At 44.0% G+C, this 144,179-nt stretch overlaps 5 protein-coding genes and 1 non-coding gene across 16 annotated transcripts; 4 read left to right on the top strand and 2 right to left on the bottom strand.

Annotated features, from left to right (window-relative positions):
* The first annotated feature begins 23,540 nt into the window (after positions 1–23,540).
* On the top strand, positions 23,541–75,985 carry MSI1 (musashi RNA binding protein 1). 10 transcript variants are annotated; one of them, XM_069964074.1, is made up of 15 exons: positions 23,541–23,656; positions 49,536–49,576; positions 49,834–49,915; positions 50,019–50,103; positions 56,135–56,176; positions 56,813–56,905; positions 58,457–58,505; positions 66,925–67,007; positions 67,543–67,660; positions 68,306–68,386; positions 68,680–68,736; positions 70,768–70,824; positions 72,003–72,157; positions 72,404–72,465; positions 74,777–75,985. In XM_069964074.1, exons 1-14 carry the CDS (start codon positions 23,595–23,597, stop codon positions 72,443–72,445), a joined length of 1,047 nt encoding a protein of 348 aa, XP_069820175.1. In that variant the 5' UTR covers positions 23,541–23,594; the 3' UTR covers positions 72,446–72,465; positions 74,777–75,985. The 10 variants fall into 10 exon arrangements, with proteins under 10 accessions (XP_069820175.1, XP_069820179.1, XP_069820177.1 ...); XM_069964076.1 differs by having other exon boundaries at positions 23,543–23,656; positions 72,024–72,157; XM_069964075.1 differs by lacking the exon at positions 23,541–23,656 and adding an exon at positions 48,310–48,518.
* An 8,104-nt stretch (positions 75,986–84,089) lies between these two features.
* LOC138786994 (phospholipase A2, minor isoenzyme-like) lies at positions 84,090–90,252 on the top strand. Its single transcript, XM_069964086.1, has 4 exons — positions 84,090–84,123; positions 86,392–86,551; positions 87,871–87,995; positions 90,134–90,252. Exons 1-4 carry the CDS (start codon positions 84,090–84,092, stop codon positions 90,250–90,252), a joined length of 438 nt encoding a protein of 145 aa, XP_069820187.1.
* A 10,042-nt stretch (positions 90,253–100,294) lies between these two features.
* Positions 100,295–107,245, top strand: LOC138786993 (phospholipase A2, minor isoenzyme-like). The gene is made up of 4 exons (XM_069964084.1): positions 100,295–100,354; positions 103,171–103,330; positions 104,331–104,455; positions 107,082–107,245. Exons 1-4 carry the CDS (start codon positions 100,300–100,302, stop codon positions 107,198–107,200), a joined length of 459 nt encoding a protein of 152 aa, XP_069820185.1. The 5' UTR covers positions 100,295–100,299; the 3' UTR covers positions 107,201–107,245.
* Positions 107,246–108,055: 810 nt separating this feature from the next.
* On the bottom strand, positions 108,056–122,912 carry LOC138786995 (hydroxysteroid 11-beta-dehydrogenase 1-like protein A). The gene is made up of 6 exons (XM_069964087.1): positions 122,672–122,912; positions 122,245–122,375; positions 119,926–120,037; positions 114,293–114,481; positions 113,053–113,196; positions 108,056–108,315 (listed from the first exon to the last, which is right to left on the bottom strand). The coding sequence occupies exons 1-6, from the start codon at positions 122,754–122,756 to the stop codon at positions 108,101–108,103; spliced, it is 876 nt and encodes a 291-aa protein (XP_069820188.1). The 5' UTR covers positions 122,757–122,912; the 3' UTR covers positions 108,056–108,100.
* A 2,748-nt stretch (positions 122,913–125,660) lies between these two features.
* Positions 125,661–133,370, bottom strand: SIRT4 (sirtuin 4). Of its 2 annotated transcripts, none has more exons than XM_069961270.1 (4): positions 133,345–133,370; positions 129,196–129,725; positions 127,929–128,223; positions 125,661–126,037 (listed from the first exon to the last, which is right to left on the bottom strand). In XM_069961270.1, the coding sequence occupies exons 2-4, from the start codon at positions 129,687–129,689 to the stop codon at positions 125,858–125,860; spliced, it is 969 nt and encodes a 322-aa protein (XP_069817371.1). In that variant the 5' UTR covers positions 129,690–129,725; positions 133,345–133,370; the 3' UTR covers positions 125,661–125,857. The 2 variants fall into 2 exon arrangements, with proteins under 2 accessions (XP_069817371.1, XP_069817370.1); XM_069961269.1 differs by lacking the exon at positions 133,345–133,370 and adding an exon at positions 131,957–132,097 and having other exon boundaries at positions 125,664–126,037.
* A 9,306-nt stretch (positions 133,371–142,676) lies between these two features.
* LOC138787701 (U4 spliceosomal RNA) lies at positions 142,677–142,817 on the top strand. Its single transcript, XR_011362438.1, has one exon. It is a non-coding gene; the product is annotated as a U4 spliceosomal RNA (small nuclear RNA).
* The last annotated feature ends 1,362 nt before the right edge of the window (positions 142,818–144,179 follow it).

Below are 144,179 nucleotides of genomic sequence, written 5' to 3' on the forward strand. Positions count from 1 at the left end.
CCTTAACTACCAGAGGGGTTCACCTATAGGGTTGACTACTGCGGGTGGGGGAGTGCTATCTATCAGGTAAATGGCCACATGGGGAATAGTACATACTGGGGGTTGCCTACAGCTAGCTCCCAGAGAGACTGCCTGCAGGGGGGGGGGATTGGGTACACGGGCTATGTACTACGTACTGGACTACGTACTTGGGGCCTACCTGTACAGAAAGGCATAACTGTAATATAGATGCACAGAAAGGCTAAATTACTATACGGATCAAAGAGGCCTAACTAGTATATGAAGAGACAGAGTGGCCTAACTTCTTTATGGGTGCACAGACCTGATGAGTAAAACTATGGCGGTAATATGTATTGTCATAATATATGCTCTTTATATATTGGTCTTATTTGGAATGAATAATAAATGAATGAATGAATAAAAAATATAGGTATACGGTGTTATTATGCATGAATAATTGTCTTTTTTATGTGGATAAGGGTCCTTTTAAATGGTGCGATATTCGGGTTGGGGGACTTATACTGCACTCTCTGAAAGCGGAGGTGCTACTCTCTAACACCTCACTTGTGCAGTGGTTTTGCATGTATTTGCACCAGGATTTCACCCACAATTATCCTTTGCTAATGATAAAGATCACATCATTATTAAATATTATTAGTGATGAGCGAGTACTAAAATGCTCGGGTGCTCGTTACTCAAAACGAATATCTCCCGATACTCGAGTGCTCGTTTCGAGTAACGAACCCCATTGAAGTCAATGGAAGACTCGAGCATTTTTGCAGGGGACCCAAGTTTGATAGAGGGAAGGTCGTGTGAAAACCTGTCAACCTTTAGAAATTGATTGAAAGTAGGGATGGTACGAACCCGAACCCTCGGTAATGATTGCTGCTGTCTGCCCGCTCCGTGGAGCGGGCGGATCCAGCGGGAGGACCGCCTGGAAAACTGGGATACAGCCATAGCCATAGGCTGTATCCCAGTTTTCCAGGCGTTCCTCCCGCTGTATCTGCCCGCTCGACGGAGCGGGCAGACAGCGGGAATCTGCTGCCGAGCGTTCGGGTTCATCCGAACCTCGGCAGGTTCAGACCATCCCTAATTGAAACACAATGGAAATGGACAGGAAACAGCAGGGGCAGCATGTATGCATGCCTCTGAGGCTGCCTAATGGCACCATTATGCCTAATTCTATGCAACAGCTTGGTTAAAACAGAGGTAGGCATAGGGACCACCCAAAAACTCAGCCTGACACAGCATGGCAGTGAGAACACAGGGAACCATTAAAACAGAGGTAGCATATCATGAACCAGCCAAAAATTCAGCCTGACACAGCATAGCGGTGAGGACAGAGTGAACAAGGTAGAAGCGGTAGCCAGTCAGCCTTCCAAAAATTATACCAGACCTAGCATGGCAGTGAGCACACAGAGAACCATTAAAAGTGAGTGAGGAAGCAAGTGAGCCTCCCCAAAATTAGGACAGACACTGCATGGCACATTGAGCACACAGAGAACTCCCCGGAGCAGCAGTAGCCAACATGGAGGCCAGGCAGGAGCAACAATAACCAACATGGAGGTCAGGCAAGAGCAACAGTAACCAACATGGAGGTCAGGCAAGAGCAACAGTAACCAACATGGAGGCCAGGCAGGAGCAACAGTAGTTAACATGGAGGCCAGGCAGGATCAGCAGTAGCCAACATGGAGGCAAGGGCAGGCACACCAGTAGTCAGCAGTAGTCAACATGGATGCCAGTTAAGGCCCAGCAGTAGCCAACATGGAGGCAAGGGCAGGCACACCAGTAGTCAGCAGTAGTCAACATGAATGCCAGTAAAGGCCCAGCAGTAGTCAACATGAATGCCAGTTAAGGCCAAGCAGTAGCCAACATGGAGGCAAGGGCAGGCACACCAGTAGTCAGCAGTAGTCAACATGGATGCCAGTTAAGGCCCAGCAGTAGCCAACATGGAGGCAAGGGCAGGCACACCAGTAGTCAACATGGATGCCAGTAAAGGCCCAGCAGTAGTCAACATTGATGCCAGTTAAGGCCCAGCAGTAGCCAACATGGAGGCAAGGGCAGGCACAGCAGTAGTCAACATGAATGTCCATTACTGCTGTGGTCAATCCTGCCTTAAAAACGGCTACAACATTTAAAAAAGGTAGAAGTTACTGGTGAAAGAATGGCATAGGATACCTGTAAGATAAGATGACATCCGCAGATAATATGGTTTGAAATGGACAAGACAAGGAAGGTAAGGGCAGGCACAGCAGTGGTCAACATGGATGCCAGTGAAGGCCCAGCAGTAGCCAACATGGAGGCAAGGGACCGTTACTGCAGGGACAGTTGAACGCTGCGCTTGGACACCTTGCTGGAGGGTGTGGAGCAGAGTGGAGGTGAAGGGGTGCGTGTAGGGCGGGAGGCCCTCGTGCCAGAGCCAGCACGCCACACAGGGGAAGGAGCAGGTGTGCGACTTGCACTCACTGAACGGGGTGTTTAGCACTCATATGCCTGCGCATGCTAGTAGTGGTTAGGCTGGTAGTGGTGGCTCTCCTGCTGATCCTGGTGTGGCACAGGTTGCACACTACAGTCCGTCGGTCATCCGCAATTTCTTTAAAAAACCTCCAGACTTGGGAACATCTAGCCCTGGCCATGGGAGTTTGACTCCGTGAAACAGTTGCTGATCTACTCGCTTTGCCCCTGCCTCTCCCTCTGCCCACCCATCTTCCTCTTCCAACCGGTCCTGCGGGTGAACTTGCCTCCCCTCAGAAGCACAGTCTTCACTGAGCTTATCCACTCAGCTCGGGTCAGTCACCTCGTCCTCATCCACCAGCTCTTCCTCCATTTCCTCACTCTCCTCCTCACTTTGAGTTACATCCATGACAACAACCTCACTGTCTGACAACCGTGTCTCATCGTCATCATCAAACACCTCTTCCAACCCTGCTTGCAAGTCCCCACTCTCATCACCCACTGACTGCGTGAGCTGCATAGTTTGGGCATCAGGAAAGATTGACTGCTCCGGTAGCTGTGACTCAGGGAAGGGTCCAGAAAAGAGTTCCTGGGAGCATGGTGGTGGATCTGAATCCCTTCTTTCCCTGGAGGGGCCAGGCTGTGGGGAAGGAGGCTGAGCTAATCGAGCAAGGGTTCCACTCCCTTGGGTAGTGTGGGCGGACTGCGTGGAAGACTGGGTGGTGGATAAGTTACTGGACACATTATCCGCTATCCACGTGATCACCTGTTTACACTGCTGTGGTTTCAATATCGGTCTACTTTGAGACCCCGTAAGTTGGGCAAAGATGCTAGGGAGTGGACGTCTGCGGTGTGCCACTGCTGCCTCCTCAACAGGTGATGCTGTGTCACCCTGCCCTGAAACACGGCCTCCAGCAACAGCATCACTTGGAACCCCACGCCCTCGACCCTTACCCCTGGGGTTCACCATTTTATGGACACTGCACAGTATGGAACTTAGATAGGCCTTGTGTATGAAATAGAGAAATCAGGAAAAATACTTGTGCTCCCACAAGTTTTGGGGGGCTGCACGGTACAATCTGGTACTGGCTGGACCTTGATACATGCTGGGATACCCCCTTACAATGAGCAGTGAAGTTTTATAAAGGTACACTACAAATCCCAGCAATACAGTGTAGTCCCCACGAGTTTAGGGGAGGCTGTACGCTGCAATCTGGTATTGGCCGGAATTATACACACACTCTCTGACACCCCCTTACAATGAGCAGGGAAGTTCTATGCAGGATGTACTACAAATCCCAGCAATACAGTGTAGTCCTCACCAGTTTAGGGGGGGCTGTACGGTACAATCTGGTATTGGCCGGAACTATACACACACTCTCTGACACCCCCTTAAAATTAGCAGTGAAGTTCTATGCAGGATGTACTACAACTCCCAGCTATACAGTGCAGTACACCAGGACCACCAGCCCCAAAATCAAAAAGGAGTACACTGAGCACTTCTTAGGGGTGTGTATGCAACACCTAATGTCCCCTTTCTGCCAGCAGCCGATCACCACAGTGTGCTGGTGAAATCGTGGTAGCAGCACTGCAACTCCCAGCCAGCAGTCTGTAGTAATAGTATTAAAAAAAGCTTTCAAGCCCTGAAAAGGGCTGTTTGTTTGTATTGCTAGTATATTCCCTGCCTACTGGAACGCTAAATCCTACACTGACTCTCTCCCTGACCAGCAGCAGCTCTGTCCCTGATCTCTCACAGCATGCGTCTGAAGCGAGCACTGCCGGCACCGAGTTTTATATGGCAGGGTCATCTGATCTGGCCAAACAATCGCTGCTATCGACATGTATGGGTCCCACGTGATCACAGGATGCACCAAAGAGTCTCCTGCATGTTTATTGGCTGAGAAATAGCGCCCAAACTTACAGAAAACGGATTATGATGAGATTCTCTCGAGTATCGCGAGATGCTCGTCTGAGTAACGAGTACCATCGAGTACCCTAATACTCGATCGAGTACCAAGCTCGGACAAGCATGCTCGCTCATCACTAAGGAGGAGATTTATGAAAGGGTGTAAATATACACCTGGTGTAAACTGCCCACAGCAACCAATCACAGCTCCTCTTATATTTTACCAGAGCTGAAAGCTAAGCTGTGATTGGTTGCAGTGGGCAGTTTACACCAGGTGTATATTTGCACCCTTTCATAAATCTCCCACTAAATATTATGGCAGTTGCTTAAAGGGGTCTTATAGGACTTTTTGTATTTGAATGGTGTGGTAAGGCATCTAGCACCCCACCATTCAGCTGTATGCCAGAATAACCAGAATTTCACAGCTCCATGCATTGTGTAGTGGCCACGCAGGGTTTCTGTAGCTCGTCTCCCATTCACTTTACAAAAAGTTGAGCTACATGTATAGAAGCCATCTGCTTTTGGCTTTGTTCGCTATGTACATTTGGGCACCACAGCTCTAGCAAACAGGTCATCAATGGGATGCCAGATATTTGACAGCCCAATGATCAGATAATCGATGCTCATCCTGAGGGTACGCCATCAATATATATAATTCTTCTGAGATCAGCAATATCTGTGTAGCAAAAACAAGTTGGCATACTGGTCATAATAAAATGACCACTGTATAAAAGATGATGACAATTATGAAAGACACATAAAAAATAAAAAAATATGTCTTTCTTTTTAATGGAGATCACTATATAAACACCTTAAAGGGAACTTGTCGACCCCCGCTAGAGTCCCGGATACTTACCACTACTGTCCAAGTCCCGCACCTGGAGCCGGTCCCGGGACGGAGATATCCCCGTCGGAAGCCGTGCGTGCGCGCTCCTGAGATGAATCCGGCGTCCATAGAGAATGAATGGCTCCGTTCACTCTTTATGGGCATCGGACTCATCTCAGAAGTGCGCGTGCTGGGCTTCCGACAGGAATATCTCAGTTCCGGGACCGGCTCCAGGTGCGGGTCTTGGAGAGAAGGGGTAAGTATAAGGGTCTCTAGCGGGGGGGGGCGGCCTTCACGGGGGGTGACAGGTCTTCTTTAGGGCTATGTTCACATTACGTAAGAGACCGGCCGGTCCGTGACCCGGCCGGTCTCAGAAAAGATCAGTACCGGCTGGATGATCTTTCGCGCCACAGAGTTCTGAAGTGGGCGCATCCGTGCGCACCCGCATCAGAACTCCCCACAGCACACTATGGAGCGAGCATCCGGAGCCGCACGCTCCATTGTGTGCACTGACAAGGTTTGCTGCGTCCGATATTCACTGAATAGCGGTGGCAGAAAACTGACATGCTAGTTGTTTGCGGCGCCACTTGGGTCCTGGCCGGAGCATATACCATGTATATACTCCGGCCGGGATCCCTTAGACGGCAAGCTAACGTATATTTTCCTAATAATCATAGCCGTTGTACAATGGCTATGGTTTTACGAAAATATACGTTGTGTGAAGATAGCCTAATAGTATAAGCTACGTGAAATGTAAGTTGTCCATTCAGAGTAGATTAGCAGTATAGCTACAACCCAGTGTACAAGTCCCATAGATGCTTATTTTCTGTTGAGTTTTATGTGCCCACAAGTTTGCTGTAAGCTCCTGCCCCTCAGCAGGGCCCCACACTCAGCCTCAAAATACACAAAACTGCTGCCTTTCAGCTCCTGTCTTTCTTTACTTTTTGGGACTGTGAATAGGAGAAGGGTCCTTTCATGTGTTAATCATGCTACAGCTTCCCAGATTGAAGTGCCCCATAGGGAGAGCAGCAGTAATAGCAGCGCTGACCAAACACTGATGAACTGAATAGACACATCCAACCAGTACAAGTTCTTCTCAATAAGCTGGTACAGTATTTCTCCATTTTCTTCATGCTGACTATGCTGAGCATCTCTGTGCTGCAAAGAAAATATGCCGGTGACCAGAGATTTCATTCCATGACAGGTTACACTTTACATTCCTTCACTGACCAGTAACCAAGCAAAGGTCACATATAGAAGAAAAATTCCACTATGCAGATTGCCTGACAATCTGCAACAGATTTATGATTTTAAAGTGAATGTTCCACTACAAGTAGTAAATAACGATCTGGTCAGCGCCGTCAGACAGATTCTGATGGTGCCGGCCATTTTTTTAAATGTTGCCCAGTTCCAAAAATCTGGGCCAGTTTTTGTATATGCTAATGAAGTAGTTTGGTGCACTGGAGGCGGTCCTTCTGAATCAAGTTCCGCTCTAAAGATATTGGTGCATTGGAAGAGTGGGGCCCGTCTCCAGTGCACCAAAATACTTGATTAGTATATAAAGAAACTGGACTAGATCTTGGGAACCAGGTAGCGGTTTAAAAAATGGATGGCACCATCAGAAACTGCGTGGTGGCATTAATCGGGTTTACTGCTTGTAGTGGTACATTCGCTTTAAAGGGACTCTGTCATCTCCAAAACACCTGTTAAAGTTAAAGGAAAAGTCCTGCGAAAATTTTTATTAAAGTATTGTATTGCCCTCCAAAAGTTATACAAATCACCAATGTATAGTTATTAAGGGAAATGCTTATAAAGAGCTTTTTTCCCTGCCCTAGGCTTCACTTCCTGGATAAAATGGTGATGTCACGACCCGACTCCCAGAGCTGTGCGGGCTGTGGCTGCTGGAGAGGATGATGGCAGAGGGATGCTCAGTGTTCCTCCAGTGCCCTGTGTCCCTCAGTGTCCCCCTGCCATCATCCTCTCCAGCAGCCACAGCCTGCACAGCTCTGGGAGTCGGGTCGTGACATCACCATTTTATCCAGGAAGTGACATCACCATGTTATCCAGGAAGTGACATCACCATGTTATCCAGGAAGTGACATCAGCATGTTATCCAGGAAGTGAAGCCATGACGCAGTAGTAAGTGCAGGGAAAAAAGCACTTTATAAGGATTTCCTGTAATAAGTGTATATTGGTGATTTGTATAACTTTTGGGGGGCAATACAATACTTTAATAAAACATTTTGCCGGACTTCTCCTTTAAAGGGAACCAATCTGATATAGGCTGATTCCCTGAACCGCTGTATACAGCTCCTGCAGCAGCCGCAGAACGTACCGGCCGTGGCTGCAGCAGGGCCTGTATACCCGGAAAAAAAAGGACTTTAATCCCCCGGGCGCATGACAGTTAGCAGCGGGGAAGTAGTCATCTGGGTGGCTCCCTGCCTGTATCTAGTCACCGCTCTCTGCCTGTCAACGCGCTCGGAGAGGATGAATGACAGGCAGAGATGTCCTTTACTGGCCTCTCTGCCTGTCAATCATCCCTCCGAGCACACTGACAGGCAGAGAGCGGTGACTAGATATGGGCAGGGAGACGCCCAGATGACTACTTCCCCGCCGCTGCCTGTCACGTGCCCGGGGGATTAAAGTACTTTTTTGGGGTATTCAGCTCCTGCTGTAGCTGCGGCTGGTACGTGAGCTGCTGCAGGAGCTGTATACAGCGGTTCAGGGAACCATATCAGCCTGATTGGGCTGATTGGTTCCCTTTAAGATATGAGTAGATCATACATCAGTAGGGTATACAACACTGATTCTATATCTGTAATTTTTATCTTCCTATGTTCTTGCATTCCTTTGCTATAAGCCCCAATTGAAGGAGTCTAAGTAGTCCTCTCCATTATATTCTTAGGGTACAAACACACACATCGGATACGCAGCAGATACGCAGCAGATTTGATGGTGCAGATTTGATGCTGTGTTCAGTTATTTAGATCTAATCTGCTGCGTATCTGCTGCGTATCGCAGCAGAAAATACGCTGCGTATACGGTGTGTGTGAAGCTACCCTTAAGCTAAGTAGTCCTCTCTATGCATCAACATGCCCAGTGTGTAGGCTTACAGCGGGGAAATATAAAGGAGTAGAACACTGCAAACTACAGATATGGAATCAGGATCTTTTATCCTACTTACAGGTGACTTTAGTTTAGGAGTCGCTTTAGGGTACAAACCCACTTGACGTATTTGCTGCGTGAATCAGTCTTAAAAATAAGCAGGCAAAACGCAGGTTGGCTTTATACGATTGTTCTGCGTTAAAATACGCAATTGCATATTTTTGAAGCGTGAAGCTTGTGGTTAGCAAAGCGTCAGTTGTTAACAACCTGTGCGAAAAACGCATGTAGCTTCACGCTTCAAAAATACGCAATTGCGTATTTTAACGCAGAACAATTGTATAAAGCCAACCTGTGTTTTGCCTGCTTATTTTTAAGACTGATTCACGCAGCAAATACGTCAAGTGGGTTTGTACCCTTAAACAACTTTTCCTAAAGTAGAAAAAAGGTGTTCCATATAGCAACCATAACCCACTACCCGATCACCTTTTCTCATTCGCAGGATTAAAAGGAGTCTGTTAGCTCTATATGGGGTCTACACGGGGTCATTTACTAAAGGGGGACTACACAGGGGGGTCATCTCCTAAAGGAGGACTACACAGGGTTATCTACTAAAGGAGGACTACAATGTGACACAAAACAGCCGCTGCTGCTGATCTGCCTTGCTATTTTGTCCGAATAAAGTATTGTTTTATCAAACCAGTGAGTGCCGTTACTTATTCTACTATTTCTGCTGGAGTCACTGTATCTATGAACTAGCAGAGCACCCTGACAGTAGTGCCTATCTGTGCAGTGTTGTGCCATTGGGGTCCAGATTTATGTTGCCACTCTGTACAACAGTGCCAACGTTTTAACTGTTGGATTGGACTACACGGGGAGCCATTTGCTATTGGAGGGACTACACAGGGGGCCTTCTACTATAAGGGACGCGAGCAAGCTTACCGCTCCAGGGTCCCCACGTCAGTGTGTCTGTGCACTGGGGGGGGGGGGGGGGGTCAGCATGGGTGGACAGCCCAGGGTACATTTACTCTGCCTCTGACTTTGTATCTGCACATATAGATACTCGCTGGTGACTGGCTCATCCACCTTTAGGTGCAATACCCTATACATGTGATGACTGCACCATTATACAAACTAAGCAGTTTCTGCCTTTTGTCTTAACCCTAATCCCCTTAAATTGCAATCTCTTACAATCTTCTTTGAATTGTTAGTGTATAATTCTGTAATCTCTGATTGTCTATGTGCACCCAGAATTGTAAAGTGCTGCAGAATATGATGGCGCTATAGGAATTATTATTATTATTATTATTATTATTATTATTATTATTATTAACTACTAGTTACCATACTCACATAATAACATAATACAGTATCTGATACTGATGAAGTATGATACTACCTTTACATCCATGATCCCAGGACTGAGGAGTATAACACCAAGAGTAGTGTAACAAATAAATGACGCAGAAAGACTTGCTAGAATTTTATAATTTCCATATTAACAACACTTAGTAAAACTTCTTTTTTTTATCTTTTATTAATATTATCCTTTTTAAATATGTTAACAATAGGTATTTACTGTGGGGCTTAAATGATTGCAGTGTTTCCATCTGCCACTAGGAGTCAGAACTTTTAGAGCACCCTTCTGACTGGTGTTCCAAAGACATCTCAGTTTACAGCTGACACAATGAATACATAAACTGTTAGCAGCAAGTGATCAGTCTGCTTGTTTTGCAGATGTCACTATGAATTTTTTTTTTTGCAACCATAGAAATAAATTAAACTTAACTTACTTGTCCCCATTTTCCATCTTTAGGCCATTCCTGCAAACATAAATGGATTTATTAGGCTTTTGAGACTCTTTAGAAAAAAAATTGGGAAATTTTTTTAGCTGCAGCAAATGCTATTATGCAATTTTGAAAATAGCCATTTGGGATGTTAATAGCTGGCCCTTAACTTCATGCCTGTAATAATTACGGATGTAAACATCAAATATATGTGAACTGGCACTTGTTTTAGCTTAGAATTCAGTGCGATTCAATGGTAAAAAAAAAATACTTTTTTGAGTTTTATATGTAAAAAAACAAAACAAAATGCTGTGTGTTCACATAGCCTTAAGGCTCTATTACATGGATCAGGCTGATTTGGCAGATAATTGCTCTGTGTAATGGTCACGGAGCGATAATTTGCCCAATCGAACAAATAACGATTTCAAAGTAACAATGTGTTTTTTATAACAACCAGTGTTTAGACGGAAAGATATATCGTTTGAAAAATCGTTATTATGATCGTTTTAAGATCGCTTAAAGGGAACCTGTCACCCCCCGTGCCGGGGTGACAGGCTCCCGACCCCCCGTTAGAGCCCCCTATACTCACCTAATCCCGCCGGGTCCCGCTTCTGGAGGTGGTCGGGTGATGAAGATCTCAGCCGCTGCAGCCCGGTGCGCGCGCTGAGAGATGAGTCCAACGCTCATAAAGAATGACGGAGCGCTGGACTCTCCTGTCATTCTCTATGGGTGTTGGACTCATCTCTCAGCACGCGCGCCGGGCTGCAGCGGCTGAGATCTTCATCACCCGACCACCTCCAGAAACGGGACCCGGCGGGATTAGGTGAGTATAGGGGGCTCTAACGGGGGGTCGGGAGCCTGTCACCCCGGCACGGGGGGTCACAGGTTCCCTTTAAGCTCATCTCCCACATAGGGTGAATCATTGAAAGACTGTTTACACGAAGCGATCTGCGAATTTTCAGTAAACAACCAACGATGATTTGAGGACTTGAAAGATCAAAATGAACGATTTCTCGTTTATCGCTTGATCGTTCGCTGTGTTTACACGAGCCGATTATTGCTCAAATGCGATCGCTCCGTGTAAAAGGACTATAAGAAAGGGAATGATCAGCCGAAGACATGATCATCAGCTGATTATTGCAGGACAATGGAAGTAGGTACAGCAGCACCAATGGACCCAAGAGCGCCTGGTGAGTAGGATGCACGCTGGTAAACCCACAATGCCTCTGTGGGTATATGCAATATCATATGTAAACGGTCCTACAGCATCCAAAAGTGTTCTTCAATGCTTTACTGAGCAAGTATACTTGACAAAGACCTCGGATAAGGTCGAAACGTTGTATTTATGTTAGCTGACTTGCTCAATAAAGCATTGAAGAACACTTCTGGATGCTGTTGGGCCTTTTACATACAACATCAGCTGATTGTTGTCTTTTAACATGTTTTAAAATCACCAGCTGACGACCGCGCATTGCTATATGTAATAGTGATGCATGGTCACTAGCTAATGACAATGTAGTGGGAACAAAAAAAAGGCTCCTGTTCCTGTGTTTTAAGCTCACCACAGCCGCACTTCCGAACTCCACTCTGAAGTGATAGGCTGCTCAGCCAATCACTGGACATGGCACTGTTCCATCTCAGCAAGTGACTGGCTGAGAGTAGGGATGGTCCGAAACTGCCGAGGTTCCGGTTCGTATGAACCCGAACGCTCGGCATCAGATTCTCGCTGTCTGCCCGTTCCGTGCAGTGGGTGGATACAGCGTGAGGACCGCCTGGAAAACTGGGATACAGCCTATGGCTATGGCTGTATCCCAGTTTTCCAGGTGGTCCTCCCGATGTATCCACCCTCCCCACGGGAAGGGCAGACAGCGGGAATCATTGCCGAGAGTTCGGGTTCGTACGAACCCGAACCGAACTTGGTTCGGACCATCCCTAGCTGAGAGGCCTGTTACTTCAGAAATGGGATCAGAAGGCCCCGAGGCGGCTATGGGAGCTGGGAACACAGAAACAAGGCTGGAAGCCTGGACAGGTAAGTACATATCTTCATTATTTTTACATCAAAGCAAGGGCTGGACGGACATCGATTTTATATATATACATATACATATACATATATACAGAAATATTTGGACAGTGACACAATTTTGGTGAGTTGGGCTCTGCATGCCACCGCATTGGATTTGAAATGAAACCTCTACAACAGAATTCAAGTGCAGATTGTAACATTTAATTTGAAGGGTTGAACAAAAATATCTGATAGAAAATGTAGGAATTGTACACATTTCTTTACCAAAACTCCACATTTTAGGAGCTCAAAAGTAATTGGACAAATAAACATAACCCAAACAAAATATTTTTTTCTCAATATTTTGTTGCGAATCCTTTGGAGGCGATCACTGCCTTAAGTCTGGAACCCATGGACATCACCAAAGGCTGGGTTTCCTCCTTCTTAATGCTTTGCCAGGCCTTTACAGCCGCAGCCTTCAGGTCTTGCTTGTTTGTGGGTCTTTCCGTCTTAAGTCTGGATTTGAGCAAGTGAAATGCATGCTCAATTGGGTTAAGATCTGGTGATTGACTTGGCCATTGCAGAATGTTCCAATTTTTTGCACTCATGAACTCCTGGGTAGCTTTGGCTGTATGCTTGGGGTCATTGTCCATCTGTACTATGAAGCGCCGTCCGATCAACTTTGCAGCATTTGGCTGAATCTGGGCTGAAAGTATATCCCGGTACACTTCAGAATTCATCCGGCTACTCTTGTCTGCTGTTATGTCATCAATAAACACAAGTGACCCAGTGCCATTGAAAGCCATGCATGCCCATGCCATCACGTTGCCTCCACCATGTTTTACAGAGGATGTGGTGTGCCTTGGATCATGTGCCGTTCCCTTTCTTCTCCAAACTTTTTTCTTCCCATCATTCTGGTACAGGTTGATCTTTGTCTCATCTGTCCATAGAATACTTTTCCAGAACTGAGCTGGCTTCTTGAGGTGTTTTTCGGCAAATGTAACTCTGGCCTGTCTATTTTTGGAATTGATGAATGGTTTGCATCTAGATGTGAACCCTTTGCATTTACTTTCATGGAGTCTTCTCTTTACTGTTGACTTAGAGACAGATACACCTACTTCCCTGAGAGTGTTCTGGACTTCAGTTGATGTTGTGAACGGGTTCTTCTTCACCAAAGAAAGTATGCGGCGATCATCCACCACTGTTGTCTTCCGTGGACGCCCAGGCCTTTTTGAGTTCCCAAGCTCACCAGTCAATTCCTTTTTTCTCAGAATGTACCCGACTGTTGATTTTGCTACTCCAAGCATGTCTGCTATCTCTCTGATGGATTTTTTCTTTTTTTTTCAGACTCAGGATGTTCTGCTTCACCTCAATTGAGAGTTCCTTTGACCGCATGTTGTCTGCTCACAGCAACAGCTTCCAAATGCAAAACCACACACCTGGAATCAAACCCAGACCTTTTACCTACTTCATTGATTACAGGTTAACGAGGGAGACGCCTTCAGAGTTAATTGCAGCCCTTAGAGTCCATTGTCCAATTACTTTTGGTCACTTGAAAAAGAGGAGGCTATGCATTACAGAGCTATGATTCCTAAACCCTTTCTCTGATTTGGATGTGGAAACTCTCATATTGCAGCTGGGAGTGTGCACTTTCAGCCCATATTATATATATAATTTTATTTCTGAACATGTTTTTGTAAACAGCTAAAATAACAAAACTTGTGTCACTGTCCAAATATTTCTGGCCCTAACTGTATATATACAGTGTATGCTGGGTTCACACTACGTATATTTCAGTCAGTATTGTGGTCCTCATATTGCAACCAAAACCAGGAGTGGATTAAAAACACAGAAAGGCTCTGTTCACACAATGTTGAAATTGAGTGGATGGCCGCCATATAACAGTAAATAACGGCCATTATTTCAATATAACAGCCGTTGTTTTAAAATAACAGCAAATATTTGCCATTAAATGGCGGCCATCCACTCAATTTCAACATTGTGTGAACATATCCTTTCTGTGTTTTCAATCCACTCCTGGTTTTGGTTGCAATATGAGGACCACAATACTGACTGAAATATACGTAGTGTGAACCCAGCCTATATATATACACACAGCCCTTGCTGCACAATAATCGAGCCATGTGTGGGCTCAGTAAGCTAGTGTCGGAGCTCACTTACAGTGTAATGTCGGGCCATAGAGTGCTTGGGTTTCAGGCTATTATGACTGCCTGCTGTTTCCACAAACTACCCCATAGTGTACACAGTATGCAAGGACTACACTACAAGTTTCTACAGAAGTTTTTTTTTATAAAGGTGCCCAAACACAAGATGGCCCCCTACTGAACAGTAGTGAAACCTTTACAGTCATCAGAAGGGCGTGTAGATGAGGAAAACTATCTAATATAATAAAAAAGAAGTTTATCATAAAAATTAACAAAACTGAAAATGCACAATTTGCAGCTCGAGGTTGTGTGCTGCCTGCAGTGATGCTGTTCTATGCAGTAACATTTCTGCTCAGTCACAGAATGATTGACGACATAATAATAAAAGATCAGATTGAGATACATTTCCTCTCATTTGCTACAAACCTGATCCCTCCAACCGAATCAATGAGATTACGATCTTGGTGAATCACAGCAAATGCACATTTAGACAATAAGAGAGTGAAATAAATTCATCATTTGTAATAATAAAAAGGTAAGAATGGGCAAGAAATAGTTGCATCAGTTGCATTTAGGCTAAAGCTGCACAATGACGTCTGTGGCGTATAGTCATGCTGACAGTATCACTGGTGCAGCAAAGGAAGCATGTTATGCTACTACAGTAGTCTACAACCCGCTTGCTGTCTTCCACTGCCCAGTTTATGATATCACATAGCTATATGCTGTGTTTACACAAAGCGATAACTCGCCCAATTGATCGTTTAACAATTTTGAAGCGACGATTTGGTTTTTATAACGATCAGCGTTTAGATGAATAAATCGTTAGAAAAATCATTAGAAAATTCGTAAGAAAAATCGTTTTTGCGATCGCTTTTAAGATCGCTTAAGCCCATCTTTCACATAGGGTGAATCTTTGAAAAACTGTTTACACGAAGCGATCTGCGAATTTTTAGCGAACAACGATTTGAGAACATGTTGAAAGATCAAAATGAACGATTTCTCACTCATCACTTGATTGTTTGCTGTGTTTACACGGGACGATTATCGCTCAAATGCGATCGTTATAGCGAAATAATCGTTCAGTGTAAACGCAGCAATAGCCGTTTTGCCCTGATTCATAAACTTGCTTTCTGGCCTCTATCCTCTTTCCTGAACACTAATCTAAAGGTCCTTCTACATCTTGCTGATCAGCGCTCGCTTGCAGGGCCTTTACAAGGCATAATTAATTACACAACCGGCCTTACGAATGATCGCTATATAAGCTGTGCAAGCATTTGCTTGCTCATTGGCTGATCTCTGGTCAACGGGGTTGGCCACTTTATAGTAAAATAGGTCAGTATACAGTATAAGGCTATGTTCACACTGCGTATGTTTCCGGCCGTAGTGCGAACCGCGAATATACGCACGTAGTTTTGAGGTTGATGCGTTCGCTTGAAAGTATATGATATACGCCCGCACAATGCACACTACGTATGAGCTTACGGCTGGATCGTATACGGCGCCGTGAAAAATGAACACGGCCATTGTTTGAGGACGGAAATGTTGAAACTCACGGCCGTGGATTTCCATGCGGTCCCGTACGGAGTACTTATTTCAGCCAAATTGAACTTGATTTTTCTATCCAAAAGGTTCTGTGTGGTTTACGGGGCTGGGCGAAGATTTCCAAGTAAATGACCTGTTTCAGATCGCTTCGAAACAAGCTAGGGAAGCATAACTGTACTACGGCCGCATGTCTACTTTTCCCACGCCAGTAGTTTCAGCCGCACATGTACGGCGGCATATGAAATGCGGCCGGACTCATACGCAGTGTGAACATAGCCTAAGGCTGGGTTCACACACACTATATTTTAGTCAGTATTTGGTCAGTATTTAGCAACCTCAACCAGGAGTGGATGGAAAACACAGAAAGGCTATGTTCACACAATGTTGGATGGCCGCCATTTAACGGCAAAGAACTGCCATTATTTCAATACAACAGCCGTCGTTTATAAATAACAGCAATTATTTGCCCTTAAATGGCGGCCATCCATTCAATTTCAACATTGTGTGAACAGAGCCTTTCTGTGTTTTCAATCCACTCCTGGTTTTGGTTGCAATATGAGGACCACAATACTGACTGAAATACCAGTGTACCTCATAGAGCTAAAATCAGACTCCCCTCCTCTAGGCTGCCCTGCTCTGTGGTGAGTCTGTCCATAAGATGGCTGACATGGAGGAGCATGTGACCATGCCCCACCTCCAGTGTCCTCCATAGACATATACAGACTCAGTGGTGGACACTGGGGGGCGGGGCATGGTCACATGCTCCTTCATGTCAGCCATCTTATGGACAGACTCTTACAGAGTAAACAGTACAGCCTGGAGGAGGGGAGTCTGATTTTAGCTCTATGAGGTACACAGGGAGCTGCTGTCAGTAAATACATTGAGTACAGTTACTAATACTGTACACTGAACTATTTTACTATAAAGTGGCCGACCCCTTTAAAGACGTCTAGATGGTCCAATGGGCTGCAGTAAGCAAGGAGCGATCAGCTTATTTGAAAAGCCTTTACAAGGCTCAGTCACGCATGAATGATCACTGGATCGTTCGTGCAGCCCATTATTTTATTACAGTTGGCCACCCATTCCTGTTTACACAAGAAGATATGCGGCCAACTAACAATGATGTTATGGACTGCAGCAAAGAGGCCATCATCCGACGAACGAGTGCTTTTACATTGGTTGCTGAATGGCTGACAGTTCCTGACACGGACAGAGGTGGCAGCAGAGAGCACTGTGTCAGACTGGAGAGAATACACACTTCCTGTAGGACATACAGCAGCTGATAAGTACTGGAAGACTGGTGAATTTTAAACAGAAGTAAATTACAAATCTGTGTAACTTCCTTTTTAATAGAAATAAATTACAAATCTCTGGCACTTGCTGGCACCAGTTGATCTGAAGGTAAAAAAATTGATAAACAACACCTTTAAATTTGAAATTAAATATTAAATAAACCACCCCAGAGGGTGGCCTCTACTGACCTGGCTGATCCTGCCTGTGAAATGGCAACCACATCCAAGGAAGGCAGGAGGTGTGAAAAGAACCCACTTCAGACTCAGGGAGGTAGTGACGAAACCAGTGACGATAACAATAGAGTAGTCTTTAGAGGCACTGGAATTTAAATGAGGACACTTTCAAGTCTAGCAGCTCTGGGAAACCACTATATCTTAAAAACCACTGAACCATAAGGTTAAAATGAGGGCCAGGCGTGTGGGAGGTGGAAGGGTTTGCAGAACTGGCATTATCTGCCGGGGAAACCCTGACAGGTAGGGCTTACAATCTTTGGCGTTGTTAATACGTGTGGCGACTCTACTACTCAGTTCAGCCTTCCATTACGTTCACCATCAGGGAAATGTAGCGTCCCTTGCCACTACCACTTGTCCACATGTTAGTGGACCTTCCTAGTAACAGCATTAGTCAGGGCACTAGTGAATAGTGTGGTGTCCCACCACGGGTGTTACTAGTTTATACACAACTCGCAAAAGCCTGTACTCTAAGTAAAAGTGGTAATGAAGTAGTACCTAAGTTTTGCCACTAGATGTCGCTAGTATGTATATCTTGTACCTATGTATTGCACAGCTGTAGTACTCAAGGGGTTATTGTTGTTTGTAATTTGTGTACCAATGAGAGCTCTTTTCGCTTTTCCACCTATCTCTATTCTCTTTCTTCTTTTGCACTCTTTTCTCCACCACTCACAGCAAGTATTACATACCCTGTAGGAGGTTGGCACATGGGGAGAGGAAGTGTAGTCTCACACTTAGTCAGTCTTAGTCTGGTTCCTGTACAGAGCGGACACAAGCCAGATGGTCCCTACAGCAGTCAAGTTGGGCCCTGGCTTATGCCAGGTATCCTGTTACAGTCCAGTCCAGTGTAGTCTGAAGCAAGACAGTGGAGAAACACACATGGGAAGCACGGACACTCTTTTCTTGAAAGCAGCACTTCTACTCACTATGCAGCGCTAATCACCTACAGAGGGAAGATAGTCAGAGATCATCCCAGCCCACACCGAGAACTAAAAGTGCAGGACAGTATCCTGAAGCAAGAGGAACTGATCCGGATAGAGCACAGTTGCTAAAAGCCTACGTACTCTATCTCGCAGTACAGGTGTAACCAGGAAACCTTGGCCACTCTGCTAAACCCAGGTAACAAGGTCTGGGGCTTGAGTCACTCTCATAGGATGGGTCACCCGACACCTGGGGGCCAAAGGTGGTGCAAAGACAAAAAGTCAAAACACGGCCACAAGTATTCTCTCTACTTTCAAGTATTAGTTCCGGCAGAGCACAGTACTACATTGGGTTGGGACTCTCGTGACATCCTCCTCTCTACTTCTCTGTACTTACTCTACTTCCCAGCACGGCTACTCTACCTTTCAAGCTCTCAGCACAAGTCTTGTCAGTCAAGTCCAAAGTATATTGTCAAGTCACCAGTCTACTGTATACTACTGTATCAAGTATTCCTTAAGTGAAGAAGAGTTTATTTATGGTAACAGGACTCCGACACTAAACACCGACACAGTAATTGCACTTTCCTTGGGTCATCTCCCCTTTCTGTGAGCGGCGGTACCAATAGTCCAGGTGGGTCACAACTCCACTCCGGACCACCATGATAAGCACCCGAGGGACCTTCTCACAGCCGTTTGTACGCAAACCAAAATATTACACAAATAACTTTACAGTATTCCAAAATATAACTATACACAGAAGAAACAAGGGCCCACAATGACAATAAAAACAATGAAAAAAATGAAGGAACCTAATATGGTAAAAAGGGTCCCAAGGTCTACACTGAAGGGAATATCCCCCATCCTGCCAACAGACCCCTAATGTCCCAATGAATTGCATATACCAGATGAAAGTATCAAGAAACCAAAAAAGTGCAAATGCAGTTTGTTAAGCCTCTTTTTGTACATTACTTACACGGAACGATTATCATGCGAATTTGCACGATAACGATCAAATTCGACTTATAATCGTACGTGTAAACGCAGCGAACGATCAAGCGACAAGCAAGAAATCGTTCATTTTGATCTTACAACATGTCCTAAAATCGTCGCTCACAAAAAATTCACAGATAGTTCCGTGTAAACAGTCGTTCACCGATGTATCCTATGTGCCAGATAGGCTTAAGCGATCGCAAAACGATCACAAAACAAATTTTCCGTACGATATATTGTTCCGTCTAAACGCTGATCGTTATTAAAAAAAATCGTTAATTCGAAATCGTTAATCGTACAATCGGGGGCGAATTATCGTTCCATGTAAACGCAGCATTAGACAGGCTGATATGAGGAACAAGCGAGTGCCAACCTGTCAGGTCAGCACTTGGTTGCTCCTTGTTCCTTGCTCGCTGTCTGTGCTATTACAGACACCAAGTGGGGATCTGCGGGAGCGGCTGCCCGGATGATCTTTAGATCGTTTGGGTGGCCCAAAAAAGATAGTGGCGGTCTGCAGATCGTCGCTATCATTATCAAGATTTTGGTTCATGTTTGAAACAAGGGTCAGCCAGCATTGCGTATGTCAGATGATCATTGCCTTTGATCATGAACTATTATGCTGCGTTTACACGGAACGATTATCGTTCGAATTTTCGTAATAACGATCACATTAAAGCGATAATTGTTCCGTGTAAACACAGCAAACGATCAAGCGACAAGCGAAAAATTGTTCATTTTGATCTTTCAACATGTTCTCAAATGGTCGTTCACTAAAAATTCGCAGATTGCTTCGTGTATAGTCTTTCAAAGATTCACCCTAGGTAAAAGATGGGCTTAAGCGATCTTAAATAACGATTTTTCTTACGAATTTTCTTAAGATTTTTCTAACGATTTGTTCGTCTAAACGCTGATCGTCATAAAAACCAAATTGTTGCTTCAAAATTGTTAAACGATCGATTGGGCGAATTATCGCTTCGTGTAAACGCAGCATTATACAAAACAATTATTGGCCAGAACGGCCTATAATCGCCCAAGTACGGCGATAATCACTTTGTGTAATAGTACACCAAGGGGAAAAGGGGGCTGGGCTTTATGGTTTATGAGTACGACAGCCTTGATAAATTCCCCCCACAGTTACCAAATAAATTATAAAAATGCAATAAAAAAAGTAATATACACATGAAAATAAAATAGATCATAAAATTTAATTCACCTTATCCTTTTGCCACCTCAAGGTCCTCACCTTACCCTGTTCCCACCTCAAGGTTAGAGTCCTCTTCCTGCTGTTTATGGCAGAGCACAGGTAATGCAAGTCAGTGACATCATGGCACCACCTGGGCATGGGCATGCTTAATTGCTTGTTTAGTGAATAAGTGATGATTTTTTTCCATAGGCATTTAGACAAAAAGATAAATCGCTATGAAAAATTTGTAAATATTTGTAATTGGGTTCGTATCTATACACTGTGACCGATGAGTGTTTATACTGAAGGATTTGAGAACGACTAACAATCAAAAGATGCGATCAACAACATACGAAGGAATTTTTGTCCATCGTTTGACCTTTGCCGCATTTATACCAGAAGATTATTTGAACGTTTTAACAATTTTTTTGCTCGATAATCGGCCTGTGTAAAAGGCCCTTTAGGCAGCTTTTGGCTTTCATTACTAAGTGGTGAAGTAGCGAGTCAATGATTCCTTCCCTCCACCATAGTTTGTAACTAAATGCGCATAATTTACTTGGTACTTTTTGAACCTGATCCCTGATAGCTAAACCACTTACAGCAGTATTGTATCTAAACGCTCCAATGTGATATTTACCTATGGCATTACCTGGTGTGTTTTGCCGCAACAAACATGAGGGTGCCCTTCTGAAAGGTGTCCATACAGTATTATTTAAATTTAGGATATTCCAGCCTAAAACCCTAGCAATCTGCAAATATCATTCTTTCCTGCTAACACCCTGCGGTTTATTTTCATGCATAGTAGTCAATAAATCATCCTTATACCAATGTGACAATGTACTGCTATGACCTGAGATAGTCAATATTCAGGAACGGTTGGGTTAATGCTCATTAAAGGGGAGTGTTACAGGAGGGGCCATGACTGAATGGGTCACTTCTTTTGTAATTAAAAGGTCATAGGATGGAGCAGCTCTTAGCAGGGAAGTAGGGGGGGGGGAGCAGTCCCTCTGTGCAGTGCTGCATTTGTGAAAAGGTGGATGAAAGATTGAATAGAAAAGTGGAGAGATTGACTTTTTGTTCTCTGTACCTGCTAGACAACTATGGAGTACAGGTTATTGTCTGGGTCGGAAGTACATTTCTTTTTTGATGTTATATATAAAGTAGAGATCATTCATTTGACCAATCTGTGTGAAAATACCAACACATTAAGGCCTTATTCACACGTTCAGTAATGTTGTCCATTTTTCCGGATCCGTAATCACGGTTCAACTTAGAGCACATTGATTTCTATTGGGCTATTCACACAGTCCGTGTTATTTTTGATCCGTAATCCGTTCCGTAAAAAAAAAAACGACATGCTCTAGTGCGGATTGTGATTGCGGTACAGATTACACATAGAAGTCTATGGGATCCGTGTTTTTCACGGACGTCACGGATGTCACATCCATGATGTCCGTAAAAAACATGGATCAAATATTATACGCAAACTAATACTACTCACATTTTACGGAAACGGATGCGATACGGATGCAAATACAGATGAATTTATACGGACCATGGAGTAAAAATAGCGGGAGGTTTTGCGGTCCAGAAAAATTACTGAACGTGTGAATGAGGCCTAACATGAGAATATGTCAGCTAGAAATGTCCATCATATAGATCTACAGTATGGATGTAGATCATCAATATTTTCTCTGTATTACATCAGTCTTTTACACGGAAAATGGAACAAAATCATAGGCTGTTAATGTTACACTTTATTTGTGCAATTAGCATATAAAATACATTAAATACATTTATAGGCTATGTTGACACAATGTATGTTTTGTATAAATCACAGCCGTTGTTGCAATTTGCAACAACGGCCGTGATTTATACAAAACATACATTGCATGTGAATAAATGGAATCCCGGCCATAGCGTATACACATAGTATACGCTCCGTCGAGGATTCCACTCGGTTGCACAAAAAACTGATGTGTCAGTTTTCTGCAGCCGCTATTCATTGAATAGCAGCCACACAGAACCTGTCAGTTCACACAATGGTGCGTGCGGCTCCGGACGCACTCTCCATTGTGTGCAGCGGTGAATTGGGATGTGGGAGCACACGAATGCGCCCGCATCCCAATTTACCAGAAATAAGGATCATCTGTCTGGTTCTGGCCGGGATGATCTTCAGTAATGCTGCGCTTACACGTAACGATTATTGGCCCGATCGTACGATTAGCGATGTTGGATTTACGATTTTTTTTTTATAACGATCAGCGTTTAGACGGTACGATATATCGTACGAAAATTCGCACTGCGATCATTTTGCGATCGTTTAAGCCTATCTCACACATTGGTTAAATCGGCGAACGACTGTTCACATGGAACGATTTGCAAATTTTTTGCGTACGATGAACGACGATTTTCTGACCTGATGAAAGATCACGATGTAAGATTTATCGTGCGTCGTTCGATCGTTCGCTGCGTTTACACGTACGATTATCGTTCCAATTTGACCGTTATCGCGCAAATTCGCACGATAATGGTTACGTGTAAACGCAGCATAACACTGGCCGTCCTGTGACCTGGCCGGGTCACAGAACGCCAGTGTTATGCGTAGTCTGAGCCCGGCCTAATAAGCATTTTTAGAATAAATCGAAGGCTCAAAAAATAAGAAAAAATTTTTTTTTTTAGTTCATGCAGATTTGAAAGCAATAAAGTTTATTCTTGTTGATTTCAATCATTTGTGATACATATGACTCTATTTTTATGTCATTTTTTAGTAATATATTTTTAGTATATAGAGTATTTTCTTAGTATATTTTTTTATTTGTGTGATATTGGGTATATATGTAGCATGTTAATGTGGTAGTCAAATTTTTTGACTTTTTTTTAATGTGCCTGGCAGAAAGCTTAAAACAATAGATATACAGTACTTAATTTTCTCACTCCCCCTGCCAGTGTTTTTCTTTCTGAGCAGGTCCCATTGCACATTACTTCTTGTGTTAAGGGTCAATGCTTCCACTGCCCACTCATGCCATGGGCTTCATGCCACACCACTCCTTCCACCTGCTGATTGACAGCTGTCTGCCTACACACAATATAGATTGTCAACTGCCAATTAGCGGCTGGTGGGCAGAGGGAGCTGGTGCTCATGGATATTAAGGACTAGTGAGCACACACATAATGGAGAGGACTAATACATGGTGCTTGGAGTCCTTGTTATTCAGCAGGATATATATTCGAATCAGCTGCACAGACTAATGTAAGTGATACATCATTCTGCTCAGCTTTTCTGTTACTAGTTTGTGCTAAGCTATGGCTGCATACACCTACTGATGTAGTCTCTTTAAGCTGGCCGTACACATAAGATAGCTTGTTTGGCCAACAGCTATTTCTCCTAATCCCCCACCACCACACACACGCTTCGCTCAGAAGAGTGTGCATGTGTCCTGACCAGTCACCTCTAGCAATGGACCATCTTCCTAAAAACAAAAGGATCGGGAAGTTGAAAATCAACATGCCTGATCCTTCTCTTGTCAAAATATATCTAATGTGCATGGCCAGCTCACCAAGCTGCTTATACAATGCTTTGTTCTTTTTTTCACTGTCCTTTCACTGTCTTTACTATGAAAGGGGTAGTGCGACGTTTAACATTTATTCACTAAATAACACACATTACAAAGTTATACAACTTTGTAATGTGTGTTATTTAAGTGAATGGCCCCCTTCCCCATGTTCCCCCCACACCGGAAGTGCGGTGTAGTATACTTACTGAATCGGTGCCGACCCCGCCCGCCATCTTGGGTCGAACACGTCATCTTCAGGAGGCCGGCCGGACCGCTCCAGCCCTCCCTCATGCTGGTCCCCCATAACTATGCTCAGCCAATCACAGCTGAGCAGCTGATGATGCGGCAGAGCGGGGCCAGCATGAGGGACGGCTGGAGTGCTCCGGCCCGCCTCCTGAAGATGACGTGTTCGACCCAAGATGGCGGCCAGTGATTAGCTGAGTGGCCTGTCTGTTAAGACAGGACGCTGTAAAGCTGCAGCATGCGGGACCCGGGGAGAAGTGGACCACAAGAGGAGCCCTGCAGCCTGGATAGGTAATGTATGCCAGTTTAGCAAGGGCTGCAAGGGCATCGGTAACGATGTCCATACAGCCCTTGTTAAACGATTATCGGGCCGTGTAATAGGCCCAGTAAACGAACGCCGATCTAGCTGATGGGCGCTCGTTTACAGTTATTATCGGCCCATGTAATAACACCCTTAGACACTTTTTATTCTGTTATGAGTATGGGGCCTTTAAATGTGTCCATAGCCTTTAAAGGGGTTCAGCAATTTTCTTTCAGATCAACTTGTGCCACAATGAGCCAGAGATTTGTGATTTACTTCTGTTAAAAGCACTCAAGTCTTCCAGTACTTATCAGTTGCTGTATGTCCTGCAGGAAGTGGTGTATTCTTTCCAGTCTGGAGAGCAGGAGAGGTTCTCTATGGGGATTTACTGCTGCTCTGGACAGTTCCTGACATAGACAGAGGTGGCAGCAGAGAGCACTGTGTCAGACTGGAGAGAATACACCACTTCCTGAAGGACATGTAGCAGCTGATAAGTACTGGAAGACTTGAGATTTTTAATAGAAGTAAATTACAGATCTCTGGCACTTTCTGGCACCAGTTAATTCAGCTAGTTAATTACCACTTTCCTTATAACTTATCAGTATATCTCCAACTCACCATTTAACTAGTTGATTTAGCCACTCCCTCTTCTACTCTCACCTCCATCCTTCTCTTTTATCAGATTAATATATTTTGAATTGTTGTTTCCCCTTGTGAGCTCTCAGTTTTTATTGATGCTTATTCTAAGGGTTCTATTACATGGGGCGCCATAGAGGAACAAACGAGCGCTGTCAGCCCTCGTTTGCTCCTTGTTCTTGCTCGCTGCCGCCGCTATTACTCATGGCAGCAGCGAGCAGGTAAGTAATAGGCGGGGGCATGGGGAGGTAATGATAATTGTTGAATGTACCAAAACAGTCAATCAATCAATTATGCAACATATTTTACTCTTTAGTTTTACATTATTTTTATTGATTTTAAATAAAGAAAAATCAATTAAAGGGGAACTTTCAGCAGGTTAGACGAATCTAACCCGCTGATATGTCCTTATTGCACAGGAGATGCCGAGGAGGAAGGTATGTCTCTTACTTTCCTCTTCGTCACCGTTCGGGTGAGTCTTTTGCTCCACTGTCCGTTGAGACCTTTAGGAGCACTGCCTCGTCCCCATAGTGCCGATCTGCCCCCGGCTGGTCCGCCCCTTTCTAATGATAATGAATGGGGCGTCCCAGGGGTGGGCCGGATTGAGCTATGGGGGTGGGCAGTGCTCCTAACTGTCTTTCTGGAACGTGGAGCAAAAGACTAACTGCACAGGAAAGGCGCCGAGGATGAAGGTAAGAGATATACCCTCCTCGGCCTCTCCTGTGCAGTAGAGACGTATCAGCAGGTTAGACTCTTCTAACCTGCTCATAATTCCCCTTTAACACAGAAAACTTGAAAATTACATATTTTACATCTTTTGAATCTGTTCTTCACCCTTATTATACTTTATATCAATGCTATTACTACTGACTACAAGCCCTAGGAGGAATTCTGGAGCTGTCCTGTCTGTAAATGTTTTTCAGGTTGTCACTATATCCGGGATGCCTTGGGTGCACCGCACTCCTCGGGTCAGGCCACAGCATCTTGATAGGGTTAAGGTCAGGACTCTGACTTGGCCATTCCAAAACACAAATCCTCTTTTTCAACCATTCTTTAGTTGATTTACTTGTATGGTTTGGGTCATTGTCTTGTTGTATCACCCAACATCTCTTCAGTTTGGGGTCACTGACTGCTGCCCTTACATTTTCCTGTATCATTGAATTCATTGGCCATCATTTACTATACCTTTTTAATTCTTAAATGGTATAAGCTCACATTCTTAGGCTGTCTAGTTTGGCTCATGATGGCACAATTTTACACATGACTTACACCGCATTTATTATGTGTTTTAGAAACTACTCAGACATTTATTTGTTAGGTCTGACCAAAAGCAGATGTGGCTTTAGTGAAATAGGGTGTGACTTATAAATCTAATAAAAGGGACACAGCCTAGACTGTAGATTGATATACAGGCGTTTTGTGTATTAATTTGAAGGGTTAGTCCCATCTCCATAAGTAGTTATCTCTTGTACACAGGATAGAAGATAGGAAGCTGAGCAATGTTGGCAATGTTAAGAAGCCCATAAAGAATGATTGGAGACCTAGCGTACACAATCTTTGTGCTCCATTTGCGTGGGGGACAATTTTATTCAGTTTTTATGGTTGGTAGAGATCCCAGTGGTGGGTCCCCCACCCATGAGCTTATTATCTCCTATTCTGTGGACTTGCAGGCATGAGAATATACTTTAATTGGCAAATCACCAGTGTAACCCATAGTTTTGCCATATAGCTTTTGTAAAACTCCTAAGCATAGGGCCTTTTACACGGGCTGATTATCGGGCAGGAGCGTTGCTACCTATCTTCCGATCCTCAGATGATCATGTCTTTAGAGCTAGCTTTAAAATTTATTGCCATTGGCTGCACATCTTCCTGTGTAAACAGGGGGTGTGTGGCCATTAGTAAAAAGGAAACTGACAGCACGGATATGTTTATATCCGTGCTGTCAGTTTCCAGATCCAATAAGTAGTGCATACTTACCTAATGTGCTGCTGTGTGATCCAGCAGTGTCTTTAGGTTGCCACTTGCTGTCAATCAATGTGGTGAAGGCAGGTGGTGGTGTGGTGTCCCACTATTCAGTGCCTTGGGCACCTGTTGCAAAGTTCTCACTCCAGGTTAAGTGGTAATGGAGGAAACTTTACAGTTTCACCACTAGATGTCAGTATCTCTTATATGTTTATGTTCTTATATGCACAGCTGAAGTTAGGAATGGCTTAATGTTACTGTTGTACCATGTGTTCTGTGCCAGCCAATAGGAGGTGCTCTATCTTTTTCTACCTATCCCTGTTCTAGACACACACTCACCCCTGTAGGAGGAGTTAGTTTAGCTCCGTGTGGGAGGAAGTGAGCAGTTCAGTTCAGTCTAGCCTAAGACACGAGTGTGTCCAGATGCAGCTAGAGACAACCAGTTATTTTACTAATTATACTATATCTACTATGCAGTGCTAAGCACTGTAAGGGAGAAGAATCCAGGAACACCCTAACCCACGCCCAGAACCAGTCAAAAAGTGCAGGGCAGTATCCTAAGTACAAGAGGAACTAGCCTGGATAGGACAAAGCTACCAAGGAAGGTCTACGTATCCTATCTCACAATGCAGGTAACTGGGACACCCCCGGGAACTTAGCTTCCTATTAAGACGGGTAACTCCACACTTTAGGGCAGAAGGTGGTCAGACCAAAGTGTATATACAGGTACAAGTAAAGTATTCACTCTAAAGTGTTTTCTGAAAGTTCCGGCACCTTCTCTATTGATTATCATTAGAAGGGGCGGCCAGATGATGCGGCAGTGCTCCTAATGGTGCTCTGGAGTGGACTTTACCCTAACTAACAGCGCTGGATCCGCGGTGAGGAGGAAGGTCATTTTGACAGTATTTGAACATAACCTTATTTTGACCTACTTTTAGTCCTGATTAGTAATGAAATGCCTTCTCAGTAGACTCACCAGCTTGTAGCTACCAGTGTTCATCTGTAATTTTCACTGTACATACAGGAAAAGTAATGTATGAAGAAATCACAAAACTTAGTCAGTCCTCCGCCATCTCCATATTTTAGTCAGATAAAGCAAAGTCTCTACTGCGACCATTGTATAGAACATTAAGAACAGATCCTCTAAACTGATGTCACACATGGCTTGACAGGAAAGTAATAGCAATATTATTCATGTTCATTGTTCAGTGCAAACTGTTTTTATAAACATTGACGCCAATGTCCGTAAGCGCTATTGCTTAGGTGTTCTGCAGTTCTGTAGATTCTCTTCTCCATTCCATTTCAGATTTTAAAAAGCGTTATGTTCTGTTTTAATGGGCTAACACATTAACTGCTTCGTCATGTGGAAGGTCAGACATGTTCCAACTTGTCTTTCCTGTACTGTTCACGCGTTGCATGAAATAAAAATGTATTTCGCCTCCAAAATGTATAAATATTTGTCTAAAAAATGTAATTTTTTATTGTATCATCGCCTCTTAGATGTGATCTTAGGTACGAGGCTAGCCAAACACTAAATAAATGGAAACTGCACCATTTCTTTCATTGCACCGTGAAAAATGCAGATATTGAGAGCTACAATACTATGAACAATGATATCCCAGACCCTTGCACCTTATGGGGCCTCTGGCCCCTGCATTTATGTGTTAGCTTCTATGACCCCAGTCAGTATTAATAGAGTGATGTCCCATATATGCATGACCATGCCTTCAGTGAAGTCAGATTCTGTGATTTGCTCCAAAGTGGTGAAAAGATTCTTAACCTTGAGGTTCCCAGAAACTTTTAGGAGGTGCAACCCTCCCCCCTTACATAAAAGTTTGTGTGCGTCCCTTTAAAAGTATACTTTTCATTAATTACCATGTTGTAGTTGGAGGGCTTGGTGGCGTGGGACTATACTCTGGTGTAGTGTCAAGGGAAGCTATGTGCAGTCCTAATCTTAACCCGCACCCCGGGCCCTGCCTACTTCGAGCATACCCAACCATAGTGACAGTCCCTTCCTAAAAAATTGCACAGAGACTAAGTGTTCTTTTACACATCCCGATATGGGTCTGTGCAAGGATGCAGGTAAGTGCCGATAAGATAGATCAGTGCTCATTTGTAGTGCCTTCAGAAAGCACGATTGGTTGTAATTCTGGACACACAAAAGATCACTGTATCGTTTGTGCGGCCATATAAATGTGCTGCTATCAATCGCACATCCCCTGTTTACAGATACTACATTGGGGCTGCACACAGGGGCCTATACTACATTGTGGTCCTATATTATACAGAAGCTGCAGAGGGACCTATACTAAATTGTGGCTGCACGCAGAAGCATATACTATATTGGGGCTGCACACAGGGGCCTATACTACATTGAGGCTGCACACAGGGGCCTAAACTATGTAGGTGCTGCACAGAGGGACCTATACTACATGGGAGCTGCACAGAGGGGCCAATACTATGTAGGGGCTGCACATTATATGGGGCCTGATACCATATATGGGCCTATACTTTATAGGGACTCTACTAATATATAGGGCACAGAGTATGCCTAACTATTATGTGGGGGCACAGATGGGCCTCAAAACTATATGGGGCACAGAGGGACCTAACTACTATATAGGGGGCCAGGGGATCTAACTACTATATGCACTTGAGCCTAAAATGTTTTTCTGGCAAATTCTAGAGATGTCACGGCTGCGGCGGCGTCCCGTGTTCCAGGCCGCCGCCGCAACCTCCTCCTGCCCCATGCAGCCGCCGGGGTCCTTGTGCAGGGACCCGGCGCTGCTAGTTCGGCCCCTGGGGGCGCCTCACCTCTCCTCCGCTCCTGTCTCTCACTGTGCCGGCCGGCGCGCGCGTCCCCGCCTCCTAGGGCGCGCGCGCGCCGGCTGTCTCAGATTTAAAGGGGCAGTGTGCTCCTAATTGGTCCACATGTCAATCACTCCCCTATAAGTTCCAGCTCTGCCCCCTTCCAGGTGTTGGAGCCTCTACATGCTTCCCATAGCGTTTGGCCCAGCTCCCTGTTGTTCCTGATTCCTATCCGCTACCTGGTCCCTAGTCCTTGTTCCTGGTTCCTGCTCCCCTGTCACACCATTGCTCCTGTGTTCAGCCTGACTCCTGCAGTTACGCCTACAGGCCTCTGCCAGCACCATCTCCTGCCTACTGCTCCTGCCACGCCTCGCCCGCCGTCACTAGCAACCAAGCCAGGGGTAGCGACCTGGGGGTCGCCTGCCGCAGCAAGTCCATCCTGCCTTGCGGCGGGCTCTGGTGAAAACCAGCGGCCCCTTAGACTCCGCTCCCTGGTGAGGTTAGTGCCATCGCTGGTGACGGTCCAGTGGATCCACTACTCCAGGCGTTACAGTAGGCTCCAACCATGGATCCCGGCGAGGTGCCTGACATCCGTGACGTAGCCAAAGTGGTCGCTCAACAGGCCCTACAGATCCAGCAACAGTCGCAGCAGATCCAGCAACTGACTGCCACCTTACAGCAGCATACTACTGCTCAGCGCTCACCACCTACTGCTGTCTCTTCGAAACTACAACTGGCTCTCCCGAGCAAATACGGTGGTGACCCCAAGTTGTGCAGGGGATTCCTGACAATCCTGTGCACCATGCATATTGAACTTTTAAGTAGTCAGTTTCCCACCGAGCGCTCTAAAGTGGCTTTCATCATCAGCCTATTGGAGGGTAGAGCTCTGGCTTGGGCCACGCCTCTCTGGGACCGAGATGACCCTACTGCTGCCAATCTCCGAACCTTTCTGGCCGAGTTTCGCTCCGTCTTTGAGGAACCTGCCCATGCGTCTTCGGCTGAGACTGCTCTACTTAATCTCTCACAAGGGAATTCCTCCGTTGGCGACTATGCCATCCAATTTCGCACCCTGGCAGCAGAGCTAGACTGGAATGAGGCCGCTCTAATTGCCACCTTTAAAAAGGGCCTGTCCAGTCGGGTGAGAGACGTGCTTTCCGCCCGAGACCTACCTACTTCCCTGAACGAACTCATCCTACTGGCCACCAGGGTTGATACTCGTTTTTCGGAGAGGGAGGAGGAGGTTCGGCATGAACAACGACTAAGCCTGTCCCGTCGCCATCACCAGCTGGCGCCGGTCTTCCAGAATCCTGACATTCCGGTGTCCCAGCCGTCTCCTGAGGTTCCTATGCAGGTGGAACGAGCTCGCCTGACGCCTGATGAGAGAATTCGTCGTCTGGAGCTGAATCTCTGCCTCTACTGCGGTGGCCCTGATCACTTTCGGCAGAGATGTCCCCAACGTCCTCAAGCGTCCGGGAAATGCTCGCACCTAGGTCCGGTGGGACAGGTGTCCCTAGGTGTGAATGCCACCTCTCCAAGATTGTCTATGCCAGTTTCCATCCAGACACCCTCAGGACAAAATCACCAGACTACTGCCTTTCTCGATTCTGGGTCAGCAGGCAGTTTTATTGCGGCAACATTGGTCCAAAGATGGCGGCTACCCGTGACCCAACTAGCCAGGCCCCTGACTATCTCCTCGGTCACGGGCGAGATTCTTACCGACCATGTGTACTACCAGACCGCACCTCTAGTCCTCCAGGTGGGCCCTTTACATCAGGAAAAGATATCCTTCTACGTCCTGCCCCATTCTTCTCCCGCCATCCTCCTGGGACTCCCTTGGCTGCAATTACATGCCCCTAAGCTGGACTGGAGAACCGGGGAGATTCTCAGTTGGGGTCAGGACTGTTCCAACCAGTGTCTGAAGTCACCTCAGACCAAGTACTCTATGTCGTCACCTGACCCCGCCAAGCCTCTATCCGGCCTACCGGCGGAAGACCAAGACTTGGCGGACGCCTTCTCTGCCGAGGAGGCGGACTCTCTACCATCTCACCGGGCGTACGATTGTCCCATAGACCTTCTTCCTGGTACTTCTTCTCCACGAGGTCGGGGGTACCCTCTCTCCGTACCCGAGACTGAGGCCTTGTCCTCCTACATTCGGGAGAACTTACAGAAGGATTTCATCCACAAATCCACATCCCCTCGCCACATTATACCTCCCGATCGCCTAGTGCCAGTCGCCACCTCTACTCTTCAGAGAATACCCCCCGGAAAGACCTATGTTCGCCCTGTGCTTCGAAGAAGGATTTTGAAGTGGGGACATTCCTCATTGGTGGCCGGGCACCCTGGAGTCCAAAAGACCGGGCAACGGATCTCCCGCCACTACTGGTGGTCCAGTCTATTCCAAGATGTCAAGGACTTTGTGGCTTCCTGTACCATCTGTGCCAAAAACAAGTCCTCCCGACTAAGGCCTGCCGGCCTATTACAGCCCTTGCCAGTTCCAGACCTTCCCTGGCACCACATAGGGATGGACTTCATCACTGATTTGCCTCCATCTGCAGGCAAGAAAGAGGGGGAGGCCAAAGGGGGTGGGGGTACTGTCACGGCCGCGGCGGCGTCCCGTGTTCCGGGCCGCCGCCGCAACCTCCTCCTGCCCCATGCAGCCGCCGGGGTCCTTGTGCAGGGACCCGGCGCTGCTGCTAGTTCGGCCCCTGGGGGCGCCTCACCTCTCCTCCGCTCCTGTCTCTCACTGTGCCGGCCGGCGCGCGCGTCCCCGCCTCCTAAGGCGCGCGCGCCGGCTGTCTCAGATTTAAAGGGGCAGTGCGCTCCTAATTGGTCCACATGTCAATCACTCCCCTATAAGTTCCAGCTCTGCCCCCTTCCAGGTGTTGGAGCCTCTACATGCTTCCCATAGCGTTTGGCCCAGCTCCCTGTTGTTCCTGATTCCTATCCGCTACCTGGTCCCTAGTCCTCGTTCCTGGTTCCTGCTCCTCTGTTACACTATTGCTCCTGTGTTCAGCCTGACTCCTGCGGTTACGCCTACAGGCCTCTGCCAGCACCATCTCCTGCCTACTGCTCCTGCCACGCCTCGCCCGCCGTCACTAGCAATCAAGCCAGGGGTAGCGACCTGGGGGTCGCCTGCCGCAGCAAGTCCATCCCGCCTTGCGACGGGCTCTGGTGAAAACCAGCGGCCCCTTAGACTCCGCTCCCTGGTGAGGTTAGTGCCATCGCTGGTGACGGTCCAGTGGATCCACTACTCCAGGCGTTACAAGAGAGAAGATTCATGGCCAGGAGAAGACTTCAAGATGGCCTTTGCTGGAGAAAAAAAATCACTGACTCTGAGCAGAGAGGATGCCCCCTGTGAGTCACTGGATGTAAATACCGAAAGCAGATTCCACACAGGCCGTCATCTACCTTAAGGCGGGCCCTGGTCAGAACTCAAGGGTGCAAGGGTTTTTTCTATGAATGTAAAATATTACATTGTAATAACTTTGAAACTTTGGATCCACTCCTTCTTGTATTGGTGACCACCCGAATACTTGCACATAATAGACACACTGGAGGAGGGGACTAAGGGCTGTATTATACACCCCAATTTTCTATGTAAGCGTTTGCTGATCTGCTAGATTGGTGCCTGCTTACCAATTGTATTACACGGCTCCATGTCTGTGCACCCCTTGCTGTAGATACAAAACAATAAAGTTATTACTTACCTCTCCAGGCTCCCCGACTCCTTCCTGTCCCCCGTTCACCGCAGTCACCCCTGACACTTCTTAACCCATCTGTACAGTGACAGGCCGCTCAGCTAATCACTGTCTCATCCCGTGATAGGATGAGTGGCCTATCACTGCACAGATCATTAGGAAGCGTCAGTGGTGGCTGCTTTTGACGAGGTACAGGAAGGAGAGCTGGGGAGCCTGGAGAGGTAAGTATTAACTTGCTGAAAGACAACAATCAACCGATGATTGGCTCTTCAGCTGATCGTTGTCTATATTACACGGGGCAATTATGCGCTCAATCAGGCAGAATCAGGCAGATAATCACCCTGTATAATAGGACTCCTAATTATGGCAATCCATGCAAGGAGTGTTTTGGCGCATTCCTGATATAGCCTACACTATGTTCGGTAGCAAGGGACATGCCATGTTAATGGATTTGGTGCAGGGTCTGTCCAAACCTTGTTTTCTTGCTACTTTCAGCATACTACCGATGTATACATCAAAGCTATGCATGCAGTTCCCTATGCCACCTATTGACTCCCACAGTTATAAAACATGTATATATGTATATGATGAAGAATTATTCTGCAGGATCCTCCTGTTTCAAAAACATTTTGAACTCCTGGCAGAGGTATAGTCTTACCCTCTGGCAAGTTACTGGTAGATATAGTTTGCTGTATACACATTCTGAACATGACCCAAAACAAGTTTGTACAGGGCAATGACTCTGAACTTTAATTCTTTTAATCAGGGACTTAATGGCACAAAAATCCATAAATGCATGAAAAATTCCAAAGTAATAATGAATTCTGACTTGTAACAATTAAATAGCATTGTTAACACACACTATTTTACCTGTATACAGTTAACATACTCATTTTGGCACACATTCTGCACCCTATTTCTCTTGCAGCCTTGTCTATAGGGAAAAACATATTTTTAATAGGAGATGGGCATCCAATAATAACTAAAATAAACAAAAAATAAAAATACACAAAGTCAGTGACTTTAATATGTCCCTACTAATTTGGACACTGTCAGCAATGACTGGACATTGTCATACAGTGTAGGAACACGCCCCATTGACAAGGGGAATGCTTACACCCAGTTGTCAATTTATGTATACATTTGCAGAAGGAATAATTTAAAGGGGTACTCCGTTTTTTCCTTTCTACTGGTTTCAAAATTTATATAGATTTGTAATTTACTTCTATTTAAGAATCTCCAGTCTTCCAGTACTTATCAGCTGCTGTATGTCCTGTAGGAAGTAGTGTATTTTTTCCAGTCTGACACAGTGTGCTCTCTGCTGCCACCTCTGTCCATGTCAGGAACTGATCAGAGCAGTAGCAATTCCCCATAGAAAACTTTTCTTGCTTTGGACACTTCCTGTCAGAGGTGACAGCAGAGAGCACTGTGTCAGACAGGAAAGAATAAACCTCTTCCTGCAGGACATGCAGCAGCTGAAGGCTTGAAATTTTTATATACAAGTAAATGACAAATCTATATATATTTTTTTTTACAAGTAAATGACAAATGAAATATTCTTTTTTTACACCAGAGTACCCCTTTAAGAACAGCACAACACTCAGTTTAAAGAAAAGGTGTTCTTATATTGCGTTTTAATAGGAGATACAAGTATTTACGAAAACAAACATATAGGGAGCGTTGACAGGTCTTCTTTAACCTATTTATGATGCAGGCAATTTTGGCCCCGGTGAAGGCAGGATAGGGAATCTTCATGTCACCAGCTGGCATACAAACAAATTGGTAGTCACAATACAAAATCAAAGGGAGCCCCTTCTACTTTGTTGATACCCTTAGGTACTACAGTATCGAAAGACCATGGCATCCAAGGGGTTAAAAGGTTAAGCTAGCAGATCATGGCTGCTGCAATTGAATGTTCATTGTAAATCAAACTACTTATCTATAGTTTGATCACTTGCATGCAGCAATTCCTTATGTCCTTATGTATACACAGGGCAAAAAGGTATTGGATACACTTATATCATTTTGTGTTTTATACATTTATAAGCCTTTTTCCATTGCATCGACTAAACCTGCATACTGTATATACATTATATTAAAGCTTTATATTATAGGTTATATTAAAATTAAGATATATGTATATATATATATATATATATTCCATTTTAATTATCAATACTGTCTAGTGTTATTGATATTGTTTTACATTGGGCTATTATCATTACATAAGTAAATGTCAAAACTGTAACCGATATGATATGTATAATGGCAGCCTGTACTGCACCATATACTTCTTATTGCATGTTGCCGTCTTTAACCCCATGTTTGTTATTTTACCGGTTTCCCCGGTAGTTGCCCGTATTCTACAGGCCTCACTGTTAACTGCAGCAGCGTCATATTCCATTCACCATTCTGTGTTTGTCCCCTTACTGTTATCTGCACCTGCCGGCATCTTTCACTCATTGCTGTGCAATCTGCTTCTTCAGGTAGCTGCCTCCTGCTGCCTTGTCAACTGCACCTGCCCGCCCGTCACCCTCATTATTTACCTCTTAACGTCCCTCTGTTCCTCTTCTCCCTACAGTTGTCGCTATTCCTGTCCCTACATCATCTCTTATACTTACATGTGTTCTATGCAATCTCTAATTATTTTACTAGTTGATGCTATTATTTTATTTGTGCTATTATTGCAATAAGGTAGTAAAGAGAAATGGGTGCGTGTTGTGGCTGGCATAGGGCAGGCCCCTTTTCCTCCCTAGCCACATCTGGGTGCAGTGCCCATGGGGATCCCCTGGCTCACATGGAGCTGGCTCCTAACAGATGGGCGCTTGGATCAGCTTTCCGAATCCTGAATAATTTATTAGGAACAAAATAGTTGAGTCTGTGAACAGGTCCCTCCTTCCTCTACTCTTTGTCTCTATAAAGTGCCATTGAGTGGCAGAGTTTCTAATTACAGGTCAGACAGGACAGGCCCTCCTCCCCGTCACAGTGAGTTATTTATACACCTGAATTACAGTGACGTCGCTTCTGTTGGAAGAAGCAGATTTATTTCACCTTTTAGAAAAGGCTGTATTCACTCAAACCTCATGACCCAGTTTAGATTCACAGAGAGAGCCAGACCTATGGGGAGGAGCAACACCGAGGGGGGAAAGGACAGAAACTGAGGGGGAGGATTGTCCGGGTAGAACTCTACTGTACTTGAAACTAATACTAGATGGCTATTGATCCCTTAGTGTATTTGTTATATATTTGTTAACTATAATGAATGGCGCTTATATATATATATATATATATATATATATATATATATATATGTGTGTGTGTGTATGTGTATATATAGATAGATGTAGATATATATTCATCTGTCTATATATATATATATATATATATATATATATATATATGTATATATATATATATATATATATTACCCTTAAGCATTGATTGATTATGAATATAAATTAGATGGAGAAGTGTCAATGCAAATATTGCACAGGACGACAACCATGGGCTTAGCTTTGCCTGGTTAAGGCATGAGAAGTGCCTGAGACTTAGCAGTGCCTCTGGAGGTTGGATGGGCGAAAGATTTGGACAAAGTGGGTTATAAGAGATCCCTGGAAGTGGCCTCTGCAGTTTGTACCAAGTGACTGATAGATGGGAGGCACTGGGCTATGCCTGTGGGTCTCTTTCCCAGCTCCTGTTTGCTCTCCGCTCCCATTGATCAGGCATGTGGAAACATTCCGCCTCCTGTACTCCCATTGTCAGAATCATGTTGCCAAGCTGCAGCTGCCCTCAATAACTTCACCACAACCCCCACCTTTTTTTGGGCACCAACCTATGCCATTTACCCACTGTCCGGTTTGCAGACATGCTAGAATCTTTCGAAGTTTACGATAATAGATTGCCGGCTAAAGACCGATAAGGCAACCAGAAATAGGTTGTAAGGGTATGGCAAAAAAATAAAATAAAAAATACATTCAAGTTGCACAGGGCGGTGATGCTGCCAACGACGCTGATGTGGGTCTTTCTTTTCGAGTTCCTAATGAGATGTAATGTGATGTGCTAAGATTGGGGTCTTTGTGGAGAGGCTTTCTGGGGGGCTCCAGCATGTTCCCTGAGCTTGAAGGACATTGGAAGTGCTGAGCTCAGCTGATTAGCATAACAATCCCTGCAGATCCTCTTCATCCTGCACTAACGCTGGGCTTTTCAATCCAATTTCCAGCCTCCTTCTTTAGCTGATTACATCAACTGGGAGGAGGGGACTGACCTTAAATCGATGCAGCATCTCCACAAACAGAGTATATAGGTCACCGTGAGATGGATGGAAACAGCTTGTAACAGAGGGGACCAAGAACAGCACATAGTGATACAGTGATACAGTGTGTGTGGTTGGGGGGGGAGAAGGGGGAGGACATTGTGGGAGGGAAGGAGGAAGTAGGAGAACATCAGTCTATGACCAGGTGATCTTGCAGGTAGAAACTCCTTGAGCTATGGCCATGCTTTAGTACAGTTCATATGATAATTTTGTATTGTACAAAGAAATCCACCTAAAAATAATCACAGGCTATAGCTAAAATACACAACCCCAATGACCCATATATATAGATATCATTTATATATGAATGTTCTAAGAGTGCAAGTTTTGTCGGCTCATGAGAAAATCCTAAATCCTGATACTTTAGACCCAGCTCCCCCACCTGTGAGTCAATGAATTCTTATGAATGCGCCTCTGCTTCCCACATGAGCTCACAAAGCCCTCCCTGCTCTTGTTGTCTGGAATAAAAGCTTCTATTGAGGCCCTCCCTGTAATCTCGGCAGGTCCCTCTTACCCTCTGGAATTCTTATGCGAGGCACGAGTTAATTTCAGTTTGCTAAGCTGAGAGGGGACTAGGAAGGGACCTGTGAGCAGGACGCATAGTAAAAGCTTACATCTGTCCAACCGTAGAGTCCCATCGGATAGACATCTGTGTGTAGTAGGAGGATAAGACTCCTTCTTAGAGGGAAGGTGACGTAGACTAAGTATGGCCCTTAAGCACTCCATGCCCTAGGGTGATGTTAAAACTTTGCAGTGAAACCATTCTTGATAGTCAGCTTGGTGGTAGTCCTTTGTATTCATTTTATTCACATTTATATACAGGGTATACATTCCGGCGGGATCCCTAGCGGCGCCGTAGAAAACTGACATGTCAGAAAACTGAAAACCCTGTCAGTGCACACAGTGGAGCGAGCAGATCCAGCCGCACGCTCCATAGTGTGCAGTGGGGAGTTCTGATGCAGGCGTGCACGGATGCGCCCGCGTTAGAACTCTGCGGTGCTAGAGATCATCCGGTCAGAACTGCAGTACCGGCTGGGAGGATCTTTTCTGAGACCGGCCGTTCCGTGACCCCAGGGGTGGATTATCTTTACCATAGGCCCTGGGCTGTTCACCAAGCTTGGGCCTCCCCAACCCACTGTAACTATGGCGGCACTGACTTAAATCTTTTTCCTCCATAATGCATTTTGTGAAAGGACCTGTGGTGACATCATTGTCACATGATAAGGTCCTTCAATATATTCTCTAATGTTACTGCATCTCTAATGTCTCCTGGCTGCAGTTTTTCCCTGATTTGTGCATAATTGCAGTAAAAAGCATCAATTTTTATGCAAATCATGGCTGAACATAAGTCTGTTTGGGTGGCCATGGGCCCCTCAGGAGCTCAGGGCCCAGGGCTACCGCCCGAAATGGACCTATTATATTCTGCTACTGCGTGACCCGGCCGGTCTCATACCACGTGCGAACATAGCCGTAACATGTAGGGAGAAACTTGAATTGATCCTGAAGGGCCATAAAGGACCACAGTATACTGCCCTATCATATATTTTCTGATTTTGTTTAGCAAGTTGCAGTTCAAGACTAAGGGGAAAAAAACCACTCAAAGTGAGACGTGCTATTCCGATTAGCTGATGGTTATTTCTGGTTTTATTTCACCCTTAGAGATTCATTACTTTTTACCTGCTGAAATAATCTGCAATATACTTTAATGACTTAGCAATGCTTGTTCGGTTGAGGCGAATGCTTATATTGCCGGTGACTGGGAGCTACCTAAAGCCAATAAATGGAAGCAGCCAGAAAAGCTTTTGTATAGTTTAATTTGGGGGGAAATGGTGTTCTAGGAAATAGCACACAATAATATTTTACAAAGACATTTAAATCTGAATTGCTAGACCAGTAAATGTAATGGGCATCAATCACATCGATTCATGGTCATATTGTTTCATGTAGTAGCATTAGAAAAGATCAGTATTATTCTGTGAGTCTATCTATCTGTCTCTATATCTATCTATTTCCCATCTATCTAGCTATCTATCTATCTATCTATCTATCTCCTATCTATCTATCTATCTATCTATCTATCTATCTATCTATCTATCTATCTATCTCCTATCTATTATCTATCTATAGTCTATCTATCTATCTATCTATTATCTATCTATATTCTATCTATCTCCTATCTATCTATCTATCTATCTATCTATCTATCTTATTTCTATCTATCTATCTCCTATCTATCTCCTATCTATCTATTTATCTATCTATCTATCTATCTATCTATCTATCTATCTATCTATCTATCTATCTCCTATCTATCTATCTATCTATCTATCTCCTATCTATCTATCTATCTATCTATCTCCTATCTATCTATCTATCTATCTATCTATCTCCTACCTATCTATCTATCTATCTATCTATCTATCTATCTATCTATCTCCTATCTATCTATCTATCTATCTATCTATCTATCTATCTATCTATCTCCTATCTATCTATCTATCTATCTAGCTATCTATCTATCTATCTCCTATCTATCTATCTATCTATCTATCTATCTATCTATCTTCTATCTATCTATCTATCTATCTATCTCCTATCTATCTATCTATCTATCTATCTATCTATCTATCTATCTCCTATCTATCTATCTATCTATCTAGCTATCTATCTATCTATCTCCTATCTATCTATCTATCTATCTATCTATCTTCTATCTATCTATCTATCTATCTATCTATCTATCTATCTATCTCCTATCTATCTATCTATCTATCTATCTAGATATCATCTATCTATCATCTACCTATCTATTTATCTATCATCCATCTTTCTATTTCCTATCTATTGGTCCGTTTACAAGAAGCGATAATTCGCCCAATTGATCATTTAACAATTTTGAAGCAACGATTTGGTTTTTATAACGATCAGTGTTTAGACGAACAAATCGTTAGAAAATTCATTAGAAAAATCGTTATTGCGATAGTTTTTAAGATTGTTTACGCCCATCTCACACATAGGGTGAATCTTTGAAAAACTGTTTACACAAAGCGATCTGCAAATTTTTAGCGAACGACCAACGACGATTTGAGAACATGTTGATAGATTACAATGAACGATTTTTCGATCGTCGCTTGATCATTCACGGTGTTTACGTGTGCTTATTATCGCTCAAATGCGATCGTTATTGCGATCTATCGATCGATCTATCTATCTATCTATCTATCTGTCTATCTCCTATCTATCTATCTATCTATCTATCTATCTATCTATCTATCTATCTATCTATCTATCTCCTATCTATCTGTCTGTCTGTCTGCCTGCCTGCCTGCCTGCCTGTCTGTCTGTCTGTCTGTCTGTCTGTCTATCTATCTATCTATCTATCTATCTATCTATCTATCTGTCTGTCTAACTCAATGTCTGTTTATCTTATCCCTTCTTTTTATTCTCAGATTTTTGGAAGCCTGCAGGCTGACCTCTGACCTGAATATGATACATGTACAAATGTGTATGTAGTAGTAGTAAGTTATTATTCTGATGAAGAGATCAGTGCAATCTTGAAACCCGCTAAAACCACAATAAAGACAAACATCCCTCTGCAGTCCCAGTTGTGCAGTGCTTCTGTACCCAACATTTCCTCCTACCATTTTGGGTGTCTATCCATCCAAGAAAGTTGCCCTCAATCCGCCATCTTTTTTCCCCCCAGCATCGGACTGCTTATTATTACAGGAGCATACATGTGTATTATTATAGGAGCATACCTGTGTATTATTACAGGAGCATACCTTTAGTAGTATCGGCAATCATCAGAAACATTTTCCTTGGGGAGAATTGTGCAGCTCATTACAAGCATCCTTCTATCCCAGAAGATAAAACTATAAACAGCATTATTATTATTATTATTTATTTCTTTTTAAAGTGCCCATGATTTCAGAGCACTGTACATATGATAAGGGGGTTACATATAGATACATCTTTATGATATATGTATATATATATATATATATATATATATATATATATACTGTATATATTAAAATTATTTCTTGGGAGATTGGATATTAGACATTTTCCCAAAATCCTTTTTTTCCAGGGGACCCCAAGGACAGGACAGTTGTTACCTAAGTTATTACACGGGACGATTATCATTCGAAAACTTGTTAGATCGTTCGGATTTAAACGATAATCGTTTTGTGTAATAGCTGGCAACGATTAAACGACCAAGAGAAATCATTGATCTTTTGATAGATCGTTGATCGTTCACAAATCGGTCAGTGTAATAACACGTAAGTAACGACCATCGCCCCGTGTAATAAGGTTTAAGATCGTTTGTCATAGCGGTCATTAGAGATCGTTTATCATTAGTTGCCGAAAAATCCTCCCGTGTAATACCACCCTAAGAGCACCCACGACCATTTAGCAGTGTTTGGTGGTATTATTTAGGAATTGAACTGTAGTATTAGGCAACGTTATATCTGTACAATATAGGTACTCATTCTTTGTGCACTATGGGGGAGATTTATTAAACATGGTGTAAAGTGAAACTGGCTCAGTTGCCCCTAGCAACCAATCAGATTCCACCTTTTATTTTCCAAGGAGTCTGTGAGGAATGAAAGGTGGAATCTGATTGGTTGCTAGGGGCAACTGAGCCAGTTTCAGTTTACACCATGTTTAATAAATCTCCCCCTATATGACAGTGTTTGGCTGGGTTCACATTTAATCAGACCCATATTTTGTGGTATATATATGAGCAATCCGGGAGAATGACATGTCGAAAGCACACACGTTCAAATCACACAAAAAACTGTGTACACTTGCAAATTGAGAGAGTATCATCAATTTTTGACTACATCTGGTCTACTGAAAGTACTTGATCCAGCGGGGATCTCTTAGAATGCCAGTATATACCAAAAAATTGGACCTAGTCAACCTAGCCAAAATAACAAGAAGGGGCCCCACTATGGTTGTTGCCCAGGGTTCGAATTTCCGAATGGCCATATATATCTGCTTATACATGCACATCCCTACAGTACATACGTATATAGGCCGGTATGGTAACTATATATCCATCAACTAAAATGTCTGTATATGATGAATAGGTGCGGTGCCTCATTTTTCATTCTATCTTTCGCATTTTAGGACCCAGTTTACACCTGCTTTGGCATTGTAGCCCCCCAGCCTATTAATAGCATTATATTGGGGAGGTAGAATCTGTTTGGGGATATATACCAATACAAACAGACACAAATTAGAATGATGAATGTACTCCTGAGGGATTATAGCTGGGAACAGTAAGGATGACTCAGTTGCAGAGATGGATGTAGGTAATAAATAACGTATTTCTGGTGGGGGATGGGGTTTAAAAAATATATATTATTTTTTTTTACTTTTTCATAATCATAATGCAGTGATAATGTAAATATTCCTATTAAAATCCAAACAGAATTCTTCTTACATATATATATATATATATATATATATATATATATATATATTTCCTTTTTTTTCCAAGCTTTGAGTTTTTGTTGCTAGCGAAATAGGTGCATGGAAAACTACTGTACCTTCCATCACTACTGTTGTAAACAGTCATTCCCTTGAGGGGCTTAGCCTGGTGATGGCGAATGGGCCATGACATAACATTCTAATGAAAGCAATGTGTTGGTGCAAAAGCCAGGTCACTATTATGTTATCAATGATTCTGACAGAGAACAAAATTTACACTAGATTTAATAGAATTACAATTAGTAGCAAAAACAACATCATGCACAAACACAGCGGATATCAGGTTCTAGATGTCTAGTTTATCAAGGTTATCAGCATTTGAAGGGTTCCGAGTGTTATAATGGCCTCTCTAAAAACTGAAGAATCTTGTATGTCTCCTATGGCTTGGACAGCATTGTGCAATAAGGGCCCTATTTATTAAACAGAGCGATAATCTGCCGAATAAGGTCGATTCGGCAGATTATCGCTCTGTGTAATAAAGACAACGATCAGCAGATGACAACGATCATCGGCTGATTATGTCTTTAGGTCCGGACTAGAGATGAGCAAACCTGGAGCATGCTCGAGTCGATCCTAACCTGAACTTTCGGCATTTGATTAGCGGTGGCTGCTGAAGTTGGATAAAGCCCTAAGGCTATGTGGAAATCATGGATATAGTCATTGGCTGTATCCATGTTTTCCAGACAACCTTAGAGCTTTATCCAAGTTCAGCAGCCCCAGCTAATCAAATACCGAATGTTCGGGTTCGGATCAACTCAAGCATGCTCGAGGTTCGCTCATCTCTAGTCCGGTCCTAAAATCTTCAGCTGTGCATAGCTAAGTGTAATAGTGATGCACGGCCCATGGTTGATGAATCTGTAAAGAAAGTAATGAACTATATACCTGACCTCTCCCTGTTGTCTTCCTGGGTTCTCCATGCTCCCTGCAGCCGCCGATACAATTTCAGAGCTGGTGTCTGAAGTCAGTCGATCACTGGATGAGATGGGACCGCCGCGGCCAGTGATTGGCTGAGCAGCCTGTTACTTCAGACACGGGCTCTGAAGTTGATTTTAGATTTTAGCATTGGCTGATCATTTTCTCTATTACACTGAACGATAATCAGCCGAATTGGGCCGATACCGATTATCGCTCCGTGTAATAGGGCCCTTAGAGAGGAGCGAATCTTGGCCTAGAATCATCCCCAATCTGCGGGCTTAGGGGGCAGGAGTCAGGACTCTGGATCAGGACTTACAAGCAGGTTAGCCCATGTTGCCCTGCCGTGATTAGAGGTAGCAGGGCACTATTTCAGACATTTGGGAGCTACGGTATGCTTATTCTCCATCTCTGTGACATCATCATGACACAACCTGGTGCTGGGGGCGCTGACTGTAACTAGGGCTTATTTTTTCCAGAATACCCCTTTAACATTGGTAGAAGGGATGAATAGGCGACATATTAAAGGTGGAATTCATTTGAAATCATCTACAGTAATTGTATCGATCATTTTAAAGCTCTGATTTCATTGTTTGCATTGTGACTACTTTTATAACAAGTTCAATTGGATTCCGTTGTCGGGTCGTGGTCGGAAGGAACCCCGCCTAAAAAGATCACATTGATTACCTAGAACTGGACAAGGTTCTAACCAAACTAACACATCAGGAGTAGTTGGTTTAGGATGGTGTCTCATTTTCATGAGCAGATCTCTCAGAGGTACATACAAGACATTTACTGTGTCATGGACTGTGCTTTGGCTTTAAAGGGATTATCCAGTGCTACAAAAACATGGCCACTTTCCCCCTCTCTTGTCTCCAGTTTAGGTGTGGTTTGCAATTAAGCTCCATTTACTTCATTGGAACTGAGTTTGAAACCCCATCCAATCTGGAGACAAGAGAGGGGGGAAAATGGCCATGTTTTTTAGCGCTGGATAACCCCTTTAAGGGAGTCCAGCTGTGCTTCCTATATGTATCTATGACATGAATATGAGGAAGTCATTTTGTTAGGCCGTTGGGAACTATTGGGGTCTATTATGCATAGACAGCAAAACTTCTTTAAAAGACCAGCCCTTTTCCAAACCAGATTTCATGTGACAGATTTTCAGTCTGCTGTACAAAATGCATAGTCGCCATAGAAGACATCTTTTTAAAGGGGTACTCAAGCGAAAAAAAAAAAATCTTTTTTGATGTATTCTTTCCAGTCTGACACAGTGCTCTATGTTGCCACCTTTGTCCATGTCAGGAACTGTCCAGAGCAGTAGCAAATCCCTATAGAAAACCTCTCCTGATCTCCATACTGGAAATAACACCACTTCCTGCAGGACATATCTATCTATCTATCTATCTATCTCCTTATCTATCTATCTATCTCCTATCTATTATCTATCTATCTATCTATCTATCTATCTATCTATCTATCTATCTATCTCCTATCTATTATCTATCTATCTATCTCCTATCTATTATCTATCTATCTATCTATCTATCTATCTATCTATCTATCTATCTATCTATCTATATTCTATCTATCTCCTATCTATTATCTATCTATCTATCTATCTATCTATCTATCTATCTATCTATCTATCTATCTATCTATCTATCTATCTCCTATCTATTATCTATCTATCTATCTATCTATCTATCTATCTATCTTTTATCTATCTATCTATCTATCTATTATCTATCTATCTATCTATCTATCTATCTATCTATCATCTATCTATCTATCTATCTATCTATCTATCATCTATCTATCTATCTATCTATCTATCTATCTATTATCTATCTATCTATCTATCTATCTATCTATCTATCTATCTTTCATCTATCTATCTATCTATCTATTATCTATCTATCTATCTATCTATCTATCTATCTATCTATCTATCTAAGAAATTCAGAATAAATGCAGCACTCGTGTAGCGATGAATGTGGTGCCAGGCGGTATATACCAGTGACCACCCGGTATAGGTAATATCAATCAGAAGAATACCGCAGCACTCATGGGATAGAATTCAACACAACATGTTTATTTCCCCAAACCGCTACGTTTCGCTCTCCACACTGAGAGCTTTTTCAAGCAGTCACCACTGCTTGAAAAAGCTCTCAGTGTGGAGAGCGAAACGTCGCGGTTTGGGGAAATAAACACGTTGTGTTGAATTCTATCCCATGAGTGCTGCGGTATTCTTCTGATTGATATCTATCTATCTATCTATCTCCTATCTATATCCTATCTATCTATCTATCTATCTATCTATCTATCTATCATCTATCTATCTCCTATCTATCTATCTATCTATCTATCTATCTATCTATCTATCTATCTATCTATCTATCATCTATCTATCTCCTATCTATCTATCTATCTATCTATCTATCTATCTCCTATCTATCTATCTATCTATCTATCTCCTATCTATCTATCTATCTATCTATCTATCTATCTATCTCCTATCTATCTATCTATCTATCTATCTATCTATCTATCTATCTCCTATCTATCTATCTATCTATCTATCTATCTATCTATCTGTGTCTATCTACATATCACATGGTATATATAAACACAACGGACTTATAAATGTCCCCGCATCTCCGGCGCTACGGAGATTTATGTAGAGGCGGACTGCCGAAAACCTACGCCACCTGAAAGGTGGAGTAGGTCTTCGGCGTATCTTTTAGTTGAAGAAATGATAAATCGCGCGGACTGTGTGTCCGCGCCCCCGTTCCGCCCCCTCCACACCCCGTCCCCGCCCCCCGGCGTACCCGGCGTAAAGTGCCGATATGCGAATATTTTATTTGCAAATCGGCCATTTGCGCATAAAATCATTCGCATATCGGCACTTTACGCCGAAATTAAACAGTACGCCGGATGATACATGTCCCCCAATGAGTGAATTAATCAGACTGGAAAAGAATGGGACCTGTTTAGTGCTTTTTTTCTTTAATACTGACTTTGTTATAGTAGAGAACACCCAACACTGGGGAATATTGGGCTTTTATAATACTGAAAGGGGGACCACCCAAACTTATATTATTTGTTCCTATCCTAGTTGAGACTCGGTTCACACTATGTAAAAATAACGTCTGTATTTCTCAAATAACGGACATTGTTTGCACAACAACAGCCATTGTTATGAAATATGGCTGTTGTTTTTACATAGTGTGAGCCTAGCTTTGGCTGTCCAGGCATGATGGGAGTTGTAGTTTTGCAACAGCTGAAGAGCCAAGGTTCCCCACCGCTGATCTATTATATAAAAGTTAAGGACTAAACCACCAAGTACCACTACTATACAATATATTTGAGCCGCTCTTGTAATGAAAAACATAGCAAAGTCGCCTAAGCACAAAGTATTGATTAACTATGTTAATAATTATTTATACAGCTTACATCTATCGAATACTTTTTATTGGTACAAGAAATCTGTATATGTAGAGTTGGCTATATTACAGCTGTATCCAGGCACCTGTTGCCCTATAGTCCATGATGACATAGCACCATTGTGTATATGGTATACAGCTCCAACCCCTAGTATATAGAGTTGTGGTTTCTGTGCACATGGATGATGATGATGAAGAGGAGGAAGAGGATGATGATGATTTGTATGGTAAAGTATAGACACATGAAGTCTATTCTGATGCATATGGCATCTATTCTGACCCCCTGATGATGCCAGTCCTAGCTCAGTACCAGTACAGCTGGGCAGAGGATGGTGACAGGTTACTGGAAACCAGTGTGATTCCCAGTTAATGCTTTATTATATGTGGAATGTCCTCCCCACCCCCACCACATCTCCAGTGGCTTTAGGGACAGTCAGTGGCAAGCTGGCTCAGTAGGGGGGGTGGTGGGGGCAGGTGTCAGGGAGGGCTCCAGGACAAGGGGCGTGGCATAGCCCTACAGTCAGGGCGGGGCCTAACAGCGGGGAGGCGTTCCCAAATCGGATAAACCGCTAGGTTCTATCCCAACGAGGGGCGTGACTGGGAGATAGTGGGCAGGGCCGCCACGCCCCCTTCCATCCTCTTGTCCCGGGAGCTGCCTCCGTTCTCAGGAGCCGCCAGAGACCGAATGGAGACAGAAGCGCCCCAGCCCGGACTGTCGCCTCCGGACTCTGCGCACGATCCTTGGTAAGGAGCCCCGCTCATCCTGCTCCCGGCTGCCGCCGCCTCTCCGCCGGGCTCGGGGCTGGGGGAGCAGCCGCAGGAGGGCATCAGACGTGGGGAGGTACCTGGGTACACGGGGACCTTGTGTGCAGCAGGGTCACGGGCACAGAGAGGCCACAGCGGTGCCTGGACCAGAGCTGGGGGCCGGTGCTGGCATCATCCTGCAGGGAGGCAGCAGCACTATGGGGGACTATGGCTGCCAGCTCTCTGCACTCTCGTCTTCACTCAAAGTTTAGGTGGCACTTAGTATATTGTGCCCTGAGCCCTATAGATCCCTATATACTACATGGCAGCTTCCCTCCCCATCCCCTATTACTGGCACCCTCCTCCATCACTGGCCTGTGCCCTTGGTGCTGAACAGTCTATGTGCCACCCAGGGGGGCATCACTGTGTTACACCAAGTTATAGCTCCACCATATTACAGTATTACAGAAAGTTCGCCTAGTTACCCCACCTATAAGGGGGTCAGGGTCACCTCGGAAGTTTCCAGGTGGTCCCACAAGGTCTTAGAATTACCCGTAATATATATATATATATATATATATATATATATATATATATATATATAGTGGTCCGTCTCTGAAGAATTTCGGAAAGGTGTCCTTGAGCTCTATATAAAGTCCCCTCACTTTATAAACTTTGACCATCTCTCCTCCTATCCGCGTTGCCTTTGTTATACCATACGGCTCTTTCCCCTCTATATTATAACTATATTACCACCTTAGCAGGGCATTGCTGTGAGGCCCTCTCTCTCTTTTTTTTTTTTTTTTTTATCCCTAGCTCTTGCCCCAGCTTTTCGTATTTCGTTGTATTTTCTTTTTTTATTCGGGTATTTATGCCGTCTCCTGACATTACTCTTGTTCGCTTCATCCTTGCCGATCTTCCCGCTGTTATTCTACGTATTCTCCCGAATAAGTTCTGACTTATCGTTTTGTCTTTTGTTTGTCTTTCCTGACGCTTCTTTGCTTTTTGTCCTTCCAGCAAAATGTTTATCGGGGGACTGAGCTGGCAGACTACACAAGGTGAGCCGAATCATTGCCTGGGGAATATTTGGGGTGCGAGGATTCGGGATTGTTAGCCCCCCCTGTACTTTTTCACCCCCTATTTTCTTCCTTGTGTTCTCCACCCTTTTCTTTCTTTCTCCCCTCATATGTGCACCCTCCCTCCATCGCGTTCTCTCCCTCTCCCTTTGCTTGGACAAGATGTGATTGGATTTTCTGTTGCATTCTGGGATCCGTCTGCCTGGCTTGGTTGTGATAGGCTGCTCTTGTGTTTCTAGAGGGCCTGCGGGAGTATTTCAGTCAATTCGGGGATGTGAAGGAGTGTCTTGTCATGAGAGATCCATTAACCAAGAGATCCAGGTGAGGATCGGTATTACTATCGATACTAACGATATTACTATTGTTAACCGGAGGGGGGTCACAGGTCACTGGTCTCATTTTCCCACACTTTGCTCTCCTGTAGGGGTTTTGGATTCGTCACTTTTATGGACCAGGCGGGAGTGGACAAAGTCCTTGCTCAGTCGAGACATGAACTGGACTCGAAGACGGTATGGGAACCTTTTTGCCTCTATATAGTACTGTGTCAGAACAATTCATGTCCTTTACGTATGTTGTAGTGTTTTCATGTTTGATAAAGATGGTGTTGTTGTGGAAACTATATCAGAGTGGAGGCCGAGGCCTACGGCCCACTAGCCATAAGTTTGACGCTTTGCACGGACCGTAGCCGCCTTACAGCCAGTGCAAAGTTTCTCGGTGATCTCCAGAGGCGTCATCTGCTGCAGATTATACCGACTTGCTGATCATGTGTGTGTGAAAAGTAAAGTGTCTTTTTTGTTTAGCAGGCAAACAATTTAGACAGCATGTGGGGGAAAGCAGGTATGATACTGTGTCGTATAGGTTGTGTCATTCCCATTAGTGATGCCACATACTAGATCACTAAAAAAGAACCTAGTTAGACTGCTGTGTTCAGTACTGGAGACCAGATCTTAGAAGGTCATCAGTTCGTACAACTGCTTTCTTGTCACATATCCATTAATGTCTCTTAGCTTTTTAGTTATTTATTCTATCATTTATCTCCTTCTAAGATATATGTTTTGTGTGTGTGTTTTTTTTTTTTTTGATTCGTTGATCTTTTATGACATGAAATCAATTGTTTCTTATGAATCTCCTTTAGTTAGAAGTAGTAGTTGTTATGCTGTTTACCTGCTTTTTATACTACAAACAGGTGTAGATCAGTGACCTTGTTGTTGTTGTTGTTTTTATATGTATATTTTTTATTACAAGTACCATTGCATTAGGTTGTATGCTTAGTTACTTTATGTTGGCTTACGCGTACACTACACTCCCATGATACCTAGCAATTATTCAGAGCATCATCTGTGGTACAGCAGACCTGTCATAAGCCAATACCTGATGTAACACAAGAGACTCGTTTCTTGTCTAAAATCGAATCGCAGCAGGTAAACAACAATAACATTTTTTTTATTATTATTAAAAAAAAATTCGTATTGTATACGTTACCAGTGAACATAATAATGTGGATTACTATGGATTATTCTATGGGGGGTTAGCAAGACTATAATGGAGGATGAGGATCTCGTCGTGCAATTCTTACAGAACATTTCAGGTGACAGGAGGAGCTTTCGTCAGGTTGTCATTCCTATTAGCGCTTCTTCCCAGAGGATTTACAACTATCTATGCACAGGGATCATGTATACATATATCAAGTTTAGTGTTTTATTTGCCGTTATAGCACCAACCTGTTCCATAGCACTGTACAAAGTGTGTAAATGAAAAAAAAAATTACATTGTTCTAATGCATTTCATATACCAAGCCTCTACATCAGGAATGGGGAACCTTGGGCCCTCCAGCTGTTGCAAAACTACAACTCCCATCATGCCTGGACAGCCTTCGGCTGTCCAGGCATGATGGGAATTGTAGTTTTGCAACAGCTGGAGGGCCCAAGGTTCCCAATCCTTGCAAATAAATCAGCATCAAAGTATTAAAAGTATGGATATTCTTTTTTTTTCCCCTTGATGGAAACCCCTAACTTGCGCAGCCATTCTGCTAACTCCCTGGCACTTTCCATTCAGTCCCAGTCGGTGGGCTCTTGTTTATCAGTGAGAGCTGGGAGGCTCTGGGGACTGTGTCTCTGCAGACGCAGGGGGAGGGGGAGCGCTGCAGCTCATGCTGCTGTCCCCAGCTTCTTGGATGGGAAGTTTCTTTTGTTACCTGGGAGGGGACAAGTGTGTGTTTCATACAAAGAACAGTTGGAAACAGAAGAGATGCAAATGTAGACACTTTATAATTTAGCTGCGGATGGAGGAGTAGAGGGTTCGGTGGGAGCTGTAAAAAGGGGTAGGTTTGAAACATTGGGGGAGGATGACTAGTTTAAGTAAAGTGATTGGGAAATAAAAAAAAGTTTTTGTTGTAAATAAAATTCGGATTTGATAGCTACTTGACATGTTGAATGTTTTATATCGTATTTTTTTTTAGTATATTGGATGGTTTGTGTTGTGATAAATTGGAATAGTCAGATCTGAGTCGGTCACTGGTAAATGTTCAGAACCTACCAACATGACTTATACAACTTACATTTGTGTATACTGTATGTTTTAAACCTTGATCTTCTACTAATTAGATTGTATTATGACACTTATAATGTGTTACTGGTTTTCGGGACTTTGCAATATTTTATAATATATATATATATATATATATATATATATATACACACACAAGTATCCTACCAGGAACAGCCAAATAAACTGCTGGGAACCTTGGCTCTCCAGCTGTTTTAAAACTACAACTCCCATCATGCCTGGAGCTTTAGTTTTGGCTGTCCAGGCATGATGGGAGTTGTAGTTTTGCAACAGCTGGAGCGCCAAGGTTCCCTATCCCTACCCTACAGCAATTATTAAAACATTTAAAAGATTTTTTTATTCCCCTTTGTAATGTGTAAAATATACACTATATTAAATTACAAAGGTTTATCAAACATGGTGTAAAGTTAAACTGGCTCAGTTGCCCCTAGCAACCAATCAGATTCCACCTTTCATTCCTCACAGACTCTTTAGAAAATGAAAGGTGGAATCTGATTGGTTGCTAGGGGCAACTGAGCCAGTTTCACTTTACACTATGGTTGATAAACCTGAAACCTGTGACCTGAAAAATGCTTCCTAAGCTATTAGCATCATGTTATAGAGCAGAATGAGCTGAGCGGATTGATATATATCTTTATGGGAAAAGATTCAATATAACTTGTAATTTATTAATTAAAATCTCTGATGTTTTAATGCTAAAGAGTCCAGTCCATTGAGTGACACCGCCCACTGGACTCCTTAACACAGAAGGATCAAGATCAACATTTTACAAGTTATACTGAATCTTTTCCCACAAAGTTGTATATCAATCTTCTCAGCTTTTCCTGCTCTATAACATGATGTCTATAGATTAGATAGCATTATCTTGCTGACAGTTTCCCTTTAATAAAAATATATGTTCTTGGCTGGCTTGTCTTACCTGCCATTTTTATCTGTATCCCTATATTGCTGGTCTCTGTGCACACCCGCATCCCCGCAGATTGTATATAATATGGCCGATTCTGCCGTCATTATCTCGGGAGTCGATAGCGGTAAATGGGGAATGATCTGGAGGCCGCGGCTTTGGTTAAATTGTACTTTTTATGTTTTTGAAGCCTCTTGTAGATCATTACCTTCTATGTCCGTGTAACAGGACCCATGTGGGAATGAAGTCTTTTTTAAAGTTCAGAATGCCCTCTAATGCCGTCTCTGTCTGTCTGTGCTCTTCCTGTCTCTTCTCCGGCTACTGAATGCTACAGGTGTCTGTGCCATTTACCTGTAACAATAGTGACTTGTGTTTAGTGATGTGAAATTGGTGCATTCCCTCCTGCTCGGAGCTGCAGCTTTCTCAGTTAATAGCATCTTCCTGGCCTTTGCTGACATAGCACAGAGGAATGTCATGACAAAGGGGTATTGTTGGGATATTCTATCTCCTGTTTTGATTTCTCTCCCTTGATGCCCAGAAGCACAAACATTCCCCGGCTCATGACTACTCAGTAGTGCGGACTCTGCCAGACCTGACCCCGGTATACCGTCTCCACTGGTCAGCTTAGTTTACAACCGTACTAAAAGTACCCCCCCATCTCTATTGTCGGCATAACAACGTGTAAATTGACCAATAAATTTACTCGGACCGAGTAATTACAGCGTCTCGCCGTGAAAACCGTAAGACGCCAGCTTTCCGTAGGAATATATCTCTATGGCATTATGAAATGAGCAGCACTCCTGGAGTGAGTGTTTACAGTAACCATGGCAACCTGGGTGTCACTATGTTGATATAGGATCCGTACACGGCATGCTTCCTCAGGCACATATATCTTACAGCTGATGTCGTGAACACTTTGGAACTTATTTTCAGGATTTATTTCGCGTCACTTTTTTTTTTTTTCTCTAATTTTCAATAATGGTGACTATAAGACATACTAATAATTTCATCATTCATTATGGCAAGCATTGGTATGAACTGTCATCCTTAAAGGGATATTCCCATGTCACACATTAGGGAAATCTATACCAACTATGTCTGGCAATATCCTTTAAATACATGTGTGCTTTTTAGATATATTAGTAGAATTCGGGTATAAACTAGGCCTTATGTGATATATTAGGTTTTCTTTATTGCTTGGTAAGACGTTTTTGTATTATCTCCATATAATTTGGGGGGATACATGGTTTTTGGGTGATAATTGTTATATCAGTCACCCATGACTTTTACAATATAGAAGAATCCCGGCACTCACCAAATTGGTTATTTCTTATTTATTCGCTAAAATATCAAGCAGGTACATAATGAGCAGATGAGTGCTGTGTGAGCTTAAATGCATTTTCCGTTTACCTGCTTGATATTTCACTGAATAAAGAAGCAATAACCAATTTGGTGAGTGGCGGGATTCTTCTATTCTGATATTTTGGGACCAGTCCTACCACGTGCACCACTAGCTCCACAGAGTGGCGTCCTTTTCCTATACCCATCACTTTTACAACCCACATGCAAAATAACAAAAAAAAAAAAAAAAAAAATGTGTAGTTTCCTATAGCTGTGCAAGTCAAGTAGTTTAGTTGACGTCAGTCTGCCGTGTGCTGCTATTGGGCTGTCTACAGCAGGCAGCCATACATTATATAGTATGATTAGTGAAGTAACTAGTAGGTTTTTTAACAATTACATTAACTCATGGTGCATTATAATACCTATGTTGTGTAAATCTGCCGTATATTCCAGGTGTCACATACTAGTTTGCTGTATTTCTTTATGTGGGCTGGTCACACGTATACCTTGTTACATCATTACTTATTGTGCCATTGATAGGTGACCACTGCAATGTGTGTATCAAGTCGGATACAGAAACTAGATACTTCTTAGCATGTCCACCAGTTTTACTAGCATCTGTTAACTATCTAATGTCTGAGAACTCATTGTATTATCCTCATTGGTCACAAGTCAATGGGGTTACAATTCATTTTTTGTTTTACTATCTCTGCTGCACAACGTTTAGGCAGTAGCCACTTTATATGTTACATCTTAGTAGCCACGTTTATATATTACGGCTCACTAGCCACATTTATTTATTACATCTCAGTAGCCATTTTTATATATTACATCTCAGTAGCCACCCTTTACATATTACATCTCAGTAGCCACGTATATATTACGTCTCAGTAGCCACCCTTTACATATTACGTCTCAGTAGCCACGTATATATTACGTCTCAGTAGCCACCCTTTACATATTATATCTCAGTAGCCACTTTTATATATTACATCTCAGTGGCCACGTTTATATATTAGGTCTCAGTAGCCATGTTTATATACTACGTCTCAGTAGCCACATTTATATATGACGTCTCAGTAGCCATGTTTATATATGATGCCTCATTAGCTACGTATATATTACGTCTCAGTAGCCACGTTTATATACCACGTCTCAGTAGCCATATTTATATACAACTTCTCAGTAGCCACATTTATATACTACGTCTCAGTAGCCACGTTTATATATTATGTCTCAGTAGCCACATATATATTATGTCTTAGTAGCCATGTTTATATATTGTCTCAGTAGCCACGTATATATTATGTCTCAGTAGCCACGTTTATATATTATGTCTCAGTAGCCATGTATATATTATGTCTCAGTAGCCATGTTTATATATTATGTCTCAGTAGCCATGTTTATATATTATGTCTCAGTAGCCATGTATATATTATGTCTCAGTAGCCACGTTTATATAGAACGTCTCAGTAGCCACGTTTATATACTACGTCTCAGTAGCCACGTTTATATACTACGTCTCAGTAGCCACGTTTATATACTACGTCTCAGTAGCCACATTTATATACTACGTCTCAGTAGCCACGTTTATATAATACGTCTCAGTAGCCACGTTTATATACTACGTCTTGGTAGCATGTTTATATACTACGTCTCAGTAGCCTTTGTTCGCCGTAGTTCCATCACTTGTGCAAAAGTTTAAAATTGTTCTCTTTTTTTATTTTCAGATTGACCCCAAAGTTGCTTTTCCTCGCAGAGCTCAGCCCAAGGTAAGTTTTCACCCCATCAGTACGTGCGGCCTTCAATAAGCAGATATTATTTAAGCGAGTAAATGCGTTTCTTTTTAGAATTCCTAGAAGCGCTGTAAAGGGAATAGTTGGGGACAATCACTTAAAGCAGCGGGGGGAGAGGGCTAGGAGGGAGATGTAACTATTGGAAGGAAATCGGCTTATGTCCAATAACTAGCAGGTGGATCAGAATTGGGTCCTGCAAACACCGGCAGAACTGGGTTAATTCCCTTAAGTAGTTTGTTGACAGACGGCATCTTGGTGTCAGAGCCAGGAAGCTTAGCGCCAGGGTAATTAGGGGCAGCTGGGAGACCCTCAAACAAGGCTCATTTTATTAGTTGCTGTGATTGTTTTTGTCTGATGGTTTTACGTGATGTATGTCTCTATATGGTCTCTGGCAAGTGCCTTACACGAGTACATTCAGGCTTCAGAATTTAAGGTTTTCATAGGAACAGAAATACTTTTTTACACCCTACGTAACCTTCCAGGGAGCTTAAAAGAAATAAATCTAATCCCTTCCATCATATGCCAAAGCAGCACCTGTGCTCATGCCTGCCTCCTGTCCCCTGGTCAGTCCCTTGTCCGCACTCGTCACCTGACTACTCTTAATTGTTACAGATGGTGACAAGGACAAAGAAGATTTTTGTGGGCGGACTGTCCGTGAATACGACTGTTGAGGATGTAAAACAATATTTTGAGCAGTTTGGAAAGGTGAGTGTGCACGGCAGGGAGGGGCAGTACAGTGTATAGTATGTGATCTGCAAGAGACTGATCCCAAAGTTTGAAGCATAAATTATGGACGGAGGCGTTTGGTAATTAGCCGAATATCCATCATTGTGATGAAGCGTGATGTTAATGGAGGCCTGCGGTCTCTATGACAGCTGGGGAGGCATTCTCATCCGCGTCAGTAAGTCGCTGGTCAGCACGTGGGGAGATTTCAAAAGAAGCCTGTAGATTTGGGGGGATTAAGTGAATAATGCAATACACATTTCCTCCTTTTTTTTTTCTTTTGATCGGGAGGAATTTCCAGCATAGTAAAAAAAAAAAAAAGTTGCAATTCTGCAGTTGTAATGAGATTATTTAAGTATGGAGTCTCCTCTCTGTCCATGACACCTGAGGATGGCCCTCCTCCTCCTCCCCCCATTACAAAGCCCTCGCAGACACTGACGAACAAGCCTTGTTATAAGGCGATTAGATCCCCATTTAATTAGGAGGTTGGAGAGATCACTGGATGACTCGGATTTCTCTCCCATCGGCTGCAGATTATCTACCACAGTGTAATGTAAGGGGGGGTCGTACATTATACACATATGACACAGGAACACACTTTATTGCAGCAAATATTCATAGACATGGGAATCACCTGTTTACAAAATGAAGTCAAATACGGCTTTAAAGTGAAACCGGTGCATTGGTGTATTATATTTTTTTATTTTATTCGTGCCACTTTTTTTTATTTTTCTTGCCCACTTTTTTTGTCTTTGTTTCTTCTTTCGACATCTCTGTCTTTCCTTGCGTCTCATACTCGCTCTCCCCCTGATATCTGGTGGGGCCCTCCCCCCTCCCCCCATCTTTTCAGTTGCACACAAAAGCTTTTGCCTCTTTCCCTCTCCCCTGCGGCTCAGGACATACTAAGCTGCAGTCATAGTAACAGGACAGGGCTCCCAGAGCCTCCGATTCTCCAGGGAACCAAACGGTTTTCTTTGAAAGGCAAGAAACTGTTTGACCTGATGAGTAAATAAATATCTCATAGATCTCCGAGCAGGACACACAGGAACCCTGAGCCGCTCTGTTTCTCGGTGCCTCCATTTTCTCTCCTGCATTTCTTTTCTCTGTGTTCCCCCTCATTCTGAGGTCCCTGTGTGGCCTCCTTCTCCTTCTTCTTTTCTGTCCCTTCGCTGTAGGCCTCCTTACCCCTATTCTTTGCACAATGCAGAGTTTCAACGCCACCCCCCCCCCCTCCTTTCCTGCTTGCTTCCTCTATGTGATCCACCTGTGTCATTTTCACTCTACTAAACTATATAACCCTTTATAGATTTAGGCTGCGTTCACACCTACAGGATCCGCAGCAGATCTGCAGCAGATTTGATGGTGCAGATTTGATGCTGTGTTCAGTTATTTAAATGAAATCTGCAGAAAATACGCTGCGGATCCGGTAAGTGTGAACGTAACCTTACCCCATTTCACACATTCTGCAGAGATGTCATACATTTACATGGGACTCATCGCCGCTCTTCTCCCCCTTCTCTCTCTCTCGTACAGGTTGATGACGCCATGTTAATGTTTGATAAAACAACAAACAGGCACAGAGGTAAGTCTCCTCGCTGTGCTTTAGACATGTAACCGTAATGTGTCTACCCAGATCTGCTTCTTGTGATGTGATAATCCTCTTTGCAGAGGCTTGTGTGTGTGTGTGTATAAAAATGGTAAAGTTCCTGGGGATGAGTGTTCAGCATGTGGTCCGGGCTGAGCTGGACACAGCTTCATTGTTCTCTCCCTTCCTGACTCTGAATACCTGTCCATCCTCTTTCTGCCGCCTGCAGCCTCTCTGATAACCCAGCCATATTCTGGGTCCACTGTCACATATGTGGAGCTCATGCTGACAAAGCATAGATGGAGCCAGTGGTTGCAGCCAGATTATACGGATCTTTATCTGATCCGTCACATGATAAGGTCACCAGGCAGTCAACACATTTACATGGATCCCTTAGGGCAGGGAATGCATTAGGGGGTACTTATACAGCTATTGTTTGCCCAACACATAAAGGCCACTTATATGCAGATAGGACTGGCAGGTAACTCCAGTGTAGTGCAAAGAGCCTGTCACCTCCCCATAGTGCAGAGATAAAAACATCTGTGCAAGCCGGGGCGTAGAGGCACATCCTGTAGCTATCATTAGGGTCAGTGGGTTTCGGACGTCTGTAACATTTGGAAAATACTTAAGAAGTCAAAGGATCTTTGAGTTGCCGGAGTGAGCTCAGTCCTCGCTAGCGTCACAAGGATCTGCTCTCTCTTGGGTTTGTTTTGTCATTAAAATTGGGATCGGATCCCAGAAGAGGAAACAAGAGAGACCATTTGTAAATGAAAGGTTCGGGAATGTTTTCCCATGTTTATTCTTCTGAGATACATTCCTGTTCTTGGTGAGAAAAGACTAAAAAACAATAAAATAGGACAGAAGTGCCTATATTTATGCTCTCTGATATCTGCTGTAGAGTTTTACTATATATACTATATATTACTATACAACTGCTGTTGTTTTGGATGCAGACGACACCTCTCTGCTGATCAACGCAATTTCCATTCATAGTAAAATAACATATCAATAAGCATGATGTCACTTTTTTTTTTAGACAACTTGGGTCTCAGTTTCACAGCTAAAACATCAATTTCCTTTGAATTATGCTGTGGGTTTTTTTTTATAAAAAAAAATATAATGGGGTAGATTTCAGCATGGAATATGAACAGGTTCTGCACCAAAATAAACATTAGAATCCGATTTTGTGAACATGTCCTTAAGGTTACTAGTTCTATAAGAAATCAAATTCACTTGAGGAGAAGGAATTCTCTATTTGAGTATCATATCGGCAGTTCTGTGTTGGCAAAGACTTCAGAAGAGAAGGATTTAGGGGTAGTGATTTCTGACAGATGTGGTATGCTGGGCTGTATAAATAATGATATGCTGGGTTGTGTATATAATGGTATGCTGGGCTGTATATAAAATGGTATACTGGGCTGTATATACATAATGGTATGCTGGGCTGTATATATATATATATATATATATATATATGCTGGGATGTATATATAATGGTATGCTGGGCTGTATATATAATAGTATGCTGGGCTGTATATATATATATATAATGGTATGCTGGGCTGTATATGTAATGGTATGCTGGGCTGTATATGTAATGGTATGCTGGGCTGTATATATATAATGGTATGCTGGGCTGTATATATATAATGGTATGCTGGGCTGTATATGTAATGGTGTGCTGGGCTGTATATATAATGGTATGCTGGGTTGTATATCTAGAGGTATAACCAGTAGGAAGAGGGAGATTTTGATCCCGCTGTGTAGAGCTCTAGTGAGACCACATTGATAAAATAGAACGGGTCCAAAGATGGCTACAAAAATAGAGTCTGGAGGAAAGAAGGGAAAGTGGGGACATGATCGAAACCTTTATATATGTTAAAGCACTAAATAAATAAGGTTCAGGAGGGAAGTGTTTTTAGGAAAAGAAAAAAAAACTTAAGAACAAGAGGACACAGTGAGAGGTTAGTTGGAGGAAAGATCAGAAGCAACATGAGAAAATATTACTTTACTGAAAGAGTAGTAGATGCTTGGAACAAACTTCCAGCAGATGTGGTTGGTAAATCTACAATAACTGAATGTAAACCTGCCTGGGATAAACATATATCTATCCTAAGATAATGAGAAGGGAAATACTAAAAGAGAAGACTAGGTGAATCAGGAGGGTTTTTTTTCTGCCAACAATCTTCTATGTTTCTATGTGTCTTAGGACAGCTTTGTTGTGTATATGGTACAGGTTATGGTTTGCTGAAGTTCCTAACAAATAGGTAGAAACATATAGGTTCCTAACAAATAGGTAGAAACTTCACTGTAGTTTCTAATTCTCGCACAGGTTAGTAAAGCCTGTCGGATATCATAAGTTTTAGACAGTCTCCAGCCTATTCTATAGTGATCAGTCCAGTTTGTAAGTATCACTATGTTGTTCTGAGATCACACATGCTGGGATATCGGACTCTTGCCAAGAGCTGACTGTGATAGAGCACCATGTACAAGCAACTTAAAGGGTTTGTCATAACGTCAGCTTTGTCCATACACACTGTTAGGGAATTGGATGTCAGGGAGGAGGCTCTTAAGGGTGTGTTCACACCTACAGGATCCGCAACAGATCTGCAGCAGATCCAGAGCAGATTTAATGGTGCAGATTTGATGCTGTGTCCAGTTATTTAGATCAGTTTTGTTGCGGATCGGCTGCGGATCCGCAGCAGAAAATCAGCTGCGCATCCGGTAAGTGTGAACGTACCCTAAAGGGGAGTAATTAGATGGCTACAGAAGCGTGTCGGAGGGGGGCGGGGGTGTTACTGAGAGTCATATTCACAGCGACTAATCGACCACTACTGCGGATTCAGTCAAGGGGGGGGGGGGTCTTTAGAAAAGAGACAGCCCCTGAATTCTGCTTTCTTTAGGCTGCCATATTTTTTTTTTATTTAGATCCAGTTGCTCTTATCCATGTAAATGAACAATTACACGTGGATAAGAGCAACTGGTTCTAAAAAGAAAATTAAAGTCTATAGGTTTGTCAGCACGCCCTAGAAAAGATGGGGTCATACTTATATATTAGAGATTGCAATAGCCAACAGTGCATTTTTTTTTTAAACTACTAGAAAAATCTGACTTAAGAATAAGGCCCTGAAGGGGTGAAATCGTGTACTGGGCAATCCCATGTGCGGAAACGGAGAAACTTTCCAACAATCTCTCATTTGAATGACACAATCCATCCACTTGATTTGTTAAACTTGGTGTTAGACCCTATTACGATGGGCGACTAGACATATGAATTGCTCCTTTCTAAAAGTTCTTAATATTTTTCTATTGTGTACATAGAAAAAGATCAATGGAAAATCGTTATCGGTGGTGCTGGGAGGTGCCCAAGTAGTTACAATAACAATAGACAATGGTGTCTATTGCAGAAGCAGTCGATAAGCAACAATGATGTTATTTGAATGTCTGGGAGAAGTTTTCAAGACAGTCAAGTTGTGCCCGTACACTTTAGATTGTCTGGGTATTGCTCTATACTTTATGGCGAGTGATATAAGGCAAATCTGATATTAAACATATCCTAATGTAGGGTTCTTCAGGTTTTTAGCACCGATTTGTTGAAATGCTTTTGTGAGTGCAGCATGGTGTATTTCTGGTCCTACAGTCAGTGTATTTAGAATTACTCTGGGCAAAATGTCTACACAGTGTTATACCTAAGGGGCACTTCCATTTGCATCAGTGATATGGGGCCTTTATGTACCTTTGTAGGAAATCAGTAGCATAAATAGGGAAAGTATCAACCCATAGTGCTTGAGGCTTTATGTTTAATGACTTAAAGGGTTGTCTGCTTTGGACAACTGATATTGGCTGCCTTCCATATGATGGGGGTCCCCTAATAGGGTATATAACAAATGTTTTGACATGTCAGAGAGACACAAGAAGAGATGCGATCCAGCAGCACCCAGTGTTCTAACGGAAGCGATGCAAGCTGATGGTCACCAATTCCAGTTTAGGTGACCCTAAAAACATAGCAGAAAGAAGTCTCCCAGCTTCAAAGGTGAATCTGTAGAATTCACAAATTTATTGTATCACTTGATAAAGACCCAAGCGGTCGAAATGTTGTGTTTGTACCTGGATCCACAATAAAGTTGTGAATTCTACTGATCCACTTTTGATGCTTCTTTTTGCTACATCAGACATGTCAAAAGTTTGGATGTGTCCGGGTCTGATTGTTCAGTTTCTGACCGATTGTGAGGACAAGTTGGGAGAAGCCATGTGACACTGACCCCGAGTAGTTAGCGGACCACATAGCATGGTCCTCTCTACACTCGTTCTATTGATTGGTCAGGGTCTCTGACATGTGAAAAGTTTTTTATGGTGATAGTTACACTTTAAAGGAAACCTGTCACCCCCCATGCGGGGGTAATGCCCGTCCGATCCTCCCGGTGGAGCACCATATACTCACCCCTTCCCCGAAGTCCCGGTCCTGGACCCAGTCCCGCCGTCGCAATATCGCCGCCGGAAAAAGTGTGCGCACGCTCACCAGAGAAGAGTCCAGAGAAGGGGCCCGTGGAGCCTCAGTCACGAGTTTCAAAACACAGGAATAGCCAGATATCCCTCCTGGGAAGGAAAATCCTTTGCCAAGGGGTGCCTCCCACGTACCAGACCACCCTAATACGTAGCCCCTTAAGTCACACTTGGTTGCGAGTATTGGGAAACAAATAGGATAATACCAGGGTGGCCCCTTTTACATCAAAGTCTAACTCAGTTGTTAGTATTGCGACATGACAAGGGAAATACCAAAGCCAGGTATCCATCCACAGTTTCGGGTTAAGATAATAGGACAGTAAATACTAAAAGGGCAGTATAGATGGACCAAATGTCTTTTTCTGCTGACAATCTTCAATGTTTCTATCTCTATAATGGTCAAATAAAACATCTGTAAGTAGATTGTTTAGAAAACAGAAAGCTATTTGTCAAGGGCTACACGTGTTAGTAAAAAAAAAAAAAAAAATTACCTAGTTAATTTGGGTACATATATACCTGGATGTAATAGACCAGATCAGTTGCCCCATAGGCTGGAATAGGACATGGTGCCAGACCTATGGGACACCCAGCATAGTTGCCCTATGCTGTGGTTGCATCAGATAAAAAAAGTGCTTCATGCAATGTTTTTTCTTATGTTGTTTTTTATGAATGTGTAGAAATGTACAGTATAACAAGGGACTGTGGTCAATCAGCCTTAAGAATCATATTATAATACTAGAAAGTGTGGCCCGCTTTTCTGAGTGTATTATACTATAGGTTATACCATATGCTATCCTATGTAGTATACGCAGTCTATTACAGCATATTAGTATGGGAAGCTGGAGACGTCATGATAAGTGTTAAACCAGCTAAGTTGCCATAAATTCCCCCCGTTCCCAGTTTGCTGCATGCTATGTATTAGTGATCGGATTGCATTAATTCACAGCTATATAGTGGTTTATAAAACAGGACTGTTAAAGCCAGGGATTGGGAGACGTGCCAGGAACAAGAGTTGACTAGCGAATTGTGTGTGTGAGCCATGTCTCATGTTGAGGTAGAAAATAGTTGAAAAGTTTGAAATCCTCTTTTAGATGTAGGAATGTATGAAATGTTCCAAGATAAAATATTCAGCACTGGACCTGAGCACTCGGCAATGCTCTGAATTCAGGGAGAGTTGTGTCTCCGCTAAAGCGTATAATGGTGCCATTGTTTCTTACAGCAGAAGGTTCTGCTACAGTTCCATATGCCGAGCGCTTGTCACAATGACTGGTCTGCACAGTGAACCCTGATCACTTATGATACTTGTGCTACACGATTGTCCACTCCGCACAGATCAGAGAAGTCAGCCTAGGTGTAGGGTGGGAAGAAAGAGGCCGAAATGTCAAGTATAACTCCGAACTTCAGTTCAATTACCGTAGATCTCTCCACATCTATAAGATTCCTTTAAGACACAGCCATTTAGTGGCAACCTTAATTATACCCCCTTATACTATCTAAATACTTATACTATGTAAACTCTTATACTGCTGTATTGGGTAAATGCCTAATATTGGAGGATAGTAAAGGGGTTAATTTCCTTGTGGTCCTTCATTTTCAGTCTGCAACCATTTATCTGGCCGTTCACATTGTTTCCTGCTGGATGCTGTTATAATGGTTTATCTCCACATTGGGAATTTATCACTTGTCCCCATCAATGACTTGGACTGGGAGTCTGAATGGCCCAACAGTCTAACATATGCCCTGTACTTCAGTGTCTGAGGAGCTGACAAAAACAGCTGGACTTGATGGTCTCCCCATCCAAGCTCAACCATTGTACCATCATTTTTTTTTTTAGTCTTTATTCCTTTATACAAAACACAAAGACCTTATACATAAACAATGAATATATCAAAATGACCATCATATTACATAATGCAATCATACATATAAATATACATACAATTTATCTTGTACAATTGACTTCCCCTATACCCCCTTCAACCAACCACCCACCCACACACACCCGATCAACTGAGAAGGAAATAAGGAAAAACATATATATAAACAAGTAACTTACATAGAACTACAAAACAACTTATGCCAGACCAGGTGGAATTTACATAGACGGTTTTTCTTGCCAAACATACTCATACTTTATGTGGGAGACCATGTTCTTCCACACCGCGATCAAGAATGCAGAGGGTGCCAACCAATTCTTCACACAAAATAAACTTTTTACCACTAAGCACTTGTTTTTATGGCACTGTCCCCCAGAATGGCCACTTTCGGCCAAAACTGAGATATTTTGGTGAACCTTAAATCCAATCACTGAGAATACTCCATCCCAAAATTCCTGGAATGCAATACATGTCCACATAATATGTAGCAAATCCACCTGATACCTCCCACATTTGGGGCATTTTGATGATGTTCTGACCTTTATTTTATTCAGGATTAAAGTGGAGTAAATAGCTCCTATGTGTGATTCTGAATTATGTTTGTGAACCTCGTTCAGTGACAACCGGTCAATGTTTTCATAAATGGCCTTCCAGCTCTCAGCCCCTATGACACCAATGTCCTTCTATCACATACTACGCTTCTTGTCGAGTTCACTATATCTGCCATTTATATTCAAGATTTTATGTAAGAGGGATAGACCTCTCCGTGCCTGACCCAACCCCAACAACATATGAAAGATCCCATGGTCACTCACTTTAGGATCCCATCACTTCCAGATCTTTCCTTTTTTTAGTAAAATTATATGTGCTTCTCTCATCGGCAAAGCCCCCCTGCACGGGATTCATTCAATATCACCAGCAGACTGGACAAAACAATACTCGAGAAATGGGCTGACCATAGGGTCCTGGTGGAGTTTTACCTGTGATAGATTCAAGTTCATCTTCCAACTCAACTAGAGTGATGATTCTGTGTAGTTCCTCCCTTACTTTGTCAGCTAACATAGGCGACTTAATTTTCCCCAGAATTTCCTCTAATTGTTCCCCATCACCAGTGTACTCAGAAATATATATTCGAGACCATCCTAACCTGGTAGTGTCGGCATTTGATTACCGATGGCTAAAGAAGTTGCCTGTCTGAAAAACATGGATACAGCCATAGGCTTGATTTCCCTTTATCTGTATTATTTGTATTTTTGTAAAAAAAAACAACAAAAACAAGCTGCAGAATGTTAAAGAGTGAAGCGAGGGCAGTGAGAAAGTAAAGAAATGGAGGACTAGAAAAATAACCCAGTTTGCTGCCACGAAAATTGACACAGTAAAGGAAAAGATTTGGAGCTTTTGTATTTGTAGACTTTACCTGTGCAGTTAAGGCTTTGTTCACACAATGCTGTTATTTTATGTAATTTATAATAATGCTTTTATTTGTATAGCGCACACAGATTCCGCAGCACTTCACATAGTTTTGCTAATTATTGCTTAACGGTTTGTGAACATAGCCTAAAAGTGGAATTGCTCTTCTAGTCTAAACCTTTAGGTTATGTTCACACTGAGTAATATAGGCGGAATTCCGCGGCGGAGCTCTCCACTGCCTCCTCTTCCGTCGCTCTCTGCTCAAAAAATTTAGATGTGGAGCCGCTCGCTCCACAGTGTGCACTGACAGGGTCTTCTGCGGTCGCTATTCAATGAATAGCGGCCACAGAAAACTGACATGTCAGTTGTTTGCGGCGCCGCTAGAGATTCCAGCCGGAGTGTATACTATATGTATACGCTCCGTCCGGGATTCCATACACGGCAAGGTTACGTATATTTTCGTATTAATCACGGCCGTTGTTGCAGTCGGCAACAACAGTCGTACTTTTACAAAAATTTACGTTGTGTAAACATAGCCTCAGTGTGCAACCTTGGGTTTTCCTTGTAGTTTAGATCTGCCAGTCCTAAAGAAAGCTAAACAGTCTGATGTCTGGTTGTGGTTGCAGGATTCGGATTTGTGACCTTCGAAGGGGAAGACATTGTTGAAAAAGTCTGTGAGATTCACTTCCATGAGATCAACAATAAAATGGTAAGTGAGAATTCATCAAACTTTTAAGATCTGTTTGGTAGGTTTATATAGTGAGTAGAGATGAGCGAACCTAGAGCATGCTTGAGTCAATCCGAACCCGAACTTTCGGCATTTGATTAGCGGTGGCTGCTGAAGTTGGATAAAGCCCTAAGGCTATGTGGAAAGCATGGATATAGTCATTGGCTGTATCCATGTTTTCCAGACAACCATAGAGCTTTATCCAAGTTCAGCAGCCCCAGCTAATCAAATGCCGATCGTTCGGGTTCGGATCGACTCGATCTCGAACCCGGTTTGCTCATCTCTAATAGTGAGGTAGGTGACACGCAACAATTAGGGTTCATTACATACATTGGTGACAACTCTACAGTGGCAGCCATATTGTGTGACACCCAGGTTGCAGAAGAAGCTGCTTTTCTTTAAATAATGGTTAAATATTACAAGGAAAAAAAAAACTTTACACAGAAAGGGAAAATTCACAGACTTGCATTTCTATTTTGTGCCATTTGTAAAACTATGTTACCAATTTTATTTTTAGGTTGAATGTAAGAAGGCACAGCCGAAGGAGGTGATGTCACCAACAGGCTCTGTACGGGGACGATCTCGAGTCATGCCATATGGAATGGATGCCTTCATGTTGGGAATTGGCATGCTAGGTAATTGTAGATGGCGATTCAAGTACATTGAATGGTTTAGCTGGGCAACACTGCTTCCCTCTACAGGTCATCAGTGGTTACTGCATTTTAGGAGGGAAAAAATAAATAAATATATATATATATATATATATATATATATATATATATATATATAAAATGAATATTTATCTGTTGTGAAAACCATGCATTTCATTCACTACAATTTGACAACTGAAAACTAGGGTGGCTCGGTCCACAGCAAACTTAATTTTTAGGCTATTATATGTGCAAATTCACCCTAAAAATCTAAAAATTCAGTAGTGCAACTAAAATATTTGACCATGTGACCATATTTTTTGAGAGAATGATAGCGGCACAGAGAGCACTACTGAGGTAGCCAGGAGGCTGTTGGGACTATGACTAGCTGGCAGACGGATTGGTATAGGATATGCAGTATGCAATAACCTAAAGGGGTAACCACAGAATGAATATGCAGCTGCTACATGAGGTCATATATACTATATGTACTTTTGACACATCCGTGTCTAGTAGTAGAACTAGCATTCTACACTGTAATACATTAGTTTCCACCATCAAGCACATACCCATATAATCCTTTCTAAAGGGATCTCTTATTGTTTGCTTTGTTAATTTTTATTTTTTTAGGATATCCTGGTTTTCAAGCAGCTACTTATGCCAGTCGCAGCTACACAGGCATTGCACCAGGGTATACTTACCAGTTCCCAGGTAAATCAAATGTCCCCTTTAATACATATCTAGTTTTTACATTTCTTTAATGTGCATGTTGCTTCCCTGCTGAGGACTTGTGTGGACTAATGGTGGCAGATTAGTGTTACGGCTTCACTGCTTTTGTCAGTTCACATGTCCATTCAAGGACTGGGAGCGTCACCAATGATTTTATATTGACTGATTTTCATTGGCACTGGGTGGTTTTTGGTCAACTATTCCATACTCATTGCCAGTCACCTCTGTAGGCTGAGCTTCTAGCCATTCCTAAGCTGTTTCACGTTTCGTTTTAGAATTTCGAGTAGAGAGAACCCCTCTCCCGGGCACCCCCGTCCTCCCAGAACTAACAGGTCAGTCCCATTAACTTCCTAAACCTCACCATTGAGGAGAACAGCATAAGCAGAGTGTGAGCTGGTGCCAGCCCTGCTCTGTGGGTAATGTGGACTGCATCTGGCACCTTACTTTTAGCAGGATAAGGCATCATTTTGTCCACGACGTTTTATTAGATGTTCCATGTAACATACAGGTGCTCACAATAGTACTCTTCCTTGTTTAGGTGGGGAGACATGCGGAATGGTATTTTCCTCCATTTCTTCTTTTTTTCTTTTCTTTATTGAACATTGTGACCTTGTGGCCTTCTCATTGTGACCTTGTGTCAGCGAGTGGTTACCTTTCTCTGCATCTGCTGTGCCTCCTCCTCCAGGAGCTGATATGTGCACATACACTCTGTTGTCTCCTGCTACAATTTAGCAAAATAGAATAATTTTATACTCCTTCCTGTGTGTTCTTTATTACTAAAACTACAACTCCCATCATGCCTGGACAGCCAGAGCTTTAGCTTCGGCTGTCCAGGCATGATGGGAATTGTAGTTTTGCAGCAGCTGGAGGGCCGAAGTTTCTCCATCCCTGCTATAAGGCCGTAGGCTGGGTTCACATTGCGATTTTGCTGTCTGTTTTATGGATTCGTTTTCAAATGTTTACTTTTAACGTGCAGGAAAACGCGGCCAGCCTTATTTTTGTGTATGCTAAAAAAAGGATCCATTTCGATCTGTTTTTAATGGAAAATGGATCCTGAAGGATGGCTTACAACTACAGTACATCCACTTTTACCATCAGGTTTTTTTTTTACCATAAAACAGATATGTTAAACAGAGAGCAAAAAAAATACAGTGTGAACCTAGATTTAGATAATAAAGATATAATCTATTGTTTAAAGGGAACCCTTCACCATTAAAATGCTCCCTAAGCTGTCGACATCATGTTATAGAGCAGGAGGAGCTGAGCGGATCGATATATATCTTTATGGGAAAAGATTTAGTATATTGATTGAAATCTTTGATGATTCCATGCCAAAGAGTCCTGTCCATGGAGTGACACCGCCCACTGGACTCCTTACACAGAATGAGCAGGGATTTTAATCAACATGTTACAGGTTATACTGAATCTTTTACCACAAAGATATATATCAATCTGCTCAGCTCTTCCTGCTCTATAACATGATGGTGATAGATACATAGCATTGTTTTGGTGACAGGTTCCCTTTAAATAAGAAAAGTATACTGAAACTAGAAATTCAGCTTTGACTATACTTTTAAGGCTATGTTCCCCCTTAGGGAACATATCGGGGGGAAAGCGGCCACCTTATTATATAGACAGCCGCTAATAAAGAATGTGATCTTTATTAGCGTCCGTCTATTTAACAAGACAGCTGTGTTTGATGTGAGAACATAGCCATAACCTGGTGCAGTCTGTGTGTCCAGCAGCTCCTTAGTATGCTTTCATACACCGGAATGGGGCTGAGACATGACTTTTTTATTTATTTGCTTAGAGTGAGCCAGTGTATAAAAAATGGCTATAAATCCAATGTTGGAATTACAGCAGTTTTTTTTTTAAATAAAATGTGTGCACTGTCCATAGACTTTAATAGAATATGGCAGGTTTTCTTTTATACCTATTTTACATCATTCATGTTACAGTGTGTGAATTTTGCCTAAAAGTTTTAAGTCTGCTAACACATCCAATACTGAATTTTCTATTTTTGTAGCTGATTTTCATAACATGAAGGCTGTCCCCACATAAGTCTACTTAACTGTTACATTAACACCCCCTCCCCAGTACACGAGACCTTTATGCTCTTTGTGAAAAGGTTTGTTTCCAGAGCTGAAATCACCATTGTATAGGTCTGTGCATTGTGCTGCATGTTCCATGACTGTCTGCTGACTAGAGCCGTGTTTATTCCTCTGATGGCATCATACTATCTTGCATGTCTTTAAGAAGAAACACTTATTGTACATCTTGACGTCGGTTTTAGCTTTGCTGATCTTTCGTTACCAACTATATTCGCAGGTGTATTCTAAGTGTAGCCATCTTTTGTTTTTCAGCAATTCCATTGACTGCATATGGGCCAGTAGCGGCAGCAGCTGCAGCTGTGGTGAGAGGTAACCAGTCTTTTATGAATGCATTGAACACAGTTACATTATAGAAAATGACGGGTCAGTTATAGAAAATATTTAGTCTCTACTGTAAATGATATGTCTTAGTTTGCATTTATGCTTAGGGTTTGGGGTACGTTCACACGTACCGACTCGCATCAGAAATCTCGCTGCGAGTTTTGCAGCGAGATCCGCTACGAGTCAAGGTCCCAGCAGGTCCCAGTACTACATACTCGCAGCAGTAGTATGTAATGCAGCCGCCCCCTTAATCCCTTCTGCTGCCGCTCGGCTCCCCCACTGTCTGTATATACATTACCTCTCTCCTTGCCGCACAGGGTCCCGGCGTCCTGCTCTCCCGCCCAGCCAATCAGTGTGTTGCCAAGCCGCAGCCACTGATTGGCGGCATGGGAGAGCAGGATGCCGGGACCCTGTGCAGCAAGGAGAGAGGTAATGTATATACAGACAGCGGGGGAGCCAAACGGCAGCAGAAGGGGTTAAGGGGGCGGCTGCATTACAGTCTTTCAGACCGCTGCGAGTATGTATTGACAGGGGCCTGCCAGGACCTTGACTCGTAGCGGATCATGCTGCAAAACTCGCAGCGAGATTTCCACTGCGAGTCGGTACGTGTGAACATACCCTAAAGGGGTACTCCAGCAACAACAAAAAAATCTTTCAAATCAGCTCGTGCCAGAAAGTAAGTTTTAAGTAAGTTTTGTAATTTACTTCTAATTAAAAATCTCATGTTTTCCAGTACTTATCAGCTGCAGGAAGTGGCATATTCTTTCCAGTCTGGAGAGTAGGAGAGGTTTTCTATGGGGATTAGATTTGACATGGACAGAGGTGGAAGCAGAGAGCACTGTATCAGACTGGAAAGAATACACCACTTCCTGCAGAACATAAAGCAGCTGATAAGTACTGGAAGACTGGAGATTTTTTAATAGAAGTAAATTACAAATCTTTGGCACTTTCTGACACCAGTTGATTAGAAAAAAAAAGTACCCCTTTAATGGACAACAATTTAAAGTTTTTAGCATCATTACAAATGGGGTGAGATGTGGGCAGGGGGCACAACACATGTCTAGATTGCTTGCTGGGTTTGTCTAGATTTCAGGTGGAGGGGACAGAGCTGGGGACAGAGTGTAGGGGGCTGTCTGTAAGATCTACTTTTTTACTTTGTAAACAAGGCTCCACTCCAACCCGCACAGGGGGTTTTCTGGGAACTAGCAGCCCAGGGCCAATGGCAGAACTATATGGAGCAGCCAATCAAGAATCGGCAGTCAGCAGCTACATCAGCGCAGCAAGTCCAGCACCAAGCACTGGCTTTGGACACAGCCTTGGGGTAAGTAGTTCGTAAGAAAGGATTAGTAGATATAGTAGAAGATATAAGCTGAAGTATGGACTATGTCACAGCAGTGGGGCTTAGACAACATGGCGGAGCTCATGAGCGCTCTCTAAAAATAAACAAAGGAAGCCCTGGTAAAGCCAGCAATAGTCGCATTATATTTAGAGTGATTTTTGGAAAGTTCTTGTCAGTACAAGTGTATACCAGTATTGTCTCTTATTCATGAGGGCTTTCTTTCCTCAGGGTCCCCTGATTGCCACGGCTTTCACTAATGGATACCACTGAATTCACAGGTCACAGTGGAGGTTAGTAGATGTATTTTATAGTCACAGGGTACTATTACAGACATGGAGGGGGGGGGGGGGGGCGCGGAGAGCTGTAGCGGGGCGCGGTAGCCCATAAGAGAGTGACGGTCTGCTGCCACTACTCCTATTACGCAAAGGCGATGGCCGGTGCTATTGTTATCGTCATTTTGGTTCATGTTTTAAAACTTTGGGGGAGATTTATCAAACTGGTGTAAAGTAGAATTGTCTCAGTTGCCCCTAGCAACCAATCAGATTCCACCTTTCATTTTCCAAAGAGTCTGTGAGGAATGAAAAGTGGATTCCGATTGGTTGCTAGGGGCGACTGAGCCAGATTCACTTTACACCATGTTTGATAAATCTCCCCCTATGTGTAATAGTAGCCATATAGACAAGGTTCTGCTACTGCTTTAAAGGGTTAATCCGTCTCTGTGTCATACTCGATGGTTATAGTAGTCAAGAGGGCGAATAGTACAAACTCTGTACTGTATTGTATTGTTATTTCCGTTTGAGTCCCCAGTTTTAGACATAGAGGTGAGACCTGCGCCTATCGCATGTTGCATAGTCTGGGTGAGATGGGAATGTCCTTTTATCTAGAAGTGATAAAACTCCTCGGTCTACTGTCCATGTCTCAGTTATTCTGTATGAGATCCCCAGGCAGAGCACACTGACCTTGAAAAGGACGTTTTGTGACTTTATGCTTTTCTAAGACTTTAGTAGATGACATATTTGGTGAAATGAACACGAACAACTGTAACAGTTTAGTATCACACGTAAAGGGAAGCTGCCACCTTGGTTTCTCAATTAAGTACAAGCACTTTTTTACGAAAGGCCACACCAATTGGAACTGTCGGCTGTAATAGATCAGTATATATATATATATATATATATATATATATATATATATATGTGTGTGTGTATATGTATGTATATATATATATATATATATATATATGATAAGGGGGTGCTCTACAATTACTGAAAGGTCATTAAAGGAGAACTCCAGGTAGGACACTTTTTTCAATATGCCCGGCTAGGGATGGAGGTAAAAACAATACCATGCACTTACCTTCCTGGCTCCGGCGCTGACGCCTGCTGTCCGCTACTCCTGTCCCCAGCTGCTTCGTGGTGGTGAAATGGGACCTGAGATGTGACATGGAAGGTGCGCTCAGCCATTCAGCGGCTGTGGGGGTGTCGTGCTTCTGGCACTGAATGGTTGAGAGGGCCTGCCTTGTCTCATCCCGGGTCCCTTTTCACCTCCATGAAGTGCCCAAGGACTGGAGCGGTGGACAGCAGGTGTCAGCGCTGAAGCTGGGGAGGTTAGTAGATGTTATTGCTTTCACCCAACCTCTTCTTGGCATGTTGGAAAAAAGGAGCCTGTCTGGAGTTTTCCTTTAAGGGACTTGTCTCATATAAAAAAACAACAGAATGACGTAGTATGGGTCATCCAAGCAGTTGCTAACCTTAGTGACGCCATCACTTTGCACTGCCCCTAACCTAACTAAAGCCAACCAATCTACCATTACAGGTATAGAAACATGAATGATTTTCGTCAGAAAAAGACCACCCGGTCCATCTAGTCTGTTCTCTTAGTATTTCCTTTCTTATTTTCTTAAAGGGGTTATCCAGCGCTACAAAAACATGGCCACTTTCTTCCAGAGACAGCCCCACTCTTGTCTCCAGCTTGGGCGGGGTTTTGCTGCTCAGTTCCATTGAAGTAAATGGAGCTTAATTGCAAACCGCACCTGAGCTGGAGACAAGAGTCGTGTTGTCTTTGAAAGAAAGTGGCCATATTTTTGTAGCGCTGGATAACCCCTTTAAGATAGATAAATGTCTAGATAATTAAAGGGGTTGTCTACAGTTAAACAATTTTTAATACATTACTGCTGTCATATAGAAAACAATAAATATACTTATCTCTCCACACTCCCCCAGCATCCCCCGCTAACTGCTGCACCTCAACTTCCTAGAAGAACTCGTCTCAGGAGTGACATCCCGCTTAGCCAATCACTGGCCTTGGAGCTGCCCTGTCTCAGTCAGTGATTGGCTGATTGAACTGTCAATCCCGAGACGAGTTTGTTTAGGAAGTGGAGGTGCTGCAGTCAGCAGGGGACACTGGGGGAGTGCGGAGAGGTAAGTATAAGATGTTTTCTGTATATCTTGTTTGTTGTTGTTTTTTTTTTAATTCTGAATTTATTGAATTTTTTAAATTTAAAGAACAATCCGGACAACCCCTTTTAATGTCTGATAGATAATCCCTTTATTATGACATACTTTGCTGCTTTCCTAATGGATTGTCATATTGTGTTTGCAGGTTCCAGTTTGGAAGCTATTCATGTCCGTGACTCTGTCCCTCTCCTCTGAGATTGTCAGACGGCCACACGCCACCTTGTGTTCAAGCGGAGTAACTGGTGCCTCCTGCATAACTTTCCCTTCTCCCCAGGACGTTTTATTTATTTTTATTTTTTTCTCTCTCTCTCTCTTTCTTATTTCATGTCTGTCTTGTTTTTTTCTCTTCTTAGTTTTGTGTTTTCATGATAGATGTCAGGAAAACATTTCTCATGACTTTAGATAGTTTTGTTCTGGTGGGATGCAGGGGAAATTCTGGTACCACATGCTGAAGGGAGGGGATGGTATTTTAAGTCCGGCTGTCTGGGGAATGTGTTTTGTTTATTTTTAACTAAAAAAAAAAATATTTTTTATGTAAATTTCGGCTTTTATGACATGGAGTGGACAATGCACAAGAACAAGACAAATGTATATTTTGCTAAATGAGAAACTATTTGTAGAACAGAAATTATTTTAATTTTCTCAAAAACTGGGTTGAATTTTTTTTTTCTCTGTAAAATATGTAAATATTGCAGACTGATCGTTCTGCCACCTCCAGGTCTTCTCTGGTCCCGGCTTCTCCTTCGCCAATTTGGGTCCATACTTTAGCAATATTTTCCTAAAACCTGGAAGGATTGACAGGTTTTTTTTTTTATAAACTTTTTACTACAACTAAGTTCTGTCCACTGGAATAAGCTGAGGTGTTTTCAGCGCAGGAGAACGCTGAACCCCAGCATTATCCTCAGTACAAGTTAACTCTTTCTTTGCCGCACATTTTATTATTGCAGAGGATATTAGGAACATGGCAGGATATAACAAAACACGGAACTGATTGTTCGGCCGATCTACTGTACGTTGATTGAGCCATGTCAGTTAGGCAGAGTCTTGAGGTTTATCCACCAGGGCCGTATTTGCAAGAGCAGAAAATCTTGGTGATTTCAGGTGTCTCCAAACACTTAAAATGTTGGTACGTTGCTATAAGCAGGAAATAAAATCATTGCATTCCAAAAAAAGAAAATTTTTGGGTGTTTTGTAACTGTCTCCTTCTGCAAAGATAGTGATTGTATAGGAAGAGTTAATTCTGAACAGAGGAAAAATACAATGCTGTATTGCAAGTTCAAAGCAATAATATTTGTTACGGCAACTGGAATTTTTTTTTAAGATAGTTACAAAAAAAAATAAATGATGAATTTTACCTGCTGTGTTGTTGTTTTTTCTTTTCGTCCTGATTGGTTTTGAAGATTTCATGTACAGTCGGTTTTCAGTTTGTTTGTCTGTCTGTCTGTCCATTTAGGTCCAATAAGCTAGAGGAAGCTCTTTAATTGGAGTTTTTTACATATCCAGAAGGAAAGGATGGAGCGTTAGAGATGAGTAAACATCGAGCACCCTTGGGTTTGTCTGAACCGTAACTCTCGGCATTTGATTAAAGGAGAAGTCTGGCGAAATTTTTTATTAAAGTATTGTATTGCCCCCCAAAAGTTATAAAAATCACCAATATACACGTATTACGGGAAATGCTTATAAAGTGCCTTTTTTCAGTGCACTTACTACTGCATCATGGCCTTACTTCCTGGATAACATGGTGATGTCACGACCCGACTCCCAGAGCTGTGCAGGCTGTGGCTGCTGGAGAGGATTATAGCAGGGGGATGCTCAGTGTCCCTCCAGTGCCCTGTGTCCCTCAGTGTCCCTCTGCCATTATCCATTCCAGCAGCCACAGCCCGCACAGCTCTGGGAGTCGGGTCGTGACATCATCATGTTATCCAGGAAGTGACATCACTATTTTATCCAGGAAGTGATGCCTTGATGCAGTAGTAAATGCAGGGAAAAAAGCACTTTATTTCCCATAATAAGTGTATATTGGTGATCTGTATAACTTTTGGGGGGCAATATAATACTTTAATAAAGATTTTCGACGGAATTCTTCTTTACACCCTGGAAGTCCTGGAAAACATGGATATGGCATATGGCCTGTGGCTGTATCCTTCATTTCCAGAACGAACCTTAGCATGCTCAAGGTTCACTCATCTCTATAGGCTATGTACACCCTATTCAGTGAATACAATTGGCATTTACATGGCTAAAGCTTCCAATATATAAGTCAAATGTATCCGTAGGCCCCTATTGTCCCAGTGTCCTTTAAGAATTGTACAGTCTACTGCCTGCAGACAGGGATTTTACAATGAAAGCTTGATAATACGTTGAATTCTGTATGGCAGCACTATTACAACAAGGGCAAAGTTAAGAGTGGTGGATATGATTTTATGTGTCTGCTAGAATCTACTTTTAGCAAAGGTGAACCATACAGTTGGATTGGATGCAATAAAAGCAAAGTTGGTCCTAAACAAAAATAAGATGAAGAATGAGAAGTAATACTGATCATCAACAGCTAGATGTCCAAATCAATGAACTGCTTATCTGGGGACTGGAATACCAGACAATAGATGGTATGGGGCCAGATAGGTATATTGGTGTCAACCAGAAACCTCTTCCCCATACATTGTGCATTAGCTGTGCTGGGTTACTGCACCACCTATTCACTTCAATGAGAGCTATGCTGTAGTAACCCAACAGCCACAACACTATCTATGGGGCCGAGGCTTCTGGTTCACATCCGAGTGCCATGGCTTCTCAGGGTCTCAGCACCCTCCCAATCAGCTATTAATGGGCTATCCTGTGGATAAGCCATTGCTACGGTTTCACTGAAAAACCAAATTGATACCAGAAGTAGGTCTATATAACAACACAGCCATTGTGATCCTCTCAGACTTTTGTCAAATATCACTTGGAAGCAATAGGATAAGTCAAAAGAAAATGGATTTCCTACAAGCAAAACAGCATTGAGGAAACACAACTGAATGTGTTTAAATTTACAGAAATTAGATGTTATCGGGTATGCCAAAGACACAGTAAATATACATGTTGCAGGAATATAAATATAACCTATATAATACCTTTGTAGTATACATAATTCTCAGTGTATTGGCCTAAAGAAGCAGTATAACAAAAGGCCTGTAAATCATTAGTGAGGTCTTTTGTGTTGATATACAAGAGGCCTATAAGGCTAGTGAGGGAATGGCTAATATGGGATAAGTGGAAATATTTGGTAAGAATAAATTGATGTATCAGAAAGAAAAGACATAAAGTAGTGATTTGCACTGTCTGGACGCAGCTGTGCTAGTTCAGGGTATGTGCACAATACGGAATTTGGGCAGAAATTTCAAATGGAGTCTCATCTTGAAGTTCCACCTGTCCCATAGGCTCAATGATATTTTGAAGCTCAATCTGCCATCCGCCCAAAGAATTGATATGTCAATTCTTTGGGTGGATGGTGGATTGAGCTTAACCTTTTCACGACCTGGGGTCATTGTTGCATCAATGCCCAGGTCGTTTTAGGATATCAGCTTATGGGATCATAATGATCGCCTTGTCCTGCACCATAACCTTACGGCTTGTCTTTCTTCGTGTTGCAATTTCAATGTTTTGAAGGGGAAAATCACACCAGTCCTACACCCGGGATAGTGAAAGGTGGCATAATGTACATTAACCGAACCCGGCTAGTCATTATTCTAGGTATGCTAACAGTTCAGCACTACATTAATTTGGTGGTGGAACCAGTGGTAAGGTGTTACTCTGAAGTGTCCCAGGAGCCATTTTTCAAAATGGCACCAGTCAATACTTTCCTCAAGTTACTGTGAGCGTGCATGGCTTAAAGGGAATCTGTTACTAGGTTTATGTTGCCTTAAATGAGAGCAGCATAAACTAGTGATATAAATGCTGAACAGATCAGTGTATTACTTACATCATTCTGTTCATTCGTTCCCCTAATATGCAGGAGAATAAGATTCTTGTCACATCCCTCCTCCCCCCTCCAGCTGCTGATTGACAGTTGACTGCCTATACACAGCATGGATAGATAACTGCCAATCAGTAACTGGTGGGTGGAGTTTTCTGCTTCTAATAAATATCCAGGACTACTGAGCTCATGCACATAATGGAGAGGACTACTTATTGTCCATGTTATTCAGGTTGGATATCTCTGGATTAGCTGCACAGAACAAAGTAAGTGATACATCATTCTGTCCAGCTTCTCTGTTACTAGTTTATGCTACCCTTATGTAGAACTACATAAACCTGCTGACAGAGTCTCTTTAAACATGCTACTATGGCATGCGGTGTCTCCCATTGAGCACATCTGGGACGTCATTAGGCAAATGTACAAAGCGGATCGAGAACATTCCTCCTACAACCATTGATAACCTCACTGGTAGCGTGCCAAGAGGTGTCGATGCCTTCATTTTTGTGCATGTCACTCTTACTCAATACTGAATATTTTCTTTACGTTTTTTCATCATTTCCCTATCAATAACGTGTCTAACAACCCTGTTTCTTCCTCCATTTCATGACTTTTCCTTCTCGGCGTTGCAATTTTAGTACCCACAGCCTGCTCATATGTACCATATCATATACCAACTACTCACTCGGTTTATACACCTGTGAGCCTCCCTGACATGTTTATGTTTATTTGCTATATTAACGGCCCTCTTTTTGCTTATTCTACCATATGTTGTGTACCCTTTGCTTTGGACACATATTTTGTATACCTCCGCCCTTCTTCTGCCTTTTGTTTATCAGTATATTTACTGCATCTTTCAATAACTGACGACTCTTCTTTTCTATAAATTTAATTTAAATCATATGTTGTGGATTAGTAACGAACAAGGAGGTCATAAGCAAAGACCACCACTCAGAACAGCTGGTTTGCAGATTAGATTCTCCAGTAATACCATTTCTAACCAGATCTAACTATAGACAAAAATAGAACAGAGCCTAAGAATAGAGCCTGTATCTTGCTAACAGGGGCTAGCATGCTGTTTAAGGGGGGGGGGGGGAGGGGCGGCAGGGCAGGCGGCAGCACATGGTGAGCAAGGGCCCCGGGTGCTGCGTCTGGCTCTTTAACTGTGAGTGTGCATAAGGAGCACTCATAGTTAAATGATGCAGCGCTGTTCTTGACAGAGCTAGGAGCCATAGGCTCCCCACCCTGCTAATCACTGTAGTGGCTGGGGGAAGCATTCTGAGACACACACTGGAGAAATGCAGCACTGCAGCTTGGTGAGTATGGGGGATGGATAACACAAGGGGGCCATTTGTAAGGGGGACAACACAGGGGTCATCTATAAGGGGCATCTATAAGGAGGCAATTCATAAGGAGGACAACACAGAGGAGGCATTTATAAGGGGCACTACACAGAGGGGGACAACGATGGAGCCATCTAAAAGGGGAACTACACAGAGGGAGCATCTATGAAGGGGACTAGGGGGCATCAATAAGTGGAACTACAAAGGGGCCATCTATAAGGGGAGCTACACTGGGGGGGTGTATACAATATGGCATGTACAGAGGGAGGACATCAACTATAATGGACTACACAGAGGGGTCATCTAAAAGGGGACAACACAGAGGGGGCCATACACTATAGGGCAGGGATAGGGAACCTTGACTCTCCAGCTGTTGCAAAACTACAGCTTTAGCTTTGACTGTCCACACATGATGGGAGTTGTAGTTTTGCAACAGCTGGAGAGCAGAGGTTCCCTACCCTTGATATAGGGGATGCATAGAGGTTGACTTCTACTATAAAGGGACTACACAGAGGGGGGCTCTCTACTCTTGGAGATGCACATGGGACCATCTATATGAAAGACTGAACAAGGGACCATCACGCACATATACTACAAAGAGTCAGGGCTACTGAAAGAGGGCTTAAAGGGGCCAATACAGATATGCAGTTTGTAGAAAGATGAGGATGGTGCCAGAGTGAGGAGCCTAATATGTCTGTCTGACAGATTTTGTAAATTCGTGGCTCAGAGAAGTTCTCATAAATGGCCCAGGGCAGATGAAGAAGAAAATTAAAAGGAAACAACTCTGATGAGAGAAGACGTCCCCTGTGAGGCACTTAATATAACTGCACTGTAATGTATATGAAGTACAGAGCCTACGTAGAGCTGGGTGTGTTGATGGCGTAGTGGTCGGTCAAGGAAGGGGGGGGGGGTAGGCAATCAAACGTTTGCTATGAGGCATAGCTATTTCTGTTCATAGGGTTCTGTCATCCCAGTAATGCATGCTGGATGTAAGGTTTGTGTGTTCAGGAGTCTAGAGTTTGCCCTGGGAATTCTGCTTTTTCTCAAAGCGTTTTGAAGCAGAAAGAGTAGTAGATGCTTGGAACAAACTTTCAGCAGGTGTGGTTGGTAAATCTACAATAACAAAATGTAAACCTGCCTGGGATAAACATATATCTAGGAAGAACAAGAAGTGAAGTCAGCGGCAGCTCACCCAGAGAGCCGGATGATTTTTGTGGCTCTCGTCTATGTTCTTATAAAGCATTGTGTCCGTGAGCTGCGGCTGACTTCACTTCTTGTGCTTCCTGGATCTTTTATGGACTTTGTTGGTTCAGCTGAGCACCCCCTGGGTAACATGCTACTCCTTCTATGAGCTCATGTTTGAGGTCCACTAGTAAGCTACCACTGACTACAGCTGGGCTATAAAACTGACCTGTGTTACTGTTGCTTTAAACATATATCTATCCTAGGATAATAAAAAAAGAAATACTATAAGGGCAGACTAGATGGACCCAGTGCTATTTTTCTGACAACAGTCTTCTATGTTTCTTTTGTAGAAACTACACAAAAATATAACAGAAAACTCAATATTCTCCTCCTTGTTAGGGTGGGTTCACATTGAGGAACTCTCGTGGATAAATTCCACAGAATTCCGCCGCCTGTACGCGTTCACAGACGCGCGTTTCCGCCGGCTCCATAGACGCCATTCTATGGGCTGGCTGATTCCGCATTCGCCGAAAGAAGTGACATGTCAATTCCTTAATGTAAACCCACCCTTAGGCTATGTTCACACTACGTACATTTCAGGCAGTATTTAGTCCGCAAGTTAGGTCCTCATAGCAACCAAAACCAGGAGTGGATTGAAAACATAGAAAGGCTCTGTTCACACAATGTTGAAATTTCAATATAACAGCCGTTGTTTTAAAATAACAGCAAATATTTGCCATTAAATGACGGCCATCCACTCAATTACAACATTATGTGAACATAGCCTTTCTGTGTTTTCAATCCACTCCTGGTTTTGGTTGCTATACAGCCTCAAAAATACAGCCTCAAATATACGTAGTGTGAACCCAGCCTAAGGCTATGTTCACACTACGTATATTTCAGTCAGTATATGTATATTTCAGTCAGTATATTTCAGTCAGTATTGCAACCAAAACCAGGAGTGGATTATTGAATATTGAAATAATGGCAGTTATTTACTGTTATATGGCGGCCATCCACTCAATTTCAACATTGTGTGAACAGATCCTTTCTGTGTTTTTAATCCACTCCTGGTTTTGGTTGCAATACTGACTGAAATATATGTAGTGTGAACGCAGCCTACTGTGAAAGTGATATAAAAACTTTTTTTTCTCTATACACGCCCAATGCAATTAATTGGATTCCCCTCCTTCTCATAAACATGTCTCTCTGCCTATAGACTGAAGGAGTAATGTTTCTCCTTGAGGAGTGCAGAGATGTTCCAGCTCCACTGGGAATCATGGAAAATTGGATATGCAAAGTAACTCTCTTCCAGAAGGAAACTAGCTAGCTCTCCTGTGCCACCTATTGGTGGTTGCTTCTTTGCAAGTCACACAACATGGCTTGGAAATTAATAGCCAAGCTAGAATGTCTCTCAAACGTGAAGCCAATATAGTTAGGTCCACCCCTCCATCACACTACCATCTGCTAGACAAAAATAGAAGGGACCAAGAGGACGTAAGCTCCTGTAAGATTTTATGTTGGACATAGGACCTAATTTTCTTCTGTTTACTTGATTTTTAGACTTCTTTCTCTGTTCACTCATTGACTGGCTGTGTCTTATGAACTAACATAATCCTGCTATTGTAGCTGTAAAGAGTCTTGTTTGTTCGCCCATCCATGCATTTGCTGCATCTTGTAGCTAGTTAATGCCCAATGTAACAGATGCCTGATGCCCTGTATTATCCCATGGTATTATTACGACTACTCCCCCGTGATCTGTATTCTGCATACACCTGACCACAAATGATCTCACCTGTATACTGTATTCTGCATACACCTGACCACAGATGATCTCACCTGTAATCTGTATACTGCATATGTCTGACCAGGAATGGTCTCACCTGTATACTGTATTCTGCATACACCTGACAACAGATGATCTCACCTGTAATCTGTATACTGCATGCGTCTGACCAGGAATGGTCTCACCTGTATACTGTATTCTGCATACACCTGACCACAGATGGTCTCTCACCTGTATACTGTATTCTGCATACACCTGACCATGGATGACCTGTCACCTGTATACTGTACTCTGCATACACCTGACCATGGATGACCTGTCACCTGTATACTGTACTCTGCATACACCTGACCAGAAATGATCTCACCTGTATATTGTATTCTGCATACACCTGACCACAGATGGTCTCTCACCTGTATACTGTACTCTGCATACACCTTACCAGTGATTATCTTTCACCTGAATACTGTATTCTGCATACACCTGACCATGGATGACCTGTCACCTGTATACTGTACTCTGCATACACCTGACCATGGATGACCTGTCACCTGTATACTGTACTCTGCATACACCTGACCATGGATGACCTGTCACCTGTATACTGTATTCTGCATACATCTGACCATGGATGATCTGTCACCTGTATGTTGTATTCTGCATAATCTGACTATGGAAGATCTCTCACCTGTATAACGTATTCTGTATAATGTATACACCTGACCATGGATGACCTCTCACTTTTAGGCCATGTTCACACAACGTATGTTTTACATAAATCACGGCAATTTGCAACAACAGCCATGATTTATGCAAAACATACATTGCATTTGAACGAATGGAATCCTGGCCGGAGTGTAGCCCGGGACCGTGGGTATTAGCGGGCACGGTCCGATCGACTGTAAACTGGACAAGCACTGACGTCACGACAATACCAATCCGGTCCTATCACCACAATGTGCTTTATAAATACACAGCATTAAACTATACCATACAGTGACCGCAGCAGACTGATTATTATACAGGTAAAACTAAAAAAAAATGAAGGTCAGAAGTGTTTTCTAACAGAAGTGAGAAAATGTGCACTTGGCAGCAGGGTGTTGTCAGACCATGATGACCCTGAAGTGTGAAGGTCGGGGTTTCACTATTTATAGGGGTAGGGCTAATCATGCACCGAGTCTCTACCGCCATGATGCTCCGATTCCTTGCTGTTCTCCTGGCAGGTAAGCTTGTGCTTTTTAAAGGGCATACAACACGTCATATTCTCCATGCATTCTGAACAATCATGGTTATGGAGTATATATTTATTAAGAGTATTATATTCTGCTACAAAGAAAAAGTTTTTACACATACTAAACAAAACAGAGGTAGAATATATGAACCTGATTGAAGGTGAAGGTGTGATGAGTCTTCTTTATGGATATATTATAGGCACTGATTCCAAACTTTCCAAATTCCCTAAGGGTACAAACACACTGGGCGTATCCGCTGCGGATCCCTACCCTGTACACTCTCTAGGCACACAAACTCGCAGCTGGATCTCGCAGCGCAAGTATGTCAGCAGCCCATTGCCCCGTTAACCCATTGCCATTGGCAGAATTGCTTTCTTTTGAACTGTTTAGATGAATACCCCTTTATGGACAAGAGACCATTTTTAAATCTGACCTGTCTTATATAATATTAGCTCTGTGATGCTTTGACTTATCCAAGCGATTCTGAGATTCTTTTTTTTTCCGAGACTTTTGGCCGATATCCTTATAAAAATGACAACATTGGCATTGTTCTACCTTTTTTCTGCGGGTTATATCATGTGATCAGTTTATTGCCAACTTTCTTATGCAAGTGGAGATACCAAATAGTTGTACTTTTTTATTATTTACATTACAATGATTTATTTTATTTATATTATTATTATTATTATTATTATTATTATTACTATTTTACACTTTATTTTACTGTAACATAAGGGACTTGACTATCTGATTGTCTGATCAGATATATAGTGATGATTTGCACTGCAGGTTCTAAAGCTGGGGGCCCCCCGGACGATCCTCAGGTACTCTGGTGGGCCAGTCCGGCACTGGGGACAGAGAAGAGAGGAATGGCGGAAATTGAATATAAATGAGGAGTCTCTACAAGTATCTCCAAAAATTCCAGGGGTCTCATATGTCATGGCATGCCTAAAGAATCTAATGGGGGTGGACCACTTGGTTGCAGAATAACCCACAAATACAGTTTTTTGTTGAGTGGAAAACACATTACCCCTAACATGGCATTGAGGACATAGAATGATATGACACTGGGCAAAATACAGCTCCCGGACAGGCAGTAGACTGAGGGGGGCGTTCTTCGCCCTCCCTAAATCCCTCTTTGCTACTTTCTGGGATATCAGAGTCCTGTTTGAGCTTATATCTAATATTCCTTATTTGGCTATGTTCACACAACATTTTTTCAGCTCCGTTTGAAATTACGTCCATTATTTAGAGGCTAAAATAACGGACGTCATTTAGCAGCCTGGCCTCCCCGTAGTGCAATGACTGGTGTTGGTACATTATTCTAGTTTGGGGATACTAATAGTACTTTGGGTGCGGTTGAATTGAAAAGTCATTGAATTTAATAGTAAAAATGGAGAAAGAATGGTGACAAAAGAAAAACTGCGTGTGAACTACTAATAAAAAACCGCCGCTGTTTGCAAAAGACACCCGAAAATAATGACCATGTTCATTATTTTGACGCCCGTGGCAAAAATGTCAGTTATTCAATACACTGTGTGCATTGGACGTCCGTCTTCTCATTGACTTCAATGCATTGCAGTCAGTTAAATCGCAGCAAAAACGGCCGTCTTTTTTAATATAAAAATCGTTCGCTTTGCATCTGTCAGTTTTCCTCTGTTCACATGAAACAATAGTATTTTTAAAATCTCAAGGACTAGTTTTGTTGGGCCTCGTTCACACGATATGTGTCGCGATGTGTCACACGATGTGTCTCGCAAAAATATAGGTTATGTCCTGAGGACGATCGCGGCACGGATTCAACAATAGAAGTGCAGCCGCCCTCCTGCACATAATCTGACAACTACTTGCCTACTACCCCTTGCCAGCTAACTGGCACATGTATAACGGAAGTGGCGCGGACTAGGCTGGTTCGTGCTGGCACCGGGAGAAGAAGGCAACAAGGGACCACGCCACTTCTGGTAATCATGTGTAAGCTGGCCGGCACTGGGGGGAATAGGCGAGTAGTTGTCAGATAATGCGTTCCTGTCATCTCTGCTGTCGGACGGTGTGTATGAGAGGGCTGCACTTCTATTGGGGGATCCGTGCCGCACTAAGACATGGCCTATTTTTTTCGCGGTGCGGATCGCGGTGGGGGTTGCGGCACGGATCAAATGAATCGATTTGAATGGTATCTAAAATTGTTCGCGACCACGGACAATTTCATAGGACGTGTGAATGCAGCCTTAGTGTTACTAACATAGTCTGTTTCTGTCCCAGTGTCCTGCGCCTGTGCCTCTCCACCCAGTCGGGCGCTCTGGAATTTCCATAGTTTGATCAAATGTGCCATTCCTAACAGTTCACCCCTGAAAGAATTTAATAACTATGGATGTTATTGTGGACTTGGAGGAAAGGGGACTCCCATAGATACTCTGGACAGGTAAGTATGAAGTCCATGTGGATGGTTCTCTTTAATCAATAGACATTAGTTATGCAGCTAATGGAACATCCTGATCAATGTATTCAGTAGATTGATGGGGTAATGCTTTAGAACATTGGAACCATACTGTGGCTTGAAATTTTTTTTTGCAGACTATGTGAGCTAGCCATGTAACACCAGATCTTTTTTCCACGTGTTCACAAACTATTCTGTGAAGAACACCACATACTTTGTTCTGGTACTACTCAGTCCATTATTTTTTTTCCTTGGCCGGACACAGGCAACAACATTTTATACGTCTCGAATCACAAGACGGTGGAAAAACAAGTGTAGTTTTTTTTTAACCTATTATCCATTACTTTAAAGCGACCCTGTGCCCACAATCTGACCCCCCCAAACCACTTGTAACTTCGGATAGCTGCTTTCAATCCAAGATCTGTCCTGGGGTCTGTTTGGCAGGTGATGCAGTTATTGTCCTAAAAAATTACTTTTAAACTTGAAGCCCGTGCCAAACGGGAGTATCTGTGCCCTAACTTAGCACAACCTCTCTGTCCCTCCTCCCCACCCTCTTCATCATTAGGAATGCTCCAGGCAGATTGCCTTCTATTCCCCACCTGTTTAGCCCGGCACATGGGCTGGATAGTTAAGGACCTGTGCAACACTCAGCATGGAGAAAATGTTCCAGTGGCATTCCTAATGATGAAGAGGGTGGGGAGGAGGGACGGAGGGGGTGGTGCAAAATTGGGGCACAGATACTCCCGTTTGGCATGGGCTTCAAATTTAAAAGTATTTTTATAGGACAATAACTGCATCACCTGCCAAACGGACCCCAGGACAGATCTTGGATTAAAAGCAGCTATCCGACGGTACAAATGGTTTGGGAGGTAAGATTGTGGGTACAGAGTCGCTTTAAAGCAAATCTTTTCCAACCGCCACCCACCCCAAACCATTTTCTAGCTTTCACCACTCCATGTCTTGTCCTGGGGGTCTGCCTTTCTTGTGGGGTCAGTATTATGCCTACAAGTTTTATTCCAGGGGCGATACGAGGCGGGGTGTCAATGAAGTGGGGCCTTGAGGCACTGCATGGATGCTTTAGGCACCACCTCATTGACAACCCAACTCAATAAATAAATAAAACAATAAAACGTGGGCCCAGGAGAAGAGCAGACCCTTGGACCCAACATGGCGCAGTGAAGATTAGAAAACAGTACCGTCAGTTTAGAGTGGGTGGTGGCTGATACAGATTCACTTTAATATAATACTGTGACATTCAAGATGACAGAAAGTCCAAGAATTAAGTATTTATATTATATTTGCAGATGCTGCCAAGTCCATGACAACTGCTACTCACAAGCCAAGACCCACCCCAGCTGTTATACCTCTATAGATCCATACGCCAGAGGTTATGACTATACCTGCTCAGGAACAAGTATCACCTGTACATGTAAGTAATGTTTTTTATATAATAAATACAGTGATAATAGTAATAGATGGATAAAATATTTACACCAAAGCTAGCAAGATCTGCTGACAATGCAAATTTGATAAGGGCCTCCTGACTACCCCATGATGGCAGAGGACAATGGAAAACCAGATCACATACCAACATCCACCTTATGCCTTATGTGTATGGGGATTCCCAATTCATGCCTTTATTTAAACCTAGTATACATATCCCGGTGTGGTGGCTGCAGCTTCAGAGCGGCCACTCAGCCAATCACTGGACGGGACTGCCGCGGCCAGTGATTGGCTGAGCAGCCTGTCAGCTCAGAGAACACTTTGAAGCTACAGCTGCGGTTCCATGAAGTAAGCAGAGGGCAGGAGGTGACCGGGAGCATTGACAGGTAATTAAAGTTTATTTAATTGTAAGTTGCCGGCCATGCATGGCTATAACATGTAGTGATGCATGGTCGGTGGCTCATGATTTTAGGTCTAGATCGTTCTCATTGGCTGATCGTTGTCTCTATTGTCTCTAATCGTCCGAATTGGCCTAAATCGGCTACATGTAATAGGGCCTTAAGGGTGTGTTCACACATCCATAATTTCTGTCCACAATTGCAGTGCCTTTGTATGGCCCCATTCAAACGTCTATAGGTGTCACCAGGAATGGATGAATGAGTTTGTGCAATTGCAGAGAGCTACGAATGAACATCCGGACAGCCCCACGGACATGTGAAACTGACCTTAGACTCTGCTTACTCACAGTATAGTAAAAGCAAAATACAGATGTAAATAAGGTCTAAAATGTGTCTGTATTTTAAATATAATATGCTACAATAAAGTCCAAGGAAAACTATGGGAGAGATTTATCAAACATGGTGTAAAGTGAAACTGGCTCAGTTGCCCCTAGCAACCAATCAGATTCCACCTTCATTCCTAACAGACTCTTTGGAAAATGAAAGGAGGAATCTGATTGGTTGCTAGGGGCAACTGAGACAGTTTCATCAATATTTCCCCATCAAATCTCCCTCTATATATTTTTACAATGTGCGCAGGAACATTTCTAACCCAGCACATTGAAGAGAGGGAGGACAGTGACACAGTGACGGCTGCTGCTGCTGCTGATCACTGTCTCCCTCTCTTAAAGTAACCCCCCCAGCTCATCTGGTGGCCAGCTGGCACCCGTCCCCCCTCACCTGGTGGCATCTGACCAGATGGTGGGCGCCCTCGGCTCCCACCCCGCATCTAAACTGATGAGCGGTCACCGCCTGTGGCAACCCCCCCCCCCCCCCCGCATCTGACCTGATGAGCGTCGTCACCTGCGACAACCGGCACCGAGCCCCCCCAAATCTGAACTGATGAGCAGTCGCCACCCACGGCACACACACACCCCCCCGCCCGCATCTGACCTGATGAGTGGTGCCCGCAGCACCCGACACCCCCCCCCTGCATCTGACCTGATGAGCGGTGTCCATCCACGGCACCCAACACCCGCCCCCCACACACACACATCTGACCTGATGAGCTGTGGCCACCCACAGCACCCGACATCACCCCCGCATCTGACCTGATGAGCATATCACTCATTCAGCTCTACTATGCTGTTCATTCAGCTCTACTATGCCGCTCACTCAACTCTGCTATGCCGCTCACTCAACTCTGCTATGCCGCTCACTCAACTCTGCTATGCCGCTCACTCAACTCTGCTATATCGCTCATTCAACTCTGCTATGCTGCTCACTCAACTCTGCTATGCCGCTCATTTAACTTTGCTATATTGCTCACTCAACTCTGCTATGCCGCTTACTCAACTCTGCTATGTCGCTTATTCAACTCTGCTATGCCGCTCGCTCAAACCTTGTGCATATCAGCTCTGCTACATCATGTACCAGTTAAACATAAGCATTGCATGATGGGAGATGTAGTTTTTTGGCCGGCGCCATGTTGGATAGAGTTTGGCTTTTTAAAAAACTTATAACTATGGAACGGAAGCAGCTAGAAAGATGGGAGATGGCTCAAAATTCTCAGGGGGACTTGGTGAGTAAGGCCAGCTAGGTTTGGGAGCATTTTATTTTTTTAGCTCTTGGGGGGAATACCCCTTTAAGCTCCTTTAACGGTGCTGTTCCTTGTGTCTCCTAACAGCTTATAGTGATGCCTGTTCTCAGTTTATCTGCAACTGCGATCGAACGGCCGCCATGTGCTTTGCAAAGTCTCCATACAACTCAGCCTACAAAAACTTGGATAAGAACAAATACTGTTAAGTGACAGTAACATAAAGTGAACTCAAATAAAAGCATAAAACCAAATGCCTTCCTGGTGTGTGTTTCTTTCTGCCTACCAGTGGTGGTCACCCGATCTCACTGTGGGTCCTCAGATGATGCCCTGTACTTGTGTTGTATCCTGTGTGCCCAGTTTGTAGCAGAAAGCTCTTGGCAGAACATGCACTGACCCACTCTTTGTAATTCTATGGCAGATACAGAAACAGCTGGATGCTGTTGGCTGTTTCTGTATCTTCTGTTAATTATATTACATATGGGGGATAAGGTGGGGGAGCGGTCGCTTAAACATATATGCAAGATAATGTACTGCATAGTGCCCGGATGGTTATGGAGCAAGGGGCCATATGTGATCCTAGGGCAGTAAGTACCCCATTGCTGTCCTAAAGTCATCATTTAGTACATTTTAGACTAGGGGTATCAAACTCTGGCCTGCAGGGTGATTATATTTGCCTTGCTGAGAAAACCTATTAATTCCTTAAAGCTGGCCTGCCGATTTATAGCTAGCAATGTCTATATACACCTGATATGCAGGGCTGGACTGGCTATCTGGCAGTCCTGGCAAATGCCAGATGGGCCTGTGTCCTCTGTGGGCTGCTCTTCTCCAACCAACCAATGAATGAAGTATTGTTCTTGACATTCTATGTCAATATTCTAAACCTACATTTTATGTCACCATTCTATGTCAACATTCTAAGCCTACATTATATGTCAGAATGTTGAGATAGAATGTAGGTTTAGAATTTGACATAGAATGTAGGTTTAGAATGTTATGTCAGCATTCTATGACAGAATGTTGAGATGGAATGTAAGTTTAGAATGTTGACATAGAATGTAGGTTTAGAATGTTGACATAGAATGTAGGTTTAGAATGTTGACATATAATTGTTACACGCAATGTTGGATTAGAATGTTGACATAGAATGTTAACATAAAATTCTAAATCCACATTCTAGGTCACCATTTCATGTCAACATTTCAAGCCTAAATTCTAACTCAACATTCTATGTCAGAGTGTTGACATAGAATGTAGGTTTAGAATGTTATGGCAACAATCTAATCCAACATTCTACACATTCTAAGCTTACATTCTATGTCAACATTCTAATGTTTTATGTAGGCTGGTGGAGTAGTTTCTATGCCAGGGCTGATTTTTTGTCCCAGTCCGGCCCTGCTGATATGCACCCCTAACTACTCCCGCCTACTCTAGTAGGCGGGACCTGTGTTTCACGAGAGTCCTGTTGTGATGCTGCAGGAAGTCTTCCTTCTTGGCAGACCAGCCATATAATACCGGCAATTGGTTTCATATTACACAGCCCCAAGAACACCATGTACTGCTCTCACCGAGTGCTGAAAGTGCTTCCTTCTCCTCACTACTGATAAATTAACATTTTTGACAGACAATACTTAAATTGACACTGTCACCCCCTTTTTGCATTTTGAGATCTCTACACAGGCGTATAGGGTAAATTTAGCAGTTTTCATACCTTATTTCATATCATACGTCATGGTGCTTGTTCAAGTAAAAAGTGTCCTTTTATCAACTGCAGATTGTATTAAGTGGACGTGGCCTCGTGGCATTAGCGCTACTTAGCCCCGCCCACAACGGCTCTGTTGGTCCCGCCTCCTTGACGCCCATTGGTTGGTCGACATAAAGGGGGTGGGGTCTATACCTTTCGTCCAGCCTGTTCCAATGGCCGGCGAGGGGGCGGGGCCAACTGTGGCGTTGTGGGCGGGGCTAAGTGGCGCTAATGCCGTGAGGCCCCGCCCATTTAATACAATCTGCCGTTGATAAAAGATCACTTTTTACTTGAACAAGCACCATGACGTATGATATAAAATAATGTATGAAAACCGCTAAATTTACCCTTTACACCTGTGTAGAGATGTCAGAATGCAAAAAGGAGGTGACAGTGTCACTTTAAGTATTGTGTTTCCCCCCCCAAATTTATACAAGTTAACACTTATTACGGGAAATGCTTATAAAGTGCTTTTTTTCCCTGCACTTACTACTGCATCATGGCTTCACTTCCTGAATAACATGGTGATGTCACTTCCTGAATAACATGGTGATGTCACTTCCTGGATAACATGGTGATGTCACGCCCAGACTCCCAGAGCTGTGCGGGCTGTGGCTGCTGGAGAGGATGATGGCAGAGGGATGCTCAGTGTCCCTCCAGTGCCCTGTGTCCCTCAGTGTCCCCCTGCCATCATCCTCTCCAGCAGCCACAGCCCACACAGCTCTGGGAGTCGGGTCATGACATCACCATTTTATCCAGGAAGTGACATCACCATTTTATCCAGGAAGTGACATCACCATGTTATCCAGGAAGTGACATCACCATGTTATCCAGGAAGTGAAACCTTGATGCAGTAGTAAGTGCAGGGAAAAAAGCACTTTATGTACATTTCCCGTAATTGTATATTGGTGATTTGTATTTGGGGGGCAATACAATACTTTAATAAGATATTTTGCCGGACTTATCCTTTAATCTGCCCTCTACCCAACATAAACTTGTCATTCCACAGCAATTGTGTGCTAACAACGCCATTTGGTTTGCTTCTCCTTGTCCCTATCTTTTACCATTTGTCTACCAAGAGTAACAATATGGTTGTTTATGCCCTCTCTCTCCCAGATTTTACTTAGAGTGGGTCCTAGAATCCTAGACCCAATTAGCAATGCATGATTATACATTCTGAACTCATATACTTGGGAATACTTATATCCCACTTTTTTTCCTTTGAGTTTTTGGCTCACTTGATTCCTACATATGTATTATCTTACCTGATAAGCAAGTTTCTTTTTGTAACGACTGGGGTCGTGGATCCTCTGTACCGTTACCAGCGATGGCATAAACCGCACCAGGAGCGTTTTTCACCAGAGCCCGCCGCAAGGCTGGATGGGCTTGCTGCAGCAGGCGACCCCAAGGTCGCTACCCGTGGCTTGGTTTGCTAGTGACAGCGGGCAAGGTGAAGCTGGAGCAGTATGCAGTAGCTAGTGCAGATAGTGGTCTAGGCGTAACCGCAGGGGGCACAGGAAACGGACAAGGGCAACGGACAGGAACAGCGGACAAGGGCAGCGGACAGGAACAACGAGGAGCTGGGCCAAAATGCTATGGGAAGCACATAGAGGCTCCAACACCAGGGACAGGGCATGCTGGGATTTATAGGGAGTGATTATGTGCAACTACCAATTAGGGGCAGACTGGCCCTTTAAATCCGAGACAGCGCCCTAGGAGGCAGGGACGTGCGTGCCGGCCGGGACAGACGGAGACAGGAGCGGGGCGAGGTAAGACACCCCTGGGGGCCAAACTAGCCGCAGCGCCGGGTCCCTGCACTCGGACACCGGCGGCTACCTGACACGGAGAGGAGTTGCGGTGGCGGCCCAGAGCACGGGACGCCGCCGCAGCCCTAACAGTTTTCATATGAAAAGGTTATATCTGATGGTTATATCTCATGAGAAGGAAAAACTTCCTCAATTATACATGGTCTTAATAAATATTGAGGTTGCACTTTGTCTAACGTTTTAATTTTGTCCTGCTCTGTATTTAAGTTTGATACCCCTGTTTTAGACCAATGTCCAGGGCCGTATTACACGACCTGACTCTGCACTGTAAATAAGTGTGGTGACGCACCCCCTCGGTAGTGTGGAGGTGGGGCGGCCGGTCACTTGCTAGATGGTGAAGTGTGACGCCAATGGTGTAATGGTTGGACGAGATGTAGCCGGACCCTAGGATGTTGTGTCATGACGACAGTGCCGGTTGGGCGCACAGGTATGGTGGTAAACATGTTTTTATTTTAAAGGGCCAGTTACACCTTGTTCCCCTGTGGATAGTGATCTGCCGGGCTATCACGGGGTCCCTTGCGCTGTTGTCACGGTGGTCTGGAGTGGAGTAGTGACCCATCCTGACTATTGGTACTGCCACCCACAGAAAGAGGAAATGTCCCAAGGACTGTGTGTATACTGTGTTGGTGCGGGACGAAGAATCACAGAGTCTCTTTACCATAAATAAAATTTTGTTTACTCTGAAGGTCCTTGTGTGCAGCAGAACATACAGCTTTGCATTGACAGGATACTTTATACTTGATAAGACACTTAATAGTTCAGGATCCAGATCTGTGATAAGAGTGTAGCGAGAGGTTCAGTCGTGCTGACTAGGTTGCGTGCTAAGAGGTACAAATAAGAAACAGAGGAACAGAGAGGAGGATGTCGTGAGAGTCCCAACGCAAGTAGTACTGTGCTCTGCTGGGATGTTGAAGGTAGAAATAGAGGTAGACTGAAAAGAGAATACTTGTGCCTGTGCATCGGCTCTTGTCCGAATGAACTACCTATTGCCCTACCAGTGTAGCGACATCTTGTGGTGAAACTTACTACTACACTACTACATCACCACTTGGTGACAGAAAAATAAAGGCTTATGCGAAGGGTGTAACTACTAGCAACAGCCATGGTGGGACACCACACAAGCACCTATCCTCTAGATTGGCCTATGCACGGCTTCATTATTGCACAGCAAGGGCTTAATGTAAAAATAATTGGTGTTGACCTTCTAGAAAAATGTCCATCTGCCTCACATCTCCCCATGTAACACGGGATGCGCAGCCAATGGCCGATAGAGACAAAGCGCAGCACAACTAATTGAGCCTTGTGAGGGCTCAGAAGCAACAGATTTTAGTGAAAAAGTAGTAGATACTGGGAACAAGCTTCCAGTAGAGGAGGTGGATAAATCAACAGTAACTGAATCTAAACATGTCTTGGATAAACATATAGCTATTGTAAAAAAATAAAGGACATAATATGAGAGAGGAGTAGATGTAACAGGCGTCAACAATCTCCTATGTTTCTAAGGGCCCTATTCCACAGGAACGATAATCGGCCGAATCGGCCCCATTGGGCCTGATTATCCGATTATGGCTCGGTGGAATAGAGAGAACGATCAGCCGATGATCGTGTCATCGGCTGATCGTTCATTTAGGGCCAGACCTAAAATCATCGTTCCCCCACCTCGCATCGCTACAGTGGAATAGTGGTGCGTGGCGGGCGACCGACGATTTGAGAAGACAATTTGAGGAATAGGCCCAGTAAACGAGCTGCGATCTACCAGATCGGCGCTCCTTTACATCGTTGATCGGGCCCTGCTCGGCCCATGGAATAGGGCCCTAAGGTTCTTTAAACAAGTGCCAAACATCAGCAAGTAGGAGGCGGCTGTAAATTGATCTCTACAGCATAACAGTAGAAGGTGTCACCAGTGTATTGAAAATACAATAGATGAAACTCACAGCTCAGCCTGTGAAATGTTTCAGAGATCACAGAGCATGCCTTAAAACCTTTTCCATGGTTCACATACCATAGTAGTGCTAGACCATTATTTTTATACCTTTCAGCATTGCAGTTGGTTGGAAGGAGGTTCCTCAGGGTCAGTCCCCAGGAAGGACACTTCATTTTCATGCCGAATGCCACATCTTCCTTTCAAACAGAAATTACATTGATTATGTCTCATATTACATCCAGACAAACATTTTCATAGCACATATGATGACTTAAAGCGACTCTGTACCCACAATCTAACCCCCCAAACCACTTGTACCTTCAGATAGCTGCTTTTAATCCAAGATCTGTCCTGGGGTCCGTTCAGCAGGGGATAGAGTTATTGTCCTAAAAACAACTTTTAATCCAGCAGCGCTGTGTCTAACGGCCGGGGCTTACATTTGTATATGCATTAGGCTGGAACACCCTCTCTGTCCTTCCTTCCCATCCTCCTCAACATTTACTACTGTTTGAGCTTTGCACAGGTGTATTAACGATCCAGCCCGTGTTCATTATGCACGCAGCTGAGGAATAGGAAACAATCTGCCTGGAGCATTCCTAATGCTGAGGAGGGTGGGGAGGAAGGACAGAGAGGGTGTGCCAGCCTAATACATATACAAAAGTAAGCCCTGGACGTTAGACACAGCGCTGCTGGATTAAAATTTATTTTTCGGACAATAACTGCATCCCCTGCTGAACGGACCCCAGGACAGATCTTGTATTAAAAGCAGCTATCCGAAGGTACAAGTGGTTTGGAGGGGTCAGATTGTGGGTACAGAGTCGCTTTAATAATGAATAAAAAGACATAAAATAATACAACTATAACTGTAGGGTGTTTGTAATTTTCATAAAGCTTATTACCTATACCCCAAAACTCTAGTCAAGACAGAAATATAGATCCTACAAAGAATCCTTAAAGGAGAAGTCCGGTGAAAATCTTTAATCAAGTATTGTATTGCCCCCCCAAAAGTTATACAAATCACCAATATACACTTATTGCAGGAAATGCTTATAAAGTGCTTTTTTCCCTGCACTTACTACTGCATCAAGGCTTCACTTCCTGGATAACATGGTGATGTCACTTCCTGGATAAAATAGTGATGTCACTTCCTGGATAACATGGTGATGTCACGACCCGATTCCCAGAGTTGTGCGGGCTGTGGCTGCTGGAGAGGATGATGGCAGAGTGATGCTCAGTGTCCCCTCCAGTGCCCTGTGTCCCTCAGTGTCCCTCTGCCATCATCCTCTCCAGCAGCCACAGCCCGCACAGCTCTGGGAGTCGGGTCGTGACATCACCATTTTATCCAGGAAGTTACATCACCATGTTACCCAGGAAGTGACGTCACCATGTTATCCAGGAAGTGACATCACCATGTTACCCAGGAAGTGACATCACCATTTTATCAAGGAAGTGAAGCCTTAATGCAGTAGTAAGTGCAGGAAAAAAAGCTCTTTATAAGCATTTCCCGTAATAAGTGTGTATTGGGGATTTGTATCACTTTTGGGGGACAATACAATACTTAAATAAAAATGTTCGCCGGACTTCTCCTTTAACGCAAATCTATACCAGCGAACTGCCAGTTCCATTTTGTACACTTCTTAACATGTCTGGTCTGGGGGTCAGCCTTTATCCTGGGGCCAGTATTTTGTTGAAAAACAGGTTTTATTCCGGCGGCACAGCAAGGTGGAGCATCAGTGCTATTGGCCTGCAGCACCTCTCTTCCTGCCTCTCTTCATTTTCGGCACATCCCTGTGATAGATGGAGGGAGGCGCTGCAAGCCTAGGGCATGGATAATCTAGCCTATGCCTCATTGACTTCCTGCTTCACCTAATGGATGTGTCCATTTGTTAGACATGGAACTAAAGGTTCACATGAAGACGATATTCAGACACCAAAATCAATCACACAGATTTTTAATGCCACTAAAGCCTCAAATGATGAAGAAATTGTCAAGTATGTTAAGGGGACAAACATCATATTAAGATACATTAGTGACAAGAAGAAGAAATAGTTTTCTTAGATTCTGGCTTTTAAAATCGTGATATAGTTGTAAGGGTTCCGCTCCATTGTAATTTAAGGGTAATATTTTCCGGTACCGCAATGGGTGCAGATGGCGTCCTCCTCAGGGTTCAATCTGTAATGGCTGCACCCCTAATGCCTTCTAACTAGGGACAATTCTGAAGTAGAATGGCCAGTGTTGTATCTATCTATTACAAGGGTTGTAGAGAACAAGCAACTGAATACAAGCCATTTGGCTGTGCGATGTCCCAGCCTAAAGTTGTGTGGCTGAGAAATATCTTGCTGAGTAACATAAACTTTGTCTGGGTATACAGGAAAGAGATCATCTGTGGTCAGATGTATGCAGAATACAGTATACAGGTGACAGATCATCTATGGTCAGGTGTATGCAGAATACAGTATACAGGTGAGAGACCATCCATGGCCAGATGTATGCATAATACAGTATAAAGTTGACAGCTCATCCATGGTCAGGTGTATGCAGAATACAGTATACAGGTGATAAATCATCTATTGTCAGCTGTATGCAGAATACAGTTTCCAGGTGAGAGATTATCCATGGTCAGGTGTATGCAGAATACAGTATACAGGTGACAGATCAACCATGGTAAGGTGTATGCAGAATACAGTATACAGGTGAGAAATCTTCTATTGTCAGCTGTATGCAGAATACAGTATACAGGTGAGAGACCATCCATGGTCAGCTGTATGCAGAATACAGTATACAGGTGAGAGACCATCCATGGTCAGGTGTATGCACAGAATACAGTATACAGGTGAGAGACCATCTATGGTCAGGTGTATGCAGAATACAGTATACAGGTGACTGATCATCCATGGTCAGGTGTATGCAGAATACAGTATTCAGGTGACAGATCATCTATGGTCAGGTGTATGCAAAATACAGTATACAGGTGACAGATCATCCATGGTCAGGTGTATGCACAGAATACAGTATACAGTTGACAGATCATCTATGGTCAGGTGTATGCAGAATACAGTATACAGGTGACAGATCATCCATGGTCAGGTGTATGCAGAATACAGTATACAGGTGAGAGACCATCTATGGTCAGGTGTATGCAGAATACAGTATACAGGTGAGAGATCATCCATGGTCAGGTGTATGCAGAATACAGTATACAGGTGACAGATCATCCATGGTCAGGTGAGTGCAGAATACAGTATACAGGTGAGAGATCATCCATGGTAAGGTGAGTGCAGAATACAGTATACAGGTGAGAGATCATCTATGGTCAGGTGTATGCAGAATATAGTATACAGGTGACAGATCATCCATGGTAAGGTGAGTGCAGAATACAGTATACAGGTGATAAATCATCTATTGTCAGATGTATGCAGAATACAGTTTACAGGTGAGAGATTATCCATGGTCAGGTGTATGCAGAGTACAGTATACAGGTGACAGATCATCTATGGTCAGGTGTATGCAGAATACAGTATACAGGTGACAGATCATCTATGGTCAGGTGTATGCAGAATACAGTATACAGGTGACAGATCATCCATGGTCAGGTGTATGCAGAATACAGTATACAGGTGACAGATCATCCATGGTCAGGTGTATGCAGAATACAGTATACAGGTGACAGATCATCCATGGTCAGGTGTATGCAGAATACAGTATACAGGTGACAGATCATCCATGGTCAGGTGTATGCAGAATACAGTATACAGGTGACAGATCATCTATGGTCAGCTGACATAACTTCTTTATATCACTCCATTGGGCCGCATTGGTTCCCTTGAGCTCTGGATACTGTTGTTTGTTTCTTTTTCTTTAATTCTTCTACACGATTTAAAAAATTGGGAATCAACAATGTGGCATGCCTTTACTTTACCAAATGACAAAATATAACCTTGTTGGTGGAATTTGTTTGGCTCAAACGCCCTTCTGGAACACCGGCCACGTTCCCCTGTGCTTTATCTGAATGGAAGAACTCCATAGATCCATTACTGTTTTAATATAAAAGATTGTTGCTTGTTACCTATTCCATGCCTGATGAAGAGGGGATTGCACCCTTGAAACGCGTCGTATTAAATAAAAACCTTAACTTGATTCTACACCAGTGCCAGGAGTTCTTTCATTCAGATAAAGCACAGGGGAACGTGGCCGGTGTTCCAGAAGCGGTGTTTGCGCCAAACAAATTTCGTCAACTTCTTCCTTGTACTGCTACTGTGATTGACACTGAGGATCCACCCTGGAGAAACGGAAGGGGGTAGGCAGCACCCCCGTTGATCCCGAGCGCATATTACAGTCATGCCTAATTGTGTACAACCCACTCAGGTGAGCGTGCATTTGCACACACATGCATAGTCCTCCAAAGTGTGTTTTGACCTGCACAGGCAGCACCATTTGTGTTTTTTTTTTCTCTTTGCATATACAATGTTATATAACCGATATATTTACTAATATCTGCTTTGCTTTTGTGAACATTCTGTGATGTTAAGCCTTGTAAATACATGGCAATAAACAACGCCATACAGAAACATGCTTATGCCATAAGCAGTCGACTGATTATACAGGTGAGATGTATCTATTCCTATGAAATAGCTGTAAAAAAAAAAAAATGAAGGTCATATAAGTGAGAAAATGTGCACTTGGCAGCAGGGTGTTGTTAGAACACAATGACCCTGAAGTGTGAAGGTCGGGGTTTTACTATTTATAGGGGTAGGGCTAATCATGCACCGAGTCTCTACCGCCATGATGCTCCGATTCCTTGCTGTTCTCCTGGCAGGTAAGCTTTTACAGGGCGTACAACCCGTCATATTATTCTCCATGTGTTCCCATGTATTGTATACTGCTATAAAGAACACCTTTTTAGACATGTTAAAAAAACAAAGCAGAGGTAGAATATACAGTATGAACCAATGAAATGTTAGCCAGAACCTGATTGGTTGACCTTACTTCCATCAGGTGTGAGTCGTTCCAAATTCCCTTGTGGTTAAATTTTCCGAAGGGGGCAATACTGAACAAACAGCAGAATAGCCAGTTATTTATACAGATAGTACATTGCTACAATTCCATAACATAATGTTACAAATGAATATATTTTGTTACAAGTTTATATATCTGTATAAACAGATGAAAACATGACCTAAGCAAAAAAAAAAAAAAGACAAAAAAACAACAACAAAAAAAGACCCTATTTTAGACAATAAAAAAATCTAAATGATGCCTAATATCTACGCAACAAGGGACAAAGGTTAAAATCCTGATGTACTGTGAGATAACATAAGTAACAATATAACAGGGACCATAGGGAAGCAATAGGAGAGTGAGGGACTCATGTAATGTATAGCCACTAGTGGCCACTTGGTGGCAGCAATGTGCTGCTGATGTGCAATAAGCACTAAAATTGTCAGTTTTGTGGCTATATTGATGATTTACCAATACTACTGTATCAGAGGGGCTAGAGGAATGTATCGCTCACAAGCCACCTCATTGGTTTATAAGACTCTCTAATAGTAAATAATTAAAAGGGGTACTCCAGCTAAACTTGGTTTAAGAGCGTTTTGCAAGAAGAGCTCACAGTTTTTCAAACTTGTGACTTGGTTTAAGAGCATTGCTTTGGTTTAAGAGCTCCTGGTATTGGGTGGGAGTGTGAGTGGGGGAGGGGCATGGTCTGCATAGCGGGGTCTACAGCCCTGTACTCTGACCCAGGAAGTCTCCCTCACCTTCCAATTTATAGCAGATCTCTTAAAGGGGTATTCCAGGGAAAATCAATAATTTAGCGATGGAAAGGGTTAACCAAGGTTAACCCTTTCCTAATATACTTACCTGTCCGTTTTTGGCCCCCCAAGGAGATCTCCCGTCCGGTCACGTGATGGTCCAAGCTGTGACTCGCGGATCCTCTTCTTCCGGTTCGGTGACGTCACCACCCGGCCGGCGACTGACTCTTTCTTATTAGCAGCAGAGCACTGAACCATGACTGACTTGTAGTGTGTAGCCAATCAGGGTTTAGTGCTCCTGCTGTACGAAGTTAGCCGGGTTCTGATCCCCCCGGCCCCCTCCTTCTCTATCATTACAGCGATCCCCCCGGCCCCCTCCCTGTGCTATAAGCCCGATCCTCCTGGCCTTCTCCTTCCTATGTAATCTGTCCTGATCAAAGATAGGTCACCCGCACCCCCCAGTGTGCTGCGGCGCCGGCCCCCGTATCGGCACTTATTGTAAGCAGCTGTTCTCAGCTGACAGGCGCTGTGTGTGTGTGTGTGTGTGTGTGTGTGTGTGAGGCAGGAGAGAGTTCATGCTTGCGCTGTGTACGGAGCAAGCATGAACTCTCTCCTGCCTCACACACACACACACACACACACACACACACAGCGCCTGTCAGCTGAGAACAGCTGCTTACAATAAGTGCCGATACGGGGGCCGGCGCCGCAGCACACTGGGGGGTGCGGGTGACCTATCTTTGATCAGGACAGATTACATAGGAAGGAGAAGGCCAGGAGGATCGGGCTTATAGCACAGGGAGGGGGCCGGGGGGATCGCTGTAATGATAGAGGAGGGGGCCGGGGGGATCAGAACCCGGCTAACTTCGTACAGCAGGAGCACTAAACCCTGATTGGCTACACACTACAAGTCAGTCAGGGTTCAGTGCTCTGCTGCTAATAAGAAAGAGTCAGTCGCCGGCCGGGTGGTGACGTCACCGAACCGGAAGAAGAGGATCCGCGAGTCACAGCTTGGACCATCACGTGACCGGACGGGAGATCTCCTTGGGGGGCCAAAAACGGACAGGTAAGTATATTAGGAAAGGGTTAACCTTGATTAACCCTTTCCATTGCTAAATTATTGATTTTTCCTGGAATACCCCTTTAAGGGTGGGACTTGCATCAGGGGACAGGACTGTGGGGGTAGTCTCTTTATAGCTGTAACCCCTCTCTCCCCGGACAGAGAGTGCTGCTATACTGTGTCCACATCTGCCCTGCTCATTCCTTCATACTCCCTGCAGTCTCTGTCAGTCCTTGTGTTTCCCATCCTCTCCATTCCTGCTATAATGTTCCTGCACTCACACTTAGCTATACACACTGCTGCTATAATGTGCCTGCACTCACACTCAGCTATGCACACTGCTGCTATAATGTGCCTGCACTCACACTCAGCTATACACACTGCTGCTATAATGTGCTTGCACTCACACTCAGCTATACACACTGCTGCTATAATGTGCTTGCACTCACACTCAGCTATACACACTGCTGCTATAATGATTATAAAATGATTTTTGGGGTGTGGAACCAATTGTCTACATTTCAATGATTTCTTATGGGAAAATTTGCTTTGGTATAAGAGTGGATTTGGATTACAAGTACAGTCCCGGAACAAATTATGATCGTAATCCAAGGCACCACTGTATATATATATATATATATATATATATATATATATATATATATATACACACACATATATATCTCCCTTGTCTCACGATTATCAAGGCTCAGTAAGCGAGCACCAATCCAGCAGATTGGTGCTCACTTATATTAGTGATAGGGCCATGTAATACAGCCCATAGTGTTACTTTGTTAGTAACATAGTCTGTTTCTGTCCCAGTGTCCTGCGCCTGTGCCTATCCAACCGACTGGGCGCTCTGGAATTTTCACAGTTTGATCAAATGCGCCATTCCTAACAGTTCCCCCCTGAAAGACTATAACAATTATGGATGCTATTGTGGACTTGGAGGAAAGGGGACTCCCAAGGATGCTCTGGACAGGTAAGTATGAAGTCCATGGGGGAGATTTATTAAACATGGTGTCAAGTAAAACTGGCTCAGTTGCCCCTAGCAACCAATCAGATTCCACCTTTCATTCTTCACAGACTCTTTGGAAAATGAAAGGGGGAATCTGATTGGTTGCTAGGGGCAACTGAGCCGGTTTTTACTTTACACCATGTTTGATAAATCTCCTTACATGTGTATGGTTATTTCTAATGAATAGACATTAGTTATGCAGTTATGCAGCTAAATCCTGATAAATGTATACAGTGAATTGCTTAGGTAATGCTATGCTTTGTATATATTTTCTGCACCACATATTACTAAAACTAGCCATGTAACACTGGATTATTTTTCCCCACTTTTTTAAACTTTTGTTTTCTTTCAAGACAACTAGTCTCAGAAAAAGTGCCAGAGATTTCTAAATACTTCTATTAATAAAATCTGCTGTATGTCCTACAGGAAGTGGTGTATTCTTTCCAGACTGATACAGTGCTCTCTGCTGCCACCTCTGTCCATGATAGGAACTGTCCAGGGTAGTAACAAATCCCCATAGTATACCTCTCTTGCTATCCAGACTGGAAAGAATATGCCACTTCCTGTAGAACATACAGCAGCTGATAAGTACTGGAAGACTTGAGCTTTTTTAAGTCAAAGTAAATAACAAATCTCTGGCACCAGCTGATTATTATTTTTTTTTTTTTTTTGTTGGAGTACCCCTTTTAAAGGAAAATGTTTCCTAAGATTTTATTCCCATAAATATGGACCTCTTTTTTCCACTATAAATGTATAGAGGAAAGTTCATGGCAGGACACCTGTAACAACATTTTATATGTGTGTCTCTCTCTCTCTCTCTCTCTCTCTCTCTATATATATATGTCTTTAAATGCCTTTATGATGGAAAAATAAGTTTAGTGGTTTATGTACTTATTACTTTACATATTGTAACATTCAAGATGACAGAAAATCCAAGAATTGAGTATTCATATTGTATTTGCAGATGCTGCCAAGTCCATGACGACTGCTACTCGCAAGCCATGACGCACCCCAGCTGTGGTGGCTCATTGGATCCATACGCCAGAGGTTATGACTATACCTGCTCAGGAACAAGTATCACCTGTACATGTAAGTATATGGAATAAAATTAGCTTATTATATGAGATAGTAAATGTATTTTAAATAAAAATACAGTAATAATAGTAATAGCTAAAATATTTTTTACCAAAGCTAGCAAGATCTGCTGACAATGTAAAGTAAATAAGGGCCTCCTGACCGCCCCATGATGGCAGAGGACAATGAAAAACTGGATCAAGGCACATAGTGAAGAGGGCTTTATTCACTATGGTCGGGGAGGGGGGTTCAGCGCTGGGTCCTGCATCGCTGTGCTCCGGTGTCCGGTCCCCAGCCGCTTCCTGGTCAATGACATGGCTAGAGACATGACGTTTCAAGCTTGCTTGGTCATTGAGCGGCAGAGGCGGGTCATGTCTCAAGCCACATGATAAACCAGGAAGAGGCCAGAGACCGGAGCAACATGATGCGGGACCCAGCACTGGAACCGGGAAGGTAAGGGGACGTTTTTGCTTTCATCCACCCCCTTCCTGGCTATAGTTAAAAAAGCCCTACTGCCCGGAGTACCCCTTTAAGCTCCATTAATTCAATGGCACAGAGTTCCAAAACCCAACACAAAATAGAGACAAGAGTGGTGCTGTCTCTGGAAGAACGTGGCCCTGTTTATCCGCAGCAGATTTGTAAGTGCGGATTTGATGCTGTGTTCATTCATTTAGTTAAATCTGCTGCGGATCCGCAGCGGATTTTCTGCTGCGATACAGTAGGTGTGAAGGCACCCTTAGGGTTCTTTTACATTTACAGATTTGTCGGCCACAAGCAGCTGCAAACAAATACCGATCAGTGAGATCAGTGCTCGTTTGCATCGCCTTTACACAGCACAAGAAATCGAGCAGCCAAGCTGCTTAAACGATCCTTGTATCTAGCCATAGTCTAATAGAGACAGGCAGCAAAGCACAGGAACCTGTATTATCGTGTCAAAGTCAGACAAATGGAAGGACTCAGAAGCTGAAAAACAGATTATATATATATATATATATATATATATATATATATATCATGTAAAAAGAGTAAAATAATATCACCAGTCCAGTCCTCCTGGGCCACAGACGGTTCCTTATTAGGAACCTGAGCAAAAGCTAAAAATAATACATATAAAGATGATGATGATTGTAACTCCTCACCAGCATGACCTTCCATAAAAGAGCTAAAAAGGTTAAAAAGAAATGGAAGAGCGTAACCCATTTCCAGATACCACCTGTTCCACAGGAGGACAAAAATACACAGTGGGACTATGGAGTAGGCAGTATATAGGTTGTGCAATTAAATTGTTAATTGATACCATCTGTTCTATCACTGCAGGAAGAGAGAAACTTCCCAATGCTGTTGTTGCTGCTTGGGTTGCTAACATATTTGTAGAGATAGATGGTACCTGGCATATATCGCTGTGCTTCCAGAACATAGAAAATGCTTTTATTCTCTGGTACAAAGTGTCAAAGAGGCTTTCACAAGCCTCTGATGTGTTGAGGACTGTAACACCTCCTTGCTCCCCCTCCCATCCTTATTGCTGATTGACTGAATGCTTCCAATGCTGAGCACTGCTTAGGGCCCTTTTACACAGAAAGATTATCTGACAGATTATCTGCCAAAGATTTGAAGCCAAAGCCAGGAATGGATTTGAAAAGAGGAGCAATCTCAGGCTTTCATGTATGACCTGATCTCTGTTTATAGTCTGTTCCTGGTTTTGGCTTCAAATCTTTGGCAGATAATCTTTCTGTGTAAAAGGGCCCTTACAAATCTCATTTCTGCGATGTGCAGTGCAAAACACTGAAGCATTGCCCAAGCAAGCATAGGGATGGGAGGGGAAGAGAGGAGGCATTACAGCCCTCAACACTTTGCACTGGACAATAAAAGATTATTTCTATGTTATGGAAGCACAGACACATATATAACAAAGGTACCATGTGATCTAAAAGCCATGTCAGCAGTTCGAAATGTTAACTGCAGCTAACAGATTCCCCTTTAAGGCTATGTTCACACTACGTAAAACTACGGCCATAGTTTTGAGGTTTATGCCTTGGCTGCAATATATACGAACTACGGTCGTACAATGCACACTACGTATCAGACAACGGCCGTTGTTTTCACGGCTCCGTGAAAAATTAACATGTCATTTATTTCCGGCTGGTAATGTTCCAACTACGGCCGTGGATTTCAATGCGGCTGCGCACGGAATATTTATTTCTGCAAAATTAAACTTTATTTTGAAATAAAAAAAAATCTGTGTGGTTTATTGGGCTGAGCGCAGTATTCCAAATAAATGACTTGTTTCATCCCGCTCAGAAACAAGCTAGGAAGCAAAATTATACAACGGCCGTTGTTCCACCACTAGAACGTATGGCCATATTTCTACGGCCGTAGTTTCAGGCACACATGTCCGGCCGGGTGAAACCAACGGCCGTTAATTTACGTAGTGTAAACATAGCCTAAGGGTGCGTTGACACGTACAGGATCCATTGCAGATTTGATGGCGCAGATTTGAATCTGCTACAGATCTGCTGCGGATCCTCTATGTGTCAGTGCACCCTTATGAAATCTTTCAGATCTGTAATTTAATGTGCAGTCTAGCAACCAATGCAACCATTCTAGCTCCTTTGACGGTGCCGTTTCTTGTGTCTCCCAACAGCTTATAGTGATGCCTGTTCCCAGTTTATCTGCAACTGCGATCGAACGGCCGCCATGTGCTTTGCAAAGTCTCCATACAACCCTGCCTACAAAGACTTGGATAAGAACAAATACTGTTAAGTGACAGTAACATAAAGTGAACTTAAATAAAAGCATAAAACCAAATGCCTTCCTGGTGTGTGTTTCTGTTTGCCTACCAGTGGTGGTCACCCTATCTCACTGTGGGGTCCCAGATGATGCCCTGTACTTGTGTCATATCCTGTGTGCTCTGATTGTGTCATATTGTAGTTTATCATACAGATGACAAGCAAAATGGAAAATGAACAGAGATAGTTTAAAGGGGTACTCCGGGCAGGAGGGCTTTTTTAACTATGGATGGGGAGGGGCTCGATGAAAGCAATGACGTCCTCCCTGGTTCCAGCCATTGGTTCTACATCATCCAGCGCTGGAACCATCAAGGTAAGGGGGCGGTGCTGCTTTCATCCACCCCCTCCCCTGCCATAGTGAAAAAAGCTCTCCTGCCAGGAGTACCCCTTAAAACTGACAGCACTTTTACTACACATTACAGCAATGACAGGTTAAACAGCAGCTGTAGTCCACAGTGCATGTCAGTAACTGAGGCTATAGAGGTCACCAAAACTCATAAGCAGGCTTGAAACATGTAACATTTGAGTAGGGATGGTCCGAATCTGCCAAGGTTCGGGCCCGAACGCTCGGCATCAGATTCCTGCTGTCTGCCCGCTCCGTGCAGCGGGTGGATACAGCGGGAGGACCGCCTGGAAAACTGTGATACAGCCTATGGTTATGGCTGTATCCCAGTTTTCCAGGCGGTCCTCCCGCTGTATTCACCCTCTCCACGGTGCGGGCAGACAGCAGGAATCATTACTGAGAGTTCGGGTTTGTACGAACCCGACCCGAACCAGGTTCAGACCATCCCTACATTTAAGCATAAATTATTTAAGAAAAAGTGTTCCCTTTATGATGAAATAAAAATTGGAGCATTTTATTAGTATAAGAGTTTCAATGAATATTGTCCAGCACAAAAAAATTATCAAGTAGTTTTCCAATGAGAGTTGGAGCCCAATCTCGCAACAACACCAATGGTTTAATACCCCAGAAGGGATAAAAAAGTTCTGGCTGACGTAAAACGGCGGCTTTAACCACCTCAGCCGCACACTCTTCTTTGGGTGATGCAGACATGGTCACTTTGTCGCCTACTTTCCTCACAGCATTCTCTGAAAAATAAAAAGAGATGTCACAAAGTTTTACCATCAATCAGTAGACTTAAAGCGAATGTACCACTTCAACCCATATATTAAGCTTTTCATACGACCTGATGCACACCGCCGCGTAGATTCCGATGGTATGCTCCTTCTTTCAATCCGCCACCCAGTTCCCGAGATCTGCACCATTTTCTAAATATGCATATGAGGTCATTTGGTGCACTGGAGGCGGGCACCGAAATCTCCTCCCCTGGGTGGCGCATGGCTACTGTATTCACCCAGTCCCACCTTCTATGTCACGTCCGTCAGTAGGCTCTGACGACAGAGCTCATAGGCAGCACAAAATCACACATAGAGTCAGGCTGGGGCTGGACTTGACACAGAACCATATTCGTCCTCAATTTGGGTGTGGGTTTTGTAGCGCAATTCTATTGAAGCGAACAGAGATTAATTGTAATACCGCACACAACCTGAGGACAGAGGTGGCGCTGTTTTGGCAAGAAAATAGCTGTGCTAATCCTGGATAACTCCTTCAAAGATTGGAGTTTATACAACAGTTTTTAGTAGTTGTTGAAGAGATGTAGATGCGATCTTTTCCCTGACTGCTACAATAATCTCTTGTTTGACTCATTTAGTACTTTTTTTAATATTATACAGTGTTTAGGAGACAATCCAAATGTAAAAAATGGGTTATATTTTTTATTTTTGCTTTGCTTACATCACAGAATGTAACGCCTGGAGTAGTGGATCCACTGGACCGTCACCAGCGATGGCACTAACCTCACCAGGGAGCGGAGTCTAAGGGGCCGCTGGTTTTCACCAGAGCCCGCCGCAAGGCGGGATGGACTTGCTGCGGCAGGAGACCCCCAGGTCGCTACCCCTGGCTTGGTTGCTGGTGACGGCAGGCGAGGCGTAGCAGGAGCCGTAGGCAGGAGATGATACTGGCAATGGTCTGTAGGTGAGACCGCAGGAGACAGGCTGAAGACAGGAGCAATAGAGTAACGGGGAAGCAGGAACCAGGAACAAGGACTAGGGACCAGGTAGTGGACAGGAATCAGGAACAACAGGGAGCTGGACCAAACGCTATGGGAAGCATGTAGAGGCTCCAACCCAAGGGACAGGGCATGCTGGGATTTATAGGGGAGTGATTGGTGCAACTAACCAATTAAGGGCGGACTGGCCCTTTAAATCTGAGACAGCCGGCGCGCGCGCGCCCTAGGAGGCGGGGACGCGCGCGCCGGCCGGCACAGCGACAGACAGGAACGTGGAGAGGTGAGGCGCCCCCCGGGGCCGAAGTAACAGCAGCGCCGGGTCCCTGACTATGGATACCGGCTGCTGCATGGGGCAGGAGACGGTCGCGGCGGCGGCCCGGAACGCGGGACGCCGCCGCGGCCGTGACAGTACCCCCCCCCTTTGGCCTCCCCCTCTTTCTTGCCTGCAGATGGCACAGGAAGCCACAAAGTCTTTGACATCTTGGAACAGACTGGACCACCAGTAGTGACGGGAGATCCGTTGGCCGGTCTTACGGACTCCAGAGTGCCCGGCCTCCAATGAGGAATGTCCCCACTTCAAAATACCTCTTCGAAGCGCAGGGTGAACATGGGTCTTTCCGGGGGGTATTCTCTGAAGAGTAGAGGTGACGACTGGTACTAGGCGATCAGGAGGTATACTGTGGCGAGGGGATGTGGATTTGTGGATGAGATCCTTCTCGGCAGAGAAGGCATCCGCCAAGTCTTGGTCTTCTGCCGGTAGGCCGGATAGAGGCTTGGCGGGGTCAGGTGACGACACCGAGTACTTGGTCTGAGGTGACTTGAGACACTGGTTGGAACAGTCCTGTCCCCAACTGATAATCTCCCCAGTTCTCCAGTCCAGCTTAGGAGCATGTAATTGCAGCCAAGGGAGTCCCAGGAGGATGGCGGGGGATGAATGGGGCAGGACGTAGAAGGATATCTTTTCCTGATGTAAAGGACCCACCTGGAGGACTAGAGGTGCGGTCTGGAAATATATCTGGTCGGTAAGAATCTCGCCCGTGACCGAGGAGATAGTCAAGGGCCTGGCTAGTTGGATCACGGGTAGCCGCCATCTTTGGACCAACGTTGCCGCAATAAAACTGCCTGCTGACCCAGAATCGAAAAAGGCAGTAGTCTGGTGATTTTGTCCTGAGGGTGACTGGATGGAAACCGGCATAGACAAACTTGGAAAGGTAGCGTTCACGCCTAGGGACACCTGTCCCACCGGACCTAGGTGCGAGCATTTCCCGGACGTTTGGGGACGTAGGGGACATCTCAGCCGAAAGTGATCCGAACCACCGCAGTAGAGGCAGAGATTCAGCTCCAGACGACGGATTCTTTCATCAGGCGTCAGGTGAGCCCGTTCCACCTGCATGGGAATCTCAGGAGAGGGCTGGGACATCGGAAAGTCAGGATTCTGGAAAACCGGCGCCAGCTGGGGATGGCGACGGGAACGGCTTAGTAGATGTTCATGCCGAACCTCCTCCTCCCTCTCCGAAAAACGAGTGTCAACTCTGGCGGCCAGTAGGATGGGTTCGTTCAGGGAGGTAGGTAGGTCTCGGGCGGAAAGCACGTCTTTCACTTGACTGGATAGGCCCTTCTTGAAGGTGGCTATTAGAGCGGCTTCATTCCAGTCCAATTCAGCCGCCAGGGTACGGAACTGGATGGCGTAATCGCCAACAGAAGAGCTCCCTTGAGAGAGGTTGAGGAGAGCAGTCTCGGCTGAAGAAGCACGGGCAGGTTCCTCAAAGACGGAGCGAAACTCGAATAGGAAGGCCCGGAGATTGGCAGCAACAGGATCATCACGGTCCCACAGTGGCGTGGCCCAGGCCAGGGCTCTACCCTCCAATAGGCTGAGCACTTTAGAGCGCTCGGTGGAAAACTGACTACTTAAAAGTTCAATATGCATGGTGCACTGAGTCAGGAATCCTCTGCACAACTTGGAGTCACCAGAGTATTTGCTTGGAAGAGCAAGTCGGAGTGTAGAAACAGCGTCAGGAGGTGGTGTGCGCTGTAAGGCGGCAGTGAGTTGCTGGATCTGCTGCGACTGTTTCTGGATTTGTTGCGCCTGTTGAGCGACCACTCTGGCGACGTCACGGAGATCAGGCACCTCGCCGGGATCCATGGTTGGAGCCTACTGTAACGCCTGGAGTAGTGGATCCACTGGACCGTCACCAGCGATGGCACTAACCTCACCAGGGAGCGGAGTCTAAGGGGACGCTGGTTTTCACCAGAGCCCGCCGCAAGGCGGGATGGACTTGCTGCGGCAGGCGACCCCCAGGTCGCTACCCCTGGCTTGGTTGCTGGTGACGGCAGGCGAGGCGTAGCAGGAGCCGTAGGCAGGAGATGATACTGGCAATGGTCTGTAGGTGAGACCGCAGGAGACAGGCTGAAGACAGGAGCAATAGAGTAACGGGGAAGCAGGAACCAGGAACAAGGACTAGGGACCAGGTAGTGGAAAGGAATCAGGAACAACAGGGAGCTGGGCCAAACGCTATGGGAAGCATGTAGAGGCTCCAACCCAAGGGACAGGGCATGCTGGGATTTATAGGGGAGTGATTGGTGCAACTAACCAATTAAGGGCGGACTGGCGCTTTAAATCTGAGACAGCCGTCGCGCGCGCGCCCTAGGAGGCGGGGACGCGCGCGCCGGCCGGCACAGCGACAGACAGGAACGTGGAGAGGTGAGGCGCCCCCGGGGCCGAAGTAACAGCAGCGCCGGGTCCCTGACTATGGACACCGGCTGCTGCATGGGGCAGGAGGCGGTCGCGGCGGCGGCCCGGAACGCGGGGCGCCGCCGCGGCCGTGACACAGAAGGTGAGGCCTAGGTATCATTTTGGTCTGTTGAGTGAGGCCCAGTAGAAAAAGCTTAGGAATCCCTGGCGTATAAGACACTCATCCCCTCCTCTTGTGGTATGTGTAAGCCTCTGATAATGTATGCACTATATATATATGGAAGGTATGTAGGCACAATGGGGCAGATTTAGTAATACTGTCTAATTATAAGACTAAAACTGCCGGACGGGCCGAATGGTGCTCTGGGGGAAAAGAACGCCCCAGTGCTCCTAAAGGGTTAATTTGCATATTTGTATAAGATTGAATTACACAAAAGGGTGGGCACTTAAAAGCGTCAGAAGACCGGGGCCAGTTTTTTTTTTATCTTGTTGTCTGTTAGGTAATGGGCAGCTTTTTGGCATATTTTACCTTATCTTCTTTTTTTATCAGGTACAAAAGTGGTGGCTCACTGTATAGTGGCCATGCCACTGCAACTAACTTCTCACTGAAGTGAACATCTGGCCACCGCGCCTGTGCCAAACAGCGCCAAACAGCGGGTTGGGGAGGGAAGATGGGCCATCAATATGTGGAATTAGAGGACTCCTTTAGGGTACGTTTACACTTACCGGATCCGCAGCTTATTTTCTGCTGCGGATCCGCAGCAGATTTCATTTAAATAACTGAACACATCATCAAATCTGCACCATCAAATCTGCTGCAGATCTGCTGCGGATCCTGTAGGTGTGAACACACCCTCAAGGTGCAGCAGATCCGCAGCAGATTTGATGGTGCAGATTTGATGCTGTGTTCAGTTATTTAAATGAAATCTGCAGCGGATCCACAGCAGAAAATACGCTGCAGATCCAGTAAGTGTGAACGTACCCTTAAAAATATGTCAAAGACTCATTTACAGAAAGGTCTTAGTGCATGGTGAACAGTACCTGAGCAAATGGCATCAACCTTACCTGTATCAATATATCCCAGAACGGCCACCGTGACAGACACATTACTCTTGTTCAGTGTAAATTCTCTGCGAAGTGAACTATAGAAACCTTCCAGTCCAAACTTGGCTGCACAATAACTGGTTGAAAATGGTGCCCCAATACGTCCTGGATAGAAGGAGAAGACCTATGTTCAAAACATGTTGCTGCTGACCCTCCTTGAATTTAGCATTCCATATTAAAGAAGTAAAACATACTGGGTAAATGGATAAAAAAAAAAAAGACAAACGCTGTTACAGGGATGGTGCAGTCTAATATTTTTACCCATTTAATGAAGCCTGACCCAATAACAACTGCTGCGTTAGGCTATGTTCACACTACGTATACGAATAAATATGTTACATTGCCGTCTAAGGAATCCCTAGCGGCACCGCGAGAAACTGACACGTCAGTTTTCTGCAGCCGCTATTCATTGAACAATGTGCAATGCAAGGCTGCCAGCAGGGCCATGCATTGTGTGCACAGATGGTTAACACATGAACACCGGGCTTGAGGACACCAAGGAAGCCTAGACAGGTAAGTACATTTCTATATTATTTTTACACCAAATCACTCTGTTCAAGTGAATGGCAGCTGAGCTGCAGGAACCAGGCCCAGGCACAACACAGGGAACAGAGCCAACTTAGCCAGGCTTACGGCCTTGTTCTCTGTGTAGTACAGCTGCCAGGTGTCAGCACCCCAGCAACCAGTCCTGTGGATAGGCCATCAATCTGTTTTACCCAGAAAACCTCTTTAGGCTATATTCCCACTTCTGGAACACAGCGAGGAAAGACAGCCATTTTCTAATATAGACGGACACTAATAATAATCATGATCATTAATAGCTGCTGTCTATATTACTATATTAATAAGCTTTGTGTTCTAGGGGATTGGGTTAATGTGTTATCTTTGGAGGGTAATTTCAATGTCCCTGGTGGTCTAGGATGGTGAAGAGGGTTCATATTTGTAGCTCATATCCAATGAGAAAGTCCAATCATCTCTCTATGGTCTAGCACTGTCTCCGTTCAGAGACCAATACAGGGCATGGTTATTGAGGCTTGGGAGGAAATCTTTGCCTTACTTAGGGCAGGGATTTAAAGGGGATGTGCAGTTTTGATCCTGCCTATTCTTATAGATATGGTAGTTTACACTGAATCAATATACAATAGTCCTAATAATAAATCTTTATGCACAGTACAAATAAGGTACAATAACATAAAATTACCACTCAGCGAAGACATAACAACAATGCTCCCTTGGGATTCCAGTAGCGCTTTTAGAGCTGTGGCCGTTAGTTGGACGTAACTGAGAAAATTTACATTGTTGGAACTTAGCACGGCCTCCATGTCACCTTTAAAGGATCCAAATGACGCCCCTCCTCCTATATGGTTTAACACCAGATAGTCAAGGCCACCTAGAGATATTAGAAAGAAAGCGTAAATAAGTGGGGAATAATTAAAAAAAATATTACTGTGGCTACACTGTATGTGGCTAGTATACAGGTCCCAACTCCAAGCATTTGGTATCAGGTGGAAGAACTGGCTACATGGAATAGGTTAGGAGAAAGAAAAGGCGTTCTCCGCTTAAAACTTACTTGTCGGATAGGGGACAAGTGAAAGATTGCGGGGGGAGGGGCACGACAACCTCTGTGTCCCCCTGCGATTTCCAGATTAGCCCCTAACACTCCTTTGTTTTGTATACAGCTGTGGGTCGGCATGTGACCCCCAGCTCTATTCATTCTCTAAGGAGCCACTGGAGAAAGAAGAGTACAGCACTCTGCTCTTTCCAGTGGCCCCATAGAGAATAAATAGAGCCGCAGGTCACGCACCAACCCACAGCTGTAATTAAAAGAAGCTAGCGGCCAATTTGGAAATCGCCAGGAGGACAGAGGTCAGACCTCCCACAATCTCTTACTTGTCCCCTATCCTGTGGGCAGTGGACAAGTAAGTTTTAATCGGAGACCCCCTTTAAAGAAATGTATTAATAAAAATTACCATGTATTAAGCATCTTGATAAAAACCTTTGATCTACAAGACATAACTTGGTGTTCAATAGGCTACAATGGAAACTGTAAGTAAGTAAATGATTGGCAAAATAACCTACTTTATGGCTTAGAGTGATGCACAATCTGGGCTAACCACGCAGAAACCACAAACCAGAAAAACCAGGCAGGAGAACCAGAAGACAACATAAATGCCATTCAACTTTTTCCTATCAGTCACTAAAATAATTTAACCCCTCACTACAGCAACCAGTTTGTTTCTGGTGTTTTTCTTAGATATTTTTTTACTTGCACCTTCTGAGAGACACAATTTTCATTTTTGCTTTATGGGGATTGGTCCGGAGTCTGATTAGGAGCCTGTATCTGACCTATGTTTTGTATGTTTATTTATTAACTTTTTTTAGTTTGGTCTAGTAGTCTGTATTATAGCACCTTGTCTAACTCTACAGGTCCCCATACACTTAATACTTATGTCGGTATAAAGTGTATGGGGCTCTACCGAAACTCCCAAGACAGATGATGATAGTAGAGATAGAAGTCGGGCGTGATGAAATTTCACTGCCTGACCCCTTTGCTCTCAGAGAGATAAGCTATCACCAGAGCTAGCTGGCTGCAGCTTTACCCTTCCCACAAAGAACACACGAACGTTCGAGTGTATGGGGCAGACAGTAGAGATAACATATCGGCTGATCGTTTGGCCAACATTTATTGAAGATGTATGGCCACTGTGGCATGGTGGGACTGTAAGAGGCAGTTCTATGCCTCTGGAGTGGGAATTGGAGTTCAGGTGGAGCTCCTGCTCCAGATACTCCACTCCAGTCCAAGAGCTAATGAGGCTCTGAAACCACCTGGTGGAGCTCTATTAGAGACTCCAGAGCTTCCCAGGTGATGGCTCCCAGGTGAAGACTCCCAGGGTGGGAGAACACAGGCAGTGCTAGGCCTGTGGGAGCTGCAGACAAGAAGTCTGGGTGAGACCAGTGGACCTGGTGATATTGAGCAGTAGGCTCAGGAGTGCAGCTAGGGAAGCTGTAATGTGTTATAGTCAGTGGCTAGACGGCCTAGGTTTGTTTTATTTTGCAAAGTGTTGCTGGTCTCTGTTTTGAACTGATAAATAAAGCTGACTGAGGTCAGTATAAAACCGTACAGTGCTGAATGGACTGTAATTTGTGATGTGCCAACCGTCTCTGACCCGGGAGATGGCGATCCCAGCAAGTGAGTAACCCCCAGATTGTCACACCACCTTAAGTTCTGTTTTTGTTCTGTTCTAAGTCTGGAATCTGTTCTAATTCTGGGGTCTAAAATTGGATTTTCACATTAATTTAGGGAGTTTGTTTTAGGAGCCTGTGGATTTGCTACTGGTCTGGACAGAGGTGGCAGCAGAGAGCACCATGTCAGACTGGAAAGAAAATACCACTTCCTGCAGGGCATACTGCAGCTGATAAGACCAGACCTGGGAAGACCTGGGATTTTTAAATATAAGTGAATTACAAATCTAACTTTCTGATACCCCTTTAAATAGAACTAAGGCATGTCTATGTAATATATATATATATATATATATATATATATATATATATATATATATATATATATATATATATAATCAGAAGGCCAGGGTGTAAGAAATAAACAACTGCAGATTAGGCTGGGTTCACACTACGTTTTTGCCATCCATTTGTTGCATAAAACACATGAAAAACGGATGCATGTGTGTGCATGCATTTTGATCTGTTTTTTCTTTCAATACCATTATATAACAAAAAGGATCAAAACAGATCCGTTTTTATTTTATGTACACAAAAACTTGGTCAACCTCATTATTGTGTCCGTTAAAAAAAAAACGGATCCGTTTAGATCCGTTTTTTTGTTTTGTTTTTTATAGTGGAATTCAATAGAAAAACGGATCAAAATGCATGCACACACATGCATCCGTTTTTCATGCGTTTTATGCAAAAAAATGGATGATAAAAATGGATTGCAAAAACGTAGTGTGAACCCAACCTAATAGTGGTACTGCGTTCTGCAGTTGTTCATTTCTTACATCCATCCGTTATTCATCAGTTTTTTTGCAAACTGGTACAGCTGCATTAGAGGAAAGCCAGCTGTCGGAGACACCCAGACTCTCCAGAGAGAAGGCAGCAATGCTTTATTACTATCTCATAGGGGAATGATGTGCAGCAATCACCACTTAGGATCAAGTGCTCTTCACTTTATTAAAATATCAGCCAGAGGTACAGACTGCCTGTTTAACATTTGCATGCATCCTCCTTGCTCCCAGGAGGAAGCTTGCAAAGAATTGGCACAGAAAGTTCTTTCATAACAGTATAGTGCAGTGATTTTCAACCTTTTTTGAGCCGCGGCACACTTTTTATACTTAAAAAATCCCGGGGCACACCACCAACCAAAATGGCACAAAATGACACTAAAACAGTACATATTATACATATAGTTCACGGAGTTCACTCTTGGGGGTTTTAAATCAGCTTCTTATCACCACAAGAGCTGCTTTTTAAGCCCTCAAGAGTGACATATGCCGGGCAGAGATCCTTTCAATAAATTATTCATTTTAAAAAAGTGAAATAAAAAAGGATAACCCCCTCATATATACAATCCCATGTAACCTCATACATACAGTGCCATGTATTCCCATATATATAACAGTCCCATGAAAACTCATACATACAGTCCCACGTATATGAGCACATAATTATCAGCACCATATACTGTGGTGATGTGCACTGTATAGCCACAGTATATGGTGCTGATAATTATGTGGCTCATATAACTGCAGTATAAAGGGGTACAATGAGACGTACTATGGCCATGAGGCCAGAGTACAAGTGCCCCCTGCTTTGCCCTCATACAGTAATAATGCCCCCTGCAGTATGCCCCATATAATAATAATGCCCCCTGCAGTATGCCCCATATAATAATAATGCCCCCTGCAGTATGCCCCCATATAATGCCCCCTGCAGTATGCCCCCATATATTAATGCCCCCTGCAGTATGCCCCCATATAATGCCCCCTGCAGTATGCCCCCATATAATGCCCCCTGCAGTATGCCCCCATATAATGCCCCCTGCAGTATGCCCCCATATAATGCCCCCTGCAGTATGCCCCCATATATTAATGCCCCCTGCAGTATGCCCCCATATATTAATGCCCCCTGCAGTATGCCCCCATATATTAATGCCCCCTGCAGTATGCCCCCATATATTAATGCCCCCTGCAGTATGCCCCCATATATTAATGCCCCCTGCAGTATGCCCCCATATATTAATGCCCCCTGCAGTATGCCCCCATATATTAATGCCCCCTGCAGTATGCCCCCATATATTAATGCCCCCTGCAGTATGCCCCCATATATTAATGCCCCCTGCAGTATGCCCCCATATATTAATGCCCCCTGCAGTATGCCCCCATATAATGCCCCCTGCAGTATGCCCCCTGCAGTATGCCCCCATATATTAATGCCCCCTGCAGTATGCCCCCATATATTAATGCCCCCTGCAGTATGCCCCCATATAATAATGCCCCCTGCAGTATGCCCCCATATATTAATGCCCCCTGCAGTATGCCCCCATATAATGCCCCCTGCAGTATGCCCCCATATATTGCCCCCTGCAGTATGCCCCCATATATTAATGCCCCCATATAATGCCCCCTGCAGTATGCCCCCATATAATGCCCCTTGCAGTATGCCCCCCATATAATGCCCCCTGCAGTATGCCCCCATATATTAATAATGCCCTCTGCAGTATGCCCCCCATATAATGCCCCCTGCAGTATGCCCCCATATAATGCCCCCTGCAGTATGCCCCCATATATTAATAATGCCCTCTGCAGTATGCCCCCCATATAATGCCCCCTGCAGTATGCCCCCATATAATGCCCTCTGCAGTATGCCCCCATATAATGCCCCCTGCAGTATGCCCCCATATATTAATGCCCCCTGCAGTATGCCCCCATATATTAATGTCCCCTGCAGTATGCCCCCATATAATGCCCCTTGCAGTATGCCCCCCATATAATGCCCCCTGCAGTATGCCCCCATATAATGCCCCCTGCAGTATGAGAATATGCACCAATAGTTTTAAAAAAAACAAAACAACAAACCATCATACTCACCTAATCGGCGCTGTGTGTTCTCCCTCCTCTTCAGGCTCCGTCCTGTGAGCCGCGGCGACTGAACCTCCGGCAGGCGTGATGACGTCACATCATCACGCCTGCCGGAGAGGTCACGTCCCGGCCTCCCATAGGCTGCTGGCATGAAGTGCCGCGGCCTATGGGAGTCAATGTCAGAGCAGGACGCTGACAGGTCCTGCTCTGACATTGTGCGCGATTGAATGTTTCGCCCGCTCACTGTGTGAGCGGGCGGAACATCAATCCATCGGCATATCCCTAGAAGCTGCGCGGCCGCAGCTTCTAGGGATATTAAAGGGACAGTTTCTAATTTCCGACCGGGATCCCGCGGCACAGCTGGCGGGTTCTCACGGCACCCCGGTTGGGAAACGCTGGTATAGTGTATACAATGTATAAAATAAGAAATTAAGACAATACAAAATAAATAAAAAAAAAAAACTTTTTTTTTTATATAGGCATCCTGACATCTTCAGGGGTTTATAGCCAAATTGTAGCCATGAGGGTTCTAATCAGTAGTGAAACATGTTGGGGAGATTTCTAGGATATTATTTTAATTATTGAATTACCCTCAATGAGAATTGCAGCCACACAGACAATATTGGTGTGTATATACTGTATAATATATATATATATATATATATATATATATATATATATATATATATATATATATATATATATATATATATATATATATAAAAAACAATTTTACCAAGTTTTTTAATTGCCTCTTCGGACACATTCTTCGCTGAAGTCAAGTTCCCCATATCAGATACGACGTAGTGGGCAGATCCTGCTCCTAACTGCAGACACTTATTTACCACCTATAAAATAAGATAACATTAAAAAAAAAAGCAGAATGCCATTGGTCTAGACCACACACTACTACTGTATTTTTATTTTATTGACAGTATATGTAGATGGTATTAGAAAAGACTACAGATGAAAAATAGTTGCATCTGTTTATGCTGTTTTTTCTAACCTTATCAGGACTTCCAGTATTTTTGCTTGCAGGAATAGCATAGCCTGCAGCACTAATTTAAATATACCAGCCTCCATTATGCAACAGAACTAGCGTTACTGAATGCTCATATTGGGTAAGATGAAGGAAACCCCTTGTGCAGACTGTGATGCAGTGTTTATGTGCACTACTGTGATCAGAGTTAGAAATAAATTCTTATTGCTCTGAGGCCCCATACACATTAATGATGGGAAATCTAGTATACTAATCTGCAAATCAGGTCTGTTGTGCACTGGAGGTTGACCAGTTCAAAGATATCTCCTCCCCCCTGATGATGCGTGCCTCCCACTCTGATGACAGTGCTCGAGATCTGAGCGCACTGACAGGCTGGATACTGGAGGAAGGACTGGGGAGAAGAGGAGGTGCTCGTCATCTCTATAGGTTGCAAAATGCCAGGAAAAAAAAAATTACAAAAAGACTGTAATTAAATCGAAATACTTGACGGAGAAAACAGAACTACAGTCTAGGCTCCAGCATGGCGGAGGAGCCTTACAGGCGATGGAGCATTGTTGGATCTGTGAACTATTGAACTAAATGTGCCAGAACTGAGCTCAGCAGTGCCACCTATGGTAGTTACAGGTACTGACTCATGGTGAAAGTATGAGGGAGAAGAAAAACAGTAAAGCAGCAACTGGCATATTAAAGTGACTCTGTACCCACAATATGCCCCCCCCCCAAACCACTTGTACCTTTTAATCCAAGATCTGTCCTAGGGTCCGTTCGGCAGGTGATGCAGTTATTTTCCTAAAAAAAACAACTTTAAACTTGCAGCCCCATGCCCAAAGGGAGCATATGTGCCCTAACTTTGCACCACCCCTCCGTCCCTCCTCCCCACCCTCTTCATCATTAGGAATGCCACTGGAACATTTTCTCCATGCTGAACATTGCACAGGTGGCCTAACGATCCAGCCCATGTGCCGTGCTGACACAGGTGAGGAATAGGAGACAATCTGCCTGGAGCATTCCTAATGATGAGGAGGGTGGGGAGGAGCGACAGAGAGGTTGTGCCAGCCTAATGCATACACAATCTAGGCCACGCCCGTTGGGCACAGGGCTGCCAGTTTAAAAGTTGTTTTTTAGGACAATAGCTGCATCACCTGCCAAACGGACCGCAGGCCAGATCTTGGATTAAAAGCAGCTATCTGTAGGTACAAGTGGTTTTGGGGGGGTCAGATTGTGGGTACAGAGTCGCTTTAACTGTGAGAGACAGAATCTATTTTTTAAAAGGTTGTGTATTCTAATTTTGTTCCTTTTCATCTGTATTGACAATATGACTGTTTGTATGCATATTTTGTTATCAGTGGTCAAATAAAAAAAGATTTAACATTAAAAAAAAAATCACACTGTATGATTTTTATATAATTAATTTGCTTTTTGTTGCATGAAATAAGTATTTGATCATCGAGCAACCTGCAAGGATTCTGGTTCTCAGACCTGTTATTATTATTTTTTAAATAAACTCCTCCTACTCTGTATTACCTGTTTTAAAGTGAATGTACCATTAGGTACATCACTTTTTTTTTTTTTTTTTACTTTTACATTGGCCAATCAGCGTCGGCATGGGGATCCCCATGGTGCAATCCCTTTTTTTTTTTTTTTTTTTAAAGCCACCCAGTTCCCTTTGAACACTGACCCGATGCCCCCCTGTGTGATCATATCCCCTCCCATCTGTTACGTGGCTCCATACTGACATGCATGTCATTTTTTAGTGGAGGGCAATGGAAGCGGAGGCGTGTGAGCTATCCCATAAAGACACTGTGTGACACTGAGGCAGGCGGGAGAGCTCCAACGTGGAATTTCGCCCTGTTTTACTCAGTGTGAACGTATCCTTAAACTGCAATTCTAAGCATTGTGTACTTAACAGATGTGACCAGCTCCAAGTGGCCTTAGCTGTATTGTCAGTGTAGGTAACTTAGCACTAGTCATTGTATTATTGACACCCAATCGTGTTATGGACCATGTTGTGTAAGACATATATATACATGGAAAGATGAATCTGTACTGACATACCTCCTGTAGTTGTTTAGCCCTTCTGGCAGTGACCATTACATGAGCCCCCATTTCTGCAAATTTATAGGCAATCTGTTCTCCAATCCCAGTACTGGATCCAGTCACTAGTACTTTCTTCCCTTTTACCATGTCTAGAAGCACCAAAGTTACAGAAATGAAAAGTGGCATCATGCCCAGCTTTATATATATAGTGTATATACACAAATACTGTATACACTGAGAGCAGAGCGGCATGTGCTACATATCCGATATGCATTGAAAGGTAAGATACAGCTGACACTGCAATCACTTTATAATATGAATATAGTACTATATACTACTACATACACTATATAATACAGTACTATATACTAATACAGTTCACTATATTGAATACAACAATAAGCACATGTATTAAATCTATTACCATAATATAAAACATACTTACCTGGAGTTATGGTCTCTGTGCTGTAAAAGTAGTGGGCACAAAGCCCTATGAGCAGAGAGGAGAGAACCAGCTTTATCCCCGCCATGCCGCAAGACAAGTGGTTGTCGGTAACAGAAACGTGAGCACAGGCTGACGCCGTTCACTTAATTTATAACCATCGAGTCGCAGCTCGTTTCCCAGACTCTGGCCTTGATACTTTTACAATGAGGTTAAAATGCTCCTCCCAGGTAAAAGTCTGACAGCCTCTGCAACAAACATACCCAACCGTGACTGCTGTATACAGGTTATATGGCTAATTCTAGAATAAAGTTATTGAGATCAGCTACAGAAGACACGATAACAGAGGCGGGCCTTATGGGTGAGGCAAAGGGTAATACCTAAAGAGGTTAGTTAACAATGCAAGCAAATAAAAGGGTATACTTTATACCAGGGATGGGGAAGCTTTGTCTCTCCAGCTTTTGCTAAACTTTTTTAGCTTCGCTTTGGCTGTCCAGGCATGATGGGTATTATAGTTCTGCAACAGCTGAAGGGATGAAGGTTCCCCATTCTTGCTTTATACCCACAACCCACCTACCTTCTTATAAACATTTTTCTTAAAGCAGAAGTCCGGGGAAAATTTTTATTAAAATATTGTATTGCCCCCCAAAAGTTATACAAATCACTAATATACACTTATTACAGGAAATACTTATAAAGTGCTTGTTCCCTGCACTTACTACTGCATCAAGGCTTCACTTCCTGGATAACATGGTGATGTCACTTCCTGGATAACATGGTAACATGGTGATGTCATGACCCGACTCCCAGAGCTGTGCGGGCTGTGGCTGCTGGAGAGGATAATAGCAGGGGGACACTGAGGGACACAGGGCACTGGAGGGACACTGAGCATCCCTCTGCCATCATCCTCTCCAGCAGCCACAGCCCGCACAGCTCTGGGAGTCGGGTGTGACATCACCATTTTATCCAGGAAGTGACATCACCATGTTATCCAGGAAGTGACATCACCATGTTATCAGGGAAGTGACATCACCATGTTATCCAGGAAGTGACATCACCATGTTATCCAGGAAGTGACATCACCATGTTATCCAGGAAGTGAATCATTGGTGCGGTAGTAAGTGCAGGGGAAAAAAGCACTTTATGTGATAAGTAATAAGTGTATATTGGTGATTTGTATAACTTTTGGGGGGGCAATACAATACTTTAATAAAAATTTCTGCTTGACTTCTCCTTTAACTAATCAATGAAGACAGAAAACCCCAGCTCCCATTTTCACCAATGCCAAGCTCCTTTGATTTCACTCCTTGCTTCTGACCTGCTCACAGTGAGTGGAACAAACCACCACAAAGTGACCAAATAATACCAACGTCCAGTCACTGAAAAGCCACACTATCCAATGACTAATACAAACAATATAGTAAATTAATAATGCTATAAACCTTGATAGAGTCTTAAATACTGTTGTTCAGTGATCAAATAATAGAGCAATACAGTGACAGAGTAAGGGTACTATAACACGGGCCGATCAATATTGTAAACAAGGGACGATCTAGATTGGTGCTCGCTACTGGGCCTATTAAACGATATGTTAATCGTTTAGTAAGGGCTGCACAGGTAATGTATTGACTGTTTGTTCAATCCTCGGCTTTGCATCCCTATTACACGTAGTGATGCTTGGTCGGCCACCAATGATTTTAGGTCTGGACCAGAAGGAACGATCGATCAGCAGATGAGCGATTCATTGGCTGATCGTTGTCTCTATTACATGGTGCAATAATCGGCGTATAGGGCCCTAACAAAAGTGAATGGACACTAAGATAAAGTAAAATAAATGGCAGCCGCCCTGCTTCATAGAAAGTCTTATAGCCCTATTTTTACGGAACGATTATCGTTCATAGACTCGCTCCAACGTCCGCTCGTTAACGAGCACTTAACGATTTTTTTAAGCGAACGATAACACATAATACGTGTGGGAACGTGAACGATATCTGTAGTGTAACGAGTTTTTTGCGGTCGTTACATGGTCGTTTAAATCGTGGGGAAATATAGGTAGACATTTCAAGAACGACTGAAAGATTTTTTTATTCAACAAAAAGATTAGCAAATTATTGTTGAAAGACCAACGATTTTTTTTTCGACATGTTGAAAAAAAATAGTGAACGACTCAACGACGATTTCGCTGTTGTCGTTCGCTCGTTTACAGCTATTCCACAGAACGAATATCGTTAACGAGCGGTCGTTTGAACGATTTTATGAACGATAATCGTTCGAAAAAGTTCCGTAGAATAGGGCCTTTAGTGCCCTATCCAGAGAATGCTCCTATACTTAAAGTCACAATCAAAAAGTGACCCCATATTGCTTCCCAGAAGGCTCATCCTTATAGGATGATGATCCAAATTAGGACTCATCTTTTTAGACTACTTAGCAGGTTCAGTAGTATCTCCTTTAGACACCTGCACATCATCAGTTAGATGTTGAAGACTGTAGCCATACACATATGATAACTGTCAGACAAATGGTAGTACTTTGGGCTCAGCAGAGTGTTCATGTGTTACCACAGAAGAAAATAGGGGTAAGCTACTGTCAGACTCCTCTGGCAGCTGCTTATGTATTCGAGAACAAAAGAAGAAAATAGGGGTAAGCTATTGTCAGACTCCTCTGGCAGCTGCTTATGTATTCGAGAACAAAAGAAGAAAATAGGGGTAAGCTATTGTCAGACTCCTCTGGAAGCTGCTTATGTATTTGAGAACAAAATAATTGAATTTAACATATACTATTCTGCGCCCCCTGGGAAAAGTCAGAAAGCCTCCATACGCATTAGACAGTCGGCCGTTTCAGCAGAAATTTCTCTAGCGTGTATGGGGGCCTTCAGTTAAAAACACAGAAATTGGAAAAAAATTATTTTTCCTAAGCTAAAGACTAATTGGGTTACACAGGGGAATCAAAATTGGTTAACATTTTTACACCAACTAATATCTTTTCAAATCTATTTATAGAGACACGGAGACACAGACGTACAGTAAATTTAGAGGGAATTTACAAGCTTTTTTCTCCTAAATTTATATTTATTTCAATGACACCACTGTATGCAGTAAACTCCAAAGCGCCCCCTAGTGGTTTGGTAAAATGTGGTAGACGACTTGGTGGTAAAAGTTTCCAATTTCCTTTAAGTTCATCTGACAATTGTCAGCTCCCAATTTCTTGTTGCTGTTGATTCACCGCCATGATCCTTGGTAAGATATCTCCACAGCGAGCATTCACTTTAACCACGGACAGGTGATCGGCTCTTGTGGCTCCAATGTTAAGTATAGCAACAGGAATGCTCTTCTCTTGTGCTTTCAGTGCGAACCGATATCCAGAATAAACCTGGACAAACACAAAAATATACATGTGAGAAACATTAAAGTGGAACTATCAGCAGGTTAGATACATACCTTCCTCATCAGCATCCCTGGCGCTATAGGGGGTTATCAGCAGGTTAAATTTGCCTAACCTGCTGATAGTTCCCCTTTAAATTAGGTTTATAATATTTTCTACCAATTTACCAGTGTAGCTTTTCTCAGTCTCTCTTTATTTGTAGGTAGACAAGTACAATTTACATGCGTGAGCAGGAAACGTTAAGGCTATAGACTGTCAGCTAATCACAGTTCAACACAAGATCTCTCATGGCATAATTCTAGTTATCAATTAACATCCAGTAAAAGCTATATCAGTTAGTCAGGGACTAAACAAAGCATAAGGTGTATGCCCTCTGTGTTACTGCACATCATCCTCGTGTGCATAAACTATAGGTCACTTCCTATCTCAGAGTATGCTGCATGTCATTTCATTTTACTGATCTACGCTGGGGCAAAACAAAGCCAGGAAACTGCAAAAGGCAAAGGGTTTGTATTCTATTCTATTTTATTTTATTATATCTTTTCATGGGACAACACTGAAGATCCACTGAGGAAAATGTATTTTAAAAAATGCTAATTTTTGTTTTCAGGAAATATGAGGATTTTTACAAGAAAATTGTAAGGATATCGTCCAAAATTTACCACTAGCCTAAAGTACAATATGTCACAAAAAACTAGCTGCTCTTACTCACTAAGTCCCCTTGAGTATTTTGAGCCATTTCCTGTCTTTCTAGCTGCTGCCATTCCTGAGTTACTAAAGTTTTTCTAAAAGCAGATCAATATCCAAGATGGCGACGGCCAAAAAACTACATTTCCCCCTGATTGGCCCATTTGTGTACTCGCCCCCTTAGCTTTCTTCCCTGCCCACTGCGCTCATTACTATTGCACAGTAAACACAGGACTGTTTTTTTTCACAGATTTTGCATCACAGCACCCCAATATGTATTCTATACTAGTTGATGATACAGCAGAGCTGATGTGTGCATCGTGTAGCTATGTGCTGCATAACGTTACCTGTTTGTTGACTGTGAATGAAAACATTTCAGTTCCATATAGACTCTAAGAACATCCATAACACTTACAAATATATAGAGCTGTGATGCAAAGACGGGTACATATGCCTGCAGAAACCTCGGCTCAGGGACACATGTAAGTCTATGGAAGCAGCACAGGTGCATGGAGATGATTCAGATGATGTCTCTTGGGGGCCGGGTTACAAAGTCAATAGACAGCTAACCCAGCCCCCAGAGAGGAGATCACATGTCCTGTATCTACAAAAGGAGGGGGAGGAAGAGGAAGCAGCGCATTGTCAGAGTGAACACAGAGAAGATGATTTTAGACGTTCAAGTATGAGAAAAAAGAACAGGGAAAGGGTGCCAGATAAGTTATACATGTATATTAGACATAGGTAGGTATTGGGAAGGGCAGGGGCGGATTAACTTTACCATAGGCCTGGGCTGTTCACCAAGCCTGGGCCTCCCCAACCCACTGTAACTAAGGCAGCACTAGTGTGGGGTTAATAGTACAGGATAGATAATCTCATGATGCCCTGAATTGTGCAAAATTGCTGTAGAAAAGCAACGATTTTTTGCCAATCATGGCAGAACTTTAGCCAGGAGACATTTCATCACAAAAAGTATCAGTCTTTTTGTGTGGCCATGGAACCACCAGGAGCTCAGGGCCCCGGGTATCGCCCGAAAAGGACCTATTATAATCCGCTACTGGGGAAGGGGGATGATTAGGAATATTGTTTTTGTTACCCGGATAAGGCCTTTAAGGCCACTGCTGGACCAGTCCTGAAAGGGTTAAGGGGTTAAACATAAATAATATCAAAATGCTTGCATTAGGCAGACACTGACCTGAAGTGAGGATCCCACAATGAGCATTGCATCTGCTTCTGCTAGACATTCATAAAGGGAGTACACCAATTCTCGGTTTACTGTGTCACCAAAAAAAGTCACTTGTGGTTTTAGGATCCCTCCGCACTTATCACAAGATGGTACACGGAAATGTGACACTTGTTCATCAGTCAGGAAGACGTCGCCATCTGGTGCCACTCCATACGCTTGCTCGTTCCAAGATGGATTCAGAGCTATAAACTTTGCTTGAAGTTCAGATCTCTTGATCACTGTTTGACAGCCGAGGCAAATCACTCTAAGGATGTAGAGCATTCCTCATAAGAACTGGTAATACTGAGAATATATTGTTAACCATACATTATATAACGAATGAGCAAAGTGATAGCAGGAACAAGAAACTGCAGAAGGTTACAGGGGAACTCCGGTAATTTTTATTTTTTTTTCCAAATCAACTGGTGTCAGAAAGTTATCTTGATTTGTAATTTACTTCTATTTAAACATTTTCAGACTTATCAGCTGCTGTATGTTCTGCAGGAAGTGGTGTATTCTTTCCAGTCTGACAATGTGCTCTCTGCTACTACCTCTGTCCGTGACAGGAACTGTCCAGGGCTGTAGCAAATCCTCTAACACTCTGGACCGTTTCTATCACGGACAGAGGTGGCAGCAGAGAGCACTGTGTAAGACCGGAAAGAATATAACACTTCCTGCAGGGCATACAGCAGCTGATAAGTACTGGAAGACTAAGATTTTAGACCTCTACAACCTAGGTTATATAGGAGGAAAATAGAAAAAAGTTGTTTGGTGCCACAATACAACAGTGAATGGAGTTTGCCACAGTAACCACCGAGGCCACACATTTTCAATCAAAGCAGCAGCCGACAGATCTCCACAGCAGCTGCTGGGGCGGGTGAGTAGATAGCCTGCAGCCGCTGAGATCTGCTGGTGGCTGTCACTTCTTTCCCCCAGGACATCCACTCACCCGATGCGCACCGGCTCTCCGTGTCATTTATCGGAACAGCCTGGTGTTTGGCGGTGTAGTGGTGGCGGCAGGTCAGGTGGTTTAAGTGCTTTCAGATGCCTCCACTTTGGGAGGGGGAAAAAAGTGTGTCATATAAAGCGAAAAATACAAATCTATATAACTTTTTGATGCCAGTTGATTTGAAAGATGAATTTTTTTTTTTTTACCAGAGTACCCCTTTATGTTGTGTAAAAAGGACATCTAAATAATCATTAAGAAAAGTAAAATTAAAAATACAGAAACACCTACCTATGAGTGCAGCCATGTAACTCAGTCATTCGGCGTTGTCCGGCCTTGGCATGTAGAGCATCTACGTTTTGGGTCACTAACCAGTGCAATCTACCCGCATTCTCCCAGTTAGCCAAAGCCTGGTGTGCCAGATTGGGTTGATGGGCAGAAAACTGTGGCCACCCTGCAAAGTTGCGAGCCCAGTACCTTTTACGTGCTGCCTGACTCCTGACAAACTCTACATGCTGAATGGGTCTGCGTTCAGTCCTGGCATATAGTCCTACCCCCTCGGAGCGATAATCAGGAATGCCCGATTCTGTAGAGATCCCGGCACCCGTCATGACAAAGAGTCGCTGGGAGCGAAGAATAAAGTCCTGGAGCTTCTGCACTGCATTTGGATCTGTAGGAGGGCAGGCTGGGACATAGTGAGACACGCTGAGATGCGAGCTGCGTCTGATCAAACCTGCACTTTGTATTCGATGTAGTGGGACGCGTTTCAAGACACAGATCCACATCACTCAGTATTGTGTATAAATCCAGAGGCGGAACATCTGCAAGGAAAGCATCAGATCATCAGAGAGGACAGACTGCTAGAAATATCTTACTACAATAAGTTTATCTTCATCCTTGTAGTAAGTCCCATATACACATAGGAACTGCCATAGACTACTGGTAAAGAGCACAGACAGTATACAAAGTGGTCAGTCAGTAAGATGGTGTCAAACAAACAATGCCCTTATAAAGCCTAACAGGGCAATCACATGCATAGCCCAAAACAGTGTATGACAGTAATAAGTTGCCACTGTTTGACTTAACTGAAGTCCAGCAAATTTTTTTAATTAAAGTATTGTATTGCCCCCCAAAAGTGATACAAATCCCCAATATACACTTATTACGGGAAATGCTTATAAAATGCTTTTTCCCTGCACTTACTACTGCATCAAGGCTTCCCTTCCTGGATAACATGGTGATGTCACTTCCTGGATAACATGGTGATGTCACGACCCGACTCCCAGAGCTGTGCGGGCTGTGGCTGCTGGAGAGGAGGATGATGGGAGAGGGACACTGAGGGACACAGGGCACTGGAGGGACACTGAGTATCCCTCTGCCATCATCCTCTCCAGCAGCCAGTGCCCGCACAGCTCTAGGAGTTGGGTCGTGACATCACCATTTTATCCAGGAAGTGACATCACCATGTTATCCAGGAAGTGACATCACCGTGTTATCCAGGAAGTGACATCACCGTGGTATCCAGGAAGTGACATCACCGTGGTATCCAGGAAGTGACATCACCGTGTTATCCAGGAAGTGACATCACCGTGTTATCCAGGAAGTGAAGCCTTGATGCAATAGTAAGTGCAGGGAAAAAAGCACTTTATAAGCATTTCCCGTAATAAGAGTATATTGGTGATTTGTATAACTTTTTGGGGGGCAATACAATACTTTAATAAAAAGTTTTGCCGGACTTCTCCTTTAACCTGCTGATAGCTCCCCAGTGGGCACAGGGAACTGAGGATGAAAATATGTTGCTTACCTTCATCCTCAGCGACGTTCCGGTGCCGTTGATTATGAACAGTAAGCCATTAGGAGCACTGGGGGTGTGACTACCGCCCCTCCAAGCAGCAATCAGGGCCCATTCCTCTTATCAATGGAGGGGGCTGGGCCGGTTTGGGTGCCCAGAGGGGCGGTAGTCACACCCCCAGTGCGCCTAACTGCTTACTGGGCACAACTAACAGCATGGGAACGGTGCTGAGGATGAAGGTAAGACACATACCTCCATCCTCAGCGCTTTGTGCCCACTAGGGAGTTTCCCTTTAACCCCTTAACGACAAAGGGCGTATATTTACGCCCTATTGCCGGTAAGGGAGTTCAGAGCGGCGCCACGCGGCGAACCAGCTCTGAACCGCGGCGGTCCCGGGTGCCGATTACCGGATTCAGCTTATCCCTGGTGTCTAGTGGAGGAGATCGCTCCTCCGGGATGTTATCCCGGAGGAGCGATCTCCGTTTCTGAAGCCGGCCGGGGACCGCTCCAAGATGGCGCCGTCCCCGACTCGGCACTCGTTTACTTCCGGCTGCAGCAGCCGGAAGTAAACGAGTGCCTATCTCATGGATCTCTGCAGCATATCTATGCTGCAGAGATCTCTATGAGAGATCAGTGCACTTATACTAGAAGTCCCCCAGGGGGAATAACCCTAACCCCAGGGGGGAATAACCCTAACCCCAGGGGGGCTTCTAGTATAAGTGTAAAAGTAAAAAAAAAAGTGTCATTATTAATAAAAATCCCCCTCCCCTAATAAAAGTCAGAATCACCCCCCTTTTTCCAGGTTATAAATAAAAGTAAATAAATAAACATGTTTGCTATCGCCGCGTGCGTAATCGCCTGAACTATTAATTAATCACATTCCTGATCTCGCACGATAAACGGCGTAAGCGCCAAAAAATCCCAAAGTGCAAAATTGCGCATTTTTGGTCGCATCAAATCCAGAAAAATTGTAATAAAAAGCAATCAAAAAGTCGCATATGCGCAATCAAGGTACCGATAGAAAGAACACATCATGGCACAAAAAATGACACCTGACACAGCCCCATAGACCAAAGGATAAAAGCGCTATAATGGAGCGATTTTAAAGGACAACTCCCACAAAAATTTTTTTTTGCTCATTTAACACACATTACAAAGTTATATAACTTTGTAATGTGGTTAAATACCCGGCCTGGCCCCCTTCCCCCACTTTCGGACCCCCGACCCCCCACCCCGGAAGTTAAGGAATGTATACATTACCTATAACGATCGTCACGGTCCTCTTCTCCGGGGCGGCATCTGGTGACGACGACGTCAGAGCCGAGGGGCGGTCCGGGTCTTCTTCCTCCTCGGCGTCTTCATGCAAAGTGAATGGGGATGAAAAGGCTGCTGGTGCACATGCGCACCAGCAGCCTTTTCATTGGCTGGAGCGCATCACATGGCTTCCAGCTTGCTCAGCCCTGATTGGCTGAGCTTGCTGGAAGCCATGTGATGCGCTCCAGCCAATGAAAAGGCTGCCGGTGCGCAAGCGCACTGGCAGCCTTTTCCATCCCCTGGACCCGGAAGTTGGAGACATCGCTGGATGGCGGAAGGCGGCGACGGAGAGGCGGACGGCGGGCGAATCGAGTGGCGATCGTCACCGGAGAGATGGTGAGTATGGTGTCTGTGTGTGTCTGTGTTTTTTTTTTTTTTGGGGTCCCGCGGGAGTTGTCCTTTAAGTGACATATATTTGTTGACAGTGGTTTGAAATTTTTACCGGCCATCAGATACAATATAAGTTATACATGTTATATATCATTGTAATCGTAACCACTTGAGGAACATGCATAACAAGTCAGTTTTACCCCAGGGCGAATGGCGTAAAAACACATTTCCCCCAAATAAACAAAATGCGTTTTTTTTTTTTTTCAATTTCACCACACTTTGAATTTTTTCCTGGTTTCGCAGTGTACCTAATGCAAAAACTCAGCCTGTCATTGCAAAGTACAATTAGTGACGCAAAAAATAAGGGCTCATGTGGGTCTCTAGGTGGAAAAATGCAACTGCTATGGCCTTTTAAGCACAAGGAGGAAAAAACGAAAACGCAAAAATCGAAATTGGCTCTGTCCTTAAGGGGTTAAAAGGCCGGCTATCCGCAGCTAGGACAGTGCACTCCAATCACTTGGGGGATACAGGGCCTCAGGAAAAACTTCTATTTACCCCTTCTATAGGTGCAGCTGTCACCTATACTAGTAGGGGGCGACTGTGAGTCTCCGGATATACTCCAGCCCAGGGCTCACTCAATAGTGTGATTGGGCATGGCCTCCTGATGTCATAAAACTACAATTCCCATCATGCCTGGACAGCCATGCAAGCATGATGGGTATTGTAGTTTTACAACAGCTGGAGGGCCTGAGTGTGACACGGCTGTCTCTCCTGCCCTGCGCCATGTATCTATCATACAACACACTGCAGGTCCCGGAGCACTGAGGCTCCATACAGAGGACGCCCCCCGCTGCTGACCTCACAGACCCGACCGTCACCTTGACAACCCCAGCGCCATAACCCGCCCGCCCCGCCGCATTCTCACTCTATGTGCGTCTTCCTGACTGCATGAAAGACGCAGGTATGAGGCAGCCCGCGACATATCACCGGCGATACACACTCACCCCAGGACCCGCAGCCAATAGCAGCAGGAAACTACAACTCCCAGGGTGCTTCGCGGCGGCAGGAAGTTCCCTTGTAGGGCAAAGCACGGTAACTGTGGTGTAGAGCAGGAGAGGATCCTGCATTGGTAATGCTGAAACAACCCCATCCCATTGAATGGAAGTGACTGTCAGTCATTTCTGCTACAAATCTGCTGTGGGTGAATATACCTGGCTTTGTTCATACTACATATTTGCAGGTGTTTTTTTTTTTTTTTTACACATTTGAGCGATACTCGGTTCTTGTGAACACAGCGAACGACCAAGCGACAAATCGATCATTCTGCTCTTTCAACATGTTCTTAAATCGTCATTGGTTGTTCGCTAAAAATTTGATTAGCGTGGCTGCAGAAGTTGGATACTGCCCTAGGGAGTCCTGGAGAACATGGATACAACCTATGGCCATGTTCACACGGCGTATAGGACCGGCCGGGTCACGGAACGGTCAGTCTCTGAAAAGCCGGAGACGCTCGCTTCATACTGTGCACTGACAGAGTTTCTACGGCCGCTATTCAATGAATTGCGGCCGCAGAAAACTGACATGTCAGTTGTGTACGGCGCCGCGAGGGATCCCGACTGGAACGTATGCGATGTGTATATGCTCCGACCAGGATCCCATAGAAGAACATGCAGGGTGTCTTGGCGTACAAAGTACGGCCGTTGTTGACGATTGCAACAACCGCTGAACTTTTACACCGTGTGAACATAGCCTAAGTCTGTATCTACGTTTTCCAGGCAGCCTTCGGGCTGCATCCAACCTCTGCAGTCACCGCTAATCAAATGCCAAATGATCTTGAGCTCCAGTTGGACACCTCATGCCACCAGGCCAAGTGACTGGTGTATATAGGGGGACTTTCCCAGGCTTTCAGCAAAGCTTCTTGGTATTCCGCTCTATGGTGCCCAAAGATAACACATAACCACCAGCACAGCAATAGGTACGGGTAACGATAGATCGTGAGTGCGATTGATTAAGCAAACGATCGATCGATGAGTTTAAATGACAGATGTTTAGACGAGACAAGAAATCGCTTTAAAAAATGAATGCAATCGTTAGAAGGTGGAGACTGAACGACAAATGTTTACACCAAAAGATCTGCAAATAAGTCCAGATTGGAAAGTCTGCTTTCAAGAATTTATCAACGATATATGAATGACTTCTCTTTCGCAAATTTATTGTGGCCGACTCTATGCCAGCTGATAATTGCAGAGCAGCTGCATGCAGGACATGAAGACAGTCACCTGCTGCCAACCCTGATGTTCCCTTCTGCGGCCGTCACTTGCAAATGTGTAGGCAAGGCATCAAAAGGCCCGTAGCATGCCGCCATCCCCTTTGTCCCCTACCGCCAGATGTAGAGCCGCACACAGTCTGCCGTCATCCCGTCGCCTGCCACCATACCGTACGCTGTCCCTGCTGTGCTGTACGAGTGTGTTGCGGTGAGCTCCTTCTGGTGGCCGGAAGCTGCAGTACATTGTGCTCTTACCTTGCCGTGCATATGGCATGAAGTCATCTTCATGAAAAAATAAGACATCCCCTGAAAATAAGACCTAGCGCATCTCTGGGAGCAAAAATTAATATTAGACACTGTCTAATTTTTGGAGAAACAGCCAGGGAAATTAATGGCCACCCCAATAATACCAGAAGATGCTCAGGAGTTTCCTTTAGTAGATAATTGTTTAGATTAACAATTGTTAGCATAAATCTTACAATGTGACATATCAAATAGCTGACACTATTGGTGCGTTTACACAGAAAGATTATCTGCCAAAGATTTGAAGCCAAAACCAGGAACACACTATAAACAGAGATCAGGTCATAAAGGAAAGACTGAGATTTCGCCTCTTTTCAAATCCACTCCTGGCTTTGGCTTCAAATCTTTGGCAGATAATCTTTCTGTGTGAACGCACCATAAGTGGCTATGCTCCCACAACGCCTTTTTTGTCTATTTTATGTCCACCTTTTTGGACAGCCGTTGCTGTTATTTGTTGTTAAGTGAAAGCAGTCCAAAAAAAATGGCCGTCATATTTTGACGGTGTGTGAACATAGCCTGTGGCTGTAATTCAGGCTGTGACTGATATATAACACTGAATGCAAACAGCCGCGCTTCTAATTCTAACCAATACTCCATTTCTGGTTTATTTGCCACGCTGTCATTTTTTAGTGCATTGAGAGCCACAAGTGTCTGCAACCTCAGCATTTCTATACGTTTCTGCTGAGGCCTTCACAGATGGGATGGCATAGATGGTGAGTGAAGGACAAATACATGAGAGTTCTGGATGGAGCATGTGAGACATATTGATTGATCTCTGAGGGGAAAGAAAAAGAAGCTATTAAATCTTATCACTTAATGGGTTTGGAAACCTTACAAACAAGATGATCTGGTCCCTCATCTTACCACTTTATATAATCGTATCCTGTCCACGAGGAGTCTCTACTGAATCTCTGCACTTTATCATCATGTCTTTTTTAGATCCAGAATTCTGTGCAGATTATTTTCTTTAAAGGGGCACTCCAGCGGATGTGATGTGTGATGCCACTTCTATGGTGGATGGTCGGTGGAATATAGCTCAGCCGGTTAGGAGGTTATCATGACGCCAGTGCTAACTTTAGCACACAGGTGTGATGGGATACCTGCTTTTAGTTTTTTTTGGCTGGCTATATTGGGCTCTTATCACAGTGGTCCAGAGTGGAGATATGACCCACCTGAACTGTCAATACCGCCATCCACAGAAAGGGGAAATAACCCAAGGATGATGTAGCTTGTGTGTAGGTGCTGGTGCAATGATCACTGAGTCCCAGTAGAATAAATAAAACTGTTCACTGGCAAGTCTCTGGTAATATAGGTGAATAATATAATACGTGACTGATACAGACTTGCTTTAACTGAATCTGTAATGAGAGTTGCTAAGGTAGAGAGTAGAATAGCAGTGCGGACTTACGTTACATTACGTGCTGAGAAGAGTAGAGAGTTCAGAGAAGTGGAGAGGAGTTTGTCGTGAGAGTCCCAACCCAATGTAGTACTGTGCTCTGACTGAACTTTAGAAGAAGAAGAATACTTGTGCCCGTGTTTCGAGCTTTGTTGCTATACCACTGAGCTACCCGTCCTGCCAGGGTGACACAAGCCCATGCAGTGTAGAGATAAATCCGTCTCACAGCTGTCAGGCTGTCACTCCTGAAAGAAGTTTGTCTGGGAAGTGGAGGCTCTGCAGTCGGGTGAGGGTCGGGGGGTTTGCAGCGGCCCGCTCGGCCAATCAGTGCACTGCGGTACTGTGTGTGATCTTTATACATTACAATATATATGCTAGCGCATATACATAATATCTATTTTACTGTATAATGGGAACGTAGCACAAAATCCTGTTACTGGCATGTATGAGAGAGCGGGGTTAGAGGTGTAATCCACAATGACTCATATATCACTGAGGGATGCTGTATTACACCGGGGGCAGGGACGGGGTCTACTAGTATTATTACTGAAGTGTAAACATTACAGCTTTCCTTCAGCTATGTGGTGGGTGTAATAAAAAGGCTGCTGGGATCCAGCCATCCCTCAGATGAACTGCACTAAATAATTATGTCATGCACAATGCATTCAATTGGGAGTTTTTGTTCATTGTGTTTAATGCCGGCCAACGTGAGATCACCAGCAAATCCTTCCCATGTATGGAAACTGCAATCCTCCAAACCACACTTCTCCGACACTGCTCCCTGATTAGGAAAATGTGACAGTCTCGAGAATATCTCATTTATGACACCCAGTACAGGCTCTCCTGACCCCGGGCGCAAAGCTTTCCATGGTATGAAACAATAAAAGGGATTTAGTCGTAGAAGAAAGAGCACCTATAGGCTATGTACTGTCTTCAGGAACATAGCCGGGAAAGGCGGACGGCTCGTCATTAGAAATGAGCCCTGCGCTTCATTATCTCTGCGATCTGCTCATCGGTCGGCTGCCTTTTAACTGACTGACGCTCTTCCCCAGGTTTGGGAAAAGCTGGATCCAGTCCTGGGAAACTTCTCCCAATTTCCCAGGAGTGGATCCAGCTTTTCTTAGCACCTGGGGAGAAGCGTCCGTTAAAGAAGTCCGGCCAGGCCCAATTTTTTTAGCAAGTTCTGGGAAGGAGGAGGATAAAAGAAATAACTTGCTCTCACCTCCCCCGCTCCAGCACTGGTGGCCGCTCCAACGACTGCTCGTTAACGATCACTTTTTTTTTAGCGAAAGATAACACATAACGTGGGAACGTGAACGATATGTAGTGTAACAATTTTTTTGCGGTCGTTTAAAACGTTCGCCGGGGTGATCATGACCATACGACACACCTACTTTTTTTAAACCTTTTTACGAACGACTGAAAGATTTCTAATTTTACGAACCGATTTGCGAATTCTCTTTCAAAGACAATCGACATGCTGAAAAACAATTTTGAACGACAATATAACGATTTCGCTTTTGTCGTTCACTTGTTTACACCAATTCCGCAAATCGATTATCGTTAACGAGCGAGTTTATGAACGATAATCGTTCCGTGGAATAGGGCCTATAGGTCCGCTCAGCCAGTCAGTGGCCATAGTGGGGTCCTGCCTCAGCTGCTGACTGGCTAAGAGGATCCAGACCAGGAAGCGGCGGTATGCAGTCAACAGCGCTGGATCGGGGGAGGTAAAACCTTGTCATTTCTTTTATCCTCCCTCTCCCTAGCACTTGCTAAAGAAAAAAAAAAAACCTGCCACTGGCCACCCGCAGCCCCGAGCATACATTACCTGCTGGGCACCACAGCTGTGTGAAGCTCCCGGCTCCCCCTGCTCCCCTGGCTTGGTTTTCCCAAAATAATATAATATGCATTTTAATCCATGCATTTTTTTTGGGGGGGGGGGTGGCATATCTTTCAGTGGTGTTGAAATTCCTTGCCTATTGCTCAGTGTGAACATACCCCAATAGAGATACCTGCTTGGTTTGTATTGTAGATGCAAGTCTTGGCTCAAGTGCAGATCTAGAGACTCTAGGCCAGGACTTGCATACATAGGGTGGACATAAACACGTGTCTGTCAGAATGTAGCCATAGTCTAGGTTTACATACCATGGTTTTTTTTTGGCCATTTGACAGATGCTTTTTTTGGGGCCAAATGACATCCGTTATTTTGAAATTACAGACTTAATTTCAAAACACCTGATGATGGACATCCGAAAAGATGGCCGCCAAATGGCCAAAAAAATAAACAGTGTGTGAACCTAGCCATAGTCTTCACCCTAATAATGAACCATATAAGCAGGGGCGGCATAAGCACAGGGCTTACCTGGGAAAGTGCCGGGGCCCAGAGGGAGAGAGGGGCCCGGTGTTCTGATGTTCAGCCCGCTCACTGTCGTGCAAGGTGAGCGTTGAATATAAGAAGACAGAGAAACAGCAGGACCTGCCAGTGTCCTGCAGAGAGAGAGAGATGAAGGACCTGATCACATGATCGGTAGGTCCTCTACCTAATTACAGTGGGGAGTTCGGCTGGGCAGAGAGGAAGAGGGAGAAGACTGAGCTGTAAGTTCTATGTGTGTGTCAGTCATTAATGTGTGTATGTGTCAGTCAGTAATGTGTGTTTGTGTATGTTAATGGTGGCTTAAAGGGGTATTCCCCCCCAAGAGCAAAAAAAAAATGAAATGCCCCCAAACCTAGCTGGTCTTACTCGCCAAGTCCCCCTGAGTATTTTGAGCTGTCTCCTGTCTTTCTAGCTGCTGTTGTTCCCGAGAAAAAGTTTTTTTCTAAAAGCCGACTATATCCAATATGGTGCCAGCCAGGAAACTACATTTCCCAGCATGCAGTGCTTGTCACTGCTTGCTGGGACCTGTAACCACATCACTATATATCATGTCACACAGTTTCTGATTTGAACCGATAGCAGCTTGCTGGGACCTGCAGTTTTACACAATATATCAGGTCACAGAGCTTCTGTAGAACTATAGGTCCCAGCAAGCTGCCATCCATCCAAATCAGAAACTGTGTGACCTGATATATTGTGATTTGGACTGATAGCAGCTTGCTGGGACCTGAAGTTCTACAGAAGTTCTGAGACCTGACATATTGTGTAGAACTACAGGTCCCAGCAAGCTGCTATCCATCCACATCACAATATATCAGGTCACAGATGTTGATGGATAGCAGGATCACGGGGGTCGGCTGGGAAAAGGCAGCGGGGTTGGGGGGGGGTCTCAGTTGCGATCGCTGGTAAAGTATATTTATGACCCAGGGGTGGGGAACTGGTACGAGTCAGCGGCACAGGAGGGGCCTGGAGGCGGCTGAGTGCGATGGGGGGAGTGCAGTATATGTATGCCCCGGGAACAGGTGCGGGTGAGCGGCAGCGGCTTTGTGCGGCACAGCACAGGAGCAGCTAAGACAGGGCTGACAGCGGGATTAAGGGGTGCAGGGGCGATCATCGGGAGTGAATCATAAGTATACCCCGGGGCGGGGTACTGGTGCAGGAGACTGGTGGCGGCGCACGCGGGGCGAGCGGCTTCTTGTTGCGGCACAGAGCATAGGAGCGGCCAGAACGGTGCTGACAGGAGCAAGCACCGCTGGGAGACTGGTGGGGGGGGGGCGGTGCCGCTTGCTATGCGCTATGTGTGGAGACATGAGTCTCCGGGATTGCTGAGAGCTGTGGTGCCCCGGCAGCAGGAGGAGGGCAGTGTCATCTGCTGGGGAAGGGGTGGCTCTGCCAGGACGGGTGACGAAGGGAGGTGATCGTGGCCCCGCTGTGATGTGCCGGGCCCCGGGATCCCCTCTCAAGCAGATCACAGCCTGGTTCTCACGGCGGGGAAGCCATCCAATGCCGCTTCCCCCTGCGCCTGGCGGCTAGCATCGGGTGGGTTACTGGGGGGGGGGGGGGGGGGGGGGGGGCGGAAGATGGATGCCGCTGGCGGCCAGCATCGGGTGAGTTGCGGGGTTGTGAGGGGGTCTGCCACTGGGTGAGCTGCAGGGGGGGGTGTCTGCTTTCAGAGAGGATTGAACAGCAGTCTGTGTCCTCCCTCACTTCAGATTGGCTGGGTTAGAAGCAGTAACCCGGCCCATTGAAGAGAAGGAGGACACGTGATGCTGTCTCGGAGGGTCGGGGCCAGGAGCAGGGAGCGTGTCGGGTTGGACTGAGAGCTGATGATTCTATGCAATCTGTGGGGGTGAATGCAGCTAGATAACAGCAAAACTGTGTAGAATCCATAATAACTTTATATTGGAAAGATGGAAAGGTACGGGTGGGCAGCGTATTAATGCAAAAATAATTTTAGGGGGAATACCCCTTTAAGTAATGGTGCATAGTGGATGGATGAGGGACCCTCTGAGGCTCTGTCGTCCAAGGACCTGCAAAAACCAGGAGCCGACCCTGCCTGTAAAAATAGAATCAGTAATCTAATCACAGTATGCAACTGTCTCATGATGTCATCAACCTCTATCGACCATTATAAAGTGCATCAGAGTCTCAGAAAAAAACTGGGGTGACCTTAGGGATCAAAATTAGCCCAAATCAATGGCGAAACAGTATGTGCCTGTTCACACAACTTTTACTATTCCGTTCAAATTTCTATTTGTTTTTCAAATGAATCTCTTAAAGGGGTACTCCTTCTTGAAACACCCATCCCCCAACTGCCGCTCTGTGCACTGTCTATGTAACCTCTAGCAGCTTCATAGACAATTACTAAAAGGGAGGGGGGGGGACGACTGGGATTAAGGGCCCTATTCCACCAGACGATTATCGTTTGCATAATCGTTAACGATTAACGATCTCAAACGACCGCTATTGCGAAAGACCTGAAAACGTTCACTCATTTCCATGGAACGATAATCGTTACTTATGATCGTATTTGCAATCGTTTTTTCTTCGCTATTGCGTTCGTATCTACTGCAAATGACCCAACGACATCTTATTCAATACGAACGTTTTGCGAACGAGCAACCATAAAAATAGGTCCAGGTCTTATAAAGCGATCAACGATTTCTCGTTCGGTTGTTAATCGCTAACTGCATTTCAACCGAACTATTAACGCTTAGATTCTAACGATTTAACGATAATCATTCGGTGGAATAGGGCCCTAAGTGTTGTTACATGAAATAGTCCTTTATTGGATACTGGACAGTTAGGGCCCTATTCCACCAGATGATTATCGTTCAAATTATCGTTAAATCGTTCGAATCTAAACGATAATCGTTCGGTTGAAATGCAGTTAACGATTAACGACCGAACAAGAAATTGTTGATCGCTTTATAAGACCTGGACCTTTTTTTATCGTTGCTCGTTCGCAAATCGTTCGCATTGAATAAGACGTCGTTTGGCCGTTAGCAGTAGATACGAACGCAATAGCGAAGAAAAAACTATCGCAAATACGATCATAAGTAACGATTATCGCTCCATGGAAATGAGTGAACGTTTTCAGGTCTTTCGCAATAGCGGTCGTTTGAGATCGTTACTCGTTAACGATTATGCGAACGATAATCGTCCGGTGGAATAGGGCCCTAAGCCATTGGGATGTCAGTGTGGATCAGGGCAGGTGAGTAAGACCTTCTTTTTTCTTTCCCATACGCTTTCTAGGTTTTCTCACCCAACATGTCTGCACAGCTCTGTTCTGTAACATATGGGGGGCTACCAGTTGGAGGCTATTGCAGCATATTACCTGCCATGACCACTGGTAGGTACAACTCAGCAGTGTTTTATGAGAGCACAATATATCCTCAATAGGGAACATAGCGTCTCTCTAGTCTTAGCTTTGCGCATGCGCGAAACCAGGTTACTGCCCAACATTCTATGATAAATCTGGATAGAACGTCACGTGTCACTTATCTCTGCCATCTGTATAACTGTCGGCCGCGCGCTGCACTGATTAGTCTTACTTCCCGCCGGGTGGCGCTAGCGAGTAACCAATAGTCATACACTGACATGTGAATCCGCAGGTATACACTCTGGTGAGTGGACCCGGCACTATGATAGTCTCTATGATAAAATCTCCTTCCTGCCTGCTAGTTGGTGCGATACAGGACGCGGCTTCTCACAATTCCGCCATCTCTCAGGTAAAATCCCAGGGAGAGATGCGGATGACGTCACGAGGCAGCTCCTTATTTGCATGCCGTTCCCGTCATGCATCATTACGCGCTATTATTATGTTATTATCAGTTTTGTACGTGTTATACAGAATGTAATAGCGGCGCCGATAGAGCGGACAGGCCGGTAGATGGAAGCAGCTGCAGACCAGGAGGTGCAGGCGCAGAGTCAGTGCTCGCCGTAATGTATCCGCGCCGCCCGCCGCACTGGGATCTCACTCCGGACTCTGGTCGGCAGCTTTGCGCAGTGGCAGTATCGTAGCCAATGAGGTTTATCCGAGGCGCGATTATTGCTAATTGAAAACTTTTCCCAATACCCCGCCGTGACGGCTTGAAATATAGCCGGCACCGGCAATTTTTGACAGTCTCTACGGAGACTGATCGTCTGGTCAAAAGCAGATGAAATTGTCGGATTCATTCAACAGTATGTGAGATATTTACAGGGAGTGATCATGTGACTGCATGGTGATCACTGCTCTTACGTGTATACCGCTAGAGAGTATGGCTGAGCAATGACAGAGGGATTAGTATAGTGCTTGAACGATCCCGATATTGTAATCTGTCTTCTTCCCTTTCTTCTTCTTCTTCCAGCCATTTTTCTGTGATTATTACGGCCTGAATCGCGTTGCACACAGACTCCGTACGAACTGCGTTTCGAAGCCATCGGTGGTGACAGGTGTGCTATCTATTTTTAATTTCCATCGGATTTGGCGCTTTTAAGAAATTTACGTTTAACCTCTTAAGGACGCATGACGTACCAATACGTAATGCGTCCGCAAGAGCTGGTCAGAGCAGGGCCGCGCGGTGACCCCGCTCTGAACCGCCGCGATCCCGGGTGCCGTGTGTAGCTCGGGACTGCAGCTATTAGCGGGCACGGTTTGATCGCCGTGCCCGCTAATTCAGTAATTGGATGCAGCTGTCAAAGTTGACAGCTGCATCCGATTACTGTATGCAGCACTTCCCTGGTGTCTAGTGGGGTGGATCGCTCCTCCGGGACGTTGTCCTGGAGGAGCGATCCACACATCCTGCTCCGGCCAGGGTCTCCGCCAAAATGGTGCTGATCCCGGCTCGGCACTTGGATGCTTTCGGCTGCAGCAGCCGAAAGCAAACGAGTGCCGATCTCATTGACCTTTGCTGTATAACAACGGCCGTACTTTTGCCGTGGTGGAACATGTCAGTTTTCTGCGGCCGGAATTCAGTGAATTGCAACCGCAGAAAGACCTGTCAGTTCACGGGGTCACGGAACGGCTGGTCTCATACGACGTGTGAACATAGCCTAAGTATGGGAATGGAGCGATTTTAAGGAACGTATATTTGTTAACAATGGTTTGAATTTTTTACAAGCCATCGCATAAAAGAAAAGTCAGTTTTACCCCAGGGCAAATGGCGTAAAAACAAAAAAAAAAAAAGAAAAAATAAATGCGTTTTTTTGGTTCAATTTCACCACACTTTGAATTTTTTTCTGGTTTCGCAGTGTCCTTTATGCAAAAATTCAGCCTGTCATTGCAGAATACAATTAGTGACGCAAAAAATAAGAGTGGGTCTCTAGGTGGAAAAATACAAGTGCTATGGCCTTTTAAACACAAGGAGGAAAAAACGAAAAGCAAAAACGGAAATTGGCTCCGTCCTTAAGAGGTTAAATAATAGAAAATAGAAAATAATGGCCCATTGGAAATAATGGCCACACTCTAAACGCTAACAGCCAATCACAGCACATAGGCAAATAGCTAAAATATAGC

Source organism: Dendropsophus ebraccatus, chromosome 3, assembly GCF_027789765.1.
Source record: "Dendropsophus ebraccatus isolate aDenEbr1 chromosome 3, aDenEbr1.pat, whole genome shotgun sequence".
Lineage (NCBI taxonomy): Eukaryota > Metazoa > Chordata > Amphibia > Anura > Hylidae > Dendropsophus > Dendropsophus ebraccatus.

Coding starts and splice junctions, on each gene's coding strand:
- MSI1 (XM_069964074.1), top strand. CDS start 23,595: ATGGTGCTTGGAGTCCTTGTTATTCAGCAGGATATATATTCGAATCAG. Junction 49,577..49,833: donor GAGCTGGCAGACTACACAAG/GTGAGCCGAATC, acceptor TTGTGTTTCTAG/AGGGCCTGCGGGAGTATTTC. Junction 56,177..56,812: donor CTCGCAGAGCTCAGCCCAAG/GTAAGTTTTCAC, acceptor TAATTGTTACAG/ATGGTGACAAGGACAAAGAA.
- LOC138786994 (XM_069964086.1), top strand. CDS start 84,090: ATGATGCTCCGATTCCTTGCTGTTCTCCTGGCAG. Junction 86,552..87,870: donor CCCATAGATACTCTGGACAG/GTAAGTATGAAG, acceptor TTATATTTGCAG/ATGCTGCCAAGTCCATGACA. Junction 87,996..90,133: donor AACAAGTATCACCTGTACAT/GTAAGTAATGTT, acceptor GTCTCCTAACAG/CTTATAGTGATGCCTGTTCT.
- LOC138786993 (XM_069964084.1), top strand. CDS start 100,300: ATGCACCGAGTCTCTACCGCCATGATGCTCCGATTCCTTGCTGTTCTC. Junction 100,355..103,170: donor CCTTGCTGTTCTCCTGGCAG/GTAAGCTTTTAC, acceptor TTTCTGTCCCAG/TGTCCTGCGCCTGTGCCTAT. Junction 104,456..107,081: donor AACAAGTATCACCTGTACAT/GTAAGTATATGG, acceptor GTCTCCCAACAG/CTTATAGTGATGCCTGTTCC.
- LOC138786995 (XM_069964087.1), bottom strand. CDS start 122,756: ATGGCGGGGATAAAGCTGGTTCTCTCCTCTCTGCTCATAGGGCTTTGT. Junction 114,482..119,925: donor AGAGGCAATTAAAAAACTTG/GTAAAATTGTTT, acceptor TAATATCTCTAG/GTGGCCTTGACTATCTGGTG. Junction 113,197..114,292: donor TGTTATGTCTTCGCTGAGTG/GTAATTTTATGT, acceptor CCTTCTATCCAG/GACGTATTGGGGCACCATTT.
- SIRT4 (XM_069961270.1), bottom strand. CDS start 129,689: ATGTGGATCTGTGTCTTGAAACGCGTCCCACTACATCGAATACAAAGT. Junction 128,224..129,195: donor TTACATGGCTGCACTCATAG/GTAGGTGTTTCT, acceptor CTACATCCTTAG/AGTGATTTGCCTCGGCTGTC. Junction 126,038..127,928: donor TTGTGGGATCCTCACTTCAG/GTCAGTGTCTGC, acceptor GTGTTTGTCCAG/GTTTATTCTGGATATCGGTT.